The sequence below is a fragment of the Microchirus variegatus genome (genome assembly GCF_963457635.1).
Source record: "Microchirus variegatus genome assembly, chromosome: 9".
In the NCBI taxonomy this organism is placed as follows: Eukaryota; Metazoa; Chordata; class Actinopteri; order Pleuronectiformes; family Soleidae; genus Microchirus; species Microchirus variegatus.
In genome coordinates, this window is record NC_139810.1 from 24779042 (window position 1) to 24894929 (window position 115888).

General features: G+C 39.6%; 13 protein-coding genes across 14 annotated transcripts; 7 read left to right on the forward strand and 6 right to left on the reverse strand.

The window, feature by feature from the left end:
- The first annotated feature begins 7675 nt into the window (after positions 1-7675).
- Positions 7676-15724, forward strand: ccn5 (cellular communication network factor 5). The gene is made up of 5 exons (XM_083895339.1): positions 7676-7797; positions 8512-8728; positions 9213-9461; positions 11843-12084; positions 13765-15724. The coding sequence occupies exons 1-5, from the start codon at positions 7735-7737 to the stop codon at positions 14050-14052; spliced, it is 1059 nt and encodes a 352-aa protein (XP_083751465.1). The 5' UTR covers positions 7676-7734; the 3' UTR covers positions 14053-15724.
- Positions 15725-19845: 4121 nt separating this feature from the next.
- Positions 19846-28523, forward strand: LOC310932224 (calcium/calmodulin-dependent protein kinase type 1D-like; the record flags this gene model as incomplete). Its single annotated transcript, XM_083895516.1, has 12 exons — positions 19846-19969; positions 22288-22399; positions 24505-24630; positions 24815-24889; positions 24989-25127; positions 26361-26484; positions 26652-26727; positions 26903-27015; positions 27143-27221; positions 27674-27761; positions 28019-28368; positions 28466-28523. 12 exons carry the CDS (start codon positions 19846-19848, stop codon positions 28521-28523), a joined length of 1464 nt encoding a protein of 487 aa, XP_083751642.1.
- Positions 28524-40925: 12402 nt separating this feature from the next.
- On the forward strand, positions 40926-41261 carry LOC310932225 (G0/G1 switch protein 2-like; the record flags this gene model as incomplete). Its single annotated transcript, XM_083895517.1, has 1 exon — positions 40926-41261. The coding sequence occupies one exon, from the start codon at positions 40926-40928 to the stop codon at positions 41259-41261; it is 336 nt and encodes a 111-aa protein (XP_083751643.1).
- A 931-nt stretch (positions 41262-42192) lies between these two features.
- Positions 42193-45039, forward strand: taf8 (TAF8 RNA polymerase II, TATA box binding protein (TBP)-associated factor; the record flags this gene model as incomplete). Its single annotated transcript, XM_083894484.1, has 8 exons — positions 42193-42332; positions 43124-43283; positions 43733-43831; positions 43920-43982; positions 44110-44234; positions 44331-44478; positions 44562-44704; positions 44899-45039. Exons 1-8 carry the CDS (start codon positions 42285-42287, stop codon positions 45037-45039), a joined length of 927 nt encoding a protein of 308 aa, XP_083750610.1. The 5' UTR covers positions 42193-42284.
- Positions 45040-45402: 363 nt separating this feature from the next.
- On the reverse strand, positions 45403-47639 carry LOC310932227 (ciliary microtubule-associated protein 3; the record flags this gene model as incomplete). Its single annotated transcript, XM_083895519.1, has 5 exons — positions 45403-45468; positions 45988-46105; positions 46853-46986; positions 47288-47386; positions 47490-47639. 5 exons carry the CDS (start codon positions 47637-47639, stop codon positions 45403-45405), a joined length of 567 nt encoding a protein of 188 aa, XP_083751645.1.
- A 310-nt stretch (positions 47640-47949) lies between these two features.
- On the reverse strand, positions 47950-53309 carry atp6ap1b (ATPase H+ transporting accessory protein 1b). Its single transcript, XM_083895234.1, has 10 exons — positions 53167-53309; positions 52395-52515; positions 51926-52000; positions 51651-51841; positions 51511-51548; positions 50921-51006; positions 50123-50349; positions 49994-50029; positions 49244-49481; positions 47950-49110 (listed from the first exon to the last, which is right to left on the reverse strand). The coding sequence occupies exons 1-10, from the start codon at positions 53286-53288 to the stop codon at positions 48898-48900; spliced, it is 1347 nt and encodes a 448-aa protein (XP_083751360.1). The 5' UTR covers positions 53289-53309; the 3' UTR covers positions 47950-48897.
- Positions 53310-57042: 3733 nt separating this feature from the next.
- gdi1 (GDP dissociation inhibitor 1) lies at positions 57043-61725 on the forward strand (the record flags this gene model as incomplete). Its single annotated transcript, XM_083894444.1, has 11 exons — positions 57043-57157; positions 58680-58787; positions 58969-59068; positions 59220-59354; positions 59457-59655; positions 59789-59920; positions 60005-60104; positions 60199-60370; positions 60785-60929; positions 61047-61101; positions 61573-61725. The coding sequence occupies exons 1-11, from the start codon at positions 57113-57115 to the stop codon at positions 61723-61725; spliced, it is 1344 nt and encodes a 447-aa protein (XP_083750570.1). The 5' UTR covers positions 57043-57112.
- A 3085-nt stretch (positions 61726-64810) lies between these two features.
- On the reverse strand, positions 64811-77091 carry itih6 (inter-alpha-trypsin inhibitor heavy chain family member 6; the record flags this gene model as incomplete). Its single annotated transcript, XM_083895520.1, has 16 exons — positions 64811-65073; positions 65958-66341; positions 67020-67133; positions 67209-67253; positions 67336-67365; positions 67485-67532; positions 68482-68514; positions 68618-70180; positions 71992-72163; positions 72285-72401; positions 72505-72674; positions 73453-73700; positions 73802-73912; positions 75264-75418; positions 76388-76423; positions 76978-77091. 16 exons carry the CDS (start codon positions 77089-77091, stop codon positions 64811-64813), a joined length of 3603 nt encoding a protein of 1200 aa, XP_083751646.1.
- A 670-nt stretch (positions 77092-77761) lies between these two features.
- On the reverse strand, positions 77762-88526 carry pfkfb1 (6-phosphofructo-2-kinase/fructose-2,6-biphosphatase 1). 2 transcript variants are annotated; one of them, XM_083895128.1, is made up of 14 exons: positions 88401-88526; positions 85046-85171; positions 84855-84951; positions 84684-84750; positions 84078-84152; positions 83188-83244; positions 82946-83067; positions 82631-82838; positions 82364-82510; positions 82175-82279; positions 81697-81826; positions 81537-81599; positions 81383-81447; positions 77762-79327 (listed from the first exon to the last, which is right to left on the reverse strand). In XM_083895128.1, the coding sequence occupies exons 1-14, from the start codon at positions 88450-88452 to the stop codon at positions 79268-79270; spliced, it is 1374 nt and encodes a 457-aa protein (XP_083751254.1). In that variant the 5' UTR covers positions 88453-88526; the 3' UTR covers positions 77762-79267. The 2 variants fall into 2 exon arrangements, with proteins under 2 accessions (XP_083751254.1, XP_083751253.1); XM_083895127.1 differs by lacking the exon at positions 88401-88526 and adding an exon at positions 85913-86039.
- A 5859-nt stretch (positions 88527-94385) lies between these two features.
- On the forward strand, positions 94386-97126 carry LOC310932229 (UDP-glucuronosyltransferase 2B20-like; the record flags this gene model as incomplete). The annotated part of the gene is made up of 2 exons (XM_083895521.1): positions 94386-95898; positions 97089-97126. 2 exons carry the CDS (start codon positions 94386-94388, stop codon positions 97124-97126), a joined length of 1551 nt encoding a protein of 516 aa, XP_083751647.1.
- A 318-nt stretch (positions 97127-97444) lies between these two features.
- On the reverse strand, positions 97445-98410 carry LOC310932230 (P2Y purinoceptor 1-like; the record flags this gene model as incomplete). The annotated part of the gene is made up of 1 exon (XM_083895522.1): positions 97445-98410. One exon carries the CDS (start codon positions 98408-98410, stop codon positions 97445-97447), a length of 966 nt encoding a protein of 321 aa, XP_083751648.1.
- Positions 98411-101975: 3565 nt separating this feature from the next.
- LOC310932231 (UDP-glucuronosyltransferase 2B20-like) lies at positions 101976-104805 on the forward strand (the record flags this gene model as incomplete). The annotated part of the gene is made up of 2 exons (XM_083895523.1): positions 101976-103488; positions 104786-104805. 2 exons carry the CDS (start codon positions 101976-101978, stop codon positions 104803-104805), a joined length of 1533 nt encoding a protein of 510 aa, XP_083751649.1.
- A 1567-nt stretch (positions 104806-106372) lies between these two features.
- Positions 106373-107335, reverse strand: LOC310932232 (P2Y purinoceptor 1-like; the record flags this gene model as incomplete). The annotated part of the gene is made up of 1 exon (XM_083895524.1): positions 106373-107335. The coding sequence occupies one exon, from the start codon at positions 107333-107335 to the stop codon at positions 106373-106375; it is 963 nt and encodes a 320-aa protein (XP_083751650.1).
- Positions 107336-115888: the final 8553 nt, after the last annotated feature.

A 115888-nucleotide genomic window follows, 5' to 3' on the forward strand; every position in this document is an offset into this window, starting at 1 on the left:
GGATTTATCTTTTCAGTGGATACATGTTATATATGACGGCAATGTGTCTGCTAGAGCCTGTGAATGATCACTTTTCCAAATGCTAACGGCTGTTCGCTCCCAGTAGCCTCTGTGGGTGATGTCATTTCCTGTCCTTTAAGTTTCGTTTTACTTTTTTGAGGTGGACCTAAAGAGATACTACTAAACAGAGCGTTCTGAACAGGGCTGTTTTGGCAGGGTGATTGAACTGCTGTGGTGCTTCATCCTTATGGTATTTTGACCAAAGCATGTCACAGACATGTTCATTAGGACACCAGGGAACTAGGTTAACTTGGAGAAATAAGGTATAATATGACCCTCTTTAACAGTATGGTGGCGACATGAATGCGGGGACAATACATAAAACATCAAACTAATGAGAATAAGCCAAATATTTTATGTATCAGACTTCAATTTGGGGCTTGAAAAAATATTCCCAGTTTTACAACCTCTGTCCAAATGAAAGAAACCTTAATGTACAGTTGAGTGTATATGACATTCACTGAAGTCTTTATATGTACATCTAATACTTGAAATAATGGAGTCGGGACCAACGGATGATTACGATGGAAAGACTGTGACAGCTCTTCCACATCTACTATATGACTGTTCATATAATCACCTGTCAGAAATCCCATTTCCTGCACTGTAATTTGAAACAACACTGTCCAGCTGCATGAGTTCACATGTCCTCTGTCAACAGAGCAGCATTTTTCTGCGTTTAGCGCGTTTGTTCCACAGACAGTTATTTCTTTCCTCTCTGACACATTTGTCAGTGCAGCTGCCATGACGCGCCGGTGTGAATGAGAGTCTGGACTTGGCCCGCGCTCGTCTTTTGTCGCCGTAGACACGGCAATGACCTCGCCCCCATGCGTGCGTCAGGAGCTGACCTTTGACCGGGATGATGTCGTTATCATCGTCTCTGGGTGTTCCTGTGGCAACACTGTTGGATTTTCACATTGCGAGCTGGAATGCCCGGAATCTAGGTGTCATTTTAAAGAAAACATTTCCTGCTCCGGCTGGAGTTATCCATGTTGGCCGTGTGTGTGTGTGTGTGTGTGTGTGTGTGTGTGTGTGTGTGTGTGTGTGTCCTACTCTAGCTGCTTCCATCTGGACCACATCTTGACACATTAATCATAGAAATGGCAGTAATACACACATGCACAAAGGACTTACACTATGAAAAAACATTCCTTTACTGTGGTATGTTTCCATTTTGTGGTTTTTGATTCTGTTCTCTGATATTTTTAGACTCCCGGTGTGGGGAATTTTGTGATTACCATATTTAGTCTTTGGCTGAATGTCTCGACTGAATTACTTTGTTGTTTGCGATATATTTAGGCCAATTTAAAGTGAATATTTCCTGCACACTTATAGGATTTCTGCTTCAGACTGTTCAAGACTGTTTTCAAGGGAAACACCTGGATATTTAAGAGATGAAAGTGCTTTTGCTTTTCACGTGTTATATAAATGGTTACTGGTGTCTGTATTTACTTTTCTAGTCTTGATGACGACTCAAAGGACTTTACACTACAGTTCTGCCATTCACACGTTCATACAATGCATATGCATTGCTTTTTCTGTCTATCTGTTTGTCTATCATATATCCATCATATATCACATCTCCATTATCAACCTGGGGTTAACCCTTAGTGCCCAGGCACACCCTTGGTAAATTACCGACGGAAAATAATATACAACTCCTTATATGGACATCCTGGGGGTGTGTGTTGTTTATAAGTCACATATTCGGGCTTATGTGTTGTTGAGTCAAAGTTATGATTCATTTTATATCGCATTTTTAGAAGTGGTATAAAGTAGAAATAATTGTCCAGAAGTCACAAAATAGACGACAGACCAAATAGAATAGTTTTTTTTCTTTTATTTTTGTTCATAAAAACAACATTTTTAATCAGATTTTCTATGTTGTGCTGAAAAAAATTATACAAGACACTCTATATTGCACATTCTTATATCCTCTATGTACATTTAATAATGGAAAAAATCGGCACGCAGCTGGGGATCTGACTTCAACCTTCCAGTTGGAAGATGATCCGCTCTTCCACTGAGCCATGGCCACCTGTGTCACTTTGACTTGTTCCTACTTTAAAAGTCATACATTGTCCATGACAGAGAGGTTGAAAAACTGCTTTTCCATATTTCAGACTCCTGCCCAGAATCATACAAATACCTAGGATCAGAAGATTTAACCACCTGTTTTGGTGGGGAATTGTCACAAAACACAAGAAATCTGTAAAGTCATTTAGCACTACTATTTCTTCTTATTATTATTATTATTCCAATAACTCACAGCAGGCTGTACACCGAGAGGTGCAGTGCTGCCCTCTTGCCAGTTCACATTCAAAGTTCTCCATCTAAGTCCCAGCTCTACTAATTCGAAGCCGAGATGACGTATATCTACACTGCCTGCTTTCAGGAAATCCACGTCCTTTTTAGAGGAAGGTATTTGGGCTCAGGATTGGAAAGAAAGACAGAAGAGAAGTAGACTGAAGCTCAGTCTGTGACCTCAGGGTGTGGTGGTGATCCAGAGATGCCCGTCATTACGTTACCTCTGTAAAAGCTTTACTGGAATAATGAGTCAGTACAACGCAGTACATCAACATAATGAAGAGACTACAACTCACACGTGGTTTCTGACTTTTATATTTTTTTTATTATTTGGTTTTCTATTTCCGACTGTTCCGACAGTCATGGCTAATATGCCTTCTCTGAAAGCGTTCCTGCAGGTCTGGCAGTGCCAGTGAGCCAATACTAGAAAACCTCAGACACTGCTCCACATGTTATATGCATGTGTCTGATGCCCTGCCCTGGAAAAAGATTAGAGTCACGGCTCACACTGAAATCATTCTCAGCAAGTTGGCACCACGGCCAAACCCACAAACTGGCAGCCGGGAATATTGTCTGGGTCCGCTGAGGTCACAGCGTTGGGGGTAAATGTACTTTTTACAGAAAAAGACCGAGCCTAAAAATGGTGTCAGGTATGAGATGGCTTTGTGGTTAAAATTCACTGCTGATTGGTTGGAAACACGGATTTGGTCGGCTTGTTTGGCACCTGCAGTGTTTTCAGTGTTGGCACCACAGACTGTACAAAGATGGTAGACATGAAAGATCCCACAGCCCATAGCCTGACAAAAATAAGAGCAAAAATGACCGAATGTAGAATACCCAATTTGAACACACAAGACGATGGCATCATGTATTTCCATACATTCTGTCCTGTCAGCTATTGTTCCCCACCAATTACATTTCCTGTTATAGCTCCACAGGCTGTGTATTAAAGGGTCATATAAAATAAGAATAACACATATGTAGGAATGGGCAATATTTCATATATATATTGAAATATAATTTTTTTATTCCATATCATTTAAAGGTGCCATATGTAAGAATGTGGCCAAAAACGGTTACTACATTCAAATTCAAAATACAGAGGTCTTTTAGGTTTCGTTTTCTGACATAACTGGCAACCCGTGGTTGCTCGTGGTAGACGGCGGTAGGTGGCGCCACATGCCAAAACATTTCAAAACATAAACATGATTTGCAGTCTGCAAAATATTTTTAAATGCAAATATTTTGTCTGTACTGTTGTTGTTGGTGAGTTCAATTTGTCATATGAACATTATTCCTGAGTCTCTGTGACATATTAGGAAGATTGTATAGCCAGTTACTTTAGATTTATTACATAATGCACCTTTAAACAAAGGTTAGATTTAATAAAAATAAATGTAATCCATTAATCTTTCACATGCACTGTGTACATTCTGTCATCAAAACACTGCTTCCCACCTTTAGCACACTTCTCAGGTGAGCCTGCAGCGCTTTCCAACCATTCTCTATTTGTTTAAAGGCCTCACTACCTCCACTCATGTCTCTGAGAACAGGATTAATTTCTTAACATCACAAGCATTGTGCAGCATCAGTAACTTTCTGAACTTTTCTTGATGCTATCTTTTTTGGACACTTGCTCAAATGACAATGTGATGCCGAAAAACAACAAATACTCTCAAGAGATCCCAAAGACGTAAAGTGAATCTACCTGTCCATTAGAAACTTTGCAGCCCTATCTGTTGCCACCGTTCAAACGCAGCACTGATGTTCACTCTTGGTCTTGGATCGCTCTGCATCAGCTTTTTTCTTAGCAGTAGCTTTCCCAAAACCGTCTTTCGTTTGCGACAAACACCGGTTGTTGGCAGCTTTTCTGTCATAACGTTGCTGCAAATGTCTCGTTGGATTTACCAAGCGAGCATAAGCTCTGGCTTTGTCTTCTGAGCATGCGTGATTAGTACACGAAGAGCAGTACGCGCATGGGGGGAGGTGGGTTTGATTGATGCAATCACAATCCAATTTATTCTGATTTGTTCATTATGATTGGGTGGAGGTTTTTACAGGCCTGTCTGCTCCACAGGTCAATGAATTTTGGGTGAGGGTTAGAGTTAGGGTAGGGATTGCAATACAGTAAAAAAAAAAAAAAAAAAATGCTCCAGAAAATAATCCACCCAATTAATTAATTATTTAAGTTTTTCGCTTTGTGAAAAGTGAAAACTAAAGTTTGCCGCTGTTTTACTAATGCAGCTGTTATTCTTCTGACTTTCCTCCATCAGTCATGATGTAAAAATGCAGCAAACAAAACACTTCTATACGGAGAATCACACACACAGAGAGAGTCATCTGAGTATCATCATTCCTTGTACCTCCACTCTGAGGTCATTCTGGGCTGCTTGACAACGTTTCATGAACATGTGTTAAACATATTTTTTCTCCTCTGCGACAGATTTGGAGCAATCTTCTTTTCTTTCAGCGCTTGGAAGTCTATAGGACAAATAATATTGTCTTTGCTCTAACCTGCATTTGTTTTGCATTTGTGAATCAACAAGGAATCCAGTGGCTGTTTCTCTTACACGTCCTCATACACCAAAACAACTTTCATCCCAAATGAATGATGGTCATTGTCAAGGATTTGAACATTTCTACAAATGTCCATTGTCAGTAGGAGTGGTGAATTTTCCAACATCTGTGTATCCTCTCCTCCTTTGGCAGATATGACTTCACTATGATGACTGATACTGGCTGCAGATGATGTTGTGACTCGGCCATATCATTTTCAAACAGCCACACTTATAAAGCCAGACAAGCAAGACTAAAACTGTCTATTCATACAATGTGTCCTTTCAAAGATAATCCAACATTAAACACGAATAGAGAGAGAGATGAGAGGCTCTTTCATAAGCCTTTAATTAAAGAAAATGTAACGTATAGTATCATCACTGGGTGACCAGATGGAGTCCACCTTCTTTGGAAACTATATCTTCCCATCTGGTTCCTTCTATTTATATCAGCGGAAGTCTTTACTGGCCACCCAGCTCTGTGAGAAGTGACTGATAATAAAATTCACTTAAATTCATTAAATATAATGTATTATTATTATTATTATTATTACTTCATTAGCGTGTCCAAAGGACGCTCTAATATTGCTCTGGAATGACCAATCAGGCCGGGAATAGTCCCCTTAAACCATGCTGGGAAGTGTAGTTCTTCATTAAAAAGAATATAAGCATATATATATATATATATATTTATACACACACATACATATGTATATACATATTTATATTATTTCTCGTTCTCTGGTTGTTTCGTGTTTTTGTTTTCTATAAATTAGATCGTAACCGGAAGTACATGTCACCATGCTGTTACACACTCGAGTACAGTAGGTGGCGATATGCATCTATTCGAGTTGGTTGCAACACGCTAATAATCTAGGGAAGAAGAAGAAGAACGTTCCGGTGGAAATGAGTTGTTTTGATAGAAAAGGTAAGACAACATTTCTGGTTATGTTTCTTGAAAGTCAGTTTTGCTCTTATTTTGCGGCTGGACCCGTGACTCTTGGTCGTATAGTGAAAAAACTGTGGAGTGTTTTTTGTTTGTTTACATAATCACGCTGCCGCTCCGGTGCCGCTTTTCAATGTTTTCGCTGTCACGGTGTTTTCTGCTCCTGTAGGTTTGATCCATTGGTGTTTTAATTGTGTTTGGTGGACATAAGAATGTTTTTTATGAGCTTGTAGTCGAGTTTCTGACCGTTCTGTGGGTATGCGGCATGTCTTTATGACGTGTTTGACGCTGCGCGTGACGCTGCCTCCGGTACCGGGGCTTTCAGGGAAATCATTTGTTGGTATATTCTCCAAATTATGGAAGATTCAAATTGCTTTTTTCTCGCTAAAAACAATGGCATAATATTACGTATATACATGTTACCCCATACTTTTAGATAATAACTAAAATAAGTGAATTTTAACATCCATCTAACTATGCTTCTTCTCCTCGTTCACTTGCTGTTTGTTTACAATCGCGAATCCATCAACATGGCCGCCACATCCCAGAATGCAAAGCGGTGCCCGAGCCCTATAGGAATGAAGAGTGCAACATTCTTATTGGGTTACAACAATCTAAAACATACTTGACCATGTCACCTTTTTTAACATAAGACATTTTTTCATCAATATTAACTCCCAAAAACCTTCTAAATGTTAACTCCACCAACAGACAATCAGACCTGTATGATATCATGCACTTTCGAGTTATAAATAAATAAAAAACAACAGTAAAATACTATTTACACTGCAGATAGTAAACGCTGAGCATTTATTGTTTAAATGTAGCATTAATGCTGCCTTTACATGACCTGAACCCCAACTCGTAATTTCACCTGTTGCCATGCAGGCAGTTCCACATCAGTGTAGCCCTGATTCATCTCATTTTACATTTTCCAATAAATGAAAGCATTCCCATCAGTCGCTCTCAGCTCTCGGTCAAGTCTGGCCCACTCTGGCGGTCGGTCAGATCAGTCTGTCTACGTGAGGCTCTGCTGGGAGACTTGCAGACACCAACACACACACATGCTGTTTGGGTTAATGATAGCTGTGCTTCCTGAACTGAGTCACTCTCAGTGAAAACACTGCTGCCTCTGCTGTAGTAATTTGGCAGCTTGGTTACAATCTGTCTCGCACAAGAAGCCTTTGAGAAGTTGTTTTTTGTGTGTGCACTGTTTACTTCCAGACTCTCTCCTGGCTTCTCTTCAAGAAATCACAATGATTCAAGTTCATGTTAACCTCAGACATGCTGCAGTGACACCATGGAAACCAGAGGTGAACACTGGGATTAAATCCCTTTTAAATATTTGACTGGAATCGGGTGTTTGAGACAAAACATGAAATAGTGGAAATATCTACTGTAACTTACTATATCGGACTGACCAGCAGCTTTAAAAAACATTGACAGGACACACTCTCATCATCTTAAATCAGAGTCATTACCACAAAAGCCCCGGAGGTTGTTTGACTTGCAGACAACCAGGCTAATGTATTTTTCTCCCCTCAGCTCGTGTTAAGCTGTGTAAACTCTGAGCGCCGCAAGACTGGGAAGAGAGGGAGGAGAGGAAAAAGAGGGGGAAGAGTTGAGTGTGTGTGTGTGTGTGTCTGAGAGTGGAAATGGGCAGCAGAGAGGAGGAATGTGAAACATTTCTGATGCCGGTCCAGTGGATGTTTACACGGTAGTCAGCCTGTGACATCAGAGTCCAGACTTTATAAATGTCAGCAGGCACAAGAATGAGCAGTGAACAAACAGCTGCACTGGTCGCACACGCACCGTCACACTCAGGTTAGAGAGACAGACTGAGCTCCATCAGCGACACGAGCCCCCATGGACCGACTGTTGTGTGACTGCGTGATTGCTGTGGCTGTGCTGCTGTGTGTGGCTACACAGGTGAGGCCTCGTCATGCTTATTTCACTGTAAATGAGATTTAGTTGTGTTTCTGTGTGTGTGTGTGACTGTAAAGAAGAGAAAGAAGGAACATGAGATTTGAATTTGATGAATGAAGCTGATTTTCACTGATTTGGCTGCACTTTGTTGTAATTTGGTGGAAGACGTTTTCTGTGATGATCATACTGTATATCCACATGTTAGATAGTTGTAATTTTCCCTTGTCCACCTTGTCCACCTTGTCTTCTCGGATTTTAAGAGGAAAGTGCTTGTAACATTTGGTTCTAAATTGGCTTAAAGACAGCTTTGTAAAATAGAAGCTAAGGTGTTTTCAATTCATAATAACATGGAGAGCGAGAGTCTGTGTGTGTGAGAGAGAGATGGTAGGATTCCCTTGTTGGGCACTGCATGAAAACAACAGGTGGACTGTTTTATGGTTGGTGTTTTTGTTGGAATCACCGAGGGATTCTTCTACTCTAGTTTTGTGAGACTGAATTTTGTGTTTTGGCTCCATCACAGATGCATGTAACTGGAAACAGTTACACAGATGGAGAGTCCAATGTGCAAGTTTCTGGGAGAATGCAATAAAAATGTTCTTTTTCCACATTTGAAACTGTAGTAATATGTTTGCTTGTGGCGGTCACGAGAGGCTGCAGTGATGATGATGATGATGATTCATTCTCTTGCCTGTCCTTGTGCATGTCTTGTCCCTGCAGGTGTTGTGCCAGCTGTGTGACAGGCCCTGCGTCTGCTCAGGTCCCGTCCCTCAGTGTCCCGCAGGAGTCCCACTGGTGCTGGATGGCTGTCGCTGCTGCCAGGTGTGTGCCCGGCAGCGAGGCGAGTCCTGCACCGAGATGTTGCCTTGCGACATTCAGGGGAAACTGCAGTGTGACTACAGCGCCAGCTTCCCCGGAGGCCCAGGGGAGTGCGTCAGTAAGTGCCTTCTTCTACAACATACACCCAGGCCAGGGGTCATGTCTGTGTTGGAGGACACACAAGGAGGGGGGTGATGATTGTCAGCCAGAGCAGGACAAACTGGCAGTTAATGTTTAGAGTCTGCTCACCCGAGCAGGACGACCTGATGGGCGGCAGTGCTCTGCCAGAACTCTAGAATGTTTCAGCTTCTATTTCCAGGGCTTTTGTTGACATGTTTCCTCTAATGACTGGCCTTTGAGCATGATAGATTGCAGAGACAACACTCATGGGCTGACAAACATTTGACAGGCCCGGTTTCCTGTGTAACTAAAATTATTGGCACGGACAGCAGTTAATGTGTTCTCACCTCTGCCTCTTTCATTTTCCTTGCTGTGTCGTTTGGCAGCCGTCCACCTCCTTGCACTCTCATCACCAAATGCAATCCTCTCTCTTCCTGATTTAAATTTCCCCACTTTAATCCAGAGTGCTGTGTTTCCTTCAGGTCAGGAGGATCTGAGGTGCGAGGTCAACGGCATCACTTACCAGGACGGCCAGTCATTTCAGCCCTCCTGCGACGCGTACTGCCACTGCAGAGGTGGAGGGGTGATCTGTGTGCCAGCTTGTCCCATGACTGGCCGCCTTCCCACTCCAGACTGTCCCAACCCACAACATGTGCGTCTTCCAGGGAAATGCTGCAGGGAGTGGGTGTGTGAAAACCTGGAGAACACAGTCATTCAGGACGCAATCACAGGTAAAGTCCACAGGTGCATGGATGGAGGATTTATGATCATTGAAGCAGAATTAAGCCTTAAACACACCAAGACACATTTTTTTTGTGTTTTTGCCATTCATTTCTTTAATTTTATACTTTTTTTATGCATGTTGTTAAAAATGTATGCCAGGTTTGCATTTTTGAGTGTTTTCAGTTTTATTCATTTATTTTTAGTTTATTGCAAACAAAGTTAACTAAAATACTCAGACTAACTCACTATTGAAACCTGTTCAAATTTTTGATGCACCATGACAAAAACTTTAAGGGTTAAAAACTTAAAAAATGAATATGATATGTGTGATGAGGACTGATGTTGGTTTATAAATATAATAAAATAATAATAATTTAAACAATTTGTATAGCTTCATTTTTATGAGCACTATTTGGTGCTTTGTTAACATGATTATTTTATGAAAAATGACAATAATTCACATATACCAGGCTGCAATAATCAAACCAAAAATAATATAGATTGTAAATAAGTAATTTATTGTGTTTTTTTAAGACCATAAAACGAAGGTGAATCATGATTCAAAACTTGACAATTAAAGGGTTACATTTTTTTTTTTTTTTAATCATTAATTTTTGTCATTTATGGAAAGAACTGAAGTTGTTTAAGACAATAAAAAAAAAAAATTCTATAATTTATATAGCTTGATTTTTTATGAACAAATTTTGGTGCTCTAGGTGTGTTGACGTAACCTTTTTGAAGACGCATCTAAAGGTTAAATGTCCTGATGCAGATGTTTATATGTGTTTTAAAACACAGCAGGTTTGCAGGTTTGATTTCTGATTCCATTTCTCAAAGTAGTCATTAAACACTGCAAGAAGAAAGCTCATGAATTCCCAAATTGTTGAACTATTCCTTTAAATGTTACCATGACATCAGTGCTGGACAGTTACAACATATTTTCCAGTGTAAAAAGTCGGTGCCAGATGTGTCTCTATACATACTGTGTGACTTCCTCGGCAGTGATGATCAAACCATATGGCAAACGTAATCCTTCCTTCATCTGTATATTCTCTGTCACTGGTGGTCATGTCTGGAAGTTTCTACTTTGAGTATTTTTTTGTTAAACTGGGGTGTGTCCGGGGCAAATGAAAACAACCAAAGTCTAAATATTTATACCAGAGTTTCTTTGGAAAAGTCAGAACATATTTTTTTTTTTCTCCAGTCATTAAGTTGCATAACGACAACCAACCACAGCTGTGTGACAATTAAAATGTATGAAGCAAAGTAGAGACTACTCTATAAAAAGGGGTGTGTGTTTCTGTGTGTGTGTGTAAGAGAAAGTTGTTGTCAGGGAAATTAAGTCTCTCTTAACAAAACATTTAGACTTCCATGACACTCTGAGTCGAAATATATTATGAGAACAGCAAAGGAACACTTTGTTCCTGCAAACAAATCTCACCATGTGGAACCGAAAAGAAAAAATAAGATGACCATTATGACTTTTGAATGTTAGCTTTGGAAGGACAAAAAATGAACTTTGGATTTTTATATTCACAAGACAAAATGTAATTGAATCACTTTAAATTCCTAATACGAACTTGCAGTTCTCGGTCAATGTTTTCGTTAAACACTTGGCAAGAAATAAAATAGTTTTACTATAGACCGTAAACAGGAAAAGATGGCATTTCCCCACTGTGCATAAAATAAAGTAGAGTGGAGCCAATGTTTTTCCGTCAATAATAATATTTGACCAATTAGTAGTCAGTCTCAGTGGTGAATTATGATGTTTCACCAGGTTTTTTACCATCAGGACGACGTTATGTCCAACCTCTCAGGAAGACGAACCAACACTCAATAGTCATTTGTTCCTTCTGCTGTTATGTTGTTGAAGAGTTGTGGTTAAGGGTAATGTGCAACACACTTCCTGGCTTTATTTATTGAACTTATTCATGTGTTTATGCATGTATTTATCACTATCTTTTCAGCCTGGGCAGGATTTTTAGTTGTTTTTAATCCCAGTTCTGCTCTAAACTGTTGCACTATGCATTGTGTATTTAAAATAATGCTTAGTGCGTTGTCTCCCACATGTCATGTAGTGTTTCCTCATGCAATCAGACATGGATTTTGGGGAATGGTTGTGTGTGGAACTGTGGAAAAACTGTGGAAATTGAATTGTTGAAGGGGAAAAATAAATGTATCTGTATCACCACTAATCAAAAACACATCAGAAACATGAACACATCCGCGTGATAGGAACAACCCTAATATGAGAGAAATTGTCTGTGGTAAAAACTGATTTGTCTTTGCCTTCAACCCTTTTTGGCTCATCTGCAATCATAGGTTTATGACTTTATACTACAGCCAACCAACAGAGGGCGACATTGACGTTGTCTTCTTCTCCTTCCAGCCATGAGACCTGACAGGTTGTGGCCCTCTCTGCCAAGGGATCCGCGTTTCAACATGCTGGTCCCAGCTCCCTCCACCTGTGTGGAGCAGAGCACAAAGTGGAGCGCCTGTTCCCAGAGCTGTGGAGCCGGTGTGTCCACACGTGTTTCCAACCAGAATCCGTCCTGCAAGCTGCAAATGGAGACTCGACTTTGTAAAGTCAGGCCTTGCAACGGAGCTCCACCTGTGCCCCGCAAACACACGGTGAGGCGCACGTGCACACGCTTACCCACACACACTGCTACCTCATGCTCAATTCTGCTGCTGTGCTGCATGCTGTGAGGTTTTCCTTCACCACATAATGTTGCTGTTGTGGTTTCAACATTGGATGCAGATATTGTAGATATGGTCAGGGGCCAGACTGCCTGGTGGAGTGGCACAAAGTTTTTTGTGAGTGTGGTCAAATAAAGACACAACTGCATCAACAGAATTAACTATATGCATGTTTTTTTCTTCTTTTGGAGGCAGAGCTACTGCATGAGCTAACCAAAATCTAAATTTAAACTCCCAAACACCAATAAAAAGACAAGAGCGAGGACAGATGTTCTTTATGAAGTCTGGTTTTCTTCATTCTTAGTGAAAAATACAGCCCAGACTATGAGTTAGTACCACTGGTCACAACAATGATAATGTCCAGTGCTCTTTTTTTTCATCTGCTTTTAACGATTGATGACAGTTATTGTTGATCATGAGCATTATCTAATGTTAACTAAGTAGCCTCACTTTAATAATACCCTGCCCATATTTTATTTGCCATGTATGGTAAATGTTCTGTATTCAGGCAGCATTTTTCCAGTTTTGCTTTTCCTACACCAGTGTTTCCCAATCCTGTCCTGCATGTTTTAGATATTTCCCTCCCTGCTCCAACACATCTGATTCAAATGAATGGGTTATTGTTGTCAGGCTTTTGCAGAGCTTGATGATGATGATGATGAGCTGACTATTTGAATCAGGTGTGTTGAAACATCTAAAACATGCAAGGCAGTCATCCCCCGAAGACCAAGATTAGGAAACCTACACTGCAGTTTTTCCGTTCTCCTGTTCACAGCCATTCACTCACACATTCATACAGCACATCTTTGTGCAGCACACTTTCTATCTCACTTTGATAGATAGATAGATAGATAGATAGATAGATAGATAGATAGATAGATAGATAGATAGATAGATAGATAGATAGATAGATAGATAGATAGATAGATAGATAGATAGATAGATAGATAGATAGATAGATAGATTTAAAAAATTGCGGTTACAAAACAACATTTGCCATCTGACCAGCACCATGTCAGTTTTTAAAACTGTAAATTCACAGACGTCACTTGCAACCAGGTCAAGCACACTTTGTCCACTCATGTCGTATTTTATCATCTATTTTTTCTCTAAATGGGAACGTTATCTACAAAATTGGCATAAATTTTCATTGAAGAAGACCTCAAACTAGCAATTGAGACCACTTTCTTCTCATGAAAAGGATTGCTGACATAGAAATCGAGTAGGTTCATTTCCCCAATTCTATTGAAGTAGTTTTTGCAGTCAGCTGCATTGCCCCCTAGTGGATATTAATTCAATTGTAACTTCCCACTTACACTTTGCTTAGGCTTGCCCCTTTATGAAGGGATTCTCTGCATTGGGCTCCCTATTTTCAAAGAGAGGGACTGTCAATTCCAAGTCTCATTGCATTTTCATTTGTTGCAATAAATATGAAGAGAGTGTTCCTGCCTGAGGTCAAAGTTCACTCAGCAGCACATTCTGTGTGGTGCAACCTACGTCACTGAAAAACAGAAAATATTAAACCTTATGGAAACACCGTTTCTAGTCTAATTCATATCTAGATATTCTTATACCACTGCTCACTCATTTCACGTGTGCTGTTTCCTGCAGCGGGGACGGTCGGGGCGCTGCAAGGCCAGCTACCCGTCACCAGGGCCCATTCGGCTCGTTCACCACGGCTGCTACAGCACTCGCGCCTACCGTCTGCAGTACTGCGGACAGTGCACCGACTCTCGCTGCTGCACGCCGCACCAGACCACCACTGCTCAGGTGACCTTCCGCTGCCCCTCCGGCAGACTGCTGCAGCGAGCTGTGATGATGATCCACTCGTGTATCTGTCACCACAACTGCCCGTACGCGCCGTTCACAAACCCTGCTCTCTGGGGATACAGGCCCTGATCAGGCCACGTCTGCACTGCACGAGAACAGTGATACCTTAACAACTGACCTGGGGACCAAACAGTGAGACCAAACCTTATGTGGTGGATTCACAATCAGGCCTGTAGTCAACGGATGCTGGAAGAGAAAATAATAAACTGATCGAGTTGGGAAGATCGCCGATTGTCACACATGGACAGACCTCTGTCAGCACTTATTCATAGCTTCTTTAAACATTTACTCCTGCACCTTCATAGTGCTATGTTGCTAGATTCATCCAATTAGCTCAACCAAGTAACTCAACAGACTTTATGACAGAATAAAGCAGAGGTTAAAAAGCGGCAAAACGAAACGGAAAGAACCACACTAAAGAAGATGTTACACAGCCACTACCTTTTTTCGTTTGTAGTGTCATGTAAAAAGACACTAATCTGCATTAAAAACTAGATTTCAACACAAACCATGTTTAAATAAGTATAAAACGTACAAGTGGCCTTAAGGATCCTTGTTGATTTGCACTGATATAGCCTCACTGTGACCTTAATAATATAGATACAGAGCTTTGGACGTCACGGGTCAGTTTGGTCACACCATCATGGTAGCTTCTGTAAAGACGACAGTGCCAGTTGTATGCACCTTAATTCCATGGAGGCCAAGCAACCTGCAGTAACCTGACCTGATAAAATTTCCTTCCTCCTCTTGTGGATGACCACCAAGGATCTTTTTGCGATCCCATGAAATCCAGAAATTGTTGATTCCTAGATAATTAACCCCTGGGGGGGAAATTTAATTAAATGCTTTCCCCTTTTCCTTATCACTGAAATGTGGGCATTCAGAGCCACAACAGCTATCTGTACAGCCAGGGAAGAGATGAGCCTGACACTTGCCTGACATTTGACCATGGCTGGTTTATATATGACTATTGATTTGAACAGTTACAAGTCACAAATCAACAATGCACACACACATATACAACTGTTACACACAACACAAAACGCAGGATCGAGGACAAAACCTGTTATGTGATACAGGTGCAGTTTCTAAAAATATGGGCTTGCCAATCATTTAGAAGCAGTTACATTGACCAAGGGAGTTATCCTCTGCATCCTTTAAATATATTCAAACTCCTCCACAGAGATCAGTTCTGATTTTTAAATCACTCTGTAAGATATTTCATGTCAAAGGCATAAAAAAGCATATTTGTTCTTACTCTCAGGACCATCATCTGTAGAACACTCTGTGAGCAAAGGCCAGTATTGATATAAAGATTACATTCACAAACAGTAAAGATTATGCTAAGATCTCAAGACATTCGAAGGTTTTAATCGAAATTTAACTCTGCAAACTTTGCTAACGGGCAGAATGACTCGGACATTTGTGTTGACGGATTATGTTTTCTGATGTCTAGTTCCTTGTGTGTGTGTGATGACATTGCACTTATTTCTTCATTGTCTATGTGTGCTGTAAATATTTCTGGACAGATGTCTCTTCAGTTAAAATCTAATGCTTTACATGTTTCCTGCAGTTGTACTCTGGATAACTTTTGACTTTTTGATATTCCCTTTTTTTCATTACAGTAGCCAAAGATTTGTAGTTATTCTGTATATACTGTGGCTTTTCAAATGATCTTATTGCTTTTAAATGAATACGCAGCACCGCAAGTTATTGTTTGTGTGAAAATGAAACAAGTTTTGATAAATGTTGGAGTGAAGTTGTTGTTTTTTTTTGTCCGACTGCTGAATCACAAGATTCTACTGAGGAATTCAGAATTGTTACTCGAATAATGTTATGATCAGTGTAGGGACAATCATAACAATAAGAATAAGGCAAACTGGTATAAGTGGAAGTTGTGTACATGTTGCAGTTATTTTATGAATCAAATGTGAAATATCTGAATGATTGCTTCTTTGTGAGGGGTAAAAAACACAATTTAACCTATGTTGCAAAATGCATTGAAATCTACATCACATAGACACAATGACTTTACTTATATACATTTAGGTTCATTGCACATGTATCCAAAACAAATGCACCGTTATGCAAAATGTCTGCAATTAATTCTTAATTTAGAGATTTTGATATATCTCATGCCTGAGCCCTCAGTCTGTGTTTTTATGTACCATGAGTGTGGTTCCTTCTACACAAATACAACACTATCAAGACATGTCAATTCTGCTTATACTAAAGGAGATGACATTTAAGTTGAAAGCTAACTCTAAAAAATATCCTTTTTTTTTTTACTCCTCTTAAGCTCATCAGCATCCACAGATCTCTCGAAGTTTCAATTAATTGAATTGTTCTCATCTGTGACATCACCGATGGAGCTTCAGGAGGAAAGAGATGCAGAGTGTGCAGCTCAGGGTACGGATCAGCTGTGTCTCAGTGTCCTGGTTAATCAACCAGGCAGAGTGGGTAAGTGCAGGAACTTTTGTTGTCATACCATATGAGGAATTTGTTATTGCAGCTTAGAGTCAGTAGAGGGCACCAGAGTATCTTGCATGCAGTGTAGTCGCCACGTTGGTCATGTTATGATGTGCAGAGTCGTTGCCTGCATTAAAGCCGGCTGAATGGAAGATAAAGTGTCTGCACCTGATTGTTGATATGCAAAGATATATTTTATGTGTTTATCTTCTATGACTGCAAAGCTGCTGCTCCACTGAAATACCTGTTAACTTCTCTTTTTCAGACCATCAGACCCTGATGAGGCTGAGAAGCTGGAGATGATGGTGATGAGGACACTGGAGCAACAAGGTCAAGATGAGTGAATCACAGTGCTTCTGTAATGCACAGGTCAGTGTCACTCTAAGGTTATGTTCAAAAAAACCTTTCTGTTGATGTGTCTAATGATAATATACACAATATGTGACCATGGATGAGAATCAAATAAAAACATTTATTTTATCCTTTCTTATCTTTCTACACATCTACACATCTGTTTGACATTTTCTGTTGTTCTCAATGACGCATGCAAAAAGGTACTATATACGTTGCACATGGGTGTTTTTTGAAAGGGCAGTCATGTCCAGATGCAAATGTAGTTACTGTGAACTATTTAATCTGATCAGTACTGAATCTGATTTGAACAATGCTATAGTCTAAACGTAGCCAAACACAATTACCATGCACTTTTTCGTTCATCAGTGACTTCACCGGCTTCATTCAGTAAAACAGTAAACGTGTATTAAAATAGAATTGTAAACATGTTCAAGGGAAATGTTTACGAATATTTACTTAATTATTTAATAAAGGATTTCTGTTCGCCTAAGTTTGGTGACATCTTAAGTTTCCATGGTAACACCAAGTTGGGTTCAATTAATCAGGCTCCAGTGCTGTTGAAGAAGATATTCTCATATATTCAACAGTCCCATTACAGTATTTTCAAAATGATTCAAATTCAAAATGTCAAATCACCAGGAGCAGGAACAGTAGTTGTAATTATCGGCAGGTGTAGAGTATCACTGTAGATCTATTTAAAACATAACAGCATGTTCAGTTCACTTCTTTTTTTCTTTTCTTTTTTCTTTAAATCTGTTGCGATATTTAGCTGAATTTGAATGTATGTCTATATATCTGACAGTTTCTCAATGTATTCAGGCTGTTTGCAAATCATGCTTTGTTCTGACGTACTCCCCTTACATCACTTTGTGTACCCCTGGAGGTACAAGTACCCCAGTTTGGGAATCACTGCTCTCAAAGTAAAGCAAAGTACTTTAATCCTAACGAGTGACCAATGACACGCTCTCCTTTAGTGGCGTCCAATCAAATGACAGTTGGCCTGTGGGTTCACGGTGTTGCTGGGGTAGAAACTCAAAAAAAGTCCCTCTCTTTTTCTCTCTCTTTCTGTGTGTGTGTACTTTTATTTGTTATCTCTTTTCTGACATAAACACTTACCCATGTCAGTACCCATAGCCTTCATGGAGACCAAAACCCGGTCCTAATGAGAACTTAATTCCCAAGCAACTTGCTAAGTTTAAGATTTAAAATTGTATACGGATGCGTAAAGCTATCACGTTATAACAAGATGGGTTTTTACCTTAAAATCGTTCTTATTGATTAATTATTGCGTGATGTTTCCATCAGGGAGGGGTGAGTTTGAAGGTGGACAGGCTCTGTTTGCTCTGAGGTTCAAATCTGTAACAGGAACTCCTTCCCAACAGACAGTGATTTCCAATGCTGTGCTTGGCAAAAAAAAAATCACACCATTTAGTGTGAAGTAATGAGCATTGATGACAATTTCATCATAACGAAAAGAACACAGAGTTCCCTCTCAATGTACTGTATATGATCAGCATACTATTAATTAATACTTCATTACGTCATAAACAGCTGCCTAAGCTTTGACCCTTATCTTTACCACTTTTATCAGTATTTAAGGAGTAGTTTCTCAGTTCATTCCTCTTGTAGCTGAAAGTACAGAGTGTCTCCACTGGTGATGCACATGTTCCTCCCACACACCGGTGTGAGTATGTTAAACAACGTCTAATTATGTTGAATCTGATCGATCGCTGCACATGTGTTTAGGATATAATTCACCACAGCAATGACGTGCTGTCGTGCACAGCTTAATGATTCAGATTACATCAGTCTGCTGAAGACGCTAAAAGGAGGAGGCGTGTGGGATTACAATTAAAACATCCAGAGTGTTTGGCTGCTCGACGTCGCTTCTCTGTTATCATCGTGTTAATAATTTAAATCCTTATATTTGAGATTCTGGACGGTCCTATTAGTCAGCAAAGTGTGAAAAAATATGACTCACAAAGTTTTTGTGGTTCTCCTCAGTCTAAGTACAGGAGATAAAACGTGCAATGTTGACTTCCGCGCTCATTGGGACGTCACAATGCACTAAATTCCTGGAATTGTTGTCTCTCCACTTTGTCCATAGAACACGCAAGCGTGCTGGCGAGGGCAACAGTATCCGGAAACCGGAAGTTTGCGAAAACTTCTATTCTTGGCTCCACAGTGCAGCACAGAGTTCTACACAAACTTCCAGCCTCAGAGGATTTATCTGTCCAGTGGATACATGTTATATATGACGGCAATGTGCCTGCTAGAGCCTGCAAATGATCACTTTTCCAAATGCTAACTGCTGTTAGCTCCCAGTAGCCTCTGTGGATGATGTCATTTCCTGTCCTTTAGTTTTAATTTAAAGGTAGACCTAAAGAGATACTACAAAACAGAGCGTTCTGAACAGGGCTGTTTTGGCAGAGTGATTGAACTGCTGTGGTGCCTCATCCTTATGGTATTTAGACCAAAGCATGTCACAGACATGTTCATTAGGACACCAGGGAACTAGTTTGACTTGGAGAATAAGGGTATAATATGACCCCTTTAAATCAAATCAAAAGCTGCACAGCAGTTTTGAGCAGGTGTATCACGTGATCATGAAATCAGAATGACTTTGCCTTTTTGCGTACATCGTATAATCTTGATGTTTGTGTCAATTTCATTCCTTTAAATAAGTTAAAAGGTTTATTTTGTCCCATGTCGTTGAGGGGTGACCAGGGGGGCCCCAAGCAGTGGAGTAGTTTGTTATGCCGAGGGCCGTCTGTGTGCAACATAACATCAGCAGCAGACTGCTACTGGTATCTTCCACTGCAGTACCAGTGCAGGCATTTGCGTAGTAAGTTCTTTTTTTTTCTAATGAATCGTTTTGGTTTAATAGATAAACAAGGATCTACTCTTCTCTGTTTTCTACTTAAGATAGCAACAGTGTGTGTAAAGACACAGCAGCAGCAGCAGCAGAGCTGAAGTCTGTCTGAGAGTGTCCTCCCTCCCTCTCTCTCTCCCTCTCACTCTCTCACTCTCTCTCTCTCCATGGATGTAATCTCAGACCTGACAACAGGTATTTGTGAGACGCCTGACGCTGTTATCTGTCCACACCTCAGTGAGCTTTTGACAGAGGAGTCAGAGCCGAGCTCCTGCAGCGCAGAGTCTCTAGGTAAGTGCCACTGACTGCATGAATGCATTCTGTGTTGATATGTATCAAATAGACAAAACAAAACAACATTTTTTTAGCTTAGCTGTTTAGTTTACCCTCCAGCCACAGGCACAGTGCGGCTGTTGCTTCATTTGTATTCTGTTAAGAGAACAAAGTGGTTTAGTATTCTTCTGGCACAAGCATTAAACATTAAAATCATGCATACTTTAATGATTCCTGCTCGCACTTGCTGGTGTTTTTGTGTCAGATGTGAGTTTTGCCGCAGAGTCCGTGTACCGTTTTGCTGTTGTGTTATGAAAGCAGAGAAAAGGTGGTTATTATCAGTATCTACTACTGCAATGATGAATGAATTAATGAATGAATAGAACACTATTTTGATAATGGTTTAATCATTTGATTGTGTTATTTGTTATTAAAACAAACCTGCATATGTTTTTGGTTTGTGGACAAAAACATCAGAATTTGATGATATTGTCTTTTTTTAATTTTTTTTTTATTTATTTTTTTTATTCAACTCAACAACAACGAGCACAGGAAGAAAGAAACACTGATCGACCCAGTTTACATTTTCTAAAGATGTGATCGGCATGAACAATTCAGGTCATCCTTCATTAAGATAATGATTAAAAATCCCCTCACTGTGAAAATGAGATCACTGCTGCAGGCTTTGACTGTGCTGTTTGTGGCTCTGCAGCATCCACTGAGTTCCTCTGTGAGAGGAGAGAGACGAGAACCCGCTGTCAATCCATTTCTGTCTCGGGTTTGCATGTTCTGTCCTGACGAGCATCACAATGGGAGGGTTTAGTGCAGGTTAAGCCAGGAAGAACAACAGGGAGGTTTTGTTCCAGCTTTTCAGCCGTGCGATCTTCTGTTGCATAAGTGAAGACGTGAGACGATCAGAGCTCACTGGCGTGTGGACACGTCTGTTAAGACCGTGCAGATACAGGACAAGTGCTGCGAATGTTAATCCAGATATGTATCGGCATGGGTTAGAAAAACTAATTTCAGAGGTTTAAGCGGTTCTTTTGTGCACGTTTTTGTCCCTCAGAAGTTGTTTGAGGTTTGACGTTTAGAGCCGTGACGAGGTCAGCTCTCCAGATGAAGAGTTACTAATCCCTTATATAAGAGAAAAGAGGACAGGAAACTAAACTGGGTAACCTGTTCGTTTGACGTGCTCCTAATCCTTCTCAGTACCTTAGGTTTTATTAGATCAGTCCACTCTTCTCTCCAGCTTTCTTATCCTTACACACTGAACATAACAATAACTTTAACTCAGGCCTGAAAACTTATTTATTTACTGCTTTTACTTTTTCTTAAATTCTTTAAATAATCATGTTATCAATTCATTTTTGTCTTTTAAATGCACTTTGTATTGGCAAATCACACTTTTATCTCTCGTGATTTTAATGACTATTTTAATTTTAATGTCATTTCAATGTCTTGCTTTTATTCTGTGATTTTCTTAATGCATTTCTATGCCCCTGTTAAGCACTTTGAGTTGCCCTGTGTATGGAACACAGATTAGGGAACACATATTCTCCATTGAGATGCATATAAGTAGAATGCTAGCCCTTAGTAAATATTAAGCACGTATTAACACCTTATGTGGTAATATCTTAACTCATGTCGTAATAGAGGTAGAATAAGATTATGTAGAATAAAGTGTTAAAGGCGCCACATGTAAGAATGTGGACAAAAACAGTTACTGCACTCAAATTCAAAATATCCCTTTTAGGTTTTGTTTTCTCCGCCATTGTAGCTCAGACGTAACTGGCAACCCGGTTAGCCACCGATTGTGCATGTTCTCCCACTTTTTTTTTTTTTACCCCACTGTATGTTCCCTAATCAAAAGTGTTACCGAATTGTGCTGTAGAAGTAAACTAAGAGATTCTCCCTGTAGACCATTGTGATTTTGTGGCATTTTTAAATTCTCACACATACAATAATAACAACACCAGCATTAGTGTTGTGTGGACAGAGCCTGACATTGTTGTTTACCCTCTCGTGTACTAGTTACAGCACAGATTAGTGCGCTAACCTTTTTGTCTGCCAGACAAAGACTGATCTGCTCCTGCAGACAGTCTGAGCAGCGGCGGCGAGAGACAAAACCAATCTTCATACTTGCTTCATCATGACTCGTCAATAATCCCAAAGGACTGTTTATGATGATGAGGGTGTTATGGACATTAAAAGGGGATTATATTTGTTTGGGTTTAACTGCGTGCACAAGGATCCACACCTCCAGAGTGTCGCGGACCAGCTGTGTTGAGTGACATCTTCTCTTCTCTTCTCTCTCTCTCTCTCTTCTCGTCTGAAAGAAATCCCTGTTGAAGCGTCTGCAGACATGGGTCGTCAGGAGGCCGACTACGTGTGGAAGAAGAACACTGAAAACATCCAGGATGTTTTTGATTTCATGGAGGAGCTGGGATCGTGAGTGCATTTAACTAAGAAATCTAAAATATTAACTCGGACTGGTTTTTATTTGCCGCTTGGTCTTCATAGATTCCTTTTTCTACAGAATATTTTTTATGTCTAGATGTTTTAGCAATTCTGATGGAAGCTGCAGTAAACCATTTATCTTGAAACAGGACGGACACGGCATAATTAACAGACTCCCAGCATGCTGTTTGAGTTGGAGGACAGATTACCGCTTTGATTGGATTGACACAAGGAAGCCTACTTTACTGAAGTTTTAGACAAAACTCTATGGTTGATGGAGCTAAAGGTGATCAGACAATTCACAAAAGCATGAATTCAAAATATACATGTATTCTTTGGATTATTCCTACTCGTATAGAAATACAGGATAGAAAGAAAGTAGAGCTGACAAAAATTGTGTTTAAAAAATGTATCTTTTATTTAAGAGGAAACAGAATCTGCCTTATATAAATACATAATATAATAAAAGTAATAAATACATATGAATTTCATTAAAAACCAGACTAAAAAGGCAGTTCTTTGGGTCTGTAGTAAAAGAATGCTGCCTCACTGTGGGTTGTTGTTCTAACATTTTAACAATTATTAACTGTATTAAATATATATATTAAAAGTAAGTCAGAAATATAATAACAACAAAGACAATTAAGAGATTTAAAAACCAGTCAAATGAGTTTGCTGCTTAAAAACAAGAGAACTAGTTAAAAAAAACAAAAAAAAAAACATTGTCTGCACATTTTGACTGTTTCCCAACACGTTAGTGTATATACTGTACACACTCACACGTTTATGGTCTCTGTGTCCTTTTTTTTATTGTGAGCTCAGCATTATTATTATGCAGCACGCAACACAGCGAACCACTTGAGAACAGCAGATCAGAGGCCAGCAGTAAATAAAGGTGTTAGCGAGGAAGCACTGCCAGTGTGACGTCAGCATGTTTTTGGCAAAAACAGTTCTGTGCTGAGGGCACTTACAGCCAAAGAATTCGAAAAAAAACAACAAAGCTCTTAATGAGCTTCGTATAAAGAATGAAACTGGTCAAAACAGAATTACGAAACTAAAAACTAAAATAGAAGTCGTCATGTTCATGTTCAAAGTTGACTTTCTCATATTATGTGTTGAAGGTGAACACAGAACTTTGCAGCCAATTACGTCTTACGTCCTTTTGGGCTTCCTGTCTTAGAGTAATAGAATCCAGAGGGAAAAGTAGATGGCGTAGAAAAGGCCGATACAGACTCTCCCTTTGGGCCTCGTCGCGCAGAGTGAAAACAACATCCTATTTGTTTCCTAGCAACAGGAGGCAGTTTCCTCTGAGAATATATCCCATTAAAGAGGAGGATTTCTGCTGAGACAACATGTTCCTAATTTTAAGCTTACACACGGACGTTGGCAAGCTGTCAAGTGACTTGCAAATGCCCACTGCCATTTACAATGTTTTTCAAGGAGAGCTTAGAGAGAGAAAAGACTTTGTTATTCAATGATGACAATGATGCTAGATATGATCATTGGTCCTCTCTGCCTCCCTGTGGTGACACGTTATAGTGCGTGTGTGACAGGCAGTCAAGACAATATCTTCCAAAAGTAATTATAGTTTTTAATGATTCCACTTTAACTAAATATAAAATGCCATCTTCATCGGCGAGGGTCAGGTTCATGATCTCAGTGAGAGAGGACAGGGCTGTAATATGTTCTGGCCTTGACACCTGTCTGCGACCCGACCTGTGTAAGAGGTGCGTCAGGGATTAAGAAGCCTAATCCCACCCTGTCAGGACATGTATTCCCACACAACACGGAGGAGAGCATGAGCACGTGTAGCAGCACAGAGAATAAGAAGCCACTGACCTGTGAATAGTTAAGCCACAGAGATGTTTAGCGGGTTTTAATTGAGTCCCTTGATGTTGCTATTTTCTTCTGCGTGATTATTCCTATTTTGACACTACATAAGAAAGATTAACGAAGAAAGATGTAAAGAATAAAACAGCCGAAAAGCTGTTAAAGTGCAAATAAAATAGTATTGAGACTAAAAGAGACTAATGTGAAACTGTGTTGCCAGGCTCGTGAACTCATGGCCGATGCTTTGTGTGTGTGTTCGTGAACAGAGGAGCATTCTCAGAAGTCTACATGGTGAAGGAGAGGAAGACGGGGAAAATGTTTGCCATGAAGTGTGTGAAGAAGAAACAGAAGAGGGACTTGAATCTGGAGAACGAGATTGCCGTCTTGAGGAGGTGATTCAGTTTATTATATATTGTCTCTGCGGACGTCTGTGCATTAAGTAATCCTATATTGTTCTCTTGTTGTTGTTGTTTGGCTGTGATTTATATTAAAACAATGTGTCAGTTGTGCAGTGGGATTATGGGATAAATCCATGGCTCGTGATAAAAGTGCTTTTATTTTGCTTCTCAAAAACAGACTCAAGCATGAAAACGTTGTGGGGATGGAGGATTTCTATGAAAGTCAGACCCATTACTACCTTGTCATGCAGCTGTGAGTTTTCCAGCTTTGCTCCATCACTCAGTACAGTCATTAAAATGGGTGATGTAAGATAATAAGAGCATCACGGTGTTGATCTTCTTCCCTCTATAGGGTTTCGGGCGGTGAGCTGTTTGACCGCATCCTGGAGCGGGGAGTTTACTCGGAGAAAGATGCCAGTGAGGCGATTAAGCAGGTGCTGCAGGCCGTCAGCTATCTGCACCAGAATGATGTAGTGCACCGTGATCTCAAGGTATGAACCTGTCGGCTATTAGGACTACAAGTGCACAATAAATCAAAAATGGACCTTCATACCAAAAAAATATTTGTGGACAGAGAAATGAGAAGATCATTTGGGTTTGACGGTGACAATGTCCGGGAAGTAGGAGGTGTACACTCTTAGAAATAAAAGTGCAAAGTAGTATCTTATAAGGTTCTTCAGCTTGTCCTCATAGGAGAACCCTTTTTGGCTCCAGGTAGAACCTTTTTATAAAAGGCACCAACCCTTTTAAAACCCTTTATTCAGGAAAGGGGTTTTAAAGGGTTCTCTGGATCAAAATGGAACCATTAGTGTTACCAAGAACCCTTGAAAAACTCTTGAAAGTCACTTTTAAGCACAACAATATTTGTTAACTTAGAAATGTATTAAATAGTTAAATCTAAATATTAAATGTTACACCTAAATGTTAAATCTAAATGTCATCATCGTCATCATAATATTCAAAAACCTTTTTATAGATGACATACTGTATTTTCTAATATTATGCAGCTTCTCGCAGTGAGCAACACTTCATGCAACATTTTCCAAGAATCTAATTATTACCTATCCTCAGAATATTTTATTCATTTTATTTTTGTACAAATTTGAAATTCAAGAGAGTGGAAACTATTTGCCCTTGTGTTTTTGCAGCAGCTACATACAGTAGATGACGAGGAAGGATCCTGCCAGGGACAAACTAGCAAATTGCTATATACTGTATATATGTGCAGTACATCAGATGCACTTTATTTTCACTATGTCTCACTGCATTGTCCATGATAAATAAAGATTTGTTGTATTGAATTGTCCATTTGTGCCATTCTTGTAAATTTGATATATGGCATAAAATAGCACTTGGTCTAAATATGTAAGTGCTTAGATTTCGCAAAAGTTCAAAGGTAAATGACACAGTAAAATTACAATATTATAACTCAAAAATAAATGAGATAAAGTTGATTTAGGTTCTTTTCTAAGAGTCAGAGGTTTGATGTTTCCTCCCTTTCCAATCTAAGCTAAACTAACATTGACCACACCAATATAAGAGTAATGTCAAGCTTTAAATCTTACTTACTCTAAAGAAGACAGCAATAACATTAACTTTCACTGGCAGACACAACTTAATCCTCTGGAATGATACTTTTATATTAGGTTAAATATATATAAATATTCAAAAATGTGTTTCACTGCCGGGGAAATAACAGCCATTGTTTTGTTTGTTTTGTGCAGCCTGAGAACATTCTGTACTACAGCTCAGATGAAAACTCCAAGCTGATGATCAGTGACTTTGGCCTGTCAAAGATGGTGGACAGCGGCATCATGTCGACCGCCTGTGGCACTCCAGGATATGTCGGTAGGGCTCAGAGCTAATCCGTGATTTAATCCCACCTCCACCTTGAACCCATCCGTCATTGTCACTGCTTCCTCACACAATACCACAGTTCCTCTCTTGGCACCCAATAATAATGATATTGCACTGTAATAAGACACTGTTTTCACCTGTTGTTTTCTCACTTTTAGCTCCTGAGGTTTTGGCGCAGAAGCCCTACAGTAAATCCGTGGACTGCTGGTCAATTGGAGTCATTACCTACATCTTGTAAGTATTCATTTTATTAAACTAGAGAAAGCTAAATCTCCTTTTCCCACAGTGTCAGTGGGAAAATCTCTAAACAACTGTGTTGAAAAAAAAATCCAGAATCTGTGTCCATGTCTGGATATTGCCTGCTCCTGTACTCCTGACACTGACAAACCCTTTGTCTCATGACGGGCAGACTCTGTGGATACCCGCCTTTTTATGAAGAGAGCGAGACACGACTCTTCTCAAAGATCATGAAGGCGCAATATGAGTTTGACTCGCCCTTCTGGGACGACATATCCGAGTCTGGTAAAGACGCTGACTTTTTAGCTGACATTTATCGTGTGAAATTTCCCTGCTTTATTTATTTTTTTGCCACATGGTGCATCATCATCATCATCATCATCATCATCATAATCTCTATCTCTACATGCAGCTAAAGATTTCATCCGGAACATGTTGCAGAAGGATCCCAACATGCGCTACACCATTGATCAGGCGCTCAGACATCCCTGGTGAGTGTCATTCATCTGCCTTGTTTCCTGCTTGGATTACAGTATTGTTTTTTTAGATAGTTTCAAAATAAAAGAGTCAAATAAAGGTGTCTAAGTACTATATACACAGCCTCTTCCTGGTTTTCAATAAGCCAGATTAGTGTCCACCAGAGATGTTTTACAGTCGGGTACTGAGAGTGATTGTTTTGAATTATCACATTTTGTGGAGGCTGTACATAGAGGGGTGTAAAAGGAACATACTACTAACATATTATATGACATAAAATAATACAAAATAAAATTTTCTGTATTATCTGTAAGGATTATTAAACATAACAATAAATAATCCTAAAAAAGAGGTAATGTCAAGGTTTATCTAAACCATTAATGAGTGCGAGTTTATCGGAATCAGGATTCTTTTCTTACATAAAAGTAAATCTGCAGATTCCGCTCTCTGTCGTTCATTTCCCCAGGATTATCGGAAAGACGGCCCGGAGCCAGGACATCTACTATTCTGTGAGTGTCCAGATCCAGAAGAACTTTGCCAAGTCCAAGTGGAAGGTCAGTCATCATTGATTTCTTGGCTTACGATGTGGTAATCTCATTGGGGGAGCTGCAGTTTAATCGGTCGCCCTCCTCGAGCCTTCTTGATTAAGGACCGTTTCGCAAGATATATTTCCCGTAATCAAGGTCACTGTGAGTAGATGTCGGGCTGATGTAGTGCACTTCAATGCTAAGCAGAAAAAATCAGTCCAAACTTGATGTCCAGACAGCGCCGCGTGACTCACAGACATGTTTCTTGTGTTCGAACTGTACAGCAAGCCTTCAATGCCGCTGTGGCCATCAACCACATGAAGAAGCTGCAGCAGGCGCACTCTGAGCTGGTGGTGAGGCAGGCCAGCATCCCAGACATCAAGGTGATCGACTTGTCTTCCCCGACGAAGCCGCGCAAACGACTCGACCCGGAGAAGCTCGACCCCGGCAGGGCGAAGGTCGGCGAGAACGCACAGGGGACGACGCGCATACCCCTGCCCCAGAGCCACGTCGAACCCAAGAGCCATTACCACGCGCTGAAAGCTAGTCACAGCGACTGTGGCCCACATCACGCACCCACTATAGCTGAGCAGGGCAAACATGTGTACCACTCAGAGCCCGCCAACCTTAATGGGTTTGTACCAGCTTTATTTCAGGCTCTAAAATCCTGACTTTGTGACCAAGGCAAGACTGACTCACTCACGTCAAAAACATTCTTTTTCTACTTCCAGGTATTGTAAGAACCGCAATGAAAAGATTGAGCAGACACGAGTTTGCTCAATCATGTGAAGGCTGTACGTGAAGCTTATGTGAAAAAGCATTTTACTTGGTAAGTTACAGTAAAGCATTTGGGTAGCACACACCTCAGCTATGACATTGTGCAAGTTTGTTCTCATGTGTTTTGCTGATAATTCATAGCAATTAAGACATTATATAACATTTAGATTTTACGTGTTTTTCTCTGCCCTCTGCAGGTCAGTGTTGCTGTGCTGACTCAGCATGCAGCTGCCGTGTGTCTGCAGCTCCCCCTGTCACTGAGAATGAGAAGTGTTTGATCCTCTGACAGATCTACCCGAGTACATCTGCGAGGTCCACGCAGTCTGTGGGACATCTTTTTTTATTTTATTTTTTTTCAAAGTGTGCCTATGATGCCTCCAAGCAACCGCATAGAGGTACACAACCGTACACACACGACTCACTTTGGTTTAGATGCACAGACGCAGTATTCAGAGAGTTTCACCTGCCGTCGAGCTCCATATGAATGATTATCCAGTGCATGGTGAAGCGGTTTATGATCGTTTATGTCACTAAATGTCACTTAATGTTATTTCAGGTTTCCTGACTTTTTATCATGTTAAATTTGATCATTTATTGGCACTTTATTTCAAGGTAACATGTTACAAAACAGACAAATTATTGTACTGTGTTTAAGACATGTGTAAATCTTCACCCTGTAGCTGACCTGTATTCAGAGAATGGAAAAGTAACACTGTACACAGCTTTAGAAGAGCCATATTGATATTTATTCTTGTAAAGTTGTGTTCTATTTTATTTTTTTAAATATCAATTTCTTTTTTGAATAAAGGAAAACTGTTAAAACAGTATAACTTGCTATTTATTTACCTTTATTTAACGACATTGAGATTAATACCATCAGTGTACTAGAAAAAGGTGAATGGTCATGTAAATGCACAGTAATAGAGTTTCATGTCTGACTGTAAATAATTCATTATTGTTGTTATCTCTACAGCTGTATGTAGAGACGGGTGCTCATTCATGTTTGATTGCAGTCTTTGAATTTGTTTTTCTCCCATTTTATTTTCCACTATTCATTGAACAGTAACTGTTGTTTATGTAGTTTTAGTATTAAATCCAAAACCGCATGTTCAACCTCATCTGGGGACAAATAAAATGACCTGTCTTTATCTGGAGTTGTCTCATGTGTTTGAGTCAAGTTTTGTACAAAAAAAAAGTTTTTCAAAAAAATTGTCAGATTTTGGACGACATAGTATAGTATGTCATTTTTGTCAAATTTTGGACCAAATTTTTTTTTCAAAAAATGGTCACATTGTGGTCGACATAGTGTAGTACGACATACTACATAGTATAGTATGACGTTTTTGTCAAGTTTTGGACCAAATTTTTTTTTCAGAAAATTGTCACATTTTGGACGACATAGTATAGTATGACGTACTACATAGTATAGTATGAAGTTTTTGTCAAGTTTTGGACCAAAAAAATGTTTTTCAAAAACATTGTCAGATTTTGGACGACATAGTATATAGTATGTCGTTTTTGTCAAATTTTGGACCAAATTTTTTTTTTCAAAAAATGGTCACATTGTGGACGAATTAGTATAGTATGACGTACTACATAGTATAATATGATGTTTTTGTCAAGTTTTGGACCAAAAAAAGATTTTCAAAAAAATTGTCAGATTTTGGACGACATAGTATAGTATGACGTTTTTGTCAAGTTTTGGACCAAATTTTTTTTTCAGAAAATTGTCACATTTTGGACGACATAGTATAGTATGACGTACTACATAGTATAGTATGAAGTTTTTGTCAAGTTTTGGACCAAAAAAATGTTTTTCAAAAACATTGTCAGATTTTGGACGACATAGTATATAGTATGTCGTTTTTGTCAAATTTTGGACCAAATTTTTTTTTTCAAAAAATGGTCACATTGTGGACGAATTAGTATAGTATGACGTACTACATAGTATAATATGATGTTTTTGTCAAGTTTTGGACCAAAAAAAGATTTTCAAAAAAATTGTCAGATTTTGGACGACATAGTATAGTATGTCGTTTTTGTCAATTTTTGGACCAAATTTTTTTTTTCAAAAAATGGTCACATTGTGGACGAAATAGTGTAGTATGACGTACTACATAGTATAGTATGACGTTTTTGTCAAGTTATGGACCAAAAAAATGTTTTTCAAAAAAATGGTTACATTTTGGACGACATAGTATAGTATGTCGTTTTTGTCAATTTTGGACCACATTTCTTTTTTTCAAAAAATGGTCACATTGTGGACGACATAGTGTAGTATGACGTACTACATTATATTGTAAGACATTTGTGTCAAGTTTTGGACTAAAGAAAAAGGTTTTCAAAAAAATTGTCAGATTTTGGACGACATAGTATAGTATGTTGTTTTTGTCAAATTTTGGACCAAATTTTTTTTTTTCAAAAAATGGTCACATTGTGGACGAATTAGTATAATATGACATACTACATAGTATAATATGATGTTTTTGTCAAGTTTTGGACCAAAAAAAAGATTTTCAAAGAAATTGTCAGATTTTGGACGACATAGTATAGCATGTCGTTTTTGTCAATTTTGGACCACATTTCTTTTTTTCAAAAAATGGTCACATTGTGGACGACATAGTGTAGTATGACATACTACATAGTATAGTATGACATTTTTGTCAAGTTTTGGACAAAAAAAAGATATTCAAAAAAATAGTCCGATTTTGGACGACATAGTATAGTATGTCGTTTTTGTCAAATTTTGGACCAAATTTTTTTTTCAAAAAATGTCACATTTTGGAAGACATAGTATAGTATGACGTACTACATAGTATAATATGATGTTTTTGTCAGGTTTTGGACCAAAAAAATGCTTTTCAAAAAAATTGTCCGATTTTGGACGACATAGTATAGTATGTCGTTTTTGTCAATTTTGGACCACATTTATTTTTTCAAAAAATGGTCACATTGTGGACGACATAGTGTAGTACGACGTATTACATAATATTGTAAGACATTTTTGTCAAGTTTTGGACTAAAGAAAAAGCTTTTCGAAAAAATAGTCAGATTTTGGACGACATAGTATAGTATGCTGTTTTTGTCAAATTTTGGACCAAATTTTTTTTTTCAAAAAATGGTCACATTGTGGACGACATAGTGTAGTATGACGTACTACATAGTATAGTATGACGTTTCTGTCAAGTTTTGGACAAAAAAAAGATATTCCAAAAAATTGTCAGATTTTGGACGACATAGTATAGTATGTCGTTTTTGTCAAATTTTGGACCAAATTTTTTTTCAAAAAATTTCACATTTTGGAAGACATAATGTAGTATGACGTACTACATAGTATAGTATGTTGTTTTTGTCAAGTTTTGGACAAAAAAAAAATTGTCAGATTTTGGATGACACAGTATAGTATGTCGTTTTTGTCAAATATTCGACTCAATAAATGTTACTCAAAAAACTGTTATGTTTGACTTGTCCTTTAGCTCAGATGGTAGAGCACCGGACCTGCCCCATGTGTTGAAGCTTTTGTCCCTTCTACAGGTGGCCCTGGTTCGAATCCCGCATCGAGTGTCCGATCCGTTATGTCATTCTCCCCCTCTCTGCCTCCCAATAACGGAGATGTAGAAATTTAGACATAGTAAAGTATGACGTTTTTGTCAAGTTTTGGACCAAAAAAAGGTTTTTCAAAAAAAACATTCAGATTTTGGACGACATAGTATACTATGTGGTTTTTGTCAAATTTTGGACCAAATTTTTTTTTCAAAAAATGGTCACATTATGTACGACATAGTGTAGTATGACGTACTACATAGTATAGTATGACGTTTTTGTCAAGTTTTGGACCAAAAAAGTGTTTGTTCAAAAACATTGTCAGATTTTGGACGACATAGTATAGTATGTCGTTTTTGTCAAATTTTGGACCAAATTTTTTTTTCAAAAAATGGTCACATTGTGGACGAATTAGTATAGTATGACGTACTACATAGTATAATATGATGTTTTTGTCAAGTTTTGGACCAAAAAAAAGATTTTAAAAAAAATTGTCAGATTTTGGACGACATAGTATAGTATGTCGTTTTTGTCAATTTTGGACCACATTTATTTTTTCAAAAAATGGTCACATTGTGGACGACATATTGTAGTACGACGTATTACATAATATTGTAAGACATTTTTGTCAAGTTTTGGACTAAAGAAAAAGGTTTTCAAAAAAATTGTCAGATTTTGGACGACATAGTATAGTATGCTGTTTTTGTCAAATTTTGGACCAAATGTTTTTTTTTCAAAAAATGGTCACATTGTGGACGACATAGTGTAGTATGACGTACTACATAGTATAGTATGACGTTTCTGTCAAGTTTTGGACAAAAAAAAGATATTCCAAAAAATTGTCAGATTTTGGACGACATAGTATAGTATGTCGTTTTTTGTCAAATTTTGGACCAAATTTTTTTTCAAAAAATTTCACATTTTGGAAGACATAATGTAGTATGACGTACTACATAGTATAGTATGATGTTTTTGTCAAGTTTTGGACCAAAAAAATGTTTTTCAAAAACATTGTCAGATTTTGGACGACATAGTATAGTATGTCGTTTTTGTCAAATTTTGGACCAATTATTTTTTTTTCAAAAAATGGTCACATTGTGGACGAATTAGTATAGTATGACGTACTACATAGTATAATATGATGTTTTTGTCAAGTTTTGGACCAAAAAAAAGATTTTCAAAAAAATTGTCAGATTTTGGACGACATAGTATAGCATGTCGTTTTTGTCAATTTTGGACCACATTTCTTGTTTTCAAAAAATGGTCACATTGTGGACGACACAGTGTAGTACGACGTATTACATAGTATAGTATGACATTTCTGTCAAGTTTTGGACTAAAGAAAGATATTCCAAAAAATTGTCAGATTTTGGACGACATAGTATAGTATGTCGTTTTTGTCAAATTTTGGACCAAATTTTTTTTTCAAAAAATTTCACATTTTGGAAGACATAATGTAGTATGACGTACTACATAGTATAGTATGATGTTTTTGTCAAGTTTTGGACCAAAAAAATGTTTTTCAAAAACATTGTCAGATTTTGGACGACATAGTATAGTATGTCGTTTTTGTCAAATTTTGGACCAATTATTTTTTTTTCAAAAAATGGTCACATTGTGGACGAATTAGTATAGTATGACGTACTACATAGTATAATATGATGTTTTTGTCAAGTTTTGGACCAAAAAAAAGATTTTCAAAAAAATTGTCAGATTTTGGACGACATAGTATAGTATGTCGTTTTTGTCAATTTTGGACCACATTTCTTTTTTTCAAAAAATGGTCACATTGTGGACGACATAGTGTAGTATGACGTATTACATAATATTGTAAGACATTTTTGTCAAGTTTTGGACTAAAGAAAAAGGTTTTCAAAAAAATAGTCAGATTTTGGACGACATAGTATATAGTATGCTGTTTTTGTCAAATTTTGGACCAAATTTTTTTTTTCAAAAAATGGTCACATTGTGGACGACATAGTGTAGTATGACATACTACATAGTATAGTATGACATTTCTGTCAAGTTTTGGACAAAAAAAAGATATTCCAAAAAATTGTCAGATTTTGGACGACATAGTATAGTATGTCGTTTTTGTCAAATTTTGGACCAAATTTTTTTTTCAAAAAATGTCACATTTTGGAAGACAGTATAGTATGACGTACTACATAGTATAATATGATGTTTTTGTCAGGTTTTGAACCAAAAAAATGCTTTTCAAAAAAATTGTCCGATTTTGGACGACATAGTAAAGTATGTCGTTTTTGTCAAATTTTGGACCAAAAAAAGGTTTTTCAAAAAAACATTCAGATTTTGGACGACATAGTATAGTATGTGGTTTTTGTCAAATTTTGGACCAAAATTTTTTTTCCAAAAAATGGTCACATTGTGGACGACATAGTGTAGTACGACGTATTACATAATATTGTAAGACATTTTTGTCAAGTTTTGGACTAAAGAAAAAGGTTTTCAAAAAAATAGTCAGATTTTGGATGACATAGTATAGTATGCTGTTTTTGTCAAATTTTGGACCAAATCTTTTTTTTTTTTTTAAATGGTCACATTGTGGACGACATTGTGTAGTATGACATACTACATAGTATAGTATGACGTTTCTGTCAAGTTTTGGACAAAAAAAAAGATATTCCAATAAATTGTCAGATTTTGAACGACATAGTATAGTATGTCGTTTTTGTCAAATTTTGGACCAAGAAAAAATTGTCAGATTTTTGGCGACATAGTATAGTATGTCGTTTTTGTCAAATATTCGACTCAATAAATGTTACTCAAAAAACTGTTATGTTCAACTTGTACTTTAGCTCAAATGGTAGAGCACCCGACCTGCCCCATGTGTTGAAGCTTTTGTCCCCTCTCCAGGTGGCCCTGGTTCGAATCCCGCATCGAGTGTCCGATCCGTTATGTCATTCTCCCCCTCTCTTGCCTCCCAATAACGGAGATGTAGAAATTTAGACATAGTAAAGTATGACGTTTTTGTCAAGTTTTGGACCAAAAGAAGGTTTTTCAAAAAAACATTCAGATTTTGGACGACATAGTATAGTATGTCGTTTTTGTCAAATTTTGGACCAAATTCTTTTTTCAAAAAATGGTCACATTGTGGACGACATAGTGTAGTATGACGTACTACATTATATTGTAAGACATTTGTGTCAAGTTTTGGACTAAAGAAAAAGGTTTTCAAAAAAATAGTCAGATTTTGGACGACATAGTATAGTATGCTGTTTTTGTCAAATTTTGGACCAAATTTTTTTTTTCAAAAAATGGTCACATTGTGGACGACATAGTGTAGTATGACGTACTACATAGTATAGTATGACGTTTCTGTCAAGTTTTGGACAAAAAAAAGATATTCCAAAAAATTGTCAGATTTTGAACGACATAGTATAGCATGTCGTTTTTGTCAAATTTTGGACCACATTTCTTTTTTTCAAAAAATGGTCACATTGTGGACGACACAGTGTAGTACGACGTATTACATAATATTGTAAGACATTTTTGTCAAGTTTTGGACTAAAGAAAAAGGTTTTCAAAAAAATAGTCAGATTTTGGACGACATAGTATATAGTATGCTGTTTTTGTCAAATTTTGGACCAAATTTTTTTTTTCAAGAAATGGTCGCATTGTGGACGACATAGTGTAGTATGACATACTACATAGTATAGTATGACATTTCTGTCAAGTTTTGGACAAAAAAAAGATATTCCAAAAAATTGTCAGATTTTGGACGACATAGTATAGTATGTCGTTTTTGTCAAATTTTGGACCAAATTTTTTTTTCAAAAAATTTCACATTTTGGAAGACATAATGTAGTATGACGTACTACATAGTATAGTATGATGTTTTTGTCAAGTTTTGGACCAAAAAAATGTTTTTCAAAAACATTGTCAGATTTTGGACGACATAGTATAGTATGTCGTTTTTGTCAAATTTTGGACCAATTATTTTTTTTTCAAAAAATGGTCACATTGTGGACGAATTAGTATAGTATGACGTACTACATAGTATAATATGATGTTTTTGTCAAGTTTTGGACCAAAAAAAAGATTTTCAAAAAAATTGTCAGATTTTGGACGACATAGTATAGTATTTCGTTTTTGTCAATTTTGGACCACATTTCTTTTTTTCAAAAAATGGTCACATTGTGGACGACATAGTGTAGTACGACGTATTACATAATATTGTAAGACATTTTTGTCAAGTTTTGGACTAAAGAAAAAGGTTTTCAAAAAAATAGTCAGATTTTGGACGACATAGTATATAGTATGCTGTTTTTGTCAAATTTTGGACCAAATTTTTTTTTTCAAAAAATGGTCACATTGTGGACGACATAGTGTAGTATGACATACTACATAGTATAGTATGACATTTCTGTCAAGTTTTGGACAAAAAAAAGATATTCCAAAAAATTGTCAGATTTTGGACGACATAGTATAGTATGTCGTTTTTGTCAAATTTTGGACCAAATTTTTTTTTCAAAAAATGTCACATTTTGGAAGACATAGTATAGTATGACGTACTACATAGTATAATATGATGTTTTTGTCAGGTTTTGAACCAAAAAAATGCTTTTCAAAAAAATTGTCCGATTTTGGACGACATAGTATAGAATGTCGTTTTTGTCAATTTTGGACCACATTTATTTTTTCAAAAAATGGTCACATTGTGGACGACATATTGTAGTACGACGTATTACATAATATTGTAAGACATTTTTGTCAAGTTTTGGACTAAAGAAAAAGCTTTTCAAAAAAATAGTCAGATTTTGGACGACATAGTATAGTATGCTGTTTTTTGTCAAATTTTGGACCAAATTTTTTTTTTCAAAAAATGGTCACATTGTGGACGACATAGTGTAGTATGACGTACTACATAGTATAGTATGACGTTTCTGTCAAGTTTTGGACAAAAAAAAGATATTCCAAAAAATTGTCAGATTTTGGACGACATAGTAAAGTATGTCGTTTTTGTCAAATTTTGGACCAAAAAAAGGTTTTTCAAAAAAACATTCAGATTTTGGACGACATAGTATAGTATGTGGTTTTTGTCAAATTTTGGACCAAATTTTTTTTTCCAAAAAATGGTCACATTGTGGACGACATAGTGTAGTACGACGTATTACATAATATTGTAAGACGTTTTTGTCAAGTTTTGGACTAAAGAAAAAGGTTTTCAAAAAAATAGTCAGATTTTGGATGACATAGTATAGTATGCTGTTTTTGTCAAATTTTGGACCAAATTTTTTTTTTTTTTTAAATGGTCACATTGTGGACGACATTGTGTAGTATGACATACTACATAGTATAGTATGACGTTTCTGTCAAGTTTTGGACAAAAAAAAAGATATTCCAATAAATTGTCAGATTTTGAACGACATAGTATAGTATGTCGTTTTTGTCAAATTTTGGACCAAATTTTTTTTTCAAAAAATGTCACATTTTGGAAGACATAATGTAGTATGACGTACTACATAGTTTAGTATGATGTTTTTGTCAAGTTTTGGACCAAAAAAAAGATTTTCAAAAAAATTGTCAGATTTTGGACGACATAGTATAGTAGGTCGTTTTTGTCAAATTTTGGACCAAATTTTTTTTTCAAAAAATGTCACATTTTGGAAGACATAGTGTAGTATGACGTACTACATAGTATAGTATGATGTTTTAGTCAAGTTTTGGACCAAAAAAAATTCTCAGATTTTGGACGACATAGTATATAGTATGTCGTTTTTGTCAAATTTTGGACCACATTTTTTTTTTCAAAAAATGGTCACATTGTGGACGACATAGTGTAGTACGACGTATTACATAATATTGTAAGACATTTTTGTCAAGTTTTGGACTAAAGAAAAAGGTTTTCAAAAAAATTGTCAGATTTTGGACGACATAGTATAGTATGTTGTTTTTGTCAAATTTTGGACCAAATCTTTTTTTTTCAAAAAATGGTCACATTGTGGACGACATAGTGTAGTATGACGTACTACATAGTATAGTATGATGTTTTTGTCAAATTTTGGACCAAAGACTTCTTTTTTGAAAAAAAATTTGAAATTTTGGACGACATAGTATAGTATGACGTTTTTTGTCAAATTTTGGACCAAAATCTTTTTTTCAAAAAAATTTGCACATTTTGGACGACATAGTATAGTATGATGTTTTTGTCTAATTTTGGACGAAAATCTTTTTTTCAAAAAAATTGTGAAATTTTGGACGACATATAGTATGATGTTTTTCTCCAATTTTGGACGAAAATCTTTTTTTCAAAAATGTTTTGAAATTTTGGATGACAGTATAGTGTGATGTTTTTCTCCAATTTTGAACAACATAGTATAGTATGATGTTTTTGTCAAATTATGGACAACAGTATACTATGATGTTTTTGTCAAATTTTAGACCAAAAAAAGGTTTTGGTCGACCCTCTGGTGGAGGATAAAGCTGTAGATAATGGATGGATGGATAGTATAGTATGGTGATTTTGTTAAATTTTGAACAACATAGTATAGTATGATGTTTTTGTCAAATTTTGGACCAAAAAAGATTTTTCAAAAAAAAGTTTTTTCAAAAAAAACATTTTGGACGACGAAATGCTATGCTTGACAAAATTTGGATAACACAATAGGTATCATAACATCCAGATAACATATATTACACACCATATTGCAAATGATTAGTAGATGCTGTTACTTAGTCTAGTAAATTATTACTAATGATGAATACATACATAATGATAACTTATTACACTATTAAACATTTTAATGCTTCATAGTTTGAGTTGTAAACAATAATTAACTGCTTATTAATGCATTAATTAATGTTAATTAAGGGACACTATAAACAGTAAATTATAGTCAGCCAACACATAATAAAATGTGTCCTCACAATCAAGCTCAAACTGAAACTTTCAGGTTTTATCAAAAATTAATCAGGCTCTGAAGCTAAAAGTCCCCATGAATCCTCTGAAATTCTTGCTAGTCACTCCTGGTTTACCATTTTATTGTTCACCACAGGTCTCCAGCATTTGCTAATATAGACAAAGTGCAAAAAGTCTAATTCTGAATTACAGAGTGAATAACACACTGAGCTTTGCACTTTTTATTAGAGACATGTGTGTAGAAAATGTGTTTACAATTCTTCTGTACACATTCACGTGTGTCCTCCTCACCCTTCTCTTCCCGGAGCTCGGGAACCTGCACCGTTAACCCTCCTCAGCTGCCCTGAATCACAACATGGTCAACATGAGGAAGTCCAGTACAGAGACAGACTGCCCATTCAAGCAGAGGAGAGGAGACCAGAAATGTGGTGCAAAGGTTTTTGCACTTAGCAGAGAGTTGTTTGGGAACGTCTGACCATCATCACTGACCAATGGGGAGGAAAGGTTGTTTTTCAATTCAGACACATTGCATCAAATACACAAAAATCATCATTTTTTTGTGTATTTGTTTTAGTTTCATGCTGCTGAACCTTTACTAATATTATATTAGCTTTATGTTTACTTATATTAGTGAGTGTTTATTAATCGTTAATGATTACTAAACACTCACAAATATGAACTAATATTACTCAATTGTTATCTAGCTATTATTAGATTAGATTAGATTAATGTCAGCAGGTACAACATTTACTGTGTTGTTAGATTAACATATTAATATGCTAACATTTAACAGTTCAGTCAAGGCTGATGGTTAGAGGGCTTCCCAAGGATTTTGTAAAATAAACGAAATCAGTGTGCAAAAGGAAATGTTTACTATGGTTCAAGAAAGACAGTGTTAATTTTTCATTATATTATTAATAACCTTAAACCTAAGGAAAGTAAAGGTTGTGTCCTCTGCAGACCATGAGTACATGAGTGTCTGTAATCTGTCTCGAAAGAAGAAATCAGAATTAGCTATTTGTCAAACTGAGTAATTACCGAGCAGGACATCTGTGACTCAGTGTGCGTGCCGAAAAGAAAACATCGACATCCTGTGATGTTGGCTATTACAGTGAGTGCATATGCCAACTTTCTCTGTGACAAAGATCAGACACATTTCACAAGGTTTCTGTCGAAAATGAGGTCAAAGGGCAGGGGCCACACACAATTCCATGACATCAGAAGACATTGACTTACATTCAACCCAAACCTCATCCTAACCATACTGCATGCCTTTGCCTTAAAATGTAATAATTTATCCTATGGGGACTTGCTTTTTGTCCCCAAAATGTGACTGTGTAAACAGATTTAGGTCCTCACAACATGAGCAATACCTGGAAAACACACTCACGATAGTGTACATGAGCTGGAGCAGCACAGGCCGCTCGATCAGACGTCATAATAAACCTTATCTGTTAGGGTTCAATAAGCCTCACAGCATCTCAACGTTTGTGGTCGCAAACAACACAACACAAACCACACAAACGTGTGTTTACATTGTTGATTTATCTATATTCTACACACAGGATGACTGTGCGGCTGTAATTCTGACACGTCCAGACTTTGTGTAATGACACATGCACAGTTTCAGCTACAGGGTTCATTTGTTTCACTTCTCATCCCCATGCCCTTTCACCTAAAAGCCATAAAAAGCAATGGCACAAGAGTCCTCATGAATATGCATTTTGTCTCCGCTGTGGGAGTCGACTTAATCCTGGAGGTGTTTAAATGGCACATTCTGCCTCTCATCTTTCTGCCTTCGGATTCCTGATTGGTCTAAACAGTGAGAAGTGGGCAGCATTTTTGATTTTGCTTTCAAGTGAGTATGAAGGTCTTTCTATGCTTAAATAATCCTAAAATAAACCAAAATGTCTTGTTTAATTCTGTGGAAACGTATGGGTAGAATTTAAGTTTTTTACTCATCTACAGACCACTCGAAGTGCACAAATATGAACAACATTACTGAGATCATCCCATTTGCCAAGGAGATGCTGAACCAAAGGCCCTGCTGGGGCTTCGTGAAGATCTACACGCTTGGTTCCACCCTGGCTATACTTGGAGTTGTTGGAGGACTTTTGGAAATGCTTTTCCTGCCATTTGAGGGGCAGGAGAACGCCGAGGAGACACCTGTGGAGCTAATCAAGAAGAGCAAGCCAGCGTTGATGCCACTCACCGCCTTTGTTTACCTTGAAGTCAAGGACGGGCTGGAGACAGAAGAGATGATGGCCAAACATCTGGTGTCTGCTGGGCGGAGAAGCTCAGTCAACCGCTTACATGCTTATTAGAGAAACCCTGCTCTCTTCGTGTAATGGGGCGATTACAAGGGTTAATGGCAATATTGGTAAATAACTCACCATGTTTAATTGGTCTCCATATTTTTAAATATGGTTAAAGATGCAATTCCCCCTTGACTGAAAAAAAAAAGGTGCGTGGATGAGTCTGGCTGCTGTGCAGCAGATTCTTGTAAATGTATTCGAATGTGTTGGTAAGCAAATGGAATGTGTGTGAAAGATTTTTATTTTGAACTGTAATAAATCCATTTCTCAGCGAGAAACTGATGAGGGTCATGTTTTTTTTTATTCTGTTTTTTTAATGCAGTAAAAAAAAGCTTCTGATTGCAGGATTACGGCCGCAGCTGATACTAACGTCCTTTAATCTGTTGGTAATTTTCTTTATTGTTCAATTTGGCAGAAAGAAATACACAGTTAAACTAGCTATAATTATTCTTTTCATGAGCAGTTGATGAATTTACTCATTTTGCAGTTTTCTGTTTTTAATGCTGTTATATCTATGAAGGTGCACATACACACTTTCTTTGTAAAACACTTTTAAAACAACCACAGTGGACCAACTGTACAGACTAAGAGATTAAGGGCACGATAAATAAAAGACATAACAGCTCGTGCAAGGCAATAAAATACATATATTAAACATAATGTTGAGCTTATATCGTCCGCCTATCCTGAATGGAGTGGCCTCATTTGAGTTTAAGGCCAATCATAGCTGTTATCTATAAGATTGTGAAAATAATCGTTACTAATCGATTAGTATACATTTACAGTGTGTGTGAGTTGCGCTTTTTCACCGCTGTGAGGCAGCAATGCACAGATGTGTGTCCAGTCTGCCGTAAAATAAAGACGACGAAGAAAAACTTCCGGTGAGTTTGCGGAAACGACGTCACACATTCATACGCCGTGTTTACTAACGGCGGCTAGATGGTGATCACTGGAGATGTAAAATTTAAATTTCTGTCTGGATAAATCTGTTTAATCCAAGGACTATTGTGTATGTATTACATTTAAATTGTGATGGCTGATCCCGCGGTGTCGTCGGGGGCTTCGCTGAATGCAGGAACGGTAGGAACGAGTTTTTTCCTTTTTTTTTAACGAACAGGGTGTTAGCTGCTTCACTGTCAACCTCATTAGGAAGCGAAAATAACTACAGCTGAATTCAGAATGAATATACAGGTGATTTTAAGTCTGTCACACCACAATATAGACAGCTTTTATCTCTGTGGATGCTGTAATCAGTGAGTATATACGTTTAGCAGTCGCTGTGTGTGTGTGTGTTGTGTGAGACTGTGTACATGTGCTATACGTACACAGTCTCCCACAGCCCTGCAGCACTTTCGGACTATATTTCCATAACCAATTACAATGTCACTGTTAACGGAATCCTCATCGTTGACAACATTTAATAAGAAATTAATTTATTTAGAAAAAAGTTGCGCATGTCAAATGGGCTGTTCGTTTTTTTTCAACGATGACCACAATTAGGAAGATTCATTAATGTGTGTGACGTGACATATACAGTCATGCGTCTTTCCACATATTCCAGATTCTTGTTTTTCACTCTCTAATGTTCGCAAAAGTGTGCCCTTAGTAATATGTTTTAGTAACACAAGTAAAACCTGTTCAAACATTTGTATTATTAGTTCTGTTCGCTCTTCACTATTTGAGCTTATGACTTAAAAGCAAATGAAGGTAGAGTACAGACAGAACCCTCTGTCCATTAATGTTTATATATGTATATATGTATTCTTTTCATTACCAAAATAATACTATGACACTGTCATCCTATGCCTGGTTTCTGTTTTTGGAAGTTACTTCATGATTTCTCTTGTGTGTTTTCTGTCATGTATTCATAGCGTGGGACTGGTGGTAAAGCAGCCTCCAGTCCTGCAGAAAACTACCACCTGGCCAGACGCCGCACCCTGCAGGTTGTCGTCAGTGCCCTGCTGACCGAGTGTGGCTTTGAGAGTGCAGAAAAAGCAGCGGTGGAGACGCTCACAGAAATGATGCAGAGCTGTATGTATAAATCCTAAAGTGATGCCTTTATATACACTGAGAATTTCAATTATTTGTTAAAGCAGCCAGCGTATTTAAATATGTGTGTATAGCAAATTTAGCACAAGTTTTCTCCTGTGTAACAACAGTTTCTTCCAGCAAATACAAATAGCAAAAACAAATCCAGTGTAGTTTATCTCATGAGGCATTTTCTAATCTTCATTACAAAGCCATCAAGGCTGCACAGTTTCCCACACTGTTGATACACTTAACCATGGATCACCAACAATATCTAATCCTTTCTTCCTTGGACCATAAACCGCACCCACTGAAGGTTTCATTAAAATGAGCTTTTCACTTAAAGAATTATGTTTCTCACAAACGGATGAACTCACAGAGCAATAAAAGGGAGAAATACAGTCATTTGTAACTGCGCACTTTTCTACAACACAATGCTTGGTCTTTTCCAGATGTAACTGAAATAGGTCGCTGTGCCAAATCCTATTGCGAGCACACAGCCAGAAGTATCCCAACCCTGTCTGATACAGTGGTCACGCTCATCGAAATGGGTAAGTCCGAGAGGAGACGGATGTATTATACAGTCGTAATGCAAAATAAAAACCAGTAACGTCATTAAATCTGTCTGTGTCGCTGCAGGTTTTAATGTCGAAACACTGCCTGTGTATGCAAAACGGTCTCAGAGGATGGTTATAACTGCCCGTAAGTCTTAACACTTTACGGTTGATGATAAAAATGTCTAATGAGTGATTAACCCACAAACACGAGAAGAAGCTGCTGTTTTTTTGCTAATGTAAAACATGACGATGTTTAATTCTATGAATTTCAGCTCCAGTGACAAACCAACCTATGACTCCAAGAGCGCTGTCAGCCGGACAGAAACGCACACATCCAGCTCACATCCCTGGCCACTTCCCAGAGTTCCCTGACCCTCACACCTACATCAAAACACCAGTGAGTCAGAACTCTGTATCTGAAGTTTATTTTATCAGGATGTTGATTCTCCCTGACCCTCGACATTAAAACCTCATGTGTGTTTGTTTTTTGCAGACATTCAGAGAGCCAGTGTCAGACTATCAAGTGGTCAGAGAGAAGGCAGCGACGCAGAGGAGAGACGTAGAGCGAGCGCTCACGCGCTTCATGGCCAAGACCGGCGAAACTCAGAGCCTCTTCAAAGACGACGTCACTGCCTTCCCTTGTGAGTTTTTACCCCCTCTTTCCCTTAGATTTGTCATGGTATTAAAAACATGCCGTTTCAAACCTCTGCATCTGTGTTGTCAGTGATCGCAGCACGGCCGAGCACCATTCCATACCTCAGCGCGCTCCTGCCGTCTGAGCTAGAACTGCAAACCCTGGAGGAGACAGACTCCTCTGAGCAGGACGACCAGACGGACAACGAGAACACGACAGGAAACATCATCAACGTAAGTTTAGATACAGAACAATTCATTGAAATGGCATAATCAGGAAATCACAACGGCTGCAGTTAAATAATTTAAGTTATCAGTGGTTTATGTTTTATGCTGATAAAATGCAATACCTAGCACAGTAGTTAGCACACACTCTTAACTGATTGAATGATTACCCACTACAATCGTTTGTCTTCTTTCCTCACTAGGATGACCCAGGTGCAGACAAAGAGAACTCCCTGCTTCCTCCCGGTGGCGGCATTCCCTCCACAAAGGCCACTGAGGACAATGTGATTGATAACCCATACCTCCGGCCCGTAAAGAAACCCAAAGTGCGGAGGAAGAAATGAGTCCGGGACCCGCTTGAATCTAAACAGACTCACACTCGCCACCGTGGCCAGTGCTTTGTTAGCTGGGACAAATGGCTGCTTTTTCTCAAGACGGGGACCAGTGCTGCTGTTGATTTTGGCAGACTGACGCACCCATGAGTGATTTCCTTTGTATTAGCATTTTCTTTTTTTTCAGGAGGCACTGGCTTTGTTTAAAAATGTTGTAAGCAACAACACCCTTGTGTAAAATACATACAGAAAGACATTTTGTGAATAAAGAAAAAAAGAGTTTCTTTTTTTTTTTTAACTCTGACGTTGGTTTGAGTCTGGGTTACATTCGGCTTTGGGAAGGAAATAGGTAAGATTTGTTTTTAAAGCATGGGTTTAATAGTACAAACTCAGGTAGGCCACTCTGCTCCTCCGCTTCAGAAAAGCCTTTTCATCATTTAGCTGAAACACAAAAAATCAAAAGAAACGAAACACATAATGAATTTATCCCACCTTAAATGAAAATAGTTTAGCCTTTTAAGCAGGAGTTTGACATTAGTGCAGCATTGCACGAACAATCGATGGCTCTCTCATACTGACACACAGTGAAGTCTACGGTCATTGACGGAGCATTTAACAGGAAATGACAGTACGTCAGCAAAAGAAACTGAATATTACTGTACCATTTCCTATTCTAATATGTTCTGACATTTTCAGGCCATTTTAATAATTTGATTCTATATTAAATTAAATGTGTCCTTATAGAATACATTGATAAAGTGATGACATTTTACAACCTCCTATGACTGGCTATAACCATAACCCAAGAGCTGAAATTGGAAATTGTGGCCTTATCTCATTAATAACATGCCAACTGAAAGTTGTATGAGTGTTCATTTATAACCTGCTGCTTCTTTAAAGTGTGGCTTATAATTTAAGAATTTACAACATTAAGAGCATGTGGTCTAATGTTTTACTCACCATCACCCTGAGGGACTTCTTCTCAATCTGAGGCAGTCTGGACCAGTCTGGACTCCCGAAGCACATTGGCCAGCTCACCTTCCTGTTTGTCACCACATCATGTTTGTAGGTCCCAGGTCTGCGTACAAAGGTAATGTGTGTCATTGCAGTTCAGCATGAGGTTGCACAATTAAACCACGTTACATCCTTAATGTCAAACTGAGGACATAGCAAATATAGAGATAACTAGAAAAGCACTCGGAGAGCGCAGATCAACGCCAAGGCAGCTCAGTGCCTACAAAATACACCCTGCTGGCGCACCTGGGTCAGACAGCGAATGTTATAACCAGTGATGGGTTCTACGGATCAAGCCCCAGTTGTTCCTGGTCCCATTGCGGACATTTCCTGAATATTTCATCCGAATCCGTCCATGACTTTTCGAGTTATGTTGCCAATTATCAGACAAACTCCGGCGAAAACATAACCTCCTTGGCGGAGTAATAAGTCGTCTAATTGTAATTGGTTGTGTGACTTGTGAGCATGTGCTCAATCATTTCTGGTTTCATATTATTATCTTGACACTTGCAATTTGCAGGCCACGACGAAAAGAAGATTTTCCAATTTTTGGGTGAAAAAACATGAGAAATGAAGAAGACGGAATGAGAGCGGGACCAGGATTGTCAGAGTCAAAGCACCAGATTTGAACATGTTTTGCTGCACAGCACAATAATCAGCGTCTTATCTAGGGATAATGAGACAATAAATAGTTATTGTGGATCTTTTTGTTGACTCTGGATGTCCTATGCTACTCTGCCTATAGACCCTTTCTAGATCCACCACTGACTGGATCTGTGTGTGTGTGTGTGTTTGTCTGTCTTCTTCTTACCCTGGACTGGTCTCAGCTGTACGTGTCCTGGTCTCGAATCTCTGTGTCGTAGAGTTGAACGGTGTTTTTCCAGCAGGAGCGATCGTGGACTGGCTCTGATCCTGCTGGTACTGCTGAGGCGAAGGGGTCGAGTTCTGACGATGACGTAAAGACATTTAAAATGACGCGTCACTTCTTAAGTGGAGTAACCGTGAGGATTTTTAATTGCACTTGTTTGGTAACAGAATGTCCTGCAGAAACATAATCATATCAGTCTGGGGTTACAGTATAAAAGGGGGGAAAAAAGAATCCCACAGAGCTATGATTCAATGCTTCTTTTAGTCATTTAGTCAATCCTGCCATCCACAGAGTAAATACACATATAATGAAGAATGCCCTCTCATTTTGTACAAGGCTGATAAAACAGGTAAAACAAACAAAAAAAAGAAACACTACCTTGTCATCAGGCAGAAATCGTGCAGCAGTCCTTGCAGAGAGACCATATCCTCTCACACTCCCCGGTGTCTTCTCCAGGTTATAAACGATGGTGTCATACTGTAACGAGAACACATTTCAGGTTTCCACGACATGTAACGGGATCACATGATAAACCGCAAATACATGTGTAAAAAAAACTACTACTTCCTCAGCTACACACCTTGTGGTTGTCATAGGAACCAGGACCGACGAGCAGAGCCTGCTGTCGTGGCATTTGGTTTCCCAGTCTGTCTGGTGCGTAATGGAGGGGGAAGAGTTTCCTCTCCCGTCTGCTGCCAAAGACTGTTTTCCCAACAGGAGCCGCTGACATAGTAAAAACGATGATGGGGGGGAAAATAACCTCTTCTACTACAATGAGCTAAATGAACGAGGAAGTAACGTTACACCCGCACACAGTTGTGTCGTCGTCGTCTTGTGTGTTGACGTGTAACTATGGCAACCGATTTGCTGACTTGTGAAGAGATGGCATCTCCAAGACATTGCTACACAGGCACAATTAAATTAGCATTTAATAAACTAGTTTGTTAGTAATTAAATAATCTGCGATACATGAAAGTTCAATTAAACAAACGTAAACTGTACAATTAAATAACTTCTTTATTTGCAATTTGAGACAGAATATGTCATGGCATCAATGACTCGGACAGAAGCAGAACTAAGGCACTGTTAATATAAATTATTTGTTAAACCAGAAGCAAAATGTAATCTACAACAATGCAAGCGAAGGCAAACGTCTCACGGCTCCACCAGGTGTGTTGTTTTTTTATGTTGTTTGTCATCATTGACATATGGACTGGAATGATACAACTAAAAAAGTTGACTGAAACCTGGCATATATTGTATATTTTTTTGATACAATGATATTGTTTTGATATTTTACGAATGACATCAAGTTTTTTTTTTTTTTTTTTTTTTTTAAAAGGAAAATATACTTATTGTTCAAGTATAAGGGTAGGCCACACTAAATACTTGAAACTTTAACCTGTGGAAGCTGTATATCTCCCATATGTTTGTGGATGTGCTTCAATAAGGGTGGACATAAAGGACACTGTACATATAGCATAGCTAAACAACAAATCTAATGGAGAAAAGACTTTTGCACAGCGCTGTATTTCAAAACCGGCTTCATTTCAAGATTTCACAAACAAACAAACGTGATATAAAGTCATTACCAGTAGTCTTTAAATTAGAGTTAGGTTGGGGAAAAAAAACAATAATAGAAAAAGTCACTGAGGTCAGCGAAGGTCCAACAGCATTCAGCTATGACATTCATGTTGGCACAGAAGGCACTTTCTAGGTAATACAGCAATTATTTTGTCTCACCAAAGATGGCACAAAGGCAACTTTTAGCTCACACACTCAAAATCAGCTCATGAGAAGGTAAAGGTGCATTCATTTTGGCACTAGCAAATGAAGAAAAAAAACAGATGGAGGATTTAAAAAAACAATGAGTGAATCTGCCTGACAAATACCTGCAAAGTAAAAGGTCCACGCATACTAAATGGTTGAACGACACAAAGGAAACTAGGAGGCACTGAAGGACCGAGGAGTGGTGTTAGGAGAGAGCTTCATTCAGACTGAGGCACAGAAATCGTTGGACCTTTGGGGTCGTCGAATCGATCCATGGTGTTTAGCTGCATGATCATGTGCAGACCGTACACGAAAATTAAAAGCATGATCAGTGACGTCACCAGCCCCATCCAAATTCCCGGGGTGAAGAAGCCGGCACAGTCGCTGGCATAAGAGAAATTTGTTCCGTTTGCCAAACCGAAGCCCTGAATCTGTATTGTAAAGGAAAAAAAGGCCGTTTGAAACATCAAGTTAACGAGAGAAAGCCAATAATCAATTATTTAAAGTAATAATAATGCATGAGTATTAGATTGCAAGACAGAGAACGCAGCATAATTGTTGTACCTGGAAATCAATAAAATTGAGCCTCCACTGGGTTGCATTTTGGCTGGTGTCCTCTGGAAAGAGCAGAGCGCCTTGGAAGTTGTTGACAGATTGGCAGCGGAAGGAATATTCTACAGGGGCGTAGATGCTGCGCCAACCAATGAAAGACGCCGTTCGACCACCGAACTGCAGCTGCACAGAGTCCAAGGTGGACCAGTTCCGCGCAGACACAGAATAGAAGCGCTGACTCATGGCAAACCTGGAGCGGAAAACATGACAAATGAAACAAAATAAATAAATAAATAATGCCTGACTATTAAGAGCAGCAGAATCATGTATACAAGCAGTATAAAAAATGAACAGATTAGCGTTTATGATCAATCTAGAACATGCGTCTTTCCGTTTGTGCATTTCTCTTTGTCTAGTATCTACACATGGATGTGTCCGTCTGCCTCTATGTGCATTTTCATCTAAATGTGTGTGTGTGATACAAATACTTAATATAAGAGACAAATTATTACAACTTGAAGCCACGTTTTCAGGAGCCTTAAATGATTTAGTTCATATTTTTGACTCAAAATCATCAGGCTAGTACGTTGGCTGTACCACTTGGCATTAAGACTGGAAACAGGGAAACAGCTTTGCTCTCTCCACAGGTAAAACCTTCCCGTGGCTCTAAAAGTCCAATATTACACTGTAATTGTTTGTTTGTTTAAAAGCTAATGCTAAAAAAGGTGTATTCTCTTTGCCTTTTGAAATGTGTTGGCTTACCTTAGTGTATGGCCTGATGGATAACTGAGGACAAGCCTAAAGAAAGAAAACACCATATTTACATTCAATAAAGTGAGATTTTCTTATAGATTTTTGTTTGTTTTTCAAAACAAAGACAAAGCATCTTACAGTGAGTTGCTGCCGTTACACACGGAATCTTTCAAGTCAGGCGTTTGTGTCCCAAGGTCGGTCCAGTCTGCGGTGCTCGAGAGGCTGATGCTGAGATTCTGAGCCCAAAGCATGATGCAAGGGTTACCAGACTCATTATACATGATGGGCGGTTGGATGTCAGGCACCACTGCCTGGAGTAAGGAGCGGCCCACAGACTGCCCCGAGACAAACGACTCTGCAATCACCTGCAGAGATAAAGTTTAGGTTAAAATGTTGTGTTTGTTTATGACAGTGACAGAAATTATTAGAAACATATATATATATATATATATATATATATATATGCACACGGCACACACAAAATAAAGTCACACATGCTAATGTAATTGCATTAGTACGTGCACCATTATGTTAAATGGTCTCCTGCACAGATTAAATACTCCCAAGGCGTGACGGTCTGGACTGTGGTGGTAAAACCGTGTGCATTTAGTACTTTTCTCTTGATGCTGAAACACGTTTTTATAATTTAAGGATTTTAAGGATATTGATTACATTATGATGGATAATGATGGCATTATCGTGCCTGAAAATCCCAGTCATTCAGTATATTTAGGTAGTCAACAGACCTCATTTTCCTGGGCACACAAGACCTGACCAAGTAAAGCAACCTCAGATTATAACACTGTCCCCACAGGCTTGTACAGTAGTCATTAAGTAAAGAATGCAACATTTTTGTGGGCAGGCAGTGTATATATATATATATATATATAAACACACATATATATACTTTATGTACTGTATTTAAAATATAACTACCCGTGATGGCTGGAGTCCTGTGTATACTGCAGTGTATGGAATATTTTTGGCTTTCAAGACACCGAGGACTTTCCCGATAATCTCATCTGTTGAAAGAAGAAAAACACTTGAGTTACACACTGACTGTACATATCAAAATGGACACATCAGGTATTATAAAAACAACTTCAACAGCTCATGTCCAGTCTGCATTTTGTTTTTTTTAATGTTATTTGTTGAAAGCATCTTCATGTCCAGATAACCGTTAATAAATGAAGATGCGTTATGTTGTTGGGAGTCATGGAAAAGTTGGCGTACAGACAGCACTGTGACAACAGCTATGCTATAAATCACTACATCTTGTCGGAATCCCCTGTAAAAACACTAAAAAACCTCATCATGAATCAATGATGCACGCAGGGCGATGAGTGACTGATCAGTGTATCAATCTCTCCGATTTGAACAAAAATGATTAGTTCATTTACATTTTGCAATATCCACAGATATCAGGCTTTTTTTCTAATCATTTTTTGTCTGTTGAGGACATGAAGGAGATTTCAAAAAATAAGCTTTTCTAGACATCAATTAAAGACTATAGCTTTTAAACTTACCATTGCTGTGCAGGTCCTCTTTGCAAGACTTGTGTGAGCTATTTAATGATTTAAAAAAAAAAAAAGAGTTAATTTTCTTTATGTGAAGCTAAAATGAAAACGTGATACGTGCATTCACAGATGTACATTAGCAAACTTACCGAGTACAATATGGAAGATTGATGAGAAATAGATTACTGATAGATGTGTTGATGGTCAAACCAGACAGAGTGTCTGCATCTACAAGCACAGGTGAGACACTGAGCTTCTCCTGCAGCAGAGCCGGCACGGCAGAGGAGCCCGACCACTCCAAGGCTGGAATCGTCACTGACGATGAGGACTGAAGTGCAGCCTGAGTGAAATTAGAGGTCATCTTAGTCGTCTCATAAAAACATCATCTCTATAAAGGACTACGGTACATGTAGTAAACGCCTACCTTAAGATTTTGAAAGGCACCATCGTGTTCATCTCCAAACACTCCACCAAAGACTGTGAAGTCATCTTTGCTTAGCTAAAAAACACACACACAAATGTGTGGGAAAAACCCCTTGTATTAGTCGTGGAAACAAAACAGTACATTGTGAAAACTGCAGATGCGTAAACACAGAATCAGTCGGGAACAGGAAACATCTATGAAAGAGAAGAAACTTGAGCAGTAACTGTTTATGTAATAGAGGAACTGTGAAATAGGAAGTAATACTAAACCAGAATAAGAAGACTTTACAGCACAATGTCTCATGGAACAGCAGAGTAACGACAAATGACTCATTAATGTACGAAACAACTTACATCTGAGGTCAAAATCACAGAAAAACCTTGCTACGGAATCAAAATTCACCTTCCAAAACCGCTTAATGTCTATACTGTAACTGTGACGAGTGCATGTCCATGTTTCAGAGACTGACCTTGTCCTGCAGAAAGAGCAGCACAGTGTGGGGACCCGAGCCAAAGGCAGTGGAGAGGTAAGCACTCAACTGGTCAAGGGACGTGATGTGACCAGCTGCAGAGGAGGCAGGTGTTGGTAGGCTGAATCAGCAGGGGAGACGCAAACAGATGCCATTATCTTATACGTTTACATACAGTTTCTTTTACAACATAACCAGAAACGAACTCGCAGTTGTCGCTATATTCGCTGTATACCGGGCAATGACGAGCATCACAAAAGAGAATATAATTGTTATTCAACATCATTTTCTACTCAGTCTCAGATACAGTAGAGACACCAAACATCATAAAATGGTGGTGTCACTGCAAACAAGAAGTAACTACAGTATCACTGCCTACATCCCCATCTCATGAAGCTATAAATAAAACCAACACAGCTACTATATTTTGTTTTTTTTAATACATATTCGGTGACGGGGATAGAATATGTGACAAAAATATATTTTCTTTCCTTGTTTTTCTATGTCTGCTGCTTCAAATTAACTGTGTATAAATACTGTTACTATACGAGCATTTATGTTACAGTAAACTTCTTCCAAAAGTGCACTCTATACCACTCCTGACTTACTTATTATATAAATGTTTCCCTTTCTCTACTTACAGCTGTGAAGTTTGTTGGGGTGAGTCACATAACCTTAGCTAAAAGTGTTAGCATTAGCACCCAGGCTACAGGGTGGACTACTATTAAAGCTTCGCTTGACAAAACGGCAACGAAAAGTGGGGGGAAATTACCTGTCGGTGGACCAGAGGAGAAGTGGCACTTGAGCTGTGGCGCTTCCTGTGGCGAAAAGTTCGAAGAAAAGTACAAGAAAAGACGTTAATCGCACTTTAGTCGAACACTTCGGTCCAGCCATAGCTGCTGTTGGCTGCGAGCGTTTCCGCAAAGCTGTGTGTTCACGTGACTCAGACCAGCTGACAGTCATGTGCTGTGTTTGCCGTGTGGATGAAGAACGAAAGCGCAAATGTACCTCCTCCTCCTCCTCCTCCTCCTGCTGCTCCTCCTCCTCCTCCTCCTCCTGCTGCTCCTGCTCCTCCTGCAGCTGTGTTGTAACTCTGTACTTGCTCTCCCTTTTCTAACAAAAGTATTTCACACAGTGTTGCAGGCCAGTGGCGTACACAGGGGGTCCATTCCTGCCCTTGAGGGAGTGGTAAAAACATGAAGAATTGCCATACATGCTGTCATTCATTTGTAGCCTCAAATATAAAAGCATAAAATAATTGTAAAATGTTTTTATTGTTTCTAAAGGAGTGCCTATAGTGGAGAAAAGTGATAAGATAAGATAATGCCGTCACAAACAGGTAAGAAAGCAGAAATAAAGACTATTAAATACTATTAAATATGTGTAAGAAACGATAAAAACAATATAAAAACAAGATTAACGTCAATAGCTTCACTATAAACCATGGGTCTCAAACTCAAATGACCTGGGGGCCAATGCGCATCTATTGTGGTCAAGAGGGGGCCGGCCTAGAGATCAAAAAGTGGGGAAAAAAAACAACTGTTCACAGTATCACACATTATGCTTAATAATACTATGATGCTAAATTAATGTATTAATATCAAAAACAGACATTTATCATGTAAAATTCGTACCAGGAGCCGTTTCGGCCACTGCAATTCGTGGATCGGGCCCTAACAAGCGTATTTATATATGTAATTGAATGTTGTATATGATATATTTAATGGGATAAAAATGACCAAATATCTTATTATTACTGTTATAAAAAACATATAACAAGCATATATTATATTCTATCGCTGGCAGCTGTGCCTCAGCTACACAAGATGGTGAAGTCGTGGGCCATGTTTTCATCATAACATGATATTAAGTGGGGGGCCTCATGTAATCGATTGGGGGGCCGCATGTGGCCCCGAGCCGCCAGTTTGAGACCCCTGCTATAAACAGTGTATATAAGTAAAACAGTGCACTCAGGGAAGACAGTGTTTTAATTTGCAGTATGCAGTGTCCTATAAAGCCGTGTTTCCATCATGCTACAGTTCAGTTTGGTACAGTATGGTACGGTCTGGAATGGTAAAGCCCTTGATTATGCTTGGATTTCGGCTGATTCCCACTTCTGCTCGACTTGTGGCTGTTTGTCACAAGGGAGCGACACTTTTTTCCTGTCGCACCAATCAGCCGACTGTCGTGGGTCTAGCTCCGCCCGTAGCGTACTGTACCATTACTGTGGAACCCCAAGGGAAGAGGGCCAAAAATGGAATGGTTGGGGGCAGGTTATTTTGGTACTATTCCTGATGGAAACGCATTAATAATACGTACACTTGGTGGAAACACGCCATTAGATTAGCCCCTTGCAACTTTGTTTCCTGTGGGTGCTCTTCCAATCAAAAAGGGTGATGTTATCCCTAAGTTCCCTACTGCCCTTACCTGACATGATATGGACATGTCTGCTGTAAGTGTGGTGCAGAGGAGTCATCTGCTCTGCTCACTCCTCTCTTTCCAAAGAATGTCAGGAAACTAGTGGCCTTTGTAAACCATAAAGGACATAGTGCTGCTTTTGTTTGCTTACACAAAACACATAAAATGCGTGCTCTGGTTTGTTCATTCAGGTCAAGGGCCCCTGACTTAAAGTAGATGAAATACTTATACGTATGATTGTCATTGATATCACAAGTCACAAGAAATTCCTTAAATAAATACCTCAAGGTTATGTCAGGCCTTCCTTTCTCTCATGTAAAGAGAGATTTTTGTGACAAAAAGTGATATCACATGTATACTTAATAATACTATTTATGATGCAAAATGAATGTATTAATATCAAAAACAGACATTTATTTTAAATTACATAAATAATATTGTGGGCAACTGTAATCAAAATTACAACAAGTGTATTTATATATGTAATTGAATGTTATATATGATACATTTAATAATGGCATAATTATGACCAAATGTCTTATTATTGCTGTTATAATAAACATTGCTAGCAAACATTATATTATATTATATTCACCTCGCTGGCAGCTATATCCAGCTACACACTGTGTTTAAAAGATGGTGAGGTCATGGGCCATGTGTTCATTATAACATGATATTAAGTGGGGGGGCCACATGTAATCGATTGGGGGGGGGGGCGCCATTTTGAGACCCCTGCCCTAAAGTAACCCGCAACCAGAATCACTCACCGGGCAAAGAAGAGGAGATGACCGAGGAACAGCTGAATTCAAGACACTGAGGTGGAAGTGAGGCAACAGGGAACCAGCTGGAGAGAATCAGAAAGGTCAGCCAGGAGTCAAATTGCCCGTCATTAATGGCCTTTGTATGAATAAGTAAGTAAGTAAGAGGACTAATGATCACACTGAACTGAGCTGTCGACAGGATAAACCCCAATGTGAGTTAAAGGTGCCATATGTAAGAATGTGACCAAAAACGGTTACTACATTCATATTCAAAATACCGAGGTCTTTTAGGTTTCGTTTTCTGACGTATCTGGCAACCCGGGGTTGCTCGGCAGCTGAGACTCTACTGACTGCAATGATTGGTAGACAGCGGAAAGGTTTTCAAAAACATGTTTCAAAACATAAACATGATTTGCAGTCTGCAAAATATTTTTTTTAATGCAAATATTTTGTCTGTACTGTTGTTGTTGGTGAGTTCAGTTTGTTATATGAACATTATTCCCGAGTCTCTGTGACATATTAGGAGGATTTCATGGCCAGTTGATTTAGATTTATTACATAATGCACCTTTAACTGACAAATATTTATGATGCAGAAAAAAACATTTTATAAGCTACATCCAGCAAATGTTGATCAAAATATCATCGACGAACACATAACAGTGTCCACTAATACACACACTAAATGTTCCATCATGTGATGACATCATGCTGCTCAACTTTACTCTCACTGACTGAGTGACAGGTCACACCTGGTAACTGTCCGTGGTGCTGATTCTCCCCAAAATGTGCTTGTGATTTCATCCTCCATGTGCACAATCGTAAATAATCATTAATCATGTAAAACAACCACAGACACTGTTGAATAAACACACAGACAAATTAAAGGTGAAGTTTTCAGCGTGCTGTCTTTGACTGAGGAGGTTTTTGTATCTGTGTGTGTGTGTGTGTGTGTGTGGAGAACAGCGACTGTGGAGGCGGAGGGATACCTCGAACCACGTCTAACAAACGCTGCGCCTACAACAGGAATAAAGACGTGGACGCTGTGTATTTAGTAGTAAAAGAAAAAAAAAAAAAAAAAAAAACTAAAACTTTAAAAGGAACATTAACGCGTGTTTTAACCGCTGTACTCAGCCGCTTCACGGCGAGGTTTCCTGTTACAGACAGATCCTGGGTTTGGCTCCATTGTGTGCACAGAGATAATAATAAGGAGGAGGAGGAGGACGCGCACTAACTCCCGGCGCGCAGCGACACAGTTCCAGAGTGCTTCATGAACAGGGCCATCTTTGGTCGTCCTCGCCGGTGACAGTGTGTGTGGACAAGTATTTTCCACTGGTCATTTTTTTTTCGCCTCATGGTTAATAAATAATATCAGCCATTTGAACGGAGCCGCTTTGCAGCACGTCGGGCAAGAGAGGAAGGGAGTGAATTCCTCCGGTTTGTGGACGCACACCGGCTCTTTCTTCCTGTCTTTCGATATATCCTTCATTTCTCCAGGCGTAAAGAGGGCGAGGAAAGGGAGAGGCGCTGCTGAGACAACATGGATGAGGAATATGATGTGATCGTTCTGGGCACCGGACTCACAGTAAGAAGTCGAGCTTCGTTTTGAAGTGTTGCAGATTGACTCAGAGACACACAGAGAGAGAGAGAGTTTATACAATAAAGACTGTGATTAGACAGAAGCGGCGGGGCCGAGGTTTTCCCTCATCCGCACAAACCCAGAAGAGAAAGTGCAGCTCGTGCATCCCCAGTGCGCCTGTGACGTTACAAAAAAAAAATATGTAAAACGAGATGCACTTCCTTCTCTAGATCTGTGTGGTAGGGAATTGTGTTCCAGATGGCTTGGTTTGGACTAATAATTGTTGTTTTTTTTGTGTGCTCACGAGCGTCTATAGGCGTTGTTTTACAGGCTGCAACATCTTTTAGGCGTAACCCCACAGTGTGTCATGGTCCTCTGGTAACAGTCAGGCCTTCATCCTGAGGTTAGCGCAGGCCTGAGCTCGGCTCTTATTCAATGACTGAGCGACACTCGTCTCTGCCAGTGCCACAACATCACCTTAGATCATAGCCACTGTCACATTTTACCTGTTTCTCTTCTACAAAGTCGTCTTTTGTGCAGTTTTTTTTTTTTTTTTTTTTTTTATCCACTTGTTTTTTTTTGCCAACTCACAGTCATGATAGTTTTTCCTAGCACTAACATTGTTCTACAAATGTGAATGATTCGTATTATTGTTATTAATAATTTTTGTATTATTATCATATAGCGTTAGATCCGTGGATGGAACGGTCTTTTGGCGCATGCGCGCACCCTGTCTTCTGTCAGTGTCCACCACCCTGCAGCCTTCTGTCAAAACGCAACTTGAATCACACACAACAATAGCTGCGGTTAACGCAGCCCTAATAAAGTCCTGTTTAATGTCAACATTTAATAATTATGTAACATTTACAATTAACCAAATGTTTCCAGCAATTTCCATTTTACCAAAAAAAAAAGAGAGCTGGTTTTGTTTCATTCTCAAGGACACATCATCTGCAGGAGCTGGGGACTGAACTGAAATCATATTTATAAGGATAAGGATTTAACTTGACTGCTGTGGTAGTGAAGACAAATACTCTCACGGTGCCACACATCTTTGCAGCCTCACAAAATCCACTTTTTGTTGCTGTATCGATTGGTTTCTCTGTGGCAGAATTGTTTTTTTTTTTGTTTTTTTTTAAACTGACAGTTTAACATTTGTCTCTGGGTGAACAAATAACAAGAGCCTTCTAGATTCAGTTGATCAGACCACAGTCAGTCTGATTATGGGGCCGCTTGTGTGAAACACAGCAAAGACAACAACACACTTATCTGTCTGGTTTGGATCTCTCTTCATTTAGGGAGAACCCTAAGTTCACAAAGATTAGAATCTTGCCATGGCCAACATTTTATAACTCTCTAAAATCTTAGGTATGAAGAATACAGACCCGCAATAAAACCTATTAGGTCATCATTTATATAAATTTGCCTCGAAACACCAACAATACGATCATTTTGCAGGTTGTATTTCGCTGTAATGGTGACATTTGAAAAACAATCATATTGAGTATTTCACCTTGTTTTATTGCAGGAATGCATTCTGTCCGGGATCATGTCTGTGAATGGAAAGAAGGTCCTGCACATGGACAGGAACCCGTACTACGGTGGTGAGAGCTCCTCCATCACCCCCCTGGAAGAGGTAAAGGGCTCCTGGGATCTATAAAACCAATCAATAGTGTTAATGTCCTGCACTACATCTCATTTTTTACATCCTAGTGCCATCTGCTGCCGTTGTGCAGTCTTCATTTATCTTTACAATGCTCCAGACACGGGGAGCGTCTTGGATTTCAGTCTGTCTGTCTGTCTGTCCTCTTCCACAGCTGTACAAGCGCTTCAATCTAGGAGACAGTTCACCCGAGTCGATGGGGAGAGGAAGAGACTGGAACGTCGACCTCATCCCCAAGTTCCTCATGGCCAATGGTCGGTGTCACATTTGCATTAATAACCTTCAATAACCTTATTGTGTTTCAAGTGGGTCTAATGATCAATAAGGTGTTAAAAAACTATGACTTCATCAGGCTGCAGATGGTGGTCGGTTCGGTGATGCATTTGTCTTTATGTGTGATGTTAGGTCAGCTCGTGAAGATGCTGCTCTACACAGAAGTGACGCGGTACCTTGACTTTAAAGTAGTGGAGGGAAGCTTCGTCTACAAAGGAGGAAAGATCTACAAGGTGCCGTCGACCGAGACCGAGGCCCTGGCTTCAAGTAAGCCGCGCAGATGTTTCTCATGTGTGAGCAAAGATGGGAGGAGGATTCAAACAAGGGAAAAAAATAAAAAATAAGCGTGACATTGTTTTGGATTTCCAGATCTGATGGGGATGTTTGAAAAGCGAAGGTTCCGTAAGTTCTTAGTCTTTGTGGCCAACTTCGACGAGAAGGACCCCAAGACCTTTGAAGGCGTGGACCCCAAAACCACAACCATGAGGGACGTTTACAAGAAGTTTGACCTTGGCCAGGACGTCATTGACTTCACGGGCCACGCCCTGGCCCTCTACAGGACAGATGAGTAAGAACAACAAAGAAGACCAACTCTCAATTCATTGAGAGAAGGCTCTATTAGTTGAAAAGGAGTAATAAAGCTTTAATGTAGTTACTGATCACCTAAACCTCTATTCTTTGTTTTTATCGCTTCTCAATAGCTACCTTGATGCTGCCTGTTTGGATACAATCAACCGTATCAAGCTCTACAGTGAGTCACTGGCACGATATGGGAAGAGCCCCTACCTTTACCCCCTGTATGGTCTGGGAGAACTCCCACAAGGCTTTGCCAGGTATTTACATTTTTGACATCTTTAACAGTAAAACAAAAAATATAACATCACTCCGTGATTGAACCAGTTTCTTGTCGTCCGTAGGTTGAGCGCGATCTATGGAGGAACCTACATGCTAAACAAACCAGTGGATGAGATAGTGATGGAAGGTGGACGTGTGATTGGAGTGAAGTCTGAGGGCGAGGTACATTCACACTTTTTTTTTTTTCACTGCTGTGCTACTGTGATAAGTAAAGATTGGCAGTGTGCTCACCCCTCTCGTCTCCGTGACGCCGCAGGTGGCACGTTGTAAACAGGTCATCTGCGACCCCAGCTACATCCAGGACCGCGTCCGCAAGGCAGGTCAGGTGATCCGTGTGATCTGCATCCTCAGCCACCCCATCAAAAACACCAATGACGCCAACTCTTGCCAGATCATCATTCCACAAAATCAGGTCAACCGCAACTCAGGTGAGAAACGTGCTGTAGCTCTTCAGAAAGTGTGCTTAAGAATATCATTGAGAGTTCTAATGATGTGATTTTAAGCTCTGGCAACACACTCGATAAGGAAAACAATTGCATATTTTGCATCAGAAATTACATTTTGATGGGTTTTAAGGGTAATTTAATCATTAGTATGCAGAACCCACAGAGAATGCAGTTGCCCTTGCCCTAGACTTTAAGCTTTACAAAAACATAGCAGGGAAAATACTGTACGTGCATTCAAAAAGCTTTCCAGTATCAAGACTCAAAATGAAATATAATCCAGATGCATGAATAAGAAGCTGATAGCTAATATCTTCATTCTTTAGAGAGAGGATATTATATAAAAAAAAATGGCTCTGGTTTGTCTCCTTTCATTAACCCCTTGTGTCACTTCTCCAGACATCTACGTGTGCATGATCTCCTATGCTCACAATGTGGCAGCCCAGGGTAAATACACCGCCATTGTCAGCACCACAGTGGAGACCAACGACCCCGAGGCTGAGATTGAACCAGCTCTGGAGCTGCTGGAGCCCATCGACCAAAAGTCAGTCATGCGTTTATTTATTTATTTTTTATATATATTATTATTATTTTAAATCATGTTATAGAAACCATGATAAAAATGTCATAAGTAATGTTTGGTTTTTGCTTTTCTGCACAGGTTTGTGGCTATAAGTGACCTTTATGAGCCTATAGATGATGGTACTGAAAGTCAGGTAAGAAGATTTGTTATGTTACCATATAAGGTTTTCTCGGCTTGTCCTCATAGGAGAACCCTTTTTGGCTCCAGGTAGAACCTTTTTAGAAAGGTTCCACCTGGAACCCTTTTGGAGGGTTCCACCAAGAACCCTTTTAAAACCCTTTATTCGGGAAAGGGGTTTTAAAGGGTTCTCTGGATCAAAAAGGTTCTTACTGGAACCATTAGTGTTACCAAAAACCCTTGAAAAACCTTTTCTTCGGGAAAGGGTTTTTCAGAAGCAAATGGTTCCAGGTAGAACCTCAGCCCTTGTAGAAGAACCCTTTTAGAACCCTTATTTCTAAGAGTGTATATGAGTGAAAGTCATGAGTTTTAGGATACAGTACTTGAACAGAAAGTTGAATATTGTGCCAAAGCCAGAAATAGAGCCACTGATTTTGCTGTAGATTCTCATTCCCTCTTCTCTTTTTCTTTCTTTTATCTCATCCAGATTTTCACCTCGAGGTCCTACGATGCCACCACTCATTTCGAGACCACTTGCAACGACATCAAGGACATCTACAAATGTATGACTGGCAGCGACTTTGACTTTGAGAACATGAAACGCAAACAGAACGATGTGTTTGGGGAAGATGAGCAGTAAGTGGTGGTGGTGGTGGTAGGCGGGGGGGGGGGGGGGGCTTCTAGGAGAGGGCAGTAGTGGGAGAGGAGATGGGGGCAGAAACAAAAAAAGGGGGTGAAACAGGCGGCAGAGCCTGGTGCAAGGGGTTGTTACTGTCAAGCAGTGCTTTAAAAACAAAAACGGGTGGGGTCAAATTACCACAACAAAAAAAAAAGTGGAAAGGGTGTGTTCTAGGCTTCGGCTGTCCTCAGCCATTTGCCTCCTTTTCTCTGTGTCCCTCTCTCTCTCTCTCTCTCTCTCTCTTCACACACACGTTGAAAACACATAAAGCTCACGAACACACACACACAAACACACAAACTGTTCAAATACTCACAACTCTGTATCTCTGTCACTGAAAAGCAGGGTTGATACGGTCTCTCATCCCATTGTAGAATCTACAGTATAACCATGTCTTAACTATTATAATTAGAGGTGAATTTGTTACACGTCGTCGGCCATTTTCAAAGCGTTTCATTCTTTTTGTCGGTAAACGTCTTACTCCTCTTATCAGAGGCGGTGGCAGAAGGAAAGTGTGGAATTGTGGAGCGCTTTAGTGTAGAATCCTCTGGAAAGGTCACCTCCGGTCGACATGCATGCATCTTTTACACATGGTAGTGTTGTACATAGACTCAAATGACAACTGCGATATGAAGGCTGGACCGTTCCACGCATCGCTCCTTGTCAACCCTGCTTTCACTTTTCTCTTTCTCGGTCTTTTACTCGTGTCACTTCAATAGACGCTGCTCTTTTTTGGTAAAAATCTGTTGGTTGGGCAAAAAAAAATTAAAAAAAATAAATAAAAACACACACACACACACAAAAAAAGTGACAAAAAGTTAAATATAAATGGGCTGTTCTGTCACATGATAGTGCTCACTTTGCTATGCTGTTGTGTTCCCTGTGCTATAGCAGGCAAGCTAACCGGTGGCTATTCATTTTAAACGGTTCCCTTCCCTCCACCCTCACCTCTCCCAAAAAAACCTGTTCCTTTCTGTTCACGTCGTCCTATGTCACTTTTGATTTTGGATAGTTTACTTTCTAACATCTTTAAATTATTAAAAGAGATTTATTTCTATATATATATATATATATATATATGGTGCACATTTCACTGGCTGAAGTTATGAAGTTTACAGAGCTGAGGTTGAAACTGTGGTTTTCAAGTTATGAAGGGTTTCTATATGCGGTGACAACAAGCCGATTATAGCTCGGTGCTGTACATGTTGAGGTGTGACGCGACGGGAGAGAGGGATGTATGCGGAGAACGTTTTATTGATCGAAGAGTTGCAGATAGAGACTGAAATTTCAGCGTATATTTGCAGTGAAAGCACCTCGGTTGTTTCAACCGCTGCCTACATTTAAAGACACGAGTCATTCCCACGAAAAGAAAGTGTCGTTAATTAGAGTGAAACCTAAAGTGGAATCTCCCAGAAGTTAAAAAACAAACATCACAAAAAGCAAAAGTGCAAAAGCCACAGTTTCAAGTGCAGCGGCACAAGAACGAAGTTAGACGTGATGATTTGGTCGTAGCCTTAATTCAGGGTTCGATTTATACATTTGGGCCCCTTTTGAAATAAAAAAAAAAAGTATAATAATAAAAATGGACTGCTTTGTTTTAACACACAGTTGCTGGCGTGTCAGTCTTGTGCCAAACATGGGGTTGCTACTCACAGCAAAACTTGCTGGCAAAGTTTAAGGTTGAGTTTGGTGGCGTATGGAGATCTGTGTACGCGCAAACACCCACAGCCAGACAACAGACAACAAGAGGGTTTTTAATCTTTTTCCTTGTGAAATACTAAAGCAGTTCCATCTCATTAATCCACCACAACCATTCCCTTTGACTACTGTTTGGGTTATGAATTATTTGTTATTATCTGTTTACTTGAATTTCACTGACGTATTGGTGAAGGTTTATGTCAAAATTGATATGCTATGCTGTCCAGGTTCTGATTTAAAAAAAAACAAAAAAAACAATGCACACCGATATTATCTGTTTTTTTGTTTGTTTGTTATTTGCCGTGTTAATGTGTTTATGTTTACCTTAATTATTGATCATTCCAGTCCAGTGTGGCATCATGGTTTGATGTGATTACTAGCACTCCTAAGAAACAGGTTTTGATGGAAGGATACATTGACACTTTGTGAGCTGAAGTCAAAATACTTCACAGTGTGGTCATTTAAAAAAAACTGTGTTATTGGATAAAAACTGGAATACAGTGAATTGTTTGAACATTGGTCTATTTGAAACCCTCCCTCCTCCTCCCCCCTTCTATAACATTGGAATAATATTCTCTCTCTTTTTTTTATTTATTGAGAACAAAAAGCCTCGTGTGGTTGTACCGTTTTAATTTCAATCCAATTTGGGCTTTGAAAAGAAAAAAAAAAAACACTATTGACAATATCCCTCAAAATTGACAAAAGGAATAGTTCAGGCTGAGTAGTAGACATTTTACTGTCCTTGTTTTGATCACTAGTATGTGAACAATGCCTAATGTCTTGTGTAACAAATAAAAATGAATTAAACTATGAATGAAATGTTAGAAAAAATAAAAAAAGCACATGGCAAATGTGGAAAAACCCTGATTTTGTGATGCATTTCTTCTTAAAAAAAAAAAAACAAACATACATACACACACATAATAGTATTTTATATACACTTGTACTAAAAAATACAACTTTCATAATTACACATTGTATTAGGCAATAAAATAACCTTTCTTAGTAATAGTTTTGAATTTATGAAATATAAGTATAATCTGATAAATATCTTTGAGGTTATGAACAGATTTAGTGTCCCCACATGTTGCGGTTGCTCTGTCACAGATCTAGAACAAAGAGCTTGAAAGAATCATTCAGTCCTTCATTACCGACACACACGTCCCTTTTACTCTCACATCTGCAGTGTCTCATATGTCAGCATCTCTTTTCCCTCTTACGTCATCTTACCTTCTTCACACTGTTGCTTACAGAATGTTCGACTGCCTCGTTTTTCAAAGCCGTTTCAGTCTCATGGTGTTCCAGTTCTTGCAGGGAGGCACCGAGGGCGGAGCCGACTCGGGTAGAGTTACGCACGATCTACCACGTAGCTCTCGTACGGATGACCCAGAAGTCTCTCCACCTCGGTCTTTGGCACCACCCAGCATTTGCCCGAGTGGCGTTTTCGCACCGTGTCTTTCAGCGTCTTGTCCTGCAAGGTGACCGGCACGTGCTCTGATCCCCACACCAGGAGCCCACTGGCTGAGACTCCCTCCATGTTGGCTCGGTGTGCGCCTCCATCCACGCGATCCTTCACCTCCTTTACTCTCATGTCAGTGTGTTGAAACTGACCTGTGTGCAGAAGGAGGACAGAAGTGGTGGTGACGTTAAGACCTATAATTACCCTTGTACTATTTTCAGAATGTCTCAAATTTGTGATTATTTTATTTTATACTAATGGAAACAAGTGTACAAGCTGCAAAAATGCAATGCTGTTTTACATAATGGTCGTACACATACTCGGATCCTTCACTTAAAGGCGCCATATGTAAGAATGTGGCCAAAAGCGGTTACTACACTCAAATTCAAAATACCGAGGTCTTTTAGGTTTCGTTTTCTCCGCCATTGTAGCTCAGATGTAACTGGCAACCCGTGGTTGCTCGACAGCTGAGACTCTACTGACTGCAATGATTGGTAAACGGTGGTAGGTGGCGCCACATGCCAAAACATGATTTCAAAACATAAACATGATTTGCGGTCCGCAAAATATTTTTTTAAATGCAAATATTTTGTCTGTACTGTTGTTGTTGGTGAGTTCAGTTTGTTATATGAACATTATTCCTGAGTCTCTGTGACATATTAGGAGGATTTTATGGCCAGTTGCTTTAGATTTATTACATAATGCACCTTTAATAGTTTAAATATTATTAACAGAATATGATAGAAAGTTATTGTCTGAACACAACAATTAATTATTTTTTTTAAATGTACAGTATATGAACTGCAGTATGTGAAAAAACACTGATGATCTGATCTCATGACACTGCAGATTTATATCCTGACCATTTGGAGGAAGATTATTAAAGAAAATTTGCCAACTTTATGTGAAAATCTTACATAAAATATATATGTACTCTTTTCTCGTAATACTTCAGTATTTGTAGATCATTCCAAAAATTGTATGCACTTTATTCTAATGATTTACTCCTCTCACTACTGAATGATATTGTAATTACCCAGAAGGCCTTGGGTTGACAGAGACAGCCCCAGTCCATCGGTGATGTAAAAGCCCAGGTGAGCCCTCTGTAGGTAACTGGGCTGTTTATAGTAGTGAAACTGCACCAGGAACTTCACGTGCTTGTCCAGCTCAATCCAGCAGCTCTGATGATTGTCCACAGACACCGTCACACCTCGTCTGCGCAGCGACGCCTGCCGATTGATGGGCAGCGTGTCCCGCCCTTCACCTTCTACCACAACGGTGTCCAACGAGACGGTTATCGTGATTCCATCGGAGCGGCCCGTGGCTGCGGAGACGGTGAGGCGGTCGAAGTAGGTTCGGGAACGATTCTCGACGCCGCGCTTGGAGGGAGCTCCGATCAGGTGACCGTCCACAATGATCCCTTGAGGAGGAAGGACACACCGACAGACACAGAGTTCCTACACGTTTTCCATTTCAAAATGCCATACTTTCCCAGATTCTTTGAGGATTATTATATGCCATTATTACAAGACGTTTTAGTGAATCTAAGTGAATGAACTCCAAACCGAGATATTCAAGCTAAATGCTAAAAGAGTGCAATTAATAACTGTGACAGTAACAGTAGGGATGTACAATTAACCAGGGAACCACAAAAGAAACCTTAAGTTTTTGCTTCATTGGCTATTAGATGGAGTAAACATACTTTTAAATAAAGAAATAATTAATTAATTACTTAATGAATAATTAAATAATAAATAAATAATTAATTAATTAGTTAAGTAAAGATCACCAAAAATTATATTAAATAAATGAGAATCGCATTTGCACGGCGAACGGTAACCATGGTAACCCGACACCATTCGACAGCCAGCTTGATTAGGTTCATATTAGCTATCATCTGTTGCACTAGTAAACTTGTTTTGATTTGTATATTTTGATATATTTTATTTTAGAAAGTGAGATAATAGTCTGGGAAACAACACAAACATTTTTCCATACTCTTTTTCCCTTTTTCCATATTTATCCAGACCCCAAAAGTATGACAGCCACCCAAAATACACAATATCTGACATTATCCATATTATAGTGTCATGCTTACCTCTCTCTGGGTCCTCAAGCAGCCTGAGAACGTCGTTAGCTCTGCCGTCGACTGTGAAACACAGGCTCTGATGCATCTTTGGCAGGCGGACCACAAAATGTGGATCTCCGTCGACTACGAGAAGCGACAGAGAGCGTATTTAAATGCTGTAGTTAAAGCCAAATAATTAAAGCGGAGATGGATCCTAACCTGATGAGGAGAAGACCCTGACAGTGGCCAAACTGGATGGAGATTCTAAAATGACAAGATGTTCAAATAAAGGAATAGTTCTCCTCCTTGCAAGCTGTGATTCGACGACAAACTAAACCAACCTTACCAAATGATCCTGTGTCAGCAGTATCATCCCCTGAAAAAAAAAAAGCCAGAACATTTATGTAAATAAGGGGGACTTTTCTTTTTCTTTATTTAAGGTGATATAGCAGCTGAAGAATAGAATAATCTCTGATCCAAACACTTCAGGCTTACAGGCATCATAGTTAAGGTCGTAGTCATAGTCATAAGTAGCTTCATAGTCTGGGAAACAGGAGATAGAATGAATGAATATTCAGTAGACATTCTGCCTCTCAACAAGGAATTTAACAATTTTTACAGAATTTAACGGTGATACTCACCTTTCACAAGGTCAATATCTAACAGAGAGGAGATGGAAAATGATTACTGACGATTCAGGATCAACGCAGCACAGTGATTTACAGCACAGTATATGAAATGATTACAGTGAATGATTACATCGGTTAAAGGACTCATATTATACCCTAATTCTTTAAGTTAACCTAGTTCCCTGGTGTCCTAATGAACATGTCTGTGACATGCTTTGGTCAAAATACCTTAAGGTGAAGCACCACAGCAGTTCAATCACTCTGCCAAAACAACCCTGTTCACAACACTCGGTTTTGAGTGCCTGTCTCTTTAAATGCAAATGTGACACAGGAAACTACGTCAGCGTCACTGAGGCTCTGGTAGCTAACAGCAGTTAGCATTTGGAAAAGCCATCATTTGCCAGCACATTCCCACTCTAGCAGGCACATTGCTGTCATATATAAAATGTATCCACTGGACACGTAAATCCTCTGAGGCTGGAAGTTTGTGTAGAACTCTGTGCTGCACTGTGGAGACAAGAATAGAACACTTCACTGACTTTCGCTCTTCCGGATAATATTGCCCTCGCCTGCACTCTCGCGTTTTTTAGGGACAAAGCTCCACGAAACAATTAGAGGAATTTATCGTTGTGACATCACAATGAGTGTAGAAGTCAACATCGCATGTTTTATCTCCTGTACTTAGATTGAGGCGGACCACAAAAACACGAGTGAGTCATCTTTTTTCACACTTCACCTACTCACAGGGCCTCCAGAGTCCCAGATATAAGGATTTAAATGACTAAAAAGTTGATTTTGCATAATATGTCTCCTTTAACATGCTTTTTCCTGCTTTAAAAACCTTAGGGTAAACGAAGATTTACCTTTCCTCTGAATCTGAATGGAAGTAGAGACATCTAGAGGGGGATTTAAAAACATCTCATTAGGGATCTGCAACATTACTTTTTAGCTTGTCAGGGCACACAAAGGCTGTGACTGTGCAAATTAGACATCACCTACCCAGAAGCCCCGCTGCCTCCCACAGCCGTGGCCCGTCTGTTACACCAGGCATGGGAGCGAAGGTTGCCGACAGCAGGGTGGCGATGCTGATGTCTGTGTCAACGCCAGCGTTGGTGTCGTTGTCTTCCACGGCCGGTGGCGAGGAAGCAGAGACGATATGTGGAGGTGGCAGCTCAGACGGAGCCGTGGTGATTTTAGGCTGAAAAGCATCTGGTGCAGATGTGGCGCTGTTGTCTAACTCTGTGGAGAGGGCTGTCCTCACCGTGCTGGGCTGTGGGGTGAGATGTCGCCCTGCTAGCGTGGAAGTGAGTGGAGGTGTGGTGGTGAATGTTGATACTGAGGTTGTTTTCATGGTGGTTGGCTGGGGGGTGGAGCTTTTTCCAGGTGCAGGGATTGGTGCCGTCTTCAGAGCGTTAAGCAGAGACGTGGATATCTTCCCCGCAGGAGGAGGAGTCGCCGCACTTTTTGAATCATTTTGGGAAGGAATGTGGTGCTTTTTGCTGCTCGATAAAGGTGCTGGAACGTTTTTGACGATGCTGGGTTGAGAGGTTGTGTTTTTTTTCCTGGACGGTGTTTTTGCTGTGGAAGTCGGTGACAAGCTTTTTTTCATTTGCGGTGAATTCGGAGGCGTCTGAGGTGCGTTTGGTTTCGCTTTGTGAGGTCTGGAGTTGGCACTTGCGCTGTGCTTCTTTGCCGCAGCATCAGCTAATATTTTGGTTGGACCAGTGGTTGTTGTTGTCGTTGTGGTTGTAGTGGCTTTTGTAGTGGTTGGACTTTGAGCAACTTCTTCTGCGTCTGGCTTAACGACAACTAAAGAGGTGACTGGTGTGACAAAGTTGTACTTGAGGGAGAGATTTGTGGCCTTGTCTGTCAGCAGCCTCTGCGTCGCAGGGTCAGTCGTGTTCAGTTTGGCCAACAGCAGCTCTTTGATGGTGTAATACGCCCAGAGACGACGCACAAAGCTAGAAATGCCTTCTAAAACGCCTGAGCAGTTTGGGGACACTGCACTGTCATTTTCCTCTGCGTGGGAAATCCACACGTCATTATCCAACTTGACACGTTGCTTTGAATCCGTGGCAGACAAGGACACCTTAAAATCCTTGATCCCAGGTTTAACCCTCCCAGCCACGACCAACTCCGAGCCTTGGAAGTAGTTTGGGAACAGGGAGTGGGTGACTTCATACGCCTGATCGTCCAGGTAGGAAAGCTGAATGTCTGAAAGCAAAGGGCTAGCGACCTCATCGTAGAAGCCCTTCAGCTGCAGCGCTGCGTCCGCATCCTCGTACACCATCCGCGCTACGCCTCGGTTATCCAGGGCCAGGCGTCTCAGGAGGAGGAAGTCGGCGTCGTCTCCAAACGCAAGACCGAAAAGAGAGGCGGCGCCTAAAGCCTGCTTGGCGTTACTGAGGATTGTGTCGCCGGCCGTCACTCCAATAGTGGCTTCCCCGTCTGTGAGGAATATTACGAGCGGGACGCGGCGAGATGATTGGTGGTTGGGAGAACCCAGGGACGCAGGATTGATGAGCTGAGCAGCTGAGAGCAGAGCTGCGTTAATGTTGGTCCCTGTGGGGGAAAAAAATGAGGGTGTTAAAGGTGGTTAAATAATTGTAATCATGTTAACGTGAGACTGTGCTGAGTGGAGAATACATTGGACTGTGTGTGTATACTAACATTCCTAAAGCATAGAGTCTTTCTCTTCCCACAGCTGTGCGATCACCTGCCACTGTTTCAAACCACAGCCTACACCACCTCGCCAGGTCTTAACTGTATTAAAAGGCGCCATTATACTGCTGCAAGATTGTTTCCAATGCACCGACACGGAGCCCGTTTTCCACTCAATATCTAGAGGAATATGTAACGACTGTCCTCTTTTGTAAAACATTACATCAATAAACAGATCTGTGTGTTCCTGAAGAGGAATATATGGATGACGCAGGAGATTCAGACACAATGTGGCTGCACATAACCTCAAAAGCAAAAGCAGTGTAAAAAGGAGAAGGTCAACAAACCAGGGGCAGCAGAGTCAGGAAACAATGCATCGTTGGCTCCTCCTCTCCCAACCGACCCACACTTCGAGTCCTGTAGTCTTTTTGGTCAACTTAATTCTTGTTTGAGTAGTAAAGGTGGACTGCCAGTTTTGTTTTACAGTGTTTTCTCCCATTTTATTAGTTAGGGAGGTAAGTCTGGTGTCCTTTGGTTTTCTTAAGTTTGGTTAGGTAAGAGATTATTTTCTAGACAGTAACATTTTGATTTGTTATTTTGGCCTTAGTCCACCCTGAAGCCCATAGCTCAATTTATATATATACTTATCTGATTTTTGTTACTTTAATTAAATTGTAAAAAAAAATCATTTTTTTCAGTATTACACTGGGAATTGGGGAACATGAGGATGTATCGTGTTTTGTCCTAGGCCCCCCTAGACTGGGGCATAACACTATGACCCCTATCATCTCAAGGTTCTTTGAAAGTCTCATTCTCCCTCTCCTCAGTCATAGATCAGCACCAGTATATGCATATGAGGACACCTTAAATTCAGCTCTCCACACTGCAATGTTCCCCCTGTTGCAGAAGGGAGCATATATGAAGATGCTGGTTGCTTAGCTTTTAATACTATTGGTCAAGTAACTACAGTACCTGGGTCTCAGCAAACATTTGTGTCTATGGATAAAGAACTTTCTGAGTCTGACCAACCGCCCAGAGACAATGACACTTGGCCTCACACCTCCCAGATTCTGACCCTCAGCACAGGAGCACTAGACCTGCTCTCTCTACACACATGACTGCACACCCTAACACCCCACAAATACGATCATTACATTTGCAGATGATACAACAACAGTGGGGCTCATCTCAGATGATGACAAGACTAAAGTCTAAAGAGACAAGACCCAAAACATCAAAAAGACAAAGAAGCCCATTGTGGCAGAGCACCTTCCACTCAGGATAGCAGAGGAGGAGTTGGATCATCGTATCCAGCTTTAAATTCCTGGGGACATCAGCAAACCTCAGGTGGACCATAAACAGTACTGCTGTGGTAAAACAGGCTGCTATGGAAACTGTTGAGCAGCACACAGGGCAGCTCTCCAGATTGTGGTTAGTTTAAAAATGGCACAAATAAATCATCAGACTCCTCCTAACCCACCTGGAGGGCATCCATAGGTCACTGTCACAGCAGAGCCTGTAAGATTGAAGAGACAACACCCACCCTTTCCACTACATGTTTACACTGCTGCCCTCTGGAAGACACTGGACGTGTCTGAAATGCTGCAGCTCCAGACAGTCAGACATGAACTCTTGTCCTCATTATGTGAGCATGCGTTTTTGGGAGGCGTGAATGATAACCGTTGTACAATTTTGTTGTATGATCGACTTACAGCCTTCAGCGATAATCCTCTTCACAAAGTCTTTGGCCTCTCGCACATTCTGCCGAGTCGCCCGTACCGTTCGGCCTTTCTTCCACGTGTGGACCTTGTCTGAGAAGGTGATGATGTTGAAGTGGTCTCCCTCTCTTAAATCTGCAAGGATGGTGGTCATGGCCTGTTTGGTCTACTGACAGAAGGGATTCCAGTTAATGACAGAAACCCCCCCCCCCATCATCCACTTCCAAGTCTTGTCACTTCATGTACAGTAGCTCTAGCTGTGAGACAAGAGTTTTACTCCACTCTACCTGCTTTATCTTTGTGCCGATCATTGAACCACTGACATCAATGACAAATATCACATCCTTAGGAACCACAGGAAGCCCTCTGGGTGCAAAGTAATGCACAAAGTAGCCGTCATACACCTGAGAAAGAGAAGAATGGATGGACAGTTTTGGTCTGCGAAAAACCTAAAGACTTTTTTAAATAAATGAAACGTTTTTCATAATAAATCGTGAAATCACTGACCTGGACATCACCTATTAGGTCTCTGAGGTCCACATCATACTGAATGATGAAGTCTGCATCAAGACCCTTGGAGGAGATGCTGTTCTGCTGCTGCAGAGAGGGACTGTAGCGAACTCGAGCGCAGCAGGAATTCTGCTCAACGTTAGTGGAGGCTGGAGCGTCTGTGTCACCTGTAGTCAAACAGTAAAAGTCTAAATAATCTTCCATACTTTGGGCAAAGGTTTAGCTGCCTTCTTCCCGGAAAAGTGTAAAAAGATTCCTTAGTCCAAGTTATTAACATGCCTGTCAGTTTCCAGTTATAGTGTAGAGGATTTCCCTCTATTTTTCTTCTGTTAAAGAACTCATATTATACCCTATTTCTCCAAGTTAACCTAGTTCCCTGGTGTCCTAATGAACATGTCTGTGACATGCTTTGGTCAAAATACCTGAAGGATGAAGCACCACAGCAGTTCAATCACCCTGCTAAAACAGCCCTGTTCAGAACGCTCGGTTTTGAGCGTCTGTCTCTTTAAATGCAAATGAGACACAGGAAACTACTGTGCTGTCATATATAAAATGTATCCACTGGACACGTAAAATCCTCTGAGGCTGGAAGTTTGTGTAGAACTCTGTGCTGCACTGTGCAGCCAAGAACAGAACACTTCACAGACTTCCGGATACTATTGCCCTCACCTGCAATCTCGTGTTTTTTAGGGACAAAGTGGAGCTCTGCAAGACGACAATTCCAGGAATGCGTCATTGTGATGTAGCAATGAGCGCGGAAGTCAACATCGCGTGTTTTATCTCCTGTACTTAGACTGAGTTGGACCACAAAAACATGAGTGAGTCATCTTTTTTAACACTTTGCCGACTCATAGGGCCTCCAGAGTCCCAAATATAAGTATTAAAAATGATTAAACATTGATTTTGCATAATATGTCTCCTTTTTCATCTCCTAAACCATTTTACCTTTCGCAGTGTTGGAGAGCAGTCTGGTCATCCTGAGGGGAAGGACTTTGATGAAGCTGATGCCCGTCCGCTCCGTTATATCCACATCTAACGTCAGGTTCTGCACGGCTTGTCCTGGCCTCAGACCAAGACTGAGTTCATAGCGCCCTAGTCGCCGTGGTAACAGCTCTTCATAGGTGAGAGAGAAGGACACTCCAACTCCTGAGGGCACGCTCACTGCCACACGAAACTTCTCAATCTCCCTTTCTCTGAAAAAAATAATGCAGTGGCAGCAAATTCAAATTCAACATATGAAGAATTTTCACATTTTTCCTGTGGCAATAAAAAAAAAAAAAAAACTGTGACTGACTTGGTAGCGACGAGTCCAGCAGTTTTCCCTTGCTTCTTAGCAGCGTCGTATATTTTCCTGGCGGCAGCTCTTTCCTTCACCTGGGCCACATACACCTTTCCGTTAGAGGTGCTGATGGGATCAAGGAAAGAGGAGGAAGAAATACTGAAGCTCTGTGTGACTCACAGTAGCCAGATTATATTTCAGTCACACACACGGCGTGGCCTGTGTTGTTTCCACACAGCGATCACAAAGCCACTTCACAAACACGCCTGTTTACAGTCGGACTCTGCACCATGTGAGGTCATGGGGTCATGAAGAGGTTGAGTGGAAAAGAGCAATTTCCTTTGAACAACAACAGTTTGCTAATGAATAGAGACCTCGCATGCAACGCGATGATGCAGGGGATCACCGATATCCCAACCAAAACTGACACTCCCAAAATGGCGTCCAACTCAAACAGTGCATGGCCCAGACTTCGGTGGACCACTGATGTCATGAAACGCGGTGCTAAATTAAGGTCAAGTCCTTTGAACAAATATATCCTGTGAGAGAGAGAAAAAAAAAAAAACACCACGGGCTTAAAACCCAAACAAACCCCACAGACTTGAAACTAGCTCTTGTTTGAGAACGGCACAAGAGAGCGTGTGTGGAAAATGGAGGCTCCTGTGTTTATGTGTGTGGAGTAAAGGAGTGCTGCTGTACATCGCACAGTACGACCTACTCACACAGAACACAGAGTTCTTAGTTTCACACTACAGATATGCCAAAGAACTTTTCCCCCCCCCTCTCTCTGAGTACTTGGTGATGCACAGGCGGGTGAAAATGTATGTGTATGTTTGTCATATAGAGATGTGACTGTAAAAAAAAAAGCTGTACCCATTCCAAGCTCGCCTATACTTGAGAAATCCATATCCACCTCCGTGTACATACTGTAGATGCAGGTTGGTGTATTTATGCAGCATATCTAAACTGGCATGCTGCCTTTGTACACAGTGTGCGGGGAGAAAACGGGGGTCGAGGCAAACTCCTGGCATTTTCTCGATGAAGTTTCTGACTTTCATTCACAAAGCCTGGTATTCATCTGCCCTCAGGTCCCCGTCCCCCGTCCCCCCACCCTTACTCCTGATCTGCTTCCGCTTCCAATCCAGCTCCAGGGTTGCTGTTTGGCCTGAGATGTTGACTTGTTTGTTTTGTTTATATTTAGCCTTTTAAAAAGGGACAGCGGTTCCTAACTCTCTTTTTTAAATGCGTCAACTCTTTCCTTACATAACTCCTTGTGAAGTTTTATTTCTGGAGTTCAACGTCAACAAGAATATTAGTCCTCGCTTATTTCAGCTTCTCACCGTGCAGCAGATAAATATTAGTCCTATATTTCCCTTGCCTGTGTCAATATGTACGCTGTCATTCAAGTCAAATCTCTGTGATATAAGCAGCATTATCCGACCAGATTAGAACAAAGAATAGACTAGCATCGACTTACATGGTGAAGTTGGAGATGAACGCGGTGGAGGGCAGGTCCACCTCAAAGGCAGCTTCCTTGATGATGGGGAGCTGGTTCGATACTGAGCTCTGGACTGTGGTGACAGCATAGCGGGACACCACCGAACACCTGACGTGGTACTCTGTCACCTTCAGCTAGTAAACACAACAGAGGGCATGTGTACATCATGGTCAAGGTCATCAGATCAGTTGAGGATTCTTCATCAAGTAGGAGGCAATGACAGAAAAAGGAAAGAAAAGACTCACAGTCTACTAGAGTCCTATTCTAAGACAGAAAAACACAGGGTCATTAAAATCATAAACCTCACAGATAATTGTGCAAACAACACAAAGCGATTCCCATCAAGGTGTCTGCTCCCCGTGTGTTTACACAGGTAACGCTGGCGCCTGCTCAGACCAGATCCGGTCAACACTGGACACACGACCACGAGACGAGACGAGAGCCACATCAGAGCGCCCAGCTCGCTGGTGTCAAAGGAAAGGCTGCGGTTTGTGCTGCACAGACTGAATTACTGTATATTCTCAGGGAGTTGCTTCACGGTTTAATGTTGAAGCAAACAGAGGAGGAACCACAGTGGAGCTACTGACCATGTGAGAGAGGTGTGATCGTGCTTTTTGTGTGATAATAATCTGTATTATGTCACACATTGGCTTATAAACATTTTGCACTTGGACCATAATCAGGGGACCAGAAGGTTAGGCTATATGGGACATAAGACATGGTGCTTTTACTGAAGTACACCCTTTCACGGCACCTTTATTATATCCTATAATTAGTCTATAATTATGGGGGAAAAGCAGGTGAACTATGGAACACTTTATTTTACAGTCCACTATTTAATCATAGAGTATAAAACTAAAGGCGAAGTGTGCCAAATGTACACTTTAATTATGTCAATAAGCAATGCTACGCTGCAATTTGCTGGTAAACAGTTTATTATTTTGATGAATAATACTATAAATTAAGATTTACCTCATTGCCTCGATATTGTTAGAATGAATAATCCTGCACTCTGTACTGGCAGTTGAACACTTATACTTATGACCAGCAATAATTCCATGAATAATTGGCATTTTACTGATATGCAGAAAACACAAACTTACCATTGGTTTTGATGATTTGCTTTGACGTTTTACTCTCTGTAAGGGGGGAAAAAACAAGGCAACAAGTCATAAATCGGGTCAAAATGCCTCCTATTTTAGACGCAATCGCCACAATCTTGCCGTGTGAGGGTTGGGTCAAGATTCTGTGTCAAAGAACGTCTGAATCAAAGCCATTCATGAATGGAGGGGAAGTGGAACTGGAAATAAATGCTCTCACTGTACACAGGGCCAGTGAAGGTGCATGGCTTGGTCTCAAAATGTTAATTTTTTGCGCACAAGTCACTGCTGTGTCAATACATTACCACATTTCCTGTTCATTTCTGGGAATTTAACACAAACAAAATAGCAATAAGAGTGGAAACCCTTTATAGGGAAGCATTTAAATCATACACACTTTACTTGGAACGGGTCTGTGAAAACTTGCATCTGTGTGAGTCGTATTTTAGGTGAGTTAAGTGCTCTCATCATTTTTTTTTTTCCAGATCAAAAAAACTATGAATGAAGAATTGCTGAGATACATCTTTTTGAAGTGATATTAATATATCTGTCCTCTTACTGCAGCGAAGTGTCCAATGTCAAAAAAGCCTCACCTGTAAGATAATCTTTTCTCCAAAGAGTGCCTCATAATCCTCAGATAATCCTGTGTGCACACACAAAGTGAAGAAAACCAGCATGCACTGGAATGTCAAGTTCATCATGTCCATGCCTTTTTTTTTCTCCCAGTTTAAGGCTCCAAACTGACGTTGAATTGCCTGAGTGGACTGAAGCAGCTCGTACAGGAGGACGCTGTGTTCACACTTCACATTTTACGCACACTTTTTTTTTTTTCCTCCTCTAAGAGGCAGTCTTTCCCCTCCCTCACCTCATCATAGGTTAAACGGCTCCACTGCTGTGACAATTACACCAAAAATATCAGGTAAACAACGACCGCAAAGCAACTAAAAAAAAGTTCCCACAAGCAGCTTCTCGGCTTATGTCGATGCATACCACGCAGGAAATGTCACAGACTGTTGCCACTGATGGTTCATGAGAAATGAGGGATTATTAACCCCTGCTTGACTCTTTGAGGAGAGCACCCCGCTACCTAAACACCTCCTCCTCCTTAAACTCTCTCCAGTCCGAGTGATTCCCATTAAATTGCTGCCAAATGTGAGATTCTATTGCCCTTTAGCGATCTTTCATCAAGGCCAATTATTAACTGAGAAGAGTTTGAAGGAAAACAACTTAAACTTGACATTGTGGAAATCACGTGCGGGATACCTCACCATACCAATAATATCACGATACAACGATTCTGTGACAATCGATATATTGCAAGACAATCATGTGTCCAACTGAAGAAAACAAAGCATCCGTGAAAAGTTAAAGGTGCAGGATTTCTCCATTTATTCACAACATAGAGAACAAAGTGCATAACATCTATGTATTGAACGTGGATGGAGCATTTCTTAACGTAGCTTTCGCCACCATTATCCCGCTGTAAACGCCCTCTTCTTCAGTCAGGTAACTTACACCCAAGTTTCCCTTCATTCACTTGAGCAGCGCTGCCGTGAGGACATATAAAGTAGCAAATTTGTTAATTCAAATATGTTTTCTTACCCTGGCGTATCGATTATCGTATTGCACGAGGAAGGACGACAATGTATCACCAAATCGATATTTTGACACACCCCGACTTGACTTGTTAAGTGGATTTGTTTTCTGTGCAGGTGTGAGGTGAATCTCTCTCGACATTGTTTGTTCACATGAATTCGTTGACACTTACTGCAGTTTGGCATCTTGTTCAAAGTCAAGTTTACAAACACTCAACAAAAGATTTGTTTGTTAAGGTGCTGTCCATGGTCCTGATACTCGCCCCCAATAATTTGATCAGTGGTTCCCAAATGGGGGTCCAGGGTCCATGCCACCCCGCAAAGAGTCATTCATTGAAATTATTTTGACATATAGGACAATTTTCTTTAATAAATAAATAAAGAAGGATGAATGACTTTTCATTTTGTATTCTGAATGTTTTTCTTTTCCAATTAGGGCTGCTGCAATTAATGGTTATCGACTGCTTACGAAATGAATCGCCATTTTGATAAATGATGATTCAATTTGATGAATTCTTTATATAAATTAAAAACACATTCTGTGATTTTAGCTCTTTGCTCCTCTGGACAAAACAAAGACATTTGAGGAGGTCGTCTGGTTTCAGATTTGAAAAGCACTGATCAAATTAAGACAGATTCCAGTTAATCGTCAAATTATTTGAAGGGAATTACATCAGGGAGCCCCGAGAATATTCTTTTTAATATATAGAGTTCCAGAGCATCTGAATCAGATGATCAACAACAAAAAGTGTTACAGTATGTGTGCAAAAGCTACTTTATGTGCAAGAATCCTTTTAGTCTCAGGACACAGTGCAACAGTTTTCTAAAATCATTGTAAACAATGTAACACTTTAAATATATTATGGAGAAATGTAAACTCGGTAGGAAGGAGAACCTCTGGCCATAGGCTACATCATTTTCAGTCACCATGTCTGTGTGTTCTTGTTTTTGTCACCTATTCAGGACCTTTTACTGGCATAAACACCGACCTGATCAGGACCAGTCGTCTCAATGGACACCAAAACCTGGTCCTTATATGACAGAACCTCATTTCTGAGGAACCTGTCAGGGATAACATTTGAATTGTGCTTAGGATAAGGTCTTAACTGGTTATGGTTAAGGTTAGGGGTAACAATTTCTTTAGACTGTCCAAATTCAATGGAAGTCAATGCAGTGTTCTTAGAAGAAAAGCTGCACAAACCTGTGTGTGTGCATAACGCTGGAGTTTGTCTCTATTTTTTTTGTAAAGCAAATGAAAAGTACTATATCATTTGAGTCCTCTTCTGATTCATATGTGATCCGGAACAGTCTGCAGGGCTTCGTCCTGATTTCTGCTGACGTTGACGTTCTGCAGTGACACGGACAGAAAAATAGAGAAAAGTGACTATGCATGTATTCATAAAAATAATAATAATAATAACGATAATAATAATCCTCATTTATGAAACCCTTTAATAAACACGTTTACAAAATACTTTGTATAAAATAAAAAAAACAGCAACCCAACAAAAGTAAATAAAAAGAAAATGGAAGAAAATCAGTCAATATAATGTTAGAAAATACAAAAACACAAGACCTGACATTAAGTCAAATAAGGAAAGTCAAAAGAAAAAGGTATGTTTTAAGAAGGGAATTAAAAGCATTGAAATTGACTTCGAAGGAAAAAAACGGGATTTAGAACATGACAGATACAAGACCACACATTGTGCACAAGGTTCATGGTGTGTAGTTCAAAGGTTAAACTTCTCTTAAACCAGACAAAAAAGTTATTTGGAGCAGACTTGATGCATTCTAACAGTGGTCCAGCAGAGGGCAGGTTTTGTTTCGTTATGTGGAGCTGCAGGAACATTTGGAATTCATTTTCTGTGCACATATTTGTGTTTTCCATCTGCTGAGTTGATTTACGTTACTTTGAGTGTTTCTGGTTTTATTTTGACATCTGCTTCCTGTCTTTTGTCATCTCATTCTTTCCCATTATACCATGAATTATGGGTACAACTGTGGCTTAAGGAGAACCGGTGTTTTCCGTCAAAGTTAAGATGTGGGAAAAATCGCCCGTTACACCTCAAAGGGGATGATGATTATACCCCTGAATACTTTCTACACGGCACATTTTACAGTATGAAAGTAACACTAAGCGTGTGAATGTAACACAAATGACGTGATTAGGACAAGATACAATCTGTATTTAGTGTCGACATAACACTAAGAATTAACTGCTAGACTGCTTTATTGCGTTTATATATCACATAAGGATTACAATTTTAATGTACGAGATGAAGAAGCGGCCTCAGCCAACTCACACCGACATGTTCAGCCACTTTATTAACACCACGGCTGCAGACGGTGAAGCTGTTTACAATCTGAAAACCTCGGGCAGGGTGTGTCAGTATTTACTCAGCGATAAGGCCAGTGACGTCAAGAGGTGGGACACAATTTTATTTATTTAAAGGTAGACGTTGAGCCATGCGAGAGTCCCATATTACCAAGTTTAGGTTTCAGTTACAACATCAGGTGATGATGACACAAACTGCAGGACGCTTATGCATTGCAGGAATCCTGGAGCCACACGGCTACTGCAGCCACACGGCTACCGCCACTGGAAAGAACCTAGCTCACTGCCGCTCCGGAAGTTCCACCCATAATCATTTCTCAAGCCCAGAAATAAGACGGACAGGGAGAGAAGCTACTTTAAAGGTCACATAGAGTGGTCCTGTTGCACATAAATGTTAGTTATGGAGGTCTACTTACATATATTAACTTGTTTTTAAGGTCAAAAACCTCCTAGTTTCTAGCCGCTAGAAATCCTCTTTTCTGACAGTGTTTTTCAGCCGCGATGTTTCAGAGTGAACTTTCACCCCCAGAAGACAGAGTCTTGTGATTGGCCAGTACTATCCAGCACATCCGTTCTCAGAAGCGCAGCGCCCCCCTCTGGAACGGCGGATGCACTGCTCTTCATTATCAAAACATTGTTTTAACAGTGTTTAAAAATAGCTTCATCACGACTCCCCGCCGCAGTCCCTTTTATGACTTTAAACCGGAGTCAGACCCAGAGTCAGAAGACACTGTTGCTCGTGAAACACCTCCACAACGGACGTTATTCTTCTTCTGCGGTTCAATGTACGTAACCGGATGTGCCCGGACTAGTGCCCGGAGCAGGACGATCGGTTGTTCAGGAGAACCGCTGCTTACGTAACTATTACGGGATTTTCAGTGATCTCGTTGAGCCCAGAGATTACAATAAAACACAACGTTTTCAGCAATGGCTGAACTGTTTGTTTCATACCGTCAGGCTTCATAAACAAGGTAATGACGCAGATACACACCAAAAAAAGTTCCGCTTTAACTTCTCATTACAAAGCATCTTCAGTGACAAACGGACAGGGTATTAGAGTAAACTTACCACCGGCCTCTCTCTGTGTGTGTTGACTGCTTCAACATTCAGGAAAAACGGCTCGACTTTACACCCTGCAGTGAAGAGAAAGGCAGACGCTTAGGGAACAGTTTACAGGGTTTGGGAGCAGTAACGCGCTGAAGGACGAGTCGCAAAAACCTACCGTAGGCGATTGGTGTAAGTTTGAGCACCGAGTGAAGGGGGCATCTCAGATAAGGCAGCTCATCTTCAGAGGAAGGAAGAATTGAGAGCGTTTAGATCATTAAAACAATTCACTGCTGTTGCCACGGTGTTAAGTAAACAGAGAGTGTGGTTCTCTGTACCTGAGGGTTTGTCAAGGAAGTAGGCCAACAGGCAGCGCATTATGGCCTGGTGGCAGACGACCAGAACATTTTCCTGTCGCTCGAGCTCCATGATAACTGGCTCTAGACGATGCACCATGTCCTCATATGACTGCAGAGGAGACAGCACTGATTATGTTAAAGTGCTGACGCTGCTCAAGTCCACAAACATGACCCCATATAACCCACTTTTGTGGTTTGCATGACTTTCGACCTTGAGTTTTCATGGAAGTTCAGTGTTTGTGAGCTCTGATGTGTCTACTCTAGTTTAGTTTACAGACATGATGGAAGTTCAAGTTTGTCTAGTGTTGCAACCATGAGGAAATAGTCCAATAAACTATGACTTTAATCCACAGCCTGCTCCAGCAGAACTACTAACAGAGCTCAACAGGTCAGATTTGCGTGACGTGTGTTGAACTGTGTGAGAGTGAAACGTGCGTTTTCATAGCGCGATGCTCACCTCACCCTTAGGGTAACGATAACGATATTTGTCCTGGTCTCTCAGAGCAAACTCTGACGGGAAATCCTTCTGAATCTCTTCGTAGGTAAGCTCCTCACAAACACCCTAAGTGAGAAAAAAAGCCACATCATTTGGGGCATAAATATATTTCTTTGCGTCCTTAGATGTCGGCCTATTCCTTGAACTTACAGCGTCTATCTCATTGAGAGCCTTCCACTGTTCATACTGGACTCCCAGAGCCTCTGCAGTCTGAATGGTCCTCTTCATGTGGCTCGTCCACACCTTCAGCTCCTTAACATTCTGACTCTTGATGAAGGTCGCCAAGGCATCGGCGTACTGGAGAGGATGAGAGTGAATCACGAAATTTCCTCACACAGATGTAATTTTGTGTTTCTTGAAATGATTTTCCAGATTATTTTGAATTGTAAGTGTGTAACTCCCTGTCCTCTGTCTCACCTTCTGTCCTCTAGGGGAGAGGCCAGAATCTCCACCAATGCGCCCGAAAAGGTTGAGTTCACTCTCCCCGTGGCGGGTCAGATAGATTGATCTTGGTGTGACATGGATGTTCATGAGGTAGTAGACTATCCTGCTCTGAATGTGGTCCTGGACCTGGTTCACCAGGTATCTGCTGCCCACGTCAAATATCTTGATGTAGGATAACTTTCTGTTCAAAGCATTGGGGAAACCAAACAATGTCAGAAAGTTTAGAGGGGGATAGATAGATACTTTATTCATCTCACAAAACTGTAATATTAACTTAAGCGTCACTACCTATCCTTGTCATCGTCGATAGATTGGTAACTGGCTCTGTAACACTCGATACGCTGGACGAAGTCTTCCATCGCTTCTTCTATTTCACGATCCACATAATCTGGACTCCCAAACTTGACTTGCTGAAAAAAGGAATTGTCGAGGTTTAACGGAGTATATCCTTCATCTCATCCTCTGTAAAAGGTCGACGTAAACAAAAACATCCCTTACGGACAGTGTGAAGATATGAAGTTGCACGTCACCTTGATATTCTCTGCAATGATCTCTGGATCCTCACATATTGATTCCACAAAGAACACCTGTGTAAAACATGGATTCAAAGGTTCTGTGAAATGTTTTCACTTTGATCGACTCATTTTCTTTTGCTAACAGTAGTTTGATAATTTGGGAAATGCAGTAAACCACACAAGAAACTGTTATGTATGAAGTTGCTACACCTAGCTTAGCATATAATTGCTAAACTTAAAATAATCAAGGGCATAGAAAACATACTTTTTTCCATCTGCAACTTTTATAGAGAATCAAATTATGCTAAGAGTTGCAGACTGGTGGATTTCTATAACTTTAAATGGAGAGTGAATAGTTTTAAGCTGCTTACAGTCCTTTGCTAAGCTAAGCTAACTGGCAGAAGACATTCAAAAACAGGGAACGTGAAAAAGCTTAACGTAGCTTAATGTCCAAATACGGAGATCAATCACCACCAGATTCCTCATGAACACCTCTAGTCATGTTCACTTTCATCTCTCGAAAAATCAAAACGGAAACCTCAATATCATGGATGCTATCGGCGTTTAGCTTTTTGATCTCCATAGGCGCTCATTATAGTGAAAGAGCTTAGCGTAGCTTAATGACAAAGCCTTAATGTAGACAGCATCCATAATATTGGGTGATTTTTGGAAAGGTGAAAGTAGACATGACTAGAGATAATGAGAAATTTGGTTATCGCTGATGGCTGTTTTTGGACATTAAGCTACGTTTTCATGGCACATTAAGCATTTTGGAATGTCCCGCTATAGGCTGCTGAAACTTATTGAATGGACAGACATGGCAGTGCCGCAAAGACCTCACTCTAGGAGAATAATATGTACCACAATGATTCCAAAAACGCTGTCAATTCTACACCTGTACTTACCTTGTAGCCCTTCTCTTTAGCAAAATTTAAAATGATCGCCCTTCTCTCGCAGGTGGTGTTGGTAGCATCGAATACCTTTATAGGACAGAACACAGGTGTAATCAGTAATAAATCATATATTTAGCAATATTTTAAATTACATTTAGTCTATTCAACAATGAGGCATTAGACATCTGATACAACATACACTATAGTGTCATGCAACTGCTTTACATTTACATATACAACAATTAGTTATTCCCGCTACATGATCACATGTAAATTAATAACATACATTGAATGCCTCTAATATGAAGTTATATGAAGGATTAGCACAGAATATCACCTTATTAAATACTCCTGTGGCAGAATAAAAACGCAAAATGCATATATATTCTGAACAATAAAGGGAAATTCTGGTGATTTACTCATAGAGGGCATGAAAGACACAGATACACTCACTTTAAATATACAGATTGGGTCAAGCTGTAAAAACACCGTCACTCACAACTTCCCATAATCCAAATCCATGGGCTGTTTCATCAGACTGCTAAATTACTACATCTTTGAAACTCCCCAAAGCTGATTTGGGGAGGCTGAGAAGGACAACTTCACCCTCTTACTCACTGCAACTTGTCCTTGTTCCTTTGTGAAGTATGCAGTGACGTCTTTGAGGGCAGCTGCTGCACAGGCCCTGAGAGAGAAGGTACAGTCAAGAAAACAAACAAAAAAAAAGACCTGTGACATGAAAATGAAAACAAAATGCCACTTGGGAATCTTCATAATGACTCTACTTACTTGCGGATGTTCATGGCCTCTTCATTGTCCTGTTTAAAGAACTCAAAGTTCTTATAAATCTTTACAGCCTCCCTTCGGTACTGGCCAACGTTAAACACTGGCGGATTAAAAAGGTATATCACTTTTTTATGGCAAGAAAAAATGAATTCTACTGTATGTAATATTGAGTTTATTTTGATTTAGAAACTGACCTTTTGTAGGAACTCCAATCCAGTTCAGGTAGCGGGTGAGCTTCTTGGAAATGTATGTCTTCCCTCTGGCCGGCAATCCCACCATCACAATCATTGTAGGTGAGTTACAGAACTGAGGCACCGAGGCTGAAACAAAAAGACACGCACAAATTAAAAGTAAAGTAAGTTCACTGGAAATAACTAATTCACTGCTGTTCCACAAGTTCCACTCATAATCATCTCTCCAGTAGTGCCCACAGGAACAGAGTGGACAGGGAGAGGAGATACTTTAACTTAACGAACATATAACTGCTCAATCACAGTTGTTTACATACGGTGTGTTCTTCCATTGTTCATGATTATGTTGAGCCATATTATTTCCATGCACTCTCTCTCTCGAGGCCATAAATCCCAGAGAAAACCCATAATCTGAGTCGATGTAAGGATAATTCCCTGCTTACAAAGATCCAAACATAGTAATGTGTAGAACCGTATGTCATGTGTGTTTCAGGCAGACGGAAAGATGACTTTTCCCTTCAGTTATAACCCCCAAAATACGTGTAAGACCTAAATGTGTGTGTGCAAATACAGGTACAAGAAGTCCGTGCTGAATCAGCATAATCCTCACTGAATACAGAGCCAACTTTGACCTGGTTTGGTCCAACTTAAGAGGTCAAAGGTCAGTAAAAAAAAAAACTAAAAAAAAACAAGAACACACCCAAGACTGATGCAAACCAGCTGGGGACACAGAGTAAAAGTAAAAAAAAAAAAACATAACACAACAGAAGGCAAATAAACAGGAAAACAACAGTGGGGAAACAATGACACCGTAATGACAGCTAAATATGTGACGTATTGTGATCCTCTCCTATTTAAGCTAACACTTACATCCCCTCCTGCGGTTCAGGTTGCAACCCATCCAAGGCACCCAGATCTTGAGCAGCGGCGTCTGTGTGAGTTCTTTCTGCTCCGACACATCGGCGGTGAGAGCCATGAGGCCTCTGAGCAGGCAGAGAGCACTGGAAAGCTCTGAGATCTGTGAGCATGTGTTTGCTTCACAGAACATTATATGCTGCAGGTCAGCTGACTGCCTGCTGCTAAGGAAGAAGTACTTGGTAAGCATGAGGGGGAGGACCTGAGGCATTGCTCTTTTGTCAGCTACTCTGTCTATTCATCATGTTTAAAAAAAATAAAATAAAAAAATAAGGCCAGAGAGCAAAGCCTGGGCCGCGGTGTCAGATTGCAGGAGAGCATCCAAATCCACTGCAGTGACTCACCTGGTTTCTCAGTTAGGGAGTCATTATGTGACAGAAAAGGAAACCTGTTATGAACTCAGATGAGGCCACAAGCTGCTTGTTTGTCAGTGTAAAACAGAGATTCTACCACTAGAGGGCAGTTTAAGATATGAGTTATGTCAAGGACACCAATTTTCAACTTTTGTTTGTTGTCATGAACAAGGCATTGCTGCCTATTCAACACAGAATGAACCATTTCATTCACTGTGATCCCTCATGTCCCAGTGGAATACAAGAGTCAACAAATCCAGTGATATGTGGATGAACAGGGGATAATAAGATGGAGAAGGTGAAGCAATATTACAAATATTCCACTGCTGTGAAGCACCAAAGATGAATTATTAGGGCTGATAAAGATGATCAAATTCCATGTCTTTCATGACTTTGCTTTATCAGATTTACTTCCTATATTTGGCCATGATGATGTTTAGCAGTTATTTGAAGCTTAACTATAATAACATATGTATTTTTAATGTCCTCCCACAGCCCACCTGCAGTCAAGCCCATGAGGAGTCAACATTGACTGTACATATAATATCAATTATCCAATCCATAAAAGTACCACAGTCTATCTGTGTGGGTTCTATTTTCAGTAAATAATAATGCTGCAAAAAAATAAAAAAAGCTGTTTATGAGCTCCTCACATGAGATGTGAGCGCCCTCTGTGGGTGGAGAGTGAATGGAAATCCCTTGAATTGATGTTCTTATTAAATCAGTGTTTGAGAGGATAGTAGTTCATACACTATTGGATTCAAATGTGTAAAGAAAATAAATATAAAATAACACTGAAAATACCAAAAAATACAAAATGCTCAACATATAAAATTAATAAGTATTATTATCTGTAATAACTGCATTTGCAGTATTGCGTAGTCATGACTGTTTTGTTCTTCTTCATGACATTAGTATCACACTTGCCAGTGAATTCCTAGAAAACGGCAGAGCAAATTCCCCAAATGTTAAATCGTTCCTTGAATAAAATCGCTGAAGGAAAAATGTTTTTGGTTTCCTTCCACAAGGAAATATAATTAGATTTGAACGCAAGATACTTCCAGATACACATCGGCTTTCCAAGACCACACAGACACACACAGCTCCTCAAATGACAATCGGCGTCAACAACACACAACTGAAAATATGCTGTAACTTTCATAGAAAACTAAATGGTAGTTTGTTTACTGTGTTATCTCCCATGACACTAGTCTGCAGGGATTCCAGTTTTCAAATATCTGCGCTTTAACCTTAATTTCACTCATTCCATTCCATCTCCAATGGGAAACATACCCAGATTTATAGTTTCTCTTGGGGATTGATGAACGGTAATGAGCAGTTCTTCCTGTTTTTGGATTAAGTTCAAACGTTGTGAGATAAGATGGGCGCTGTGGTGACCTCTAAAGAGACAGATATTCCGTTTGTAGACATTTGCTCTGGCAGGAGTTAAGCATGTCCTCCCAAAGAATTTTGTGTGTGCTGAGTTTTTACTGCTCCGTTCTTGTCAATACTGTATAAATACACACATGGACCTGTTGGAGGAGTTTTTTTTTTCCTACTGATTAATGAGCGCATCGCACCAATTATTACACAGCAGACAGGTTCTCAGAGGCAACTGTCTGCTCTCTCTGTGTTATTTACTGTCTTAGGTGCCCACACTGCACACAGGAAGTGATGAAGACGGACAGAGCATTGTATTGAGCAACAGCGACATTGTACTGATAAAGTGAGCTGGTTGGAGTATGGCTGAAAACTCAAAAGGAGCACCCACAAAAACAGATTCAGAAGTGGATTCTACTGCTCTAAAAACACACAGTCAGGTCCGATAGCATTGCTTGACGAATTATAAAATAAAGTCAGATAGTTGGCAGAGGCAGAATAAGACACGACATAAACAAGAGACGCAATAACAACAGGCAAACCGAGCTGTACTCTCTGAACTTTGATTTCCTACATCGTTCTCTTTGCTCTGAGGCTAACTTGACTTCTGCACGCACTACAGCGTTATACGACACCACATGTACTCAGTTTGAATAGACAGTATACAGTCTACAGTCTGCAGGCAGAATTCACTTGATCAGTGATCTCACCTGCACTGTCACGTCTGCAGAGCCTCATTTGTTCCAGATGGGGAAGCTCCATTCTGTGCTACTCTCCAATGAAGCCACCAGCAGAGTGGATCTAAACCATCGACACACGACTAACGTGAACTGACGTTCTTTTTAAAGAAACTGAACCCCCCCCCCTCAATGCCAAAGGAATCTCAACCTTCTCCAACAACTGTGAGGCCTCTCTTGTCAAGACACATGGACATATGATAGCAGCACACTGGGTTTGGCCTTTACTGTTTGCCAAGGCCAGAGTTCACTACATGCACACATCGAGAGTAGGAGAGTATCAAGGCTCTCAGAGGACGCAACATAACCAGTGCAAAGGTCGCTAAGGAGGAAACACTAAGAGGCATGGCAACATGTATACTTACACACCACAATCACTAGTCATACGACAAATAAGGTCTGAAATATAACGTCAGTTGAGAACATGAAATCAGGCATAAGTTTGTTTCGAATATTTAGTCAAGAATGGACGTTAAGGAGCTTTAAATACACTCATGTGACACTGGAGAATAAGGGCCAATTCCAATTCCTATCTTAACCCTCAAGCTCAACCCTTAATCTTAACTGGCCCTCAAAACCAAGTGTTGAGCGTTATTTTGTCACAAAGGGACATCCCTTAAATGCAGATACGGCAGAATAACGCGAAAGCTGCGTCCAGTCTTTCAACTCCAAAAAAGAAGAAGAAGAACACATTTACGTCAGGATTATTTATTTATTATTTTATTTCAGTCAAGTTATTCGGTTGTCAGTTAGTTACAAGATGATACTCATACAAATACCACAACCACGGACATATTCAGCCGACAGTTACCGCACACCACAGCTTATTGAAGGGTTAACGATAGCAAACGATCGCGTAAAATAAAAATAAATGTTACGCAACAATGACGTCAGTAATCCATAATATGGGCCTAAACTAAGATAATACAATGGTTTTCATAATTTTTATATCTCTATTAACAAAGCAAATACTTAATTTGCATCGCACTCGCTTCGCTGCTTTCGACGCCATCTTTCTCATGTGAAAACACGCAATGCATTCTGGGTAGCCCTTGCTCCCAAGGGTGGTGTCGGAAAATCTCAATATTGAGGGCGATACAGCCCTGTAACTCGCCCCTCAACTAAATTTTTCTGAGAATCGGGACAGCACTTGCACTAGAGGGAGCGCGCATTTTTGAGATTGAGGGTTAAGATTGAGGGTTAAGCAAGGAATTGGAATTCACCCCAAATATGTACCTAGGAAGTACATTACTACATGAGAGTAAACAACCATAAGTACTTATTGGAGGTGTTGAGTGTTGTTTTCCTGCAGTGAATTTCATTTGGAGAGGTTCAGGTGCATCAACAGTCCACTCAAAAACAGACCGACCATATTTTGAATTCCACCTGATTTATTCATAAATCTCTCACTTTTTTGGTGTACAGTATGTTATGGTTTAAAAAATGTACTTTAGTTCTGCCCATTATTTCTACAGGAAGTGTCTATAGTGAGTTAAGGTTTTCACCCATTCACTTAATCTGAGCAAAACCTTTTAGAGGATTGTTTGATTTTGTTCTATTTGGTGATGGTTTAAGGCTCACTGCACAGCTAATGGAGTTCTTCATAAATGAACAACCAGGATTGGAGAGAGCCCATGAAAGCTTTGGCATACAAGTTATCTTTGTCCGTTTGGCAGAGCTATCACTGGAGACATACAGTATGATATGAACATTGCACCCCCGGTAGCACAAAGTTGAAAACTTACCTAACACAGCGGAACCAGAGAAAATAATCTTTCACCTTTCAGTAAGAATAAAAATCAGTTAGGGTCACTTAGAAATGTCCTTATATTTGAAGGAAAATCACTTTTTTTTAATGAACATAACATTAAATGAATCAGAAATACACTTTATACATTGTTAATGTGGTAAACGACTATTCTAGCTGCAAACATCTGGTTTTTAATGGAATATGTACATAGGTGTATAGAGGCCCATTTCTCTCCTAATGGTACATTGTGTTTGCTAATCGCGTTAGAAGGCTATTGGATGATTATAAAACCCTTGAAAACCCTTGTGATGATTTTAGCACAGCTGAAAACAGTTTTGCTGGTTCTTTGACGAGAGGGCAAAATTATTATTTTGAATAAAAATCATTATTTCTAATCGTGTCAATGTCTTGACTATATTTTCTATTCATTTTGCAACTCTTGATGAATAAAAGTGTGACTTTTAATAGAAAACACACAAAAAATGGTATAGGTGACCCCACACTTTTGAACGGTAGTGTAGTGGTGGCGTGCGATGACAGGGATAGGGTGAGAATTTAGGCAGATGATCCCTCAGAGTCATGAGGAAGAATTGACATCATTTTCATTTTACAACAATGGACACATGTTGCTCACAAATTTATTCCATTTTATAGTTACTGTATGTAGGGCAGGAGTGTTAATATCTCCTCAATGCGTATTCTGTCTATCCGGAACTAAGATGAGGTTTTTCAAAGTAAAGTCATTATTTATTAAATCTGACTCCAATTTATTAAAAACAACTTTATGGTTAAATATCGATGCGTAAATGAGAAAGTTAACCAATTAATTACCTTTAGCAACATTTTAAGGATTGAATTCTGCCCACTAAGGAATCTAAAATTGATTTTAGTTCAGGAATGGCAGACATAGCCTTCAGCTGTTAAGTGACCTTAACAGCCCTGTTTCCCAGACATTCAGAAGTTTTAGAACACAACGCCATAGTTACAGAACATGATACTCAATCTTTACTCAATCTTTTCTTTTCAACTCAGAGGTTGAGGGTATAAATGTTACCGACTGTAGATAAACTTACCACACAACTAAAGACTTAATAACAGAGAGCAATTCCTTTGCTACTGAAATAAAACCCCATCGAGGTAATATCAGGAATGACAGGTTAACATACATAGGCTCACGTGTGTTAATGGGAGTAAATTCAAACATGAAGTTTTGAGGAGACACTTTGGAGGGACAGAAGAGGGAACCAGTCATGGTCAAACTCAATCATAAGTGATTGATTCAATTACAAGTAATCAAAGACGCAATACGTACAAAGTGGGTCCTTCTAATCTGGGGGAGTCTTCCATTGTTTCAGAGATGAGATTATAAGGTGGGGATGGAACGGTCTAACAGTTTATTGACCACGTCAGTCACATCTATGAGTGCCAGCATAAGGAAAAAGGGTGAGGGACCTTTAAGTTAACATTTAAGTTAACATTAATTGTTGTGAAGAATACATGTTATGAGCTTCAAAACCATTGTGTGTTCCTGTAAGGTTAGGCATCCAACAAGTTAATACAATGATCTCCTGCTGTGGCTGGCAAAAAAAAAAACCCGATGGCTGTAACAGGAGAAAATCTGGGCGGAGTGATTTTAGAGGAGTCGTCTGTTTGGCTAAAAACAGGCAGCAGAATGGCCAGTTAGGAAAAGTGAAGTTACACATTCACTGTTCTGACCAGCGTGGTCGATTTTCCTGGGTCTGGGTGAGAAGTCAAAGACTCTCTGTAGACTGTAGCGGCACAGGTCTGAGGTAAGGACTGGCTTCTTCATTTTTTAAAATGTATTTATTTACTTTGTTGTTTTTTACATTTTGTATGGATTATGTGGTTTTAGTGCATCGATTCTTGAGAGAGATGTCACTATTTTTACAGTTTTAATACGTAAACAGGATGCAACACGTGCAACACGTGCAGCTTCACTACGTTCGGCTTGAAACTTTCTTTCTCAGTAACATTATGGAGAACTACAAACTGTCACAACATTAATTTCACGCTCAATGTATACTGCAGTGAAACCGTGCATCAGGGTTTTTTTTTTTTGCCACATCCTATGTGCACAGTTTCACTGTTACCCTGTGGTGATGACCCACATAAAGATTTTTTTTTTTAGATTACAAGATTCGTCACACAGGTTAAGCTTAACTGTCAGATATGGCACTTGACTGCAGATTTTTAGCTTCAGTCGTATTCACTTTTGATATTTAACCCACTATAGATGCTTTATGACAAGACTTCCTACTTTTCTTTAACACTTTTGTTGAAGCATATAACTTTGGTGCTTAATTGATGCTGAAAAAATCCAAGATGAGCAATATATGAGCAAAATATTGTACTGAGAAACAAAGTACGACCACTTGTGTATCTGTACAGCACATAACCTACACAACAACAGACCACAACACACGTAGAGAGACTCCAAGACAATGGAAAGTCAACCAGTGACACTCTGACAAGGAAACATAAAACACATGGTCTTCTTCAGGAATTTGAACAATTCCATCCCCCACTCCAAAATAGTTTTGGATTTCTGACCCCTTGTCATATTTCTACTACCCTCACACCCCACGCAAAGTAACTAAGTAACTTTTACTTAAAGTACATTTCAAATGAACTACTTTTTACTTCTACTTGAGTACATTTTCAGATGACTACTTTTACTTCTACTTGAGCAACATTTCATCAAAGTATTGGTACTTTTACTTGAGTACAATATTTTAGTACTTTTTTCACCTCTGGTTATGGGTGTGTAAGGTTGTGTGACATCAGTGAGGCTGCAGATTGCAAGAAATGGGGGTGTGGTTGGCGGGTTCCTCTGCTGATACCTCGCTTTTCAACCTATAATTAAAGCAAGTCCCGTCCCGTTGGTAACCTGAAGATTACAATTACCTGGATGACCGAGAACCTTCACAGAAGTATCTTCCAAACAAAAGTCAATGAATCTATGGAAGAGATGGAAACATTTTTTTCTCGATTCTCTTCAATGGAAGACGGTTACAATTAGGGATGCACCGATTAATCGGCCGGTTCCGGTCACTGGCCGATTAACCGGTGCATAATTTACTTATTTTTGTGTAGGTACTATGTTGTGAAACATGTTTAAACTTAAATAAACTACACATACAGGTAGTGATTCGTTTTTGTATTTTTAGTTGGATATTGGATGTAAACTTATTGTATTTCTATGTTAAAATGCTCTATTAAAGAAAACATGCAAAAATGTATATCTTTCTGTATGCTGTAAAGTGGTTTAAAAAATTGAAATCGGAATCGGCTAAAATCGGTATCGGCAGGTCAAACTTCTTGAAAAATCGGAAATCAGTGCATCCCTAGTTACAATTTACTTACACTGAGTTACCATGTATCTGTCATCTAGGCAGCTCTGAGTTAAATTCCTTCTCTCTGTATTTTGCAATGTCAATGTTGGAGCATGGTCAAAAATCCCATATCTCCATCTCTTAAATGCTCTGCCTATAGTGACACATTTCAAAATGTTTATTGTCCAACTGTTTTTAAGACTACTTATTTACTCTTTTGGGGGTTAGGGTTAGGATCACCTATACAATTTGTTTGTGTTTTCCATTGAAAGTCGCACTTTTATTGAGAAAAGAGTTGCAAAATGAATTGAAAATATAGTCAAGACATTGACAAGATTAGAAATAATGATTTTTATTCAAAATGATAATACTGCCCTTTCGTCAAGAAGAAAGAAGAAACCAGCAAAACTGTTTTCAGCTGTGCTAACATCAATGCACAAGGGTTTTCTAATCATCCAATAGCCTTCTAACACAATTAGCAAACACAATGTACCATTAGAACACTGGAGAGATGGTTGCTGGAAATGGGCCTCTATACACCTATGTACATATTCCATTAAAAACCAGACGTTTGCAGCGAGAATAGTCATTTACCACATTAACAATGTATAGAGTGTATTTCCGATTCATTTAATGTTATATTTATTGAAAAAAATAGCTTTTCCTTCAAAAAATAAGGACATTTCTAAGTGACCCAAAAGAAATTTGAACGGTAGTGTATATTTATCACACAGTTCCTTAAAACAGTCATACTGTTAGAGAATATGAAAATCATTGTGTAAATGTGTGGGTTAACGTGTGGCATGTACAGGTTGCTCAGATCTGTTTGGTAAGCTCTGTCTTTCTGTTACAGGAATGGGGTCATATCCAGCTCTGGCAGTCATTCTGCTCTTTGCAGCAACTCTGCTCTCCAGGTGTTCTGGTGGAAAAGTGCTGGTCTACCCTGTTGATGGGAGCCACTGGCTTAACATGAAAATCCTGGTGGAGGAGCTTCATTCTCGGGGCCACGAAATCACAGTCCTACGCTCTAACACCAGCTGGTACGTTTCTGAGTTCTCAGCCCACTACAGCTCCATTACTGTCCCTCAGGCGCAGGCCCAAAAAATAGAGAGTCAGTCCTTCATGACCTATTACTTGAAGAGGTCAATAGAGATCAATCAACATAAAGGCTCTCTATGGGCATTTCTGGAGTTTTACAACCATCTTTTCACAATGATGTATGAGAACCAGCAAGCTGTGGCAAAAATGGTCACCGATATTTTTGAGAATAAGACGCTGGTGGAGGAGCTGAAGAAAACCAGATATGATGTTTTCCTAACTGACCCAGTATTTCCAGGTGGTGTGCTAATTGCTCACTACCTTCAACTTCCCATGGTTTTGAATGTACGTTGGATTTTAAATGGAGATGCTCACTTCGCCTTCGCTCCTTCTCCTCTGTCCTACATCCCTCAACTGTTCTCCAGTTACTCTGACAAGATGGACATCTTTCAAAGAATCAACAACATAGTCTATCATGGCGCATTGGTTTACATGTACTACTATGTGTCAAGTCCACCTTACCAGGCTGTGTGTGATAAATATTTCGGAAAAGATGTCAACGTCATGTCTCTCATGCAAGGAGCAGATCTGTGGCTAATGCGAGTTGACTTTGTATTCGAGTTCCCTCGGCCCACCATGCCCAATGTCATCTACATTGGAGGGTTCCAGGGTAAGCCCGCCAAGTCTCTTCCAACAGATCTAGAAGAATTTGTGCAGAGTTCTGGAGAACACGGGGTGGTCATCATGACTCTGGGGACACTGCTGAATGACCTTGGCCCTGAGGTATCAGAGATCATCGCCTCAGCGTTTGCCAACCTACCCCAGAAATTTGTGTGGAGACACACCGGCAAACGTCCGAGCACACTGGGAAACAATACCATGTTGGTGGAATGGCTGCCTCAAAATGATCTACTCGGTCACCCCAAAACCAAGGTTTTTATGACGCACGGGGGCACCAACGGCATTTACGAGGCCATCTACCACGGTGTCCCAGTTCTGGGAATTCCTCTCATCTTTGACCAGTACGATAACATGGTGCGTTTAAAGGCCCGGGGAGTGGCAGAGATTGTTGATGTGACAACTTTGGATGTTGACACTCTTACAAGTGCTCTGGAGGATTTTCTGGACCCAAAGAAACCCTACAAACAAAACATGATGAGACTCTCACAGCTTCACCAGGACAAACCAATGAAACCATTAGAGAGTGCCATGTTCTGGGTGGAGTTTGTCATGAGGCACAAAGGAGCAGCACATCTGCGCACCGAGTCATACAAGATGCCATGGTATGCCTACCATTGTCTAGATGTGATGGCAGTTTTTGTAGCATTTGGTCTGTTAATGGTTACACTGGTTTGGGCTTTCTGTAAATGTTTATTTAGATGTTTTGTATCTACTAAAAAATCAAAAACCAAATCCAAGAGTGAATAGATAACTTCATATGAAAATTAACAGACTGCAGTGAGATAAACTTTTGAAAGTTAGGAAGGAGATTTATATTATACACAAGTTCTAAATGAGAATAAGATTTGTATTTGGCAGAAATGGGATATTAAATAACTAGTGATGCTTTTTATCATCTAGAATTTTTGTTTTCATGTTTTTAATGGACAAACTAAACACCTTTTGAGTTTTAATGATGACTTAAGACTATAGGTTCTCTTACATGACAAGTGAAAGATAATATTAATGTGCAACATGCAACTTCATCAATAGATGTTTGCTAAATCCTACTTGCAGCACGTTTAATATATTATTTTTCTTAGTGTTAAAACGATCAAAACATTTTTTTCCACATGTCAAATAAAGAAAATCAACAGTCATGAATGTGAATATTGAATTTTTTTTACGATGGGTTGTTTTTCCCTTTTAATTCATTGTTCTTCCCTGGTGAAGCTAAAAGAATGCTGAGTGAAGAATAATTACAACTTGGGTAAGTATTAGTGGAAAAATAAAAAAAATAAAAGTAAGAAGTCTAATGGTGCAAGAAAAAGCACTTTGGGAGAACAAGAAGTCAGCTGTAAAAATCTATCACAGTTTACAGGTTTCCTCAATTAACTATTCTCGTTAATGTGTGCACACACACACAAACACACACACACACACAAAATCGTCCTGCAAAGGCATTTTGAGGGAAAAATCAATTTATCACACAATGTGACTCCAAAGTTCAATTTGCACTTTGTCTAAAGTAGTTATGCAACAAAAAGTGGGGATTTTATCAGATACAAAAAAATCCAAAGAGTGAGGATGATGATAACCAGATCAGAGAAGAGTACAATGATTCTGTGTTTGTTGGAGATTCTGATTTAAGTATTTATGTTTATACGTCAGTCACAATGGCATGAGAACAAGACATCTGCTTTATTCTGTTTTAATTGTAGAAATTGTACACTTTTTCTTTCCCCAAGGTTGACATAGGCAAATATCTTGCAGGTGCCACTTAAAATAAAACACATCTACTGTAGAATATTTCTTCGTCTTCTAAATTGATGCAGTTCCTCTTCTGTTCTTTGCAAAAAGAAACTGGGTCAGAGCTCGGCTTTGATGTTTTAGGTTAGACTAAAAAAAAAAAGTCCCAACGTTTTTGTCTTCCTCAGTTCCTCAAAGCTATGCAAATCAGTTGTCTCGAAACTACTAAATACATACATGTGGATAGGTGTTATATAACATTTAAACACCTTAAATAACAACATGTCATTCTTGTCATTCCCACAACCTGTTCTGGCATGAAGAGTGATCATTTGTGGACCCTCTCATTTTCTTTCTTCTCATATGGGAGTTTTGTCACAACAGGCTCATTGCCAACACTTGAACATTTCACACATTTTGAACAGTTGACCAACCTATTCACTAAGAGATGAGACTTAAAATGTTTACTAAATTTGAACGCCAGGTGCATTGTGTGGCACGGAGGAAAAGCTGAACATCAGAGAGACTCGCTGCAGCAGCCTTCTGAGCTGAGCAGGAATCTCTTCATTGACATGCAGGTAAACCAGAGGGTTGAGAGCACTGTTCAAACACACAAGGCCCCGACTTAGCTGATGAGCAATGTAGACTCCATTAGACCATCCATGGCACACGCTCTGTTTTAGCAGAACTCTCGATGTGAGGGTGAGATTCTTGAATACATGATAGGGGGTGTAACAAACTGAGAAAAGGAGAATCAAGATGAACAAAAACCTTAAGCTTCTTTTTTTGAGTACCTTGTCGGTGGTATTTTTGCGAACGAGTACGACAATCACATGTCCGTAACATCCCAGCGTGATGAAGAATGGGATGCAAAATCCAGTCAGTGTCCATCCAAGGCTGTATTTCAGATAACCCTCAACATAGTCTGTAGCAGTGGTGTGATAGCATTTGTTTCGGCCCCTTTTGGTTTTGGAGTAGAACATGTCTGGAAGACTTTGGACACCCACCAACAGCCAAACCAGGACTGAGACAGCGACTGAATGCTTGACAGTTATTCTTCCCAATACTTTCATTGGATGAACGATAGCCAGGTACCTGTACACACTAATGCAAGTAAGGAAACCGATGGTGCCATATAAATTCAGGTTGAAGCAGAATCTTGTTGTCTTGCAGAATATAGCTCCAAAGATCCACTCACTCTTCCGAAAGTAATAATCCACCAAAAATGGAAGCGTGGGCAGATACAAAATATTTGCAAGTCCAAGGTTGAAAACGAACACATTGATGTTCCCCAGTTTCTTCCATTTCCGCGGCAAGGATTTCATTCCCCATCCATTTGCAACGAGGCCAATGATAAATACTAAGAGATACACAGAAGGCAGGAATGTGTATTCAAAGCCTATGGTTATTTTAGCACAGGTGGTTCTATTCATCCTGTCCTCTACAAAGGATCACTATCTATTGTTTTCTATGTGTATGCTCTGTACTATGAGAGATGAAAGGAAAGGAGTTCCTGTTTAAGACCTGATGGTCTTGAATGAGGATGTGAGGTCACAGATTAAAGTTTTCCATCCAGATATGAATTTGTTTGTGACTTGTACGCAATTACTGATTACAGATATACAATATACTAACTCATGCCCAGTTTGTGTCACTTTCTCCTGTTTGTGAGTCCAGTCTTTTAAACCCCATGTTTTCATGTGTTAATTCATTGGCTGGAATGTGCCAACAGCAGGTTTCAGATTTTCGGCAGGTCACCTTGAACTTTTGATTGATGGTTGAAGGTTGATTGTTTGATGGTTGATTACATTATAAAATTCCCTATGCATTCCAGTCTTTAGCACACAAAGTACTCACATATGATTATTTTTCTTGGGTGCTACAGGTGCTTTATCATGTAGGAAGGTACGAGTCTCCCTCTGGTGGTGATGGAACTCAACACCATCAGAAGGAGACTATAACAGAGAGAAAACACTGACAAAGCCTTTGTGAGCACAACAAACTGAAATTAAAGTTTAGTGAAGTCATTCTCCAACATAACTAAGACTTCATAAAAGTCCAAGGCGGTTGTATTTTTAAAGGATGAATTTTTATGACATTTTATGGTTATTTATTTCTGTGTATTCACACTTTTGAATTGACTGAGCAGCTGTGTCAGATGTTTACAGTCTCTAAGTGATTTCTCCAGTTAAACATATTCTATGTAAACTCTATATTGAAAGGCGCCTTCAAATATAATGCATTATTATTATTATTATTATTTAAAGGGACACTGTAGTATTTATGGGTTTAGATGACCCAAAATCCACTTTTGTATACATATTATGTGCTCCTGTCTAGTCACTGTATAATATTTTTGTTTCATTTTCGTAGCGTTTCAAAAAGTCATGTAAAATAACATGGTCGCGGGCCGCTGTTGCATTGCCACGACGCAATGTTTCTACGGGAGCCTGTATAGACAAACCCGAGAGAACAAATCGAGCGCCGAGACGAGGCGGAGAGCGGATCTTTTTACGCGTTTAGAATGGAGGACCACACGTATTTTACAGCGGATAAAGGAACACCAGTACCTGACCATACGCCCGCACCACGGAGAAAGACGACGAGGACAGCATTTGACCGGCTGAGGATACCGTAGCGCTCAGGGAAGGGAGGGGGTGAGCAGAGGAGCAGTTCGTTGTTGTAAATTTCAGCCTCTCCTCTAGATGTCACTATAAACTACTTATTTCACCTATAAGTTAACATTAATTGTTGTGAAGAATAAATGTTATGAGCTTCAAAACATGTGTGTGTTCCTGTAAGGTTAGGCATCCCACAAGTTAATACAATGATCTCCAGATGTGGCTGGCAAAAAAAAAACAGATGGCTGTAACAGGAGAAAATCTGGGCGGAGTGATTTTAGAGGAGTCGTCTGTATGGCTAAATTCTTCCCTCCTGTTTTTTTCTTCAAAACAGGCAGCAGAATGGCCAGTTAGGAGAAGTGAAGTTACACATTCACTATTCTGACCAGCGTGGTCGCATGATATGGATTTTCCTGGGTCTGGGTGAGAAGTCAAAGACTCTGTAGACTGTAGCTGCACAGGTCAGAGGTAAGGACTGGCTTCTTCATTTTTCAAAATGTATTTATTTACTTTTTGTATGGATTATGTGGTTTTGATGCATCGATTCTTTAGAGAGATGTCACCATTTTTACAGTTTTAATACGTAAACAGGATGCAACACGTGCAGCACAGCGGCTTCACTACATGTGACTTGAAACTTTCTTTCAGAGTAACATTATGGGGAACCACAAACAACATTTAATTTCACGCTCAATGTAGACTGCAGTGAAACCGTGCATCAGGGCTATGGTTTTTTTTTTGTTTTTGTTTTTTGCCACATCCTATGGGCACAGTTTCACTGTTACTCTGTGGTATAGACCCAGATATAGTTTTTTTGAGATTACAAGATTCGTCACACAGGTTAAGCTAAACTGTCAGATATGGGACTTGACTGCAGATTTTTAGCTTCAGTCGTATTCACTTTTGATATTTAACACACTATAGATGCTTTATGACAAGACTTCCTACTTTTCTTTAACACTTTTGTTGAAGCGTATAACTTTGGTGCTTAATTGATGCTGAAAAAATCCAAGATGAGCAATATATGAGCAAAATATTGTACTGAGAAACAAAGTACGACCACTTGTGTATCTGTACAGCACATAACCTACACAACAACAGACCACAACACACGTAGAGAGACTCCAAGACAATGGAAAGTCAACCAGTGACACTCTGGCAAGGAAACATAAAACACATGGTCTTCCTCAGGAATTTGAACAATTCCATCCCCCACATAAAAAGGGTTGTGGGTGTGTAAGGTTGTGTGACATCAGTGAGGCTGCAGATTGCAAGAAATGGGGGTGTGGTTGGCAGGTTCCTCTGCTGATACCTCGCTTTTCTACCTATAATTAAAGCAAGTCCCGTCCCGTTGGTAACCTGAAGATTACAATGACCTGGATGACTGAGAACCTTCACAGAAGTATCTTCCAATTAACAAAAGTCAACAAATCTATGGAAAGGATGGAAACACTTTTCACAATTCTCTTCAATGGAAGACAGTTACAATGTACTTTCACAGAGTTACCATGTACTTGTCATCGTCTAGGCAGCTATGAGTTCAATTCCTTCTCTCTGTATTCCGCAAAGTCAATGTTGGAGCATGGTCAGAAATCCCATATCTCCATCTCTGAAATGCTCTGCCTATAGTGACACATTTCAAAATGTTTATTGTTCAACTGTTTTTAAGACTACTTATTTCCTATATATAAAAAAAATGTGTTTTCCATTAAAAGTCACACTTTTATTCATCAAAAGAGTTGCAAAATGAATAGAAAATACAGTCAAGACATTGACAAGATTAGAAATAAGGATTTTTATTCAAAATGATAATGCTGTCCTTTGGTCAAAGAACCAGCAAAACTGTTTTCAGCTGTGCTAACATGATTGCACAAGGGTTTTCTAATCATCCAATAGCCTTCTAACGCAATTAGCAAACACAATGTACCATTAGAACACTGGAGAGATGGTTGCTGAAAATGGGCCTCTATACACCTATGTACATATTCCATTAAAAAACAGATGTTTGCAGCTAGAATAGTCGTTTACCACATTAACAATGTATAGAGTGTATTTCTGATTCATTTAATGTTATATTCATTGAAAAAAAGGTGCTTTTCCTTCAAAAAATAAGGACATTTCTAAGTGACCCCCAAAAAATTTGATGTGTGTAGTGTATATTTATCATACAGTTCCACCAAATATGACTCACATAGCGTCTCATATTGATAAGCTGTATATAAAACCACATGGTGTGACATGCAGCTTATCTGTCAGATCATTAAAACAGTCATACTGTTAGAGATTATGAAAATCATTGTGTAAATGTGTGGGTTAACGTGTGGCATGTACAGGTTGCTCAGATCTGTTTGGTAAGCTCTGTCTTTCTGTTACAGGAATGGGGTCATATCCAGCTCTGGCAGTCATTCTGCTCTTTTCAGCAACTCTGCTCTCCAGGTGTTCTGGTGGAAAAGTGCTGGTCTACCCTGTTGATGGGAGCCACTGGCTTAACATGAAAATCCTGGTGGAGGAGCTTCATTCTCGGGGCCACGAAATCACAGTCCTACGCTCTAACACCAGCTGGTACGTTTCTGAGTTCTCAGCCCACTACAGCTCCATTACTGTCCCTCAGGCGCAGGCCCAAAAAATAGAGAGTCAGTCCTTCATGACCTATTACTTGAAGAGGTCAATAGAGATCAATCAACATAAAGGCTCTCTATGGGCATTTCTGGAGTTCTACAACCATCTTTTCGCAATGATTTATGAAAACCAGAAAGTTGTGGCAAAAGTGGTCACCGATATTTTTGAGAATAAGACGCTGGTGGAGGAGCTGAAGGAAACCAGATATGATGTTTTCCTAACTGACCCAGCATTTCCAGGTGGTGTGCTAATTGCTCACTACCTTCAACTTCCCATGGTTTTGAATGTACGTTGGATTTTAAATGGAGATGCTCACTTCGCCTTCGCTCCTTCTCCTCTGTCCTACATCCCTCAACTGTTCTCCAGTTACTCTGACAAGATGGACATCTTTCAAAGAATCAATAACATAGTCTATCATGGCGCATTGGTTTACATGTACTACTATGTGTCAAGTCCACCTTACCAGGCTGTGTGTGATAAATATTTCGGAAAAGATGTCAACGTCATGTCTCTCATGCAAGGAGCAGATCTGTGGCTAATGCGAGTTGACTTTGTATTCGAGTTCCCTCGGCCCACCATGCCCAATGTCATCTACATTGGAGGGTTCCAGGGTAAGCCCGCCAAGTCTCTTCCAACAGATCTAGAAGAATTTGTGCAGAGTTCTGGAGAACACGGGGTGGTCATCATGACTCTGGGGACACTGCTGAATGACCTTGGCCCTGAGGTATCAGAGATCATCGCCTCAGCGTTTGCCAACCTACCCCAGAAATTTGTGTGGAGACACACCGGCAAACGTCCGAGCACACTGGGAAACAATACCATGTTGGTGGAATGGCTGCCTCAAAATGATCTACTCGGTCACCCCAAAACCAAGGTTTTTATGACGCACGGGGGCACCAACGGCATTTACGAGGCCATCTACCACGGTGTCCCAGTTCTTGGAATTCCTCTCATCTTTGACCAGTACGATAACATGGTGCGTTTAAAGGCCCGGGGAGTGGCAGAGATTGTTGATGTGACAACTTTGGATGTTGACACTTTTACAAGTGCTCTGGAGGATTTTCTGGACCCAAAGAAACCCTACAAACAAAATATGATGAGACTCTCACAGCTTCACCAGGACAAACCAATGAAACCATTAGAGAGTGCCATGTTCTGGGTGGAGTTTGTCATGAGGCACAAAGGAGCAGCACATCTGCGCACCGTGTCATACAAGATGCCATGGTATGCCTACCATTGTCTAGATGTGATGGCAGTTTTTGTAGCATTTGGTCTGTTAATGGTTACACTGGTTTGGGCTTTCTGTAAATGTTTATTTAGATGTTTTGTATCAACTAAAAAGTCAAAAAACAAATCCAAGAGTGAATAGATAACTTTGTATGAAAATTAACAGACTGCAGTGAGACTATTGAAAGTTAGGAAGGAGATGTATGTTATACACAAGTTCTAAATGAGATGAGTGAAGATAAGTGTTTGTATTTGGCAGAAATGGGATATTAAATAACTATAGTGATGCTTTTTAGAGTATCACCTAGAATTTTTGTTTTCATGTTTTTAATGGACAAACTAAACACCTTTTGAGTTTTAATGATGACTTAAGACTATATGTTCTCTTACATGACAAGTGAAAGATAATATTAACCCTTACCCTAACTTCATCAATAGATGTTTGCTAAATCCTACTTGCTGCACGTTTAATTTATTATTTTTCTTAGTGTTAAAACGATCAAAACATTTTACTCCACATGTCAAATAAAGAAAATCAACAGCCATGAATGTGAATATTGAATGTATTTTACAATGTTTTGTTTTTCCCTTTTAATTCATTGTTCTTCCCCGGTGAAGTTAAAAGAATGCTGAGTGCAGAATAATTACAACGTGGGTATGTATTAGTGGAAAAATAAAAAAAGTAAAAGTAAGAAGAAGAAAAGGAGCTTTGAGGGCTCACAATTTATCCCACAATGCGACTCCAAAGTTCAATTTGCACTTTGTCTAAAGCAGTTATGCAACAAAAAGTGGGGATTTAATCAGATACAAAGGGTGCAAAGGGTGAGAACAGTCGCAGTGATGATATGATGATGATGATAACCAGATCAGAGAAGAGTACAATGATTCTGCGTTTGTTGGAGATTCTGATTTAAGTATAACAGGCTTTACATATACACATCAGTCACAATGGCATGAGAACAAGACATCTGCTTTATTCTGTCTGTTTTAATTGTAGAAATTGTACACTTTTTCTTTCCCCAAGATTGATTGCCACTTAAAATAAAACACATCTACTGTAGAATATTTTTTCGTCTTCTAAATTGATGCAGTTTCTTTGTAAAAAAGAAACTGGGTCAGAGCAAAAAACAGTCCCCACCTATTTGTCTTCCTCAGTTCCTCACAGCTATACATATCAGTTGTCTTGAAACTACTAAATACATTGTGGATAGGTGTTAAATAACATTTAAACACTTTAAACAACAACATGTCATTCTTGTCATTCCCACAACCTGTTCTAGCATGAAAAGTGATACATTGAGAGCTGTGGACTCTCTAATTTTCTTTCTTCTCATATGGGAGTTTTTGTCACCAACACTTGAACATTTCACACATTTTGAACAGTTGACCAACCTATTCACTAAGAGATGAGAATTAAAATGTTTACTAAATTTGAACGCAAGGTACATTCTGTGGCACGGAGGAAAAGCTGAACATCTGAGAGATTCGAGATTTGAATGAGGATGTGAGGTCACAGATTAACATTTTCCATCCAGATATGAATTTGTTTGCGACTTGTACACAATTACTGATTACAGATATACAATATACTAACTCATGCTCAGTTTGTCCAGTCTTTTAAACCCCATGTTTTCATGTGTTAATTCATTGGCTGGAATGTGCCAACAGCAGGTTTCAGATTTTCACCTTGAACTTTTGACTGTTGGTTGAAGCTTGATTGTTTGATGGTTGATTACATTATAAAATTTCCTATGCATTCCAGTCTTTAGCACACAAAGTACTCACATATGATTATTTTTCTTGGGTGCTACAGGTGCTTTATCATGTAGGAAGGTACAAGTCTCCCTCTGGTGGTGATGGAACTCACCACCATCAGAAGGAGACTATAACAGAGAGAAAACACCGACAAAGCCTTTGTGAGCACAACAAACTGAAAATAAAACTGACATTTTATGGTTATTTATTTCTGTGTATTCACACTTTTGAAAACTGAGCAGCCTTGTCAGATGTTTACAGTCTCTGAGTGATTTCTCCAGTTAAACATAATCTATATAATCTCAAAAACATACTATTTATGTAAAATGCCATTGTATAAACTGTGTAGGACAACTGAGGAGCTAAAGAACTGACAATTGTTTTGGGATGAGTCTAAATTTCATCTCAAGTCTAAATGAGCAAACTGCAAATGTCCGCTTGCAAAACTGGGGAGTTAGGAACAATGAGTTAAGCTCATTGCTCACCATATCAATAGATATATCCAAAATAAACATTTTATCTTGTTCATTTATGCATGACATCATTAGCTGCTTAAATGGATTTGACATTATAGATCACGCTATTACTCTAAATTCGACCATCTAGAATAAAAAACTATTTTCATAATAGTCACATGTAGTAATCTGTAAATGGGTCGCAGATATCAGACACAGATTATATTTGGGCGGCAAAAAAAGGTTTATTTACAACTACAAACCTCAAGTCTCAGATTAAATCACATGCTTTGAGGTTCACCAAAAAAATAAAAAATAGCCAAATAAACACAAGTACTATAAATCAGGAATATGTCTAAGGTTGTCCACCTTATTTTTTCCATCTATCCACTGGGATAGTGGGACTATCCCATTGCAGGGACTGCATCAGCTGAGATGTTCTAGGTGTACCTTCATCATGTATTGCTCTGCAGCCTGTTTGCACAGCCTGTAGACACAGTTGAAAACAAAAACTTGTGAAACTGTTACAATCTGCATGCTGTAGTTGAAAGCTCAGTCAACTTCCTGTGTTTAAAAACACAACCACAAAATGTGGTCGAGTTACACTCTGTAATGCTTTACAGGCACACATCGAGAACGGATTAAGGCATGTTATCTGCAATACGAGGGGTAAGAACTATGATGTCATTGCATTAGATGTTGTAAAGTTTCAGACCATTTACATCCAGACAGTTTCAACGAAAGTGACTGACAGCTGCCTGAACGCTCGACGAGATCGCTGCAGCAGCTGTACGAGCTGTGCGCTAATATCTTTACTTCCATGCAGGTAAACCAGAGGATTGAGAGCACTGTTCAGACACACAAGGCCCCGACTTATCTGATGAGCAATGTAGACTCCATTAGACCATTCATGGCAGATGCCATGTTTGGTCAGAACTCTTGACCACAGATTTAAGTTCTTGAATAAATAAAAGGGAATGTAACAAATTGAGAAGAGAAGGATCAAAATAAACAACAACTTCAAGCATTTTTCTTTCAGTACATTGTCCGTGGTATTTCTAGAGCAGAGTACGACGATTACATGTCCATAACAGCCCAGTGTGATCAGGAATGGGATACAAAAGCCAGTCAATGTGCTCCCAAGGCTGTATTTGAGATAGTCTTCGACAAGGTCAGAATTGGTGGTCTCATAGCACTTCCAAGTGTTGTTTCCAGACTTTGGGTAGAACATGTCTGGGAGACTTTGAACACCCACCAACAGCCACACCAGGACTGAGACAGCGACTGAATGCTTGACAGTTATTCTTCCTAATACTTTCATTGGATGAACAATAGCCAAGTATCTGTACACACTAATGCAAGTAAGGAATCCAATGGTGCCATATAAATTCAGGTTGAAGCAGAATCTTGTCATCTTGCAGAAGGTAGCTCCAAAGATCCACTCACTTCCTCTAAAGTAGTAAACCATCAAAAATGGAAGTGTGAGCAGATACAAAACATCTGCGAGTCCAAGGTTGAGAACAAACACATTGACGCTCCCCAGTTTCCTCCAGTTGTGCAGCAATGACTTCAATCCCCATCCATTAGCAACCAGGCCAACAATGAATACTAAGATTAAAACAGGAGGCAGGAATTTGCTTGTAAATTCAAAGCTGACACGAGGACAATCTGTGGTATTCATTGCCAAAAAAGACTCCAGGAAACAGCTTTCATGTGTTAGGTGGTGTCACACAGGCAGCTGGTGCAGTGATGTGTGATGTGACTTGAGCGGGGAAGAATAAGTAACTGAGCGTAGGGGTAGAAATCTGAAGATGCAATAGGTTCAAAAATACTGGCAGGGGAAGTAACAAGAGCGAGCATTGACAGGAGCCTCATACCGACTCACTCTGGTGAACAACTCGAGGGAAAAAAAACAGTGTATATGACAGGTATAAAAACAGAAAATGAGAAACATTTCACAAATACTGTAAGACTAGGGCAGGGATCACAACAAGCTTCTTAGATGTGTTTGAATTCACTCACTCACTCATTTTCTACAGCTTTATCCTCCACATGAGGGTCGCGGGAGGCGCTGGTGCCAATCCCAGATGACATAGGGCAAAGGCAGGGTACACCCTAGACAGGTCACCAGTCCATCACAGGACCACATAGAGACAAACAACCAAACTACGGTCAATTTAGAGTGTATCTGCAGGTATTCGGACTGTGAGAGGAATCCAGAGAAAACCCACGCACACACGGGAAGAACATGCCATTTCTTTCCATTTAATTAAACACATTACATTGTAAGATCAGTTACCTTTTGTGAATCTATACTGAGCTCTGTCACAAAGCGGTGGTTAAGTTAGTTAAGTTGGTGTTTTTTTAGTTAGGGTTTCTTGTGCAATTGAGTCCAAGATCCTGACTCCAGTCCTCACAAGGCCAAGTATTAGCATTCACTAAAATGACCACTGCATGTGAGAGAAAGAAGCTGAAATAAAATTAGCTCTGGTTTAGCAGCACAGACTTAACCACAGTGTGCACGCTTCAGCAGAAATAAAAAAAACAACTGCCAGTGTAGTATAGTGGAACTCAAACCGAAATCTGTTTCCTGTAACGGAAATTCTGTGAATTTCCTGCTTCATAAATACTTCATGCAGCAGCGGTACCCAACTTATCTTAACAAAGGCCCCAACCTATCTGATGAGCATTGTTGACTTCATTAGATTATAAATGGCAGATGCTATGTTTGGTCAGAACTCTTGACCACAGATGTAGGTTCTTTAACAAATTAGTGTATATTATGAGGACAGTTATACAATTTGTTTGGCCCGAGTTTACATGCTGCAGTAGCTGTTAAGAGGAAGTATCTAAAGATATACGTATGTACAGCACTCGTGTCCATGTGTCTGGTATAGAAAATCATGATCAGTGATGATGCAAGAATGTTTAACTTTCTCATATTGGACTCATTACTTGACTGCAAAATGTGCATAAGTGCAGTATAATTTACAACTTACAACACATATTTCCCAAAGGTGATCAAAATGATTAAAACTAAAATTCTGAAGCCTCAACAGAAACTATTGTGAAAATACAAAAATGTGTATTTCAAATAAAAGGAATAGTTCAAATAATAATTTAAAAAAAACATTGGAGAAGCCACAGTATTTACAAGAAGACTAGAAATCTTCACCCGAAGTACAACTGCAGGACGTATGCAAAATATTAGATTGTACAGATGCGACATCTGTACAGAATTATTAACAACTAAAGGACAATAGAAATAAATAAATATCATCACACACACACACACACACACAGAAAACTAGTTCAAGTTCAAAGACCCATCAGAAAACACGATATCAAAACAAAAGGTCTGTGTCGTTCTGTGGAATTTATGTTTAACAAATTATTATTTTTGAAAAAAACATTACAATTAATATGCTTTTTAAGATTATATTTAGGGATGGGGCCGATCCGATCCAATATCTGTATCGGGTTCCGATACAGACGGGATTGACGGACCAGAGTTTTTTTTCCGATCCAACTGCAGAGATTCGATAATAATGTCTGTGCTTTAATGTTGTCTGCTGTAATGTCTCCACAAGTGATTCCCTGACTGCTCTGCTAGTTGGCTGCAAAAAGTGGAATTGCTTTCCTATACAGAGGCGTGTCTCAATGAGACGCGGAGTAATGATGCACGATCCTTTCAGGAAATCCATTCCACAGTTTACAGCCAGCTAGCAGGCGAGCATTATTGACCACGAGTTAAGAAAATCATGAAAAGTCTAGGTCTATCCAATTGAGTACAGAGGCTTTTCAAAGCTATGTCCACACCTCTTACATTACATTGAGTGGACGCTTTTATCCAAAGCGACTTACAATTGAGTACATCCAGCCAGGGGTGGAGTTGTTGTGACCATGATGTCTCTGTACACAGGAGCACCGGTCTTAACCACTGAGCTACACCACCCCCTCTTCAAAGTGGGGAGACAACAACACCCCACTCGTACTCAGTCTCAAATGAGAGTGAGATGTAGTGTAGCCAGACTAGATCAGTGCACATCTTCAAAAAGAACCATACAGGCCACTACAGACTGGTATATTTTATGCATGAAGCCATGACCCCACAAAGGCTCGATTCACATTAAGAAAGACAGAAGCCCAACAGTTGAGCAACAGAGGAGAGACAAAAAATCCCTTTAACAGGAAGAAATCTCTGTGGCCCTCACGGTAAGTGATGCTGTTGACCTCACAGCTCAGATCCTCCTGACCTGACGGAAACACAGCACTCTGGATTAAAGTGGGGAAACTTGATCGGGAAGAGAAAGGATTTCATTTGGTGATGAGAGAGTGGAGAGATATATGGTTGGCTGCCAAGGGACACAGCAACAAATATGAGAGAGGGAGAGGTGAGAACACTGGAACTGCTGTCCCTGCCAATAATGTTATATTTATATAGGAAACCAGGCCTCTCAAATGAGAAACAGAGGAGTCTGTTTGTCAGCCTATGAGTGTTGTCTCTGCAATCTATCATGCTCAAAGGCCAGAGGAAAAGTGTCAACAGGCACCCTGGAAATAGAAGCCGAAACCTCTCATCACTACAGTTTCAAATGTGGAAAAAGAGCGTTTTATTGCATTCTCAGGAAGTGCACATCGCACTATCGATCTCTGTAACTGTTTCCAGTTACCTGCATCTGATGGAGCCAAAACACAGGCCAGACTTCAGTCTCACAAAACTAGACCAATCCCTTGGTGCGTCCAACATAAACACAAACAAAAAAACAGTCCATCTGTTGTTTTCATGTATTGCCCAACAAGGGAATCCTACCATCTCTCACTCACACACACACACAACATAATATTATTTTAGAAAATGAACAATATGACAATATGAATTAACAGTTTTGAAATGTTTTAAAATTAAACATGACCCCGCTACCATGTTATTATGAAATGAAACTGCTCAGTCAACTGGGATTTTATATATTATATTTTACACAGCGGCTTATAAACCAATATAGAACCAGATTCTACTTTTCTTTCTTCCGAGATGACAAGATGATGTTAATTTTTGATGGGAAAAAATAAATACAACTATATAACGTGGTGGATATATGATGCAGCCACACACAGCTCAGTGTGACAGTGTGGTGGTGTTCACTGCTGCTGACATTTAGAAACCCTGGACTCTGACGTCACGGCCTGAAAAACGTGTAAACATCCACTGGACCCCCCCCCCCCCCACACACACACACACATTCTTGTACTTGCTGCATACTGAGGACTGGGTTGCTGACAAAGTGAGGACCAGCATTTCCACTTTATAAATCAACACAATTACAAATACTACTAATTCTACTTCATGAATGACATCTACAAAGAACTACTGGTTGCAGTACCATTTTTTCTTTTTAATTTTTGGTCCAAAATTTTACAAAAACGTCATACTATACTATGTCCAAAATGTGAAAAAAAATGTGAAAAAATTTTTTTGGTCCAAAATTTGAAAAAGAAATTTGAAAAAAAAAAATTGACCCAAAATTTGACAAAAACGTCATACTATACTGTCATCCAGAATTTGAAAAAAAAAATTGACCCAAAATTTTTGGTCCAAAATTTGACAAAAACGTCATACTATAATATGTGGTCCAACATTTGAAAACAAATTAGAAAAAAAAATGTGGTCCAAAATTTGAAAAAATAAATTTGGTCCAAAATTTGAAAAAATAAATTTGGTCCAAAATTTGAAAAATAAATTTGGTCCAAAATTTGAAAAAAAAAAGATGTGGTCCAAAATTTGAAAAAAAAATTGGTCCAAAATTTGAAAAAAAAAATTTGGTCCAAAATTTGAAAAAAAAAATTTGGTCCAAAATTTGAAAAAAAAAATTTGGTCCAAAATTTGAAAAAAAAAATTTGGTCCAAAATTTGAAAAAAAAAATTCACCCAAAATTTTTGGTCCAAAATTTGACAAAAACGTCATACTATAATATGCCGTCCAAAATTTGAAAACAAATTTGAAAAATAAAATTTGGTCCAAAATTTGACAAAAAAGTCGTCCAAAATTAGATTTTTTTTTTTTCTTGACAAATTGAGTATAGCATGTTATAGCTAAGCCAAGACCAGCCAAAATGTCCTCACTCCGTAAAAATTACCTCATTTTGTTGGTTAAAAACCCTCACTGGTCCTCAGTATGCCGCAAGTACAAGAACACTAGTGATGCGAGTCTGACACCGGAGCTCCGATCCTTGCTTCAAACTCGAAGCTGTGCTCTCCTTGAACCGCTGATTCGAAGCTTGCTTTGGGGCAGAGCAAGTGACGTAATCGATGACGTATGAAGCAGCGACTGCTTCGGTCCCCGAATGAGCTTCACGAGCTATCGCGAGATTAGTTGTTGGCGTGAGACTTGCTTCGGGAGGCTTGTGCGCGCCAAAACACACCTAAAGGCACCCGACACACTCCACAACATGTGGCCTTGCCAAAGTTGTTGTGTGCGTTATTGCTGTTGTTGCTGTTATCATCCCTGCTGTTGGTTGATCGTCATGGAGCCAAATAGGAAGAGAAGCCGTTCTCAAATGTGGGAACACTTTGAGCTGATCAGTCCTAATAAGGTGAGTATCTGATTCAAAGTACAGTATGTTGCATAGCTCAGTGGCATAGTCGCAGGGCCTTCGTCTTGAGGACTGGGGTTCAAATCCCAGATGGTACTTTTATACTTATAATACTTTTCATACCCAGTATGGACCCTTAGTCAAGGCCCTCAAAGCTGTTTGCACTTTTTGATAAAAGTGTCAGTTAAATGACATGTAATGTAATGTTACTTAAAGAGTAGTAAGCCAGCTGTTTGTAAGTTAGGTACATTAGCATGTGTGGTGATTTAAGTGATTTCTATGACCTGACAGTTTGTTTTCTTGTTTGATCATTACTGTTCATACAGGTCCAGTGCTTGCATTGTTCCATGCAATTGGCGTATAATAACAATACGTCCTCGATGCTTAGGCACTACCGTGCTAAGCATGAAAACAAGCAGGAGAACACTGTTCATGGTAGGTTATGTTTATCCACACAATTCTACACACCACTAAAAATGTTACAGTAGCCTGTCCTTCACCGTTTTATTTGTTTGATTCTGTCTTAGTGGACCGAAAGCAGGAGCTGGATGAGGCTCTGGTAAATATGGTTGTGAAGGACTCTCAGCCTTTTACCATTGTGGACGATCCAGGCTTCAAAGAGTTTGTGGGAAAGCTTGACCCCACATATACTCTGCCTTCCAGACAGGCTCTAAAGAACATGGTGGGAGAGAAATATGAGGAGGAGAAGGCCAAAGCCAAGGCTCAACTGCAGCATGTGGAGGCAGTTAGCCTGACCTCTGATATGTGGACCTCCACGAATATGGATGCATATCTGGCAGTAACTTGTCATTTTGTGCAGGACAATATGAAGTTGGCCACTTTACTCTTAGGAGTGCTGCCTTTCCCCCAAGACCACACTGCTGAAAACATCGCCGCTGCTCAGAAGTCTCTGATGGTGGAGTGGGGACTTGAGGGGAAGGTTCAATGCATGGTGACTGATGCTGCCGCAAACATGGTCTCCACTGCTAAAAAACTAGCAATGCGACATGTTGTTTGCATTGCACATGCATTAAATCTTGTAGTTAAAAAATCCCTGGATCAAACCCCTGGCCTAGATGATCTGCGCACAAAGGCACGGAAAGTAGTGACTTATTTTAGATCAAGCACTACTGGAAAAGAAAAGCTGAAACATGTGCAACAGCAAATGAACTGTGCCGTGATGAAGCTAATTCAGGAGGTGGACACGCGCTGGAACAGCACCTTTTTGATGTTGCAGCGATTACATAATGAGAGGCAGACAGTCGGGGCAGCTCTGGCATCACTTAAGACAGATGCTCATCCACTCTCATCTGAGGAATATGAGACAGTCGCAGCGTGTCTCAAAGTGCTCTCCCCGTTCTTTGCAGCAACTGTGGAACTGTCCCAGGAGAAGAGAGTGTCAGGCTCCATGGTGATTCCACTGGTAAAAATGTTATTTCAAGCAAACAGGGAAGTCATACAGAACACCACCAATATAACAGCAACACTTCTTGGACAGAATATAACTGCAACCCTGATAAAGAAGTTTGACAACCTAGAGAGCTCGACTGTCCTGTCACTCGCCACACTGCTGGATCCCAGGTTTAAGGCCATCGGTTTTAACAGTTCAGAAAAGGCCCAAAATGCTGTACGAAAACTTACAGCTGAATGTGCAGCACTGGTGAGGAACACACGAGTGGAGACTTCATCAGATGATCCTTCATCTTCTGCTCCACCTCAACCAGCAACAAATGCACAAAATCCGTCCTCCACAGGTAGTTGTAAGTTGGTAATTATGAACACACACACACACACACACACATTGACACTTGTCTGTGTTCATGACTGTCAAATCTTAATTTTTGTTTCAGCTTTCAACCTCTGGACACGTTTGGATGAAGATGCGACATTGGCAAGAGCTCACAGGAGTCATACATCGGATGCTACAATTGAAGTGCAGCGATATATGACTGATCCTCCAGTGCATAGATCGGAGGATCCTCTCACATACTGGAATGAGCACAAACATGTGTATCCACATTTGTTCACGTTAGCTAAACAATATTTGTGCATTACAGCGTCATCTGTTCCTTGTGAACGTGTTTTTTCAAAAGCTGGAGAAGTTGTCAGCAAAAAAAGAAATCGATTGAGTCCAAAAACAGTGGAAAAACTGCTATTCCTCAATAAAAACCTCTGAATTCATCCCCAAGTTACACAAGCACAGCCCACCTTCCCTGCACCTACTTTGTTTCCTCGACCACACCCTCTCTCAATCCCAGATACTAGTTAACCTTGTCTACTGAATAAGCTGAATATAATATGTTCAGCAGTAAACAACCAACACTGTCTGTCACAACGGCAATCACTGGCATGTTGTCTAATATTTCACCACTAGATGTCACTGAAATGAACCTTTGAATGAATGAACCCATGTTCAATACAATTGGCAAAGTGGTTCAATACTGCTTTATTGCTTCATTTGAGCATCACTAAAGAACACACACTCACCTCACCAGAGCTGCTCCATTCGAGCCGCAGAGAATCGTGGACTGCTGCTTGAAAAGGTGACCATGGCGGGGAAACTGAAACTCCTCAGCCGTTCACATCCACCTCAGTATCTTCAACTGTCGAACACGTTTTCCATCCTGGACGACAGAGTTTCACTTCTCTACCTGCCCATGGCGTCATCTCTGGAAAGTGAGGTAACTTCCGGTCCGATGCCGTTGACGCACAGGACGTTTTAGCAGGTCGCTCAGTCTTGTTATTTCCCTCAAACAACGCAGTTTTTAAATAGACAATTTAAACACAATTTAAAACATAATTTGTTTGACAGAGACGGTCCAACCTTTTTTTCCATGTGGCGCCAACCTGTCATTATCATGAACTATAGCGCGTAGTACACATGCTAGGTGTTGTTGAGCACAGTGAGTAGCCTCTTCTTCATTGGACGCTTCTGACACAATCTACACACGTCAACTCACTAGCTCCCCCTTACGGCCAGGTTACGAAAAACGACATAGGCTCATAAATATCTAATAGCCACCACTTTAAAAAGAACAAAACGGTCATAATTATGAGGTCTTTTTCCACCAAATTATGACTTATGAACCACCATAAGTCATAATTTTGAAATAGTATGTCATTATTATGACATAGCATCTGACACTTATGAGATATTATCTTCAAATTATGACTTAGTATCTCAAAAAAAAATGATTTGTATCTGATAATTATGACGGCAAATACATTCTCTTCAACTGCATTTAAAACTTTTTACAGCTCAACCAGAACAAAACCAAGGTTTTAGTCATTGGTCATTAGTCACATCAGACCTGGTGAAAAATTACATCTGAAAGCAGTTGGAAGCATTGTTTGGCGAATTTTGGATTTGAACTTTAAAGCACAAACATTTGACCAAAACTTCTTTTTATGATCTGAAAACATTGCCATGGTATTACAGTTTCTCTCTCTCGGGCCAACTCTAATACATGCTTTTATTACTTGTAGACTTGATTACTGTAATGTTCTTCTTTCTGGTCTCCCAAAGAAGAATACAGCTCACCCATCTATTTATCCTTCATGGATTATAGTACTTCTTTTTTATATAACTTAAACCTACTTAAATCTACTTACATTTATGTACTCATTTACTTATCTGTTTC

Excerpts from the sequence above, each read along its gene's own strand:
- ccn5 (XM_083895339.1), top strand. The coding sequence starts at position 7,735 with ATGGACCGACTGTTGTGTGACTGCGTGATTGCTGTGGCTGTGCTGCTG. Across the intron at positions 7,798-8,511 it reads TGCTGTGTGTGGCTACACAG|GTGTTGTGCCAGCTGTGTGA; the intron begins GTGAGGCCTCGT and ends TTGTCCCTGCAG. Across the intron at positions 8,729-9,212 it reads AGGCCCAGGGGAGTGCGTCA|GTCAGGAGGATCTGAGGTGC; the intron begins GTAAGTGCCTTC and ends TGTTTCCTTCAG.
- atp6ap1b (XM_083895234.1), bottom strand. The coding sequence starts at position 53,288 with ATGGCTGGACCGAAGTGTTCGACTAAAGTGCGATTAACGTCTTTTCTT. Across the intron at positions 51,007-51,510 it reads AGAGGACCTGCACAGCAATG|ATGAGATTATCGGGAAAGTC; the intron begins GTAAGTTTAAAA and ends TTCTTTCAACAG. Across the intron at positions 49,111-49,243 it reads TCAATTTTATTGATTTCCAG|ATTCAGGGCTTCGGTTTGGC; the intron begins GTACAACAATTA and ends TTTACAATACAG.
- pfkfb1 (XM_083895127.1), bottom strand. The coding sequence starts at position 86,018 with ATGGCTCTCACCGCCGATGTGTCGGAGCAGAAAGAACTCACACAGACG. Across the intron at positions 83,068-83,187 it reads TCATTGCAGAGAATATCAAG|CAAGTCAAGTTTGGGAGTCC; the intron begins GTGACGTGCAAC and ends TCCTTTTTTCAG. Across the intron at positions 81,827-82,174 it reads ATCGTTACCCTAAGGGTGAG|TCATATGAGGACATGGTGCA; the intron begins GTGAGCATCGCG and ends TCTCCTCTGCAG.